Genomic DNA, 144179 nt, shown 5'->3' with positions numbered 1-144179 from the left:
ATGTGTTATTTGTTGTTCTCAAAAAATGCAGCAGAGCATGGGATTCAATTCCAGATAAAACACAGGAACAAAATTTGTAGGCTGGTCTACTAAAACAAGAACTTGTATTTTGAGCTAGAGAGCCGTGCAGCACTTCAGATTCAAAGGGAAAAAATGATTCAGAATGTGCACAGCTTACAGCAGCTGAGTCTTTGCCCAGGATCACATGGTTGCCTTCTGGAACTGCAGTGCAATCCTAAGAAAAAGATATGTTTGGGTTAAGAAGATTATATCACTCATGCATGCTCTGACGTACACTGTATTGGTGTAGCCTTTCATGGCTGGCAGCAATCATGCAGTGATGAGCTTTGGGGTTGAATGGCTGTGGTCTAGTTTTCTGGTGTCTTGACATCAGTCCCTGTTCAGTTGCCTATGAGCTACCAAGAAGTACAGATAGTCCTCGCTTAATGACCACAATTAAGACTGGAATTTCAGTTAAATGAAGTAGTCATTAAGCAAATCCAACCCGATTTTACCACCTTTTTTGGCAGTTGTTAAGTGAATCACTGTGGGCATTAAGCAAACCACGTGCTCATTAAGCAAATCACGCAGTTCCCCATTGATTTTGCTTGCCAGAAACCGGCTGGGTAGGTTGAAAATGGAGATCACTTGACCACAGGACACTGCAACAGTCATAAATGCAAACTGGTTGCCATGAGCCCAAATTGTGATCACATGACTACAGGGATGCTGCAACGGTCATAAGTCTGAGGCCTGATAGTAAGTTGGTTTTTTCAGCACTGCTGTAAGTCTGAAGCATCACTAAATGAATGGTTATTAAGTGAGGACTACCTGTACGCTACAAATCAGGTCATTCTGCCTCTGAAGATGCCAGCCACAGCTGCTGGCAAAACATCAGGACACAAAAAACTAGACTATAGCCATTCAGCCCCAAAGCTCATCACTTCTTAATTCTGAAGTACCTTTTCCCCTTCAAATATAAAGTAGTCTGTTGGGCTGTAAACTAAAGTGTGTGGAGACAAGACGATGCATCGTTGTGCGTGAATTCCCAGTTATCCTGTAGGAGGAGCAATTCTCTCACAGGGATCCCTAACCCAAACACCAATATGCGTTCCTCCTCAGCAACTGACTTGAAAGCCATGTTCAAAAAAACTTAACCAACGATATGTAAAGGGAAAGTGTCAAGGGACACAGGCAAGATAATTAATAGTATATTAATATAAATAGCCAAGAGAAAATCCTGGTGCCTACACTGCAGGCTTAAAACTGATTTAACAACCATTTCACCTCTCCAGCAGTAGTTAGGGTGGGAACGGCAGTGGGGTGGCAACCGTCATTCTATCCGGTGCCATCAGGGAAGCAGCAGAGGACACCGGCAGGCAGTGTGCCACAGAATATATCACCAAGGACTGCATTGTCTACTACAGATAATGAGGTCACTGATGGTACAGAGCAGATACATCACCTTCGCCATCAATGCCAATAGCCAGTTCTCGTCTCAGTGGACACTGGGAATAATAATTCTGTAGTACTAAAAATGTCTAATAAAAATTCTAAGCATTCTCATCAAACTACAGTTCCCAGCTTTGGAGAAAGCTGCCATTAAATAATATAACACACCAGCATAGACCATTCATCATTCTCAAAACAGCGCCTGTGCCTTTGTTCAAGAGTGTAATCCAAGATTAGATATGCATTGGCTGCATGCTGATGCACAACAACCTAAACAATCTGTTCCATTCTAGTGATCTGGAATCACAGCTGATTATAAACAACAATGCAGAGAAATTGAAGGAATAATTTACCTCCTTTAATCCCTAGAATTCAAAGTCACCATGATTTTTTTTAAAAAAGGAAATAAAAGGATTATTCCCTGTGCATAGTGTGTATCCTAAATAGCTACCAGCACAGACAGATATTATCCTCAGCTAAGAATGATCTACCATGCTCTGGGGGAGTCCACTTCTAATGATCAGAATCTGGAGTCAAACAAGGAGAGACCATTCTCACCATCATGCTCTGCAGAACCTAACTGGATGCTGCTGGAGACAGAATGCTGGATTTAGGAATGAAACTAGTCTGATCTCTTAAAACGATTCTTCTTCCGTTTATGAAGAGACAACAAGTAAAGATGCAGGATTCCCAGCAGTTTGGAACCACTGTTAGCCTGATTAGTCTGTGGCAATCTGCAAGATGTTTGCCACGTTGCTCCCACTTTTCAAAAGTGCTTGGTGATCCTTTTTCCTTAATACTTCCCAAAAAAGCAAGAAGGACAGGGATGGTCCCTTTCTTCCAGTAGGAAGAAAGATCCTACTGTTCTTTTTGTACTTATAAGAATGGTTTGAAATGACAATGGTCATTTTCTAAATAACCAAAATAGGTAATTCTGATTCTGTGATTTTGGCCAAATACATGAAAATATCTTGCTAAATATACTTTATCTGAAAGCAGGCACTAAAGTTTAAAACCCATCCTATGCTGAAAGAAGAGGGCTGTGTGGGCAAGAGGGGATCATATATCAACACTGCAAATCAATGCATGTCCAGTCAGAGGTAAATCTCATTAATCTGAATAGAACATAAAGTTGCTGGGCAGCAATTTCTTGACACCATTTGACTGGATCCATTAACGACTAGATCCATCTCACAAATTACTAACTGAATCAATCTTTCTCACCACATCTGCTGACAGGTACCCGAACCCTCCTAAACACACACATCTGATGTGACAATTCAGAACTCAGTGCTGAACAAATTGACATAACAGCATTTTGAATCAGGCTTTCCAATCACTCCAAAAAAGTAGAGAGGAATGAAGGATGTCAGCCAGAGCCTAGATTGGCAAGAAAGTTATTACAATGAAAACCTTTAAGACAGATTCACAGTAGCATTCTGTCAGAGTCACCAATTTAAGTGAAGCAGCTGCATTGGATTCAGCTCTACCAAAAAAGTCTCTTGCCTTCAAGAGAAAATTAAATTGGCTCCTCCCAAGAAATAGTTAAACTAGTATTTCTTGACAAGGGGATGCTGGCTATCAAGAAGAATTACAACCTTGGTCATTTTGTAAAATGACATACCTAGCTTCATAAGCAAAATATGAGAGGGGAGAAAGCAGATCCATTCCTTATTCTGCTTGAAACTAAAACTCTGCTCCATTCCTTACTCTGAACTGAATCAAATATAAATTAAAGGAATCTAAAATATAGTAAAAATTAGCTTGAGGTCAATGAGATATTTAACAACAGGAGTATCAGAATTGTGCATCTTAAAATTTCAAGGATATCTCATTTAAATGCATAAGAAGAGCTGTAATGGATCGGCCCAAAGGTATACTGTTGTATGCTGCCCAAAGTCACCTTATGTGAGATGGGTGGCTATATAAATGTGAGCAATCCATCATCCAAAACCTTATTGACTCTAGTACCCAACCAAAAGCCTACATGAAGCCTACCAAACAGCAAAGATACTAAAGCAAAGGGTGTTGGAAATCAACTTTGCATGTGCCTATAAATGTCTTGACCACTAGGGGCAATAGAAGTTGAGAAAATTGCACATTTATTAACCCTTTTCTTATCTATACTTTGCATACTTCTCTGTAACATGCCTCCAATTGGGCTTCATCACTTCATCCTTCCTTCAGTCTTCTTTCTTTCTTCTGTCTCTGATTTGTGCAGCTCAGGTACTTATTTTTTCTCTCTCCATACAGGAGGAGAGCACAATACAGGCTCTTGGCTGTAGATAGGCTTAAATAATGTAAGCTTTCCTAACACAGTGTACTTTCATAAATAACATCTACTGTATATTTATTTTTCTCTCATACACACCAGCCTCAAGAATATTTTTTTTGTAAAAGTTATACTTCTAACTTTAGTGCTTCTCTCTCCATATACTTTCCACTGCATAAATCTATCAGCTATCCAACAAATGGAATTTCCTGCTTATAGATATGCCCTAGTTTATGAAGTGTCTTGAAATCTCCCACAAATGTTTCTTTTATTATCCCTTCTTCCTCCTTCACAGCTCTCATTCTCTTACTTTGCTTTATCTGTTTCAAACCATATTCACAGGAATTTGCCTTCTGCTTATTCTTCCAAAATTTAGTAACAGACTCAGCAGTTTTACACTTATTATTTGTGGATTATTGTGTTATCCATTATGGGCTTTTTTGTGGTTCCCTAATATTTTTGTATATTCAGGGAAGAAGCATCCTATCCCACAGTGCATTTACTGCTTTAATTCAGAGTACATCCAGATGCTACAAGGAGGCAGTGGTTTTATTATTTTATTATTAAAATTTGAATAGTTATCTGGATTTAATTTATACTCCATACATATTGTTTCCATGTAGTTGCTTCATGGGTAATTTATCACATTTTCCCATCCTCCACCTTTTCTTTTTTAGATTTTTTTTATCCCACCTTTATTATTTTTATAACTAATTCAAGGTAGGGAACATATCTAATACTCCTTCCTCCTCCTAATTTCCCCACAACAACAACCCTGTGAGGTGGGTTGGGCTGAGAGAGAGTGACTGGCCCAAAGTCACCCAGCTGGCTTTCATGCCTAAGGTGGGACTAGAACTCATCATCTCCTGGTTTCTAGCCTGGTGCCTTAAGTACTAGACCAGACTGGCTTTTACAACATAAGGCAAAGATTTTGCCTATGACATTTTAATTGTTTTTTAAACATTAAAAAAATGAAATTTCATTAACAAGCTATATCATGGATGGAGCACTTACCTCTTCTCCCCATTACTACCACAGATATAATTAAACTATAACTCTTAGCAGCCAAAGCCAACATGGCTATCAGTGAAGAATGCCTGAAGATGTAGCTCAGCAGTACACTGAGACTCACAGGTGACCCACCTCTAGTGTGAAAAAGGATCTCAGGTACACATGTGCCATTCATCTGAATGATAACATTGTCCATCATTCAAGTTAAGGAAAGGATAGACAATATGTGATCCTACAAATACTGAATTGCAGCTTCCATTTTCCATCTTTATTGCCTACATACAAAAGGACAGCAACTTAGTGTTAGAACCTCAAGACCTTATGCTCACACAAAAGTGGTATTAAATGTGCCTTCCCTTGTCTTTTCCTTACAGGTAAGAACCACACAAAAATTATGAAGATTGAAGCAGAGAGGGAGAAGTTAAACCATTCTTCCCTTGCTGCTCTCTAGAAAGTCTCTTTGAAGGGACTTTCCTTTTGCCTTTGCAATCCTAGTGATTAGCACACATACACATGTCAGAAGCCAACTGCATTTTTTAAAAAGATGCATACTAAGATGCCATTTAATAAATTATAAATTAAATAAATAATATTGTTTCTAGAAGCTGTTTGGATCCCAAGTTCCCTTTACATCATTAAAGGTTGCTCCAGGAGAGCTACCTAGGATAAACTTATACAGATAAACAATTAAGCAACAAAAACTGTAAATTCTCTAAAACAAAATTCAACAACTTTTTGTTAATGCTGGAATACTAATAATATAGTATTGGAACTGGCTGTGTGCTTTGGTGTGTAAATAGCCAAGGACATACAGGAAGAATGCCCCCCCCCAGCATATTTGGGGATCTCCAAGGACAAACTGCAAGAACAGAGTTAAAGTGACCTAACTACTATCACAAAAAGATCTGACAGAGTTCTGACATTCACATCTTAGCTTGTTTTATTTAGGGGGACCCTTGTTTCCCCCAAAGATCCAAAGAAATCTTCTCCATTTTCCACCACTGTTGGCTTCTGGATAGTGTTAAAAACCAGCAATTTCCCAGTACCTTCTGTTCTCTCCTCCCTGCCACGTTTCCTTCTTATACTTCCCCAGACTTTCTGTTTGCATCTCTGTTCTCAGTTTCTTCTGCCAAGTTGTGGGAAGCACACCAAATTTGGCACCAGCGAGTTCTCTGACTCCCTAATCTAAACAAATGGAAACAATTTGTCCACTCCAGAGCCTGGTGTAAGACATTATCCAGCTTTTCTTCCAATAACTTGAAAGGGATACAGTAAGTTGCTGACCTTGCTATTCTTCCCTCTGTGAAAAGCAAAACTGATTTTCTTAGGTCCTTTGTTCCCCAATATTTAACCAGGAGTGGGGCCTTCACATTTTCTCAGGAAGCCCCCCTCCCCAGTTTCTAGTTAAACTCTGATTGCCAGCCAATCAAAACTTTTCCCTCTTTATTTAACTGCCAGAATGAAAGGGCGCAAAGCCAAAATAAATAAACTGATCACTGTTCTCTATGGCTGGCATAAGACACTGTACATCCAGAAGCAGCCTAGTGAATACTCTGTTTTCAAGTCAAGGGGCAGAATAGCCAAAACCAGCCAAGCTATTTTGTTACCTGAATCTGATAAAAACTATCTCACAAAGTGTTCCCTCCCACAAAGCAAATACATTAAACGACTAACACTTTGCTGCCCTAGCAAAGCATCCAAAAACAGCTTTCACCCTGTTTTTGAAAAGTAGCTGCGTGTGCAGGATTCATGTATGATTTCCATGCAGGATACGAATGCCACTGAGGCTATAGTCTAGGGTTCCTCTGAGACAACTGCGTATCCCTTGGTCTTTCAGCCACCAAACCCAAGCCAGACAGACCAAGACAAAGCTCACTTTTGGCTTTTTATTTCTGCATTGTAACGGGAATTCTGGGTGATAGGATTGGAGGGGAGGAATACTCAGACTGGTGTACATATATATTTCCCTTCCATAAATTGTCTGCTTACAGATGGCCAGGGCAGCAAAAGAGCACCAGGCACTGAAGATGGGAACAGGGAATATTATCATCACTTCAGCAGCCAAGAATTCTGTCAGTTAAAACACTGATTTATATACCAGTCTTTCCAAATCGATGAGTTAGGATTGTGACTCCCAGCATTCTCAGCCAGGCCTTGACCACAGGAGCCATATAATGCCATCAGGATAAAATCTGGCATATGGAGAAGGCAGCAGAGGAAAAGCATGGAAACACAACAGTAAGCAACAGAAGTCGTTATATTCAGTTCAGCTGCATGTATTAGGGTGGGTTTGGGAACTGAAGGATATTTGGGAGAAGGGCAGAGATCCCAGTGGGAAAGCCTGCATTCAGCCTTACATCCCTCTAATCGCCATTCCATAATAACGCCATTCCATAATGCCAAAGTCAAATATTGACTTTGTCTCCTCTACCCCACCGCTGAGGCTGCTTAAAATCTTTAGACGTTCCAGTTTTAAAGTAGTGTTGTCCTCTTCTCCTGCTAGTTGGATACCTCACTGAAGGTCAATTTAAACCAGGGAAGGGAGCTGGATTCCACCAGCTGTGGATTGCTGGTTCTGTCACCAGTGTGCACATTACAGGTTTTCCTTCAGCTGACAAGTGGTTTTTCATGGGGGACATTTTCTTTCTTAATTAATTACTTTTAGGGGTGGTGGCACATTTAACCTATTCCTATCCCATTTTGCCTACTCCATGGGTGACTTACGGGTGCTGCCAGTATCACTTCTTGCCAGGACTGCCATGGCCTTGAAGCATACTTTGGTGCCAGCTCAAGGACTGGTACACTGGTACAAGGGCTGGCATTTTAGCATGGTGAAACTGTGCTCTATGTTACACAGTTGGGCAGGATTTTTTTGGTTTTATGAGGGGGGGTTATTTTTTCTCTTAACTAAGCCCATTTCAAAGCGTGCCCTGCAGTCCTCGTGTGTTTCTCTTTCCTCAGACTGGTCGAATTTCAGCATCTGTGACTACAAGTGTTTTGGGGATCTGCAAGAAACAGATGGGGAGGGCATGCAGCCCAGGGTTTCGAAGTGCCCACTGCTGCTAAGGGGCACATGAGTAAGTGGTTACCCCTTTCCCCACCTTGGGTCCTCAAATGCTTCTGGATGCCCCTCCCATCATCTCTGAACATTATCCATGCTGGTTGGGAATTAGAGAAGTTGTTGTCCACCTGCCTGCCGGCCCAAGGTGGCATCAGACACCTCAGCCCACTTTCTTTTCAGTTCGAAACTCTGCTATCCATTTGCTGCTTTGGTTGCCCAAAACGATCCTATTCTCCGCTACCTGGGACGAAGCCCCAGTTGACTACGGAGGACTCACACACTGGGATGAATTTGCTCCTCGTGGCGCCTCTTCTTCGGGTTCAGGCCGGTCCCAAAAGAGAGGAAGGGAGCGGGGCTGAGCAGGCGCAGTTGGGCCAGGCCGGGAAAGAGGGGGAAGAAAACGGTTCCTATCGCCGAGGAAAGAGTTAACTGCTCTAGAAACCTAACACCCTGCGGAACCCGAAGAGGGGAGGAAAGGGAAGGGAGCGGGGGAAGGCATAGAGTCTCTTCGGCGGGCTCGGAACCAAAGCCGGTGGTCTGAGGCGACTGCGTACCAACAAGAAGCTGTTAAAGAAACCCCCAGGCAGGCTTCGCGAGCAGCGGCCGTCCCACGCGCAGGAGAGCCTGAGTGGCGAGCGGAGGAGCAGAGAGGGCTTCCTATAAAGACCTGCGGCGACGCGCATCTCCGCTGGGGTGAGCCTCCCGGTTGCTGCAGCGAGTCAGGGAGCCCGCGGGCGCCAGAGCTCTCTGCAGATTGCAACCCCCCTCCGCTTCACCTTCCTTCCTTCCTTCCTTCCCGATTTTGCAAGCTCCCCAACTCCGGCCGAGCCAGGAATCAAATGCACCCGGCTCCGGCGTCCCCCCTTCCCTCCCCCGTCGCGATGCTGCAGCTCCGCCAAGTCCACCTCCGCCCCTCCGGCGAAGCTTGCAGAGCTCTGCCTTCCGAGCGCTCGACAGACTTCCCGGGAGAGATGCGCCGCGCGAGGCTGGGGTCGGGCGGGATCCGGGAGAGGGTGGATGGCTTCATCCCGGGGCAGAAGGCAACTCTTTAGCGTCTCGGAAGGTCGGCTTCTAAACAGAGACGACTAGAGTGAGACTTACTTCCAGCATCCCTGCACAAGCAAAAATAACACAATCGCGATTGAAAATAATAGCAAATTTATCCAAGCCACAAGGTTTCGCTGGCGGTTTATTTTGGCTCCCGTTACTTGGGTTCCCATTGTGCGGCTCTCAAAACTGAGTCCAGCTGTTGTAGAATTATATCACTGGTTAAGCACCAAAGTCATACAAGTGGGATGCCCCTCAGTCACATCTTGGGGGTACAGGGTGTGTGTTGAGAAATACTGCAATAGAAAAAAAGAGTCATAACTGGAAATTATTTAGGGAAGAGCAGCTATGGTCAATAGACAAATGTACAAAAATAAAAATCCAAAAGTCTTGTGAAGGTCAATAGACCAGTAGTTCCTGCAGAATATAGCAGGCAGCCATTGTGAATGGTGACCATTTCAGTTTAAAGAATGGTATATTGATTTAAGGATAGGGAATGTTGGAGGTTTTTTTAAAAAAGTACATTAGTGGCAACTGTTTTCCCATCTTCTCCCCTTCACCAGTGATCAATATTTTAGTTACCTTCCTATTCAGCTGTTTCATCTAGAAGTTCCCTCCAAGGACAATTATTTTAACAAAAGCATTGAAAAAAACAGCAGTGCTTAAGTCATCAAAGTGAAAAGATCAAAGTCTAGATATTACCATGGCTTTGATGATGTACCTAAAGAGAGGGTAAAGGACAGTTTAACTAGTTAATTAAGGACAGCCTTAATTAAAACTGTCGATGGGAACTAGGGGGCAGCAGCACCAAGGTGATCTTGGCTGATCTCAAAAAGGTAAGTAAGGTTGGACCTGATCAGCACTTGAAAGGGAGACCAACTCTAGGGCTGTGGGCTATCCTGGGCAAACCAAAAGGGAAAAAAAAAGAAAAGAAACCATCCTTGAAGAAGGCAGTTGCCATCTGCTTTCATACTATCCCCAAGAAAACTGCATGGAGGTGTCCAAGCATTTACTGTGAGTTGAGCTCGGTTCAGGGGGCTACTTACTTTCAATTAGAAAATTTAAATGTTTCTGTACCTAAAAATGACAACTGCTCACTTTATAGATTTCTGAAGCTAACTATTTCCAGATGGTCAATTATGGGACCAAAGCTAGATACAGCAAGAGAATCAGGAAGTTTTGCAGCTCTTATAGAGTAAGGATTTGTACTGGACCTTTAGTGTAGATGCTAGGGTTATTTTTACCCATGCAGTTTTTTCATCTTACATCTCTATTCCCACTCAAAGCTACCCCACACAGAAGGAAAAAGACTCAGATTTCTATAGGGATCAGCTCTAAAGTCAGCTGCACCTACAATGAGAAATAATTTGTTTACAGATCACCTAGTGATCTGTATTGCACAACTGAGAGATAGCCGTTTTCCCTTCCATCACAGCATCAGTTAATAACTTGTACAGAATGGAAGCAGAAAATAGCGGTATAAAAGGAATTTATATGCCCTTTATTTCCCCTGCAAAATAAGTTCCAGGGTCAATACATTTATTAAGGTATAACATTTGTGGACTCATAGATGCATTGAGTATTATCCCAAGGGAGAATTGCTAATGGTTGCAGAAGTTAAAATAATAAAAAGGAAAGATCAGAGTGAAATGAAATGTAAAGAGTGCAGACAGAGATAACACCTATTCACAGAATAGTTGTTTGGTATGGCACAAAACATTTTTCCCTTGATGAGCTGATTGACACTTTGTAGTGGGATAATAGACTATTTCTCATGTGATGTCAGAACTGATGAATTTAAGTCAACTGTCTTGGGATGAAGTTGGTCATTGTAAAACATCAGTGGCAAGAGATTCTGTCTACTTGCCTGCCTTAGTATTTCTGAATGGTTCTCTTAGGAAAATGAGGTCCAACACCTGGCTATTTCATATCAGCTCCAATCTGGTTTCCTTTCCTTTTCACTGAACTCTCTTGCAGTTCACAATGGAAGCCATCCCAGTCAGCATCCCCCTGGCCTTTCTTGTGCTCCCACTTTTTGTGCTTGGGGCTCCCAGTGAGGAGCTTAGCCCACAAGAAGTCACTCCCAGCCTGAGTGGCTGCAAGAGATGCTGTGACTCCCTGGATGTCCCTGGGTCCTCCGAAGCCAGTCATGGTGCAGACAGACCTCGCTCTTTGCCATTTGTAATGCCAGAAGTTCGTCCATATATCAACATCACAATTCTGAAAGGTAAGCTCACATTTGTCCTCTGTTACCTTCTGACTCATGCTCCTTTCTCACTATTTCCTCGTCATTTCGTCTCTGTACCTAGATTCAAATTGGAAGCTTCCCTGGCAGGACCTTGTGATCTGTTTATTTGCCTTGGTAAACCACTATGTACATTATTGTGCTAAAGACATGTGTGTCATCTTTCCCAGGCCAGTAACTGTCAGCCACCATGGAAATACTTATTTAGGGAAAGAATGCTGGACCACATTGAACTTTCAGTCTTATTAGTCTTATATCCCATGGCTGTACTGGCTAAAGATGATGGGAAATGTGGTCCAAAACATCTGAGACAAGTTGGAAAAGACTGCTATAAAGTCCCAGAATTGACTCCATTTGGTTAAAAAAGTCTAGAATCAGTACAGATGAGGACCAAAACATACCCACTTCTTCAGCCAAAATGAAAGTATGTTTTAGTACAGATAAAGCAGAGGCTGCTACAGACAAGTGTAGCATGTATGCTTTACTTGGATATGGCTTTCACTTAAACTTGTCCTTCTCTAGCTGGATCATCCAAGCATCTCCTCAGGGAAAGAGCTGTTTCCACATGTTCTATCATATCCTACATCACCTCCTGTGTTCCCACCACCTCCCTTTCTGGAATTCTGTAGTATCCTTTAATTATGGTGGCCAGAGATGATACATATGCATGAAAATACACTGTAAGGCAGGGTTCTGAAGCCACCCACAAGCAGTGGTTGTCCGCCACAGCTTCTCCCTTTTTTTTCTCTCCCTCTTTCCACAGGGGAAAAAGGAGATCAAGGAGAGGCTGGAGTTCCTGGGAAATGGGGCAAAGAGGGACCCCCCGGTGATCGGGGACCCCAGGGCCCAAAGGGCAGCAAGGGACAAATGGGGGCACCTGGAGATCCCTGCAAGCACCAGTATGCAGCTTTCTCAGTGGGCCGGAAGAAGGCTCTCCACAGTAATGAAGGCTACCAGGCTTTGATCTTTGACACTGTCTTTGTGAACCTCTATAGCCACTTTGACATGTTTAAGGGCAAGTTCTACTGCTATGTGGCAGGCCTGTATTTCTTCAGTCTCAATGTCCACACCTGGAATTTCAAGGAGACCTACATGCATGTCATGCGGAATGACCAAGAGGAGGTCATTCTCTATGCTCAGCCCAGTGACCGCAGCATTATGCAAAGCCAGAGTCTGATGCTGGAGCTGCGGGAGAATGATGAGGTTTGGGTGCGTCTCTACAAGCGAGAGCGTGACAATGCCATCTACAGTGATGATGTGGATGTCTACATCACTTTCAGTGGCTATCTGATCAAGCCCAGTCTCGAATAGCTGTTTTCCTCCAAAGCTCAAATTTATCCTCCAAACATCCTCTTGATTTCCTATGAACTACTGCAAATAATAAGAAAAGACCAAAAGATCTGAAAACAGAGAGAGCACTGCAGAATTTTTTTCTTCTTTTTTCTTTTGAGAATGCCAACTGGAAAAAATAACATTCTTGAGTCAAAAAAAAAAAAATCCAGAAAAGTCTTGCTGATTTGTCATCCTCAACAGTGGATGTGATTGCAAGGTATGGGTTGGAAATCCTAAATGGCCTCATGAAATTTCTGTACCTGCTAACTCAGAATCATTTTGTGAACAACTTTGTTTGGACATGATACTTCCTAAGCAGAATGTTCTAATTTGGATTGTTTACATGAGGGAAAATCCTTGATTTGAGTTGTCTCAAGTGAGTTAAGCCTCCATATCGATCTCAAACCAAATGTAGGCCAGCCAAGATATATTATTTTGGCATTTCAAGTGCATAACAGCCCCCTTCTATTTGCAAAGAGTTCCTGGTGGGCAGCTATATATGGTTGATAGGCTGCAGTCAGCCTCACCAAATTTATACTTGTAAATGTTATACAGGGCTGGCAAACGTAACTGTGATTTGTACATCTGTCTAGGGCACTTGTTATACACTGTATAACTTAGGGATCTTTTCCATCACTGTTAAAATCATGCAGAATTATCCTCCTTAGGATTTACTTCAGACAGCAAAAGGGTTAAAAAATAGTGCTTCTAATTTATCCCAGAAATCAGAAGGTTCCTAAAGAGGTTCCATGCTGGTGCCCAAATTAATGTGTTGTAATTGATTGAATCACAACAAATCTATAAATCTATTACAACAGAATCCACTTTCATTCAGCTGACATATTTCATAAAATCTGACATATTTCAGATTTTCCCATAGGCAGGTCACACAAAGGCCATGACTTGGGCAAGAAGTCAGCGGGGCTCCCTTTAATATCACTGTGAGCTGGCCTGTGGCCCATGGTAGAATTAGTTATTGGGACCGGCTAGGGCTTCAGAGTCTAAGGGAAAAAATTCTTTGGAGCGTTCATACATAGCACCTGGCAGCAACTTCTTAAAAGCAAACAGATCTTTTTCAGAGATCATGCTGCAGCTGTGCGATCCTAGGAAAAGATGTAGCTGTTTTAAGAAATTTCCAACAAGTGCTATATGATGCCCCCAGTATCTGCCCCCTTCAAGGCTAAGACGCTGGGCAGCTCTTCTGGTTGGTGGGTAAACTATTAAATGTAAGGGCAAAAGGTCCCAAGGAATTATAAACAAAAGAAAGATACGAGCACTTGCATATCAGCTTCTCTCATCGAGGGCAGCAAGTGCTATTTCTGTATATGGAGACAAAGGGGCCTAGGCTAGCATTCTCTTGCTAAAGCCCTATAAGAAATAGGCTACTGCAAGGATGGAAAAAACATAAAGTTTCTAGACGGAATTTTTACTTTCACATGTGAGACCTGCAATAAAATACTGCAAAGTAGCAGATTCATATTCAGTATGCCTTCCTCCAGGAAACTGCATTTTATTCTCTGTCTTCCCTAGTTTTCCATTCTTCTGCTCTCCCAAGAGTCACCCTCAAATAAGTGCAAAATATGCCGTTTGGGGCGTGCAGCATTCTTAAGAACTCTGGATGCCACTAATCTAGTCATTCGGAGGGTGGTCCGGAAGTTAACCTTCCAACCCAGAAGTGTCCATCCAGAATTTTTCTCATCATCACAGCATGGTAAATCACAATTGTTTAAGAGGATTTAAAGGCACATTTCTTTTCCTCCCCCATCCCTATTTCCACTCTGCACACAACATAAAATTAGGTATGTATAAGTTAATTATGCTGAGCTCCTTTTTTATTCCCCAAAGCAGTGCTTATCTGTTATATGGGAATTACAATGCTGACCCACCATATAGGGTTGTGGTCAGGATATTATAGATCAGCACTGTATGTGAACAGTACCCTTTGTGTATGGATGGTGAACATACACAGACACCATGCCATATGCATTTGCTGCCTCTTCCACTCACAGGCAACTAAGCATTGTACAACAATAGGTAATTTCAGACCAAGAGGCTTCTCAAACTCTTCAGAAAAAAATTGAGGTAAATAGGACATGCATTTTTGTTTTGACCCAGTGGGTAACCTTGTACAGGCAGGGCTGTGGGAAGTGCCAGGATGCCTGTTTTTGTAATACAAGGAAGGCTGTAGCTGATTGCATAACAAACTGAATTCCTTCTCTCTGCAAAGTAGTGGTTAGAAAACCAGCTGTTGGCTGTTTGCAACACATGGCGTCCCTGTGTCTCCAGAGGGAACAACCAGGATTTCTAGCACTGAATTGCTTCCAGATGTGAGCCCTGAACTCTTTGAGCCCTTGCCTCCATTCCTGCCTCAGCAGAACTCCCTCAAGTGCCTCTACTAGGAAGCAGCATCGAAAGTCCCAAGGACAAAGTTTGTGCATAGTTGCTATGTGGTTGTAGGCCTGCTTTTTGGTGCTATATTAAAAACCTTATAATTCTTGGTGCTAAAGAAGCCTTTTTGATGCCAAATTTGACTGAAAAATAATTTGAGTTTGCTGGGAGATATGTTGGGGGTAACATGAAGGCCTGCAGAATTTATGGTGCTTTGTGGCAAGTCAAATAATCAAACAATGGTTTGTGTGTATATATATGTGTGTGTATATCTTTTAAATATTAAAACTTCTTGATTGCACGTTGAGTTGGCCTTTCCTTTGTAGGGCTTTTTCCCATGATGTTACGAGATTTTAGCATCCTTAAGAAGAGTGCAAGTGTCACTTTGGGTGGAAATATTTCTAAAATATAGGAGAAACAGCATGCAGACTGATGGGAGAAAGCCATCACATATACTGTGGAAGGAATGTTTAAGGCATGAAGAAAATGAGGGTAATAAACAATTCCTATGCCTTGTCAAACATCCCAGTGACCCCTTTCAATGCACTGGGCTACTTTGCAGGAACTGAAAAGATGGAAGAGCAGGACAGTATAGTTTGACTGGTAATTACTAGGAGTCATCTGACTGGAAGCATCCTCAAATGTGGTTGGCTTTGCTTAAGGCTCAGAATGATACAGGTAGTCCTCATTTAACAACCTTTCTTTAGTGATAGTTCGGACTTACAACAGTGTTGAAAAAAATGACTTACGACCAGTTCTCACACTTAGATTGTTGCAGCATCCCCATGGTCACATGATCACGATTTGGGTGCTTGGCAACCAGTTTGCATTTATGACCATCACAGCATTACATGGTCACGTGTACAACAGATGTAGTAAATTTGTAGTGAATTAGTATTCTGACTGCAGGAAAACTGTTGGAAAAGCTCTAGTTTAGTCTTTTTGTATAGGATTTTTTTCCCTCATATCATACAGCCTTTATAGTGGAATGGTAGAAGTGTTCAAAAACAGGAGATACAGGCAGTTTTTGAAAACTAGTTCTCAGATTCAGTGATTTGCCATTTGTGGGAAAGTCCTTAAAATAATGTTTTTAAATAGTGTGCATGGAGAATCAGTGTTGTCTCTGCAACTTGAAAGTGCTGAAAAATATTCACTAAAAAGGTTGTGGGATGAAAATTCACAGAAAATAGGAGCTGTTATGTGAAAAAGCACTGAATGTCCTACAGTACTCCCTATTTCTTCAGCATATATTGTAATAGAATAAATGTGTCTTCTAAGATTTTAACAAAGCTTACTCCAGACATTAATGAAATATACTGTCATACAAAACTCATACATCATATTAAGACTTACAATCAATGTATTAAATGTAAGAAAAAATAAAAGCATTATGAAAACGTGCTTTATTTTAATATTCCTTCTCTCTCTCTCTCTTGAAGCAAAATAGTCATATGTGTTCCCAGCTAGTGATCATCCTTTGTGCCAGATCAGATAAGCTAGTGGCAGTCCTGTTTTGTATGTATATGTATTCTGTTTGCACATAAAACAGGCAGAACAGAAGGTCTGATTTTAGCATCAAAGGGGATACATAAATACATACATACAGTGACTTTGACTCAGTGTTGATTCCTGGCGGCTGCCTGGGCAAGTCCCTGCAGTTTTCTTGGCAAGATTTCAGAATTGGTTTGTCATTGCCTGCTTCCCAGGGCTGAGAGAGAATGACTGGCCCAAGGTCACCCATCTGGCTTCGTGCCTAAGGCAGGACTAGAACTCACAGTCTCTAGCCTGTTGCCTTAACCACTACACCAAACTGGCATGATAGCGCGTGCGCGCGCGCTCTCTTTCATGGGGTAAGTTGATAGATAGGTCAGGGCAACTGTCTTTTCTACGTTCAAGGACCTTAGCTGCCATTATCCCCAGCATGTTATTTATGTGTGGGATGTCTTGACAAAATGTGGCTGGTGCTAGCTTGCTTATTTTGGCCCTGAGTACGGACCCCGGTGTGTGGTTTCCTCTTTCCTACAGGTTTTTCATCTGATAAAAATGTACGTAAACAGAAGTAGTTTTGAAAGAAAGTGCTTCTTGGAACAGAGGTGGTTTGGTTTTTACACTTAAAATCTAGGCCAGCCAGGGCTATCTCAAGAGCAACTTGGACTGGGTGTCTTCTCCAAGATACACCATCCATCTGTAGGTCCTAGTGAGTCTACTGTATTAGAAGATGGCAAGAGCAGGGCTCCAAATTGCTCCAGGCATCTGCATCTGGCCACTGTTTTAGATTTCCACAGCACCTGTGCTAATAACACCAGTAACACATTTCACTGAAAAAAATTATATAAAGGACAAATTTAAACACAAACGAACAAACACAGATGCATCTCGCTATGTCAGGCCTGTTTTTTTGTTTTTTTTAGCAGTGAGGTCCTGCTAATAAAATGTATCCCACATATTCCCAAGAATAACAGTTATTGCCACTAGATTTATTGTTATGGGTAGAGGTGAGGGACCTTTGAGGACTACGGTCGCACATCTAAAGTTGGAGGGGGGGGCATAGCATGACGGGCTGGACAGTAGGCAGGGTTAGACTGGATTTTTTTTCATTTTGTGTTTTGGAGAGCGTTCTTGGAGTTTCCTACATCAAAATGATGGGGAAACATGTCACCAATTTTCAGTTACTGCAGTCAGAGAATGTTCCTGTTGATGCCAAAAGAAGAGGCTTGAGGGCCCATCACTCTGAGACCATAGGTGTCCCCCATGCTCTGTCCCTTTTAAATATTTGATTTAACAGATTTCATAGTTGAATATTTTCTTCCCATAATTTCCATTCCATGCCAGAAAAGATTCTATCAGCCTTTCAGGTAGGCAAGGTCAAGAAAAAGGAGCAGCAGTGGGTTCAAGGAAGCTAGATACACATATCATCTCAATCGTGTTTAGTGCCAGGAAAAAGGGTTAGTTCCAGAATATTGGAAACTAGACAAATATTCTTCAGCCCTCATTTATTAGTGAGAACATTAAGACAGGTTCATTGTGAACTGTCTGATCTCTTTTTCAGACTCCCTAATGGATGGACTGACACTTGTCTTAAGTGCTAAGGCTGAAATATCCACCTTGTCCTCATTTTTTATATTTCAAAAACCTGCTTTTTCCCCCAGATTCAAAGAATGTGATTACAGTATGATGTCTCACTTCAATGTTTCTATTCAATTGCTTAGACCTGCATAAGGAAAAGCAGGAATGAATGCTGTAATTCCATCACTTCTTGCGTTCCACAGATGGAAAGTGAGTTTCTCTGGGAGTTAATTATACTCATGCAGGACTATCTTTATATTTATGCAATTTCCCAACATTTGCGTGAACACAGAAAGAGCAGGGTCATGCTTATTTGTCCCACTGCCTCTGTCCTTCTGTGTGCTAGTCCTACCCTCCTCTGATCAGAATAACAAGATTTGCGTAGTGTCTGTTTCTGCAATAACATGGACACAAGTTCTTGTTAGGAACACGGATCTTGCTCTATCAAGATCTATGACTGTCAAAAGAGCTATGTCGATATGCAAATGAATACCCATAGAACTCACTTTCAGAATTTGCTATTGTGCACAGCAAGATAGGGATCTGATGGAGTGAGTCTAATATGCACAAAAGTATACAGGGTAGGGTAGTAGTTCTGTTGTTGGAAACCATAATAGTCCAGTTGGGAGTTCCAGCCTATAAGTCGAAGACTTGCTGCATTCCAGTGCTAAGTACAAAGTGATTCTTAACTACAGTTTCAACACATAGTATAAAGAATACAGATACACAGGTATTCATATGTTCCCATATGGAAGGAAGGTAGTTAGTGTTTGGCTTAGCTTGGGTTGGGAAGCCGAGATATAACACTGGGAGAAGTTCCTCATTAATTTCACTCTAGAAAAAAATCGAATGATAGTTGTGTATGTACCACATCCTGAGCCGTATTGGTTATACTTCAGTTGCCATGTAAGCCCAGAAATGTTAATTAATAGACCATGGTTAACCACAGATAAAAATGTCATGTGAACAGAACCTCAGTGTTTTTGGATTACCAGCCATAAAAACCAATTGTGAAGGTCTCAACGTTCTGATGGTTTTGGTCAGAGCATCTTCTGTTCCACTACCTCTGTCTAAATAATAACCAAGCTGCTGTTACATTTGCATCTGCATTGAATTGTAAGAGGACCTAGAGAGTTAGTGGGCAGAACAGGATTATGTAATTTAGATTGAAAAAATGTTAAACAGTTAAAATATCCTCTTTCTGAACTCTGTGGCCTCAGTCAAATGTAGAGTCCTATGCAAAAGCTTTTTTATATTAACCACGTCAAAATATTTGATTAATCAGTCTCCTGCATCAATGTTATTTGGTCTTAAATTCTATTACTGGAGCAGTAATCAGTTGCAGATCCTTTGTGTAACTTTAACCTTGCTTATAAGATTCAGTACCCTCCCCCTCACCAGCAATCTCTAAATGGGGGAATTAATGGTTTAGCTATCATACTGTTGCCTTTCAATCCCAACTTGAAAGAACTGAAGTACAAAAATTAAAAGGAAGTAACTGTTTGCTTTTCAATGGATCATATGGATCCTAAAAGGGTTCCGAATACTGCATCTGGTGACAATACAGTACACTTTTTTAAAAAAAAAATCTGTTCAATCATGTCCAATTCTCAGAGACTGCCTGGACAAGTCCTTACAGTTTTCTTGACAAGATTTTTCGGAAGTGGTTTGCCATTGCCTCCTTCCTAGGGCTGAGAGAGAGTGACTGGCCCAAGGTCCCCCAGCTGGCTTTGTGCCTAAGGCAGGACTAGAATTCACAGTTTCCCAGTTTCTAGCATGATGTCTTAACCAATACACCAAACTGGCTCTCAAGTATGTATAAGAAGGGGTTTATCTATACAAATCTGACCCATTTAGACCAATTCAATTGCCATTTATGATTTTAGAGTGATTATGTTCAGGACCAGCCTTTTCAATTGTTGTTGTTTTTCTGGTGATTTGTGGTTTCCACACCAGTTTAAAGGAGCCAATGAGAAAGTACGAGGTAAGTAAATTGTGTGCAGCTGAAAGCATAGTGGTATACCACACCCAGGTGTAGGTCTCTTTGCTACAAGAACAGAAACACATTACCACATGTTCTTCAAGAAAGAGGAAAGTGAAAGATGGGACACAGGAGAGGGAAGCAGAAAGTCCAAAATGGCAGGAAGAATCACAGAAAACAGGACTTCCAAATCTCACTGAAAGGATGATAAGTGGAAGAGTAGAACAAGGAATGAGGGAAGACAGAGGCTCAGAGGTGAACCTGGGTTTAGAAATTCAAGACTGCAAGTGGGTTGAGTTTGAGTTGTTTTGTTGGATTCCCCAACTTCAATCCACTAAACTTCCATTTACATTTTCATGTTTAAAACATCCTTCTCTAAACTTTTCCTCAAGAGGTTAGGATGTCCAATCAGCCGTGGAAGGCTACCGCTGTTGTTGTTGCTATTTAATCAAATTATATAGCCACACTACTCTGTGCATGACTCAGGGCAACTATTAAGTTGGAGAGGGCTGCCTTATCCTAAAGAGAGCATTTACTGAAGAGAAATATTCTTTTATTCTTTTTTTATAAACTTTATTAATTAAAAAAAAACAGAATAACATAAACAACATAACCCATAAACAGGACAATCAACATAATACATATCAAATACATATAACAATAAACAAAAAGAAAAGAAAAGAAAGGACAAAAAGAGAAGAAAACACCAGAGCTTATTAAAAAGTGGTTTCTGACTACCTAAACAGTGATTTTAGATCTATAGTTATGTTATCTAGTCCCTCTAGTGAGAGGAGATGGGCAGTGATAAATAAATAAATAAATAAAATCTTGACTTCTACTCTATTTTCAATCTATGTCACCCCTATCTCTATTTGATTAAGTGTTTAGTTACTAAATCCTATGTACATAGTGTTATTTTTTGTGTTGTCCTTATATAATCGAGAAAAGGTCACCATTCATTATTAAAATCATCCATATTTTTATCATTTAACAGGTCCATTAGTTTTGCCTTCTGGGCCAGGTCCATTATCTTAATTGTCCATTCTTCTATTGACGGTGTAGACTCTTCTTTCCACTTTGAGGCTGAAGAGAAATATTCTGAGGTGTTATTCCTAAAGAGGAATACTATGCTGATGTGCAGTTCCTACAAATGAATGCATCTTCACAAGTACTAATATGCTTCCTTGGTTGGGTGAGCTATCTCTTTCCACATTTAATATTTAAATATTAAATATTTATCCCATCAAAGAAGATGAGTAGGACACCTGCAAAATGAGTCACAGGAGTGATTGTCCCACTCATACATATGATGCCCACTTGCTTATTTTATATGAAGGCTGAATTTGCAACTACAGAGGTAGGTAGTGGAGGAAAAAACTATGAAGAAGAAAGAAAAACAACTCCAAGTGTTAGAGCACTATGAGTCTATGGATTTTCTGTGTTCTCATCTTTTGTTATTTTCTCTGGTTTTTCTTCATATTGGACCAAAGAGATCAGAAATTCTCCATTATTCTTCCTTTTTCTCTTGGTTTATTTTCCAAATCTTGCATTACAGGGAAATCAGATGCCTTCATATTTTGGGATCATAAGAAGTCCAAAACAACTAAACTTTGCTATGTTGCCCACTCCTGCACTCTATTCCCACAATAATTCTAACAATATGGTCCGTTATGCATGTAAATATTAAGTTCAAAACAGCTGTGAAGGTTCTTCCCATGCCAGGATCTGTTGTCCTAAAACATCTGGGGAAAGCAATAGGTTGGGAAAGCCAAATAACAAGCAGAACACAATGGAGGACACTGCTGGAAGTATATCCAGAAGAAAGTAGATGTTTGTTTCCAAGCAGCACCCAAATTGTAGTCCAACCCTGCTGCAAAGAAAAGATTGGAAAAGATTAATCTCAATCAGGCCAAATGTAGCTAGAGAGAATCATGTATCCAGGAAGATGCAAACAGTTACATAAGAAGTATCTCCTCTTTCCTCCCCACGTGCTTTTCTAATTTCGAATGTGGCCCCAGTTATTTCTGAGCTTTAGAAGAAAACTTAGAGGAGATTTGAGGAGGAGGCTGAGATGGCCAGATGAGCTGATAAAAGAAAAAGCAGAATGGTCACTGATGCAAACACCAAGCAGAGAGGCCAGCGTTGCATACCGCACTTCAGTTGCTCTCCACTTTTATCTGCTTTAGCTCTAAGGCTCGGCTACAGTTCACACATATGGGGACCACAACACCCTCCACCACCCACACCGCTTCCTCTGCCTCCCAAGATCTGCAGCCAACCAAAATGTGTGTGCTTACACAGGGGTGTAAATGTTCCTCAAGCAACAAACATCACAACTTTTTCAAAAGGTCAATATATTTTCAAAGCCCTAAAAAAAGCTCCTTAATTATATTACTCACTGGTGTTTAGATTGGCTGCTTTTTCTTAGAAGCAACTGTATAGGGAAGGGAAATGCTGCTGCAGTAACAACTCTGGAAAAAAAACAACAGTACTTTTCTCATTGCGGATTCAGAAAAAGCAAACATTTCTAGCCCCTTACTAACATATAACAAACATACCATCATAGAGAGGCTAACATTTTGTTTGTATACTTAGAGCGGCAAATTTCATTATTAAAACTTCCATCTCAGCATATATTTGGAATCCATTAACACAGGAATATCAGAAGGCTGTTTTTGTGTATATTAACATATTTTCTTTCTATGAGAGTTCCGTGTAAAATGAGCCTGAAAATCCTGGGAGAGCGATATGTACAGTGTAAGATAGGATTACCATCTTTGCATTATGTGCATGTGAATTGTTACAAGCAACCCAATTCTACAAATGATGGGAACTGGGGATGGGTGATTCTATCACTTTCAATTTCTCTCATTTTTACAAATCTGTTAAACTGAGCTTGCTGCACTAAATATACTGCAATATTTTCTTAAAGGTTGTGCTAAAATTTATTCCATTTTTATGCACATTCTAGAGAAGGAGTAAATCATGAGAAGAAATTTGGGAGAGAAAAGGGAAAGGGCAAACAGTGTGGTTCGTTCAAGGCTATATGCCAAATCTGACTTGTATGTGGCTTAAACAGTATGATACATAGTCCAAATTCCACTGTTCCCACATCAGGTCTCCAGGGAGATAGATAGCCAGCTTCAGGGGGTCAGATTTCAGCCTTCCTTTTTTCTGGATCTCACTAAATTCAGTTTTATCTTGCTTTCTTTAAGATAATCACTGTAGATGAATGGTTTCCAGCCTGTAGTCCAGAAAGCACGGGTCCTATGAGAAATCACATCCTGGTTGGGCAGAAATGAAATATGGAAACATTAACATAAAAAAGTGGCCCAAATCTCAAAGCATTACAAAATATTTTAAGATTTTAGGTGGGAACACAGAAATCTTGTAAGATTAGGAAATAGCAGAAAAATTGACATCATTTTTTTTAATGAAGTTAGTTTTATTTAATTTTGGGTCCCATGAATATATTTTTTACCATGAAGCTCACAAATGTCATGTTGCTGATGTCTGGATTATATCATGGTCCACAAAACTTTACAGTGGCTCACTTAAAGAGAATGGTTGGTAATTACTGTCATCTTAAATGTAAAAAGTGGGGTGAAGTGACTTATCCCTTCTTAGATGGATTAAACTAGATTCCTCAAAATGATCCTGTTGTTCATAAAGTTATTTATGTACTGCATTTATATCACGTTTTTTTTTCTCTCTCTCTCTAAGAGTTCAAGTGAAATACATGTGTTTCCCCTAAATTTGTCTTCATAAAAGGTTTCTCAGTGAACACCATGGTCAGCTGAGGGCCTGAGCTCACCTGTGAGATAGGCTGAGGTGAGATAATGTCACACTATTTGAATAGGGATTTGAACCTAGGTTTCCATGATCCAAGTCCATCATCTTAACTTACATCATTTCCCACATTAGGAAAAGCTAAACACTGCACTGTCTGATTCACAGCAGAGCCTCCAAATAATTTGGATTGCAAAGATATGTACATTTACCATAACGTAAATCCTGCTGTGCACATTGGAACTAATTTCTGAATAGCTGTATTTTATGTATTACTCTTGTTGACATTTGTCCTTCATCAACATTTTGAGCATATGTGGGCAGTGAACCTTTTTTTGTAGTCCACAAAGCTCCCAAAAATTGCACTACCAAAATCCAATGGCAAACCATCAAACTTACAGTTGTGTGGTGTGATTATCATCTGATGTTCACTAAGATAATAAGTAAAATAAATGCATTAACTTTCAACTGGATCATTAGCAAACTGATTTCAGTGACTCAGTAATCTAACAAATTTCATTGGCTTAGAAGTAAATCAGGCTGTAAAAAAGTGAAGCAAAAGAAATAGTTTTTAAAAATATTTTTGTCAAAATACTTTTGAGCAGTGTTTCTCAACCTTAGCAACTTTAAAATGTCTGGGCTTCAACTCCCAGAATTCCCCAGCCAGCATTCTGGGAGTTGAAGTCCAAACATCTTAAAGTTGCCAGGGTTGAGAAACACTGCTCTAGACTGTATACATGCACTGTAGTGGCAACCTTTATTGATCCAATTTGGTTTGTTTTGGTTTTGCAAGGCATACAAAATATTTAGTTTTATTCTGACTAATCCCAGATTTTGCACTTTTAAGCTTCTTTAAAAGACTAGTTTGCTTCATGATACAGTCATAGTAGCTAGGCCAGAATGTGTTTATATTATGGGCTTGCACTAACTACAGGATTTAGCTCAGGCCTCAGTTGATCAACTCAGAAAACAACCAGATTCACCTTGAATTTGTATAGAGTTTGACTGAGGGCCCAGCTGTAACTATTGATTCAAAAATCTGAATTTCCCATTGAGTTTAATTGGGAACCAAACAATGGATGCAACTTTTTCCCCCCGGTGTAATGAGGCTATGAGATCTGTGCTGCAAAAATCTGAACCAGATATTCAAATTTTTGTTACCCAGATCTGGTAGCTTCCGTATTTGAAACTTGCAGGAATAGTAACACCATGTCCAGCAGTTAACCTTGATTATTTCAGATAAACTAATCAGGGGGATTTAATCTACACTTCTTTAAATTTGGACTTTTTTTTTAAAGTACTGCTGGTAACTTCAGATTAATAGATTTGGGGCAGGGAAGGTTGTACAGGAAGAGTATTTACATTCTTGAAATTTCTGAAAAAGTTTGCATGTATTTCCATGTTTTCTGTTCAGAACTGTTAAAATGGCATAAAAAGTTAAGGTGGCTTTAGATAAGAAACCTGCTAAATTTCAGAAAGATAGCATCAATGTTTGCACAGAAAGGGATTCTCACTTGGGGGAGGGCTGTGTGATTCATTTCTTCCTCCCTCCCCGTCCCCATTTTTGTAGTGTTTTTCTTTTTCTAATGCTTATGTTAATTATATTAAATTGAAATATAAACATCTCTATAGTAAGAAACTTGTTAAATGCAGAAGGGAATTATGATGACTTAAAAATAGTTTAAGACATTTTGGTTGCTTTCTGTTCAATTGACACCAAAATAGGACAGGAGTGCATGTTGATTCTTTGTAGCACACTGGTGGAGTGATAGAACTTAAACCTTCAGCATTTGTAAATAGATATTCAACGATACACAATCCCATATACTACAGACTTTCATGATTTTGTTACTGGTGGGAAAAGATAAAATAAACAAATCTTCAGAATTTCTTCCCATCCTTAGATGGGACCAATCCCTAGATGAGTAAAGTGTCATTTGTTGTCACTGAAGTATATTCCTATCATTGTTCACTGTGCACTGGTGTGTAATTCATATCAATTGCAAAATTTCATCCTCCTATTAATCCTTTCCTTTCGCTTCACTGGAATATTCCTTACACAGAGAGCTTAGAGAGAAATGGCTCTCGTTTTGCAGGCACATGATATGTCTCTTAGGGTAGTACAAAAATGGGGTACTTTGCTTTGATGAAGTTTCTTGCAAAGCTCTTCAGAACAGTGCCCCCTCCTCCATTTCTAAAAGTGAAGCAAAACTCTGTACTGTAGTGCACGTGATAGGCTTCTTGGAGATGCAAAGTGTTTCTGTGAGGAAAAATGAGATGCTTTGACAAGAGAATCGTGCTGCTTCCATAGTACAAAATGCTCCACCAAAACAAAGCATTAGATCACAGAGTTATTATGTCCCAACAAAGTATAAATTATACTTGTGTAGACATGACCCAAGTCTATCTGTTTTTGAGATTCTGGGAGTTACAGTCCTGACATATCTGGAGGGCCTCTTGGGGAAGTTTGCTGTAGACCGTCCAAAATAAGGAGTTGCTTTATAGTAGGTGTGCATAAGATGAGACTATTAGTCTTACCTTGCATGTAAATTAATCTCAAAAGCAATCTTAATTTACCCTGTTTCACCATTTGCTAAAGTAGGGATTGGCAATGATTTGCTGAACAAGGACTTGCTCCTTCTGTTTTGATTTATATTTTGGTTATGCTAAGGACTTCAACAGTAGATGGGCCGAAGACAAGTTGAGGATGATGCTGGGCAAGCAAGATGGGCAAGGGAGTCCCAGCCTACCAAAGAGGTAGCTTACATTCATCTTTAACTGTTCCAGTTTAATGGTAGTATTTTCCCTCTTCTCCAGATTCAAGTGTTGCTGCACAAATGATTTATGATGCCTTGTTAATGACATTGGTGATATACATTGAGGAACTGAGAAGTGTTCAGCTCTTATTGATCACTTTAGGATGATGTGGGCATGTCTCCTCCCCTTCAATCTCTTGGCACTTTGACTTCGGCTGAGCAGAAGGATAACTACAAGAAGAAGTAAATAACACTCTATTAAATGTAAATAAATAGCTGTTCTGCACATCTCCTTGGAAATGAAAAATACTCCTTAGCATTTGGTGAGAAGGGATCAATACCTCTTGTGTTTCAAAAGAAAACAAATAATGTTAAGGACAATGCGTATAACGGTTGGAAGGAATGGCTAGGAACAGGGAAATCTTGCAAGCAATAGAGAAACTCAAGGGACTAGTTGCCCCTCCTACTGTATCTTCCCCACTTTTGCACTACAAGTTTAAATCCTCCTTTCAGATTTAGGGAGAGGGCTGTAGTTTGAAACTGAATGTCACGTTTCCATGTCAGCTTCTGTGGAAAAGGGAGGAAAGATAGAGTTCTTCAGAACTTGATTTGGGGAGCTGCTCCTAGAACCAGACCCTGGGGTAGAGAATAGGTCTTCCCCTACCTTCCAGGCACATTCAGAGGGATCCCAGCTATCATCTGATATCAGGTGGTAGTCAATCTCCCTGTGAATGCACACAGGCAGAACAAACTGGTCCAGCCTTCTGTCAAAGCTCACTGCCTCTCCAACCCCTTCCCACATGAAGGGGAGTGATTGGTGGATGTTTTAAGCACTACATTTCACTGGTTCTTTACTGAGGCACTGTTAGCCCATCATTGGTAGCCATAGACAAGCTGAGAACTCAGACTTCCCTACTTTTTTGCCTGAGCTTCATCTGAAGGCCAACAGGCTGAATACTATTTGCTGGTAAACAAGGGTTTCAGTCACCAAGCTTAAGAAGCAGCTTCTAAGTTCCTGGTGTTTCATAAGGTGGTTCAGAATCTGAGTCACATCAGTCCAGGAAAAGATTTTCTGTGCTATGACTCAGTAAGGTTTTGGAGGCTGCACAAAACCACTTAGTACCAAGAGCCTGATAAGACTTCCCCAAAAAGCTGAATAAAACAGGAGAGGTGCCATCTTGGGACCAGAGTCTATATGCATTCTATATTTCAAGATTTCAGTGTAATTTCAATAGAGCTTTTTGCAACCAAATTTAGCTCAGGGTGAAATGGTCACCAGACAGAACTGAGGAGTATCTGGACATTTTAAGAAGTGGCATGCAGAGGCACAGGGTTGCTGGCTGTTTTTCCCACTAACCTCTGCTCCTGGGATTTTATCAGCATTTTGATCTGCATATATTAGCAAATGACAGCATTTGGCAAAGCTCTGCCTAATGCCTGCAGCTCAAGCTGGTGTTGGCACTAGAGCAGAGCAAGCTGGAGTATTTCTGCTCAATATTCCAGGAACTACATTCTTTTCTGCAATACACCATTCCAATATCATCTTTATTTTCTGTCCCACCATCTCCCACTCTATTTTTCATGGCCACTAATCATGTTCACTTCAGTTAGGTTGTTTGAGTATGGGTGGACATGTTTTAAAATAATAAGGATATAAAAATAGTAATTCAAAATCATACACACCCTGAGGCTAAAACCTGTATCATCTTACTGCCTGCTGTTCACTGATGGAGGCCTGGTGCAATAGCTGTGTTATCTAGTGTCATATATAATTATGCAGATTGGGAGATGTTTACCCTTCATTCTCTCCTGCTGAAATCAATGGGACTTGCAAGTAAGCCGTGGTGAAATTAGGTCACTGCAGATTTTTGAACTTAAATGATCTTATGGGTAGTCTCTTCAGACAGTGATAAGTATTATTTGAAGTATCTCTTATTACCTTATCTCTTTAGAAAATAATCTGAGAAAATAACCCTCTCTTGTATTTCTAGTATTTCAATAATTGCAAAGAGTCTTATGGCCCCTCTCTTTTGATAATCCCGTGTATTACTTCCCTTGTGTCAAAATGGGTAAGTCAACACTACTGTACTTATTCTGTTGATGGCTGCCAAGAAATGGCTTCCCCAAAGCTGGCCTGCCAGCAATGGAGTAGCTGGATTTGCATAATAACATCTTTAACCAGATCATTTAAAGACTTAGTGGCTTCTTTGACCTATTCCTTACTTTGTGGCTTAGTGTGTTGTGTGAGGCCAGCCAGTATGGTTAGTTTATGATTCAGTGTATCATGTGAACTGAGAAAATGAGTTAATTCAGAAACCGCAGTAAGCGCATTAAGCAAATTCAGTCTTTAAGTGGGCAATTTAGGGTTTATCAAGCCTGGTTTTTAGTTTTTTTTCCCCACAACCAGGAAGATTAAAAATCCTGAAATCCCATGGTGGGGAAGGGGGAGGTAGATTAAATTTACATGACTTGATGCCTCATCATTTGAGGATCCACAGATTCCAGCTAGAGGATCTAGACTGCAAAAATTCAGACAATCACCAGATAACAGCAAAGAATTGGAGATTTCTCTACCTTGTTGTCTTTTTTATTTTATGTTTTAAATTAATTTATATATTTAGTTTATACATGCAGAATTAACAAACCAATCTTTAATTTTAAAGGAAAAGATTTTTTTTAAAGTAATTGAAAATACAAACTAAAAGCACAAACTAAGAAAGAAAAGGGAAAAAAAGAAAAAAAGAAAAAAAATCTACCTTATATTTTATACTTATCAATAGTCACTGGTTTACTAATGAATTTGCTGCTATAATAGGAACAATCCTATATTTTATTGTAAGATATCACAAAATCTCTGCCATAATAACACATATTGCTGCATCCTTTGGTAGAAAATATTGCCTTTTCCAAAACAGATAAATCACACATTTCTGACAACCATTCTTTGACATCTGGAATAATACCACTTTTCCAATTTCTTAATATAATTCTTTTAGCCCCCCCACCCCCCATGTTCAATACAACCATAATCCCGATTTACAGTCAAATTCCAAAGCTTTGGTATATAATTCAACATTATATTAAGATCTTTCTGTCTTGTGGTCACCATCTAATGGTCATCTGGATTTCTGCAGCTCAGATACCACAGCTGAATATTCAGTCTTGCTCTACCTAAGAACATTGGTTGGGTTCATACATTCCATTACCATAATGTGCTTTGTCTGGTTCTAATTAAATGCATTGTCTGCCACCCACCATTTGTATTTATTAAAATGGGCCTCAGAGGCATTCTTAGGCTGGGTTCACAAAATATATTAAGCCAAAACCAAACAAAGACCATGTGTGAACCCAGCCATTGTGATTTATTAAATAAACCATGGCTTAGCAGTCAACAGTGACTGGAAGTAATATGAAAGATCAGGCTGTGGCTGACAGCTCCTGAGGCAGTTGGATCTATGATGGCTTTTTCACACACATGAAATTCATCACTTGATATTACAGTCCTCAAACAATAAACCATATGAACTGGTAAGCAAAGCCAAGGAATTATGACTCTGTATATACTACTAGAGCTAAAATACTAAATGCATTATTTGAAAACTTCCTTCTCAATATTGTTCAAATATGGAGTATGGTCTCAGGGTATAGTCTCAGCTTCAGAGCTGACTTAGTGGTCAGGTTCAAACATCTCACTAAGCCAAAATATAATTCACTTCTTTATCATCCAGCTGTTGTTAAACCCAGCCACTGACAAAAGAAAACTGTGATAGCTACCTACGGCAAGGGTAGATAGCCCATCCAACTCCTTATTTGCAGCCTTCAGAGCTTCCCCAAATTGTATCAGTAGACTTCAACGGAGTGATTTTTCAGTTTTGTGGTTTATGCGTGCGTAAAAAACAAAGTAAGTACATTAAACTTCCGCTAGGTTTAATACCCCTGTACTACACCCCAAACCACCCAGAAAACATAAGCAGCCCCCAAATGATGGTTTCATCTGCTCTGCTGATGTTTTTAATCAGTACCACAATCTCTTGGCTCTCAGAGGCCATTTAACAAAAAAACAGTAAAGTGTGGGCTCCAGCTGCAAATGGTTTGCCTGCCACACCTTTATGACTTGGTGTGTTGCCAAAGCCAGTCAACTGTGAGTGATGCAACAAATCCTGGTGAAGCCAAGCACCACTTAGTGTGGTGTGTGAACCAGGTTATTCAAACTCTCTTGTCCACATTCCTTTTCTCTCAAACATTTGACGTTTGTATTGTTAGTACTGGATGTGTTCACAGACCACAGCAACAGCATCCCTGCTCTAAAACTAGCCTCTTCTTCTGTATTTTAGTCCCCCTCATTCCAGATATGGTCTGATTACACCAGTCTGAGCTGGAAGAGGAAGGAGAAGAAGAAGGAGAAGTTGTTGTTAAATGCAGAAAGGAAAGGATGCGAGGGCCATTTTAACTGTAGACTGTAGCAATGTCACAACTTTATTTTGTTCCACCAAGGGGTTTTTTGTATATTTTTTCTTAGCTAAACTACTAGAATGCCACATTCATAGTTGTAGCAACTGTCTCTAAGAAATGACTTTTGTGCACCACCCCTAAAATACAGTTTGCTACACAACTTTCCCAAATATTTCTTTATGTACAATTTTTCATAATGTATGCCATTTTGAAAAAAATATTCCCAGTGTATGCTTAACATATACCCCAATGTACACTTTTTACAGAACACAAATATGGCTACAGTGACAGCCTTGAGGGCAAAGTCAATTACTTGGCATCAACATCAGGGGCAATGCTGTATTCATGTGGTTTGGATCTCAGCTCCTTAAATAAACCACCAATTCAATCCCAGTCAATTCTTGCACTGGTGAGAGCAGTGCTTTCACTGGGTTCCACTGTGTTTTCTAAGCCGAGGTCACCCAGGACAAAGACTTACATTAGATTTCATTTCATTTCCATTTAATTAACATTCAATATACTGTTACGTATTCAAACATTTCCCCTTTCTACCACTGACAAATAACAATTATGTAATGTAATGTGAAGGGTTGTCATGTATGATGGCTTGTGCATGGCATAAGTATGAGGAAAGGCCCAGAAATGCAAAGGAGCAGGCCAGCCAAAGCCACCTGATGACCCTGGAGGGAGAGGAGACAGATAACAGAAACCAGGCTGTGGTCTTTCCCTTGGTGGAAGGGAGACAATGTATGGGCACAATAAATGCCATTGTTTATGATACATGTGTTAGAATCTGTAATTAGGGTGGGCTAGGGTACCATAGAGAAGAATGTAGAGGTACTGGGATAGCCATCATAAGGTCAACCCATAGCATTATCAGATGGCACATTCCAGCTGTAAAGGTCACAGTATGATTTATGTTGCTACTTTATCATTCCTATGTAACATTTCTGGGGATATATAACCCATAACCTTGCTTAGTTTTGAGGGTCTCTTTTGCATTCTTTGGCCAGGAGCCCAGTGATCACTGTTACTGTTCATGCCAATTGCAGATACTTCATTGCATCTATCTCCAAATACTTTGGTTCCTTATTTAAGGGGGCATTTTCCCCACAACAGCCTTTTATGGTCTCAAAAAGCTACACCCAACATTTTCAAGGGTCACAATTAGTTGTACCCTAACATACAAAGTCACTTTACCTTCATGGCAGTGTTAACACTAACTAGGCCCCAGCTGCTCATATTAGTGGTCAGCTTTATCATTGGTTCTCCCATACATTCCTTTTTTTCCTGACGTGCCCTGGAACCCTACTTACAATTCAGGCCATCATCTCCTGTGATATGGTGAATAAGCTGCTATTTCTTGACTGAAGACAAGTGCTGAAAGTAAGTGCGTATTTGAGGTTCTGTGCTATGTTACTCCTTTCAGATGCTCTAAGTTGCCTATTGCATAAAGGCTAGCAGTCCAGCATCAGCCATTCTTATAGCGAGGTCACTCCAGTAGCATCACCCAAGGATTCCCTTGGGTGAAGACTATCAGTATCAACATGCAATTACATATAGCAGACATATATTATATGATACTCCATATACGGGGGATTTTTAAAAAAATAAGTTTTAAGTCTGAGAAACTGGTGTGGTTGGAATGACTTGTTTACTTGTGGAAGGCTTTACTTCACAGCTTCATTTCATCCACAAAACTCTTAACCTTAACCCACCCCCAAATCCAAAACTTTTAACAGAATGGGATCAGGACTAAGACAATAATCCTAATGTTCATGAGTTCCAGTGAAAACAGATCTGGGCTGTGACCAGGTGATTTCAAGGATTAACTTTATGTTCTTCTTTGGTAGAGCAGGGCTGGCTGTAGACATTTTGGCGCCCTAGGCAAAGTCACATTCTGGTGTCCCCTCTGGTTTGGCTCATCTTCCAATTTCATTAGGAATTTTAAAAAGACACCCTCTTGTTTCTTTTTTTTCTCTGAATTTTTGAACTATATGCTTATGATTTTCAGCCCCAGACATTTTTTTTTCTTTTCTTGGACATTTTCATCCCATTTACTGTATTCTACCTATTCATAGTAAACACTTTTAATTACATCAGCACCCATTGTTGTCATATGGCAACAATTCTGTGAAGTTATATTTAATTATCGAGCTGGCACGCTGGCGCACAAAGTGTGCTGTTACTACTTTTCCAAGTATAGTTTTGATAAGCTGGTAGTCATCTGACTCACTCGTTCAGTACCTTCCTATCAGACCTTTGTCTTGATTCAGTAATATTATCAGCTTTCTGAGGTCTATAGCTGAAATAATAACTTATTTTTTGTGACTTGCAACATCTGGTGAGTGTGCTGTTCACTACCATTTGACCAACTTTGTGGGTGTTTTCAAAAATCATAGAAATAATTCTAAAGCAACAAGGAAAGTTTATCAGATTTTATTCTCATATTATGTATTTTGGAAGTCTTTTTAATTCTGGCATCTGCTAAAATTTGGCATCTCTACCTCTGCCTGGGTAGAGTTACTGCCTTATTGGACTGAGGGAATGCTTTAGACATAGTTTTTCTGGACCTCAGCAAAACCATCCACAGAGTACTTCATGATATTCTCCATCATAATATGGTAAAGATGAGTAACATAAAGATCTGAGTACATTAGGCTATAGAAAAGACGACTAAGCGGAATTATGATAGCAGTCTTCAAATATCTGAAGGGCTGTCTCACAGAGAAGGGAGTAGAATCATTCTCTATTGCCCCACAGGGCAGGACTAAAGCAATGGATTAAAACTACAAAGAAGGAGGTTCAGCCTAGACAAGAGGAGGAGTTTGCTGAATGTACGAACTTCATCCAGTAGAAAAGGCTACCATGTGAAATGACAAGATTGCTTTGCTAGAGGGCTTCAAACAGAGGCTGGATGGTCATCTATTAGAGATGTTCTAATGGATCCTGGACTAAGCAAGGTGTTGGACTAGATGACCTCTGTGGTACCTTCGAACTCTGTGATTCTATGAATCTAGTCTAACTATACTGAGTATAGTATAGTTCCTGGGAGAGAAATATGTGTACTCCTGTCCCAGGATATGCAGACACTCAAGTATGTGTACCCATACATACACACTATTCTGTCAATCTATCCATTCATCCAAACATATTTCCATAGGTGACTTGGGGGAAAGAGAGTAGAAAGAAAAGCCACAGGAAATTACATGTAAAAAGCACAGACAGAAATAATTATTTATAGAGAGTGGACATTCACAAAACAGTTGTTTGATGTGATGGAGATATTTTTGCTTAAATTATCTCTGCTGAAATTTAGTGGGTAAAGAAATCTGCTCCAAAGCCAGTATGGAAATAAGAGCATGATTTGGTTCTTGAGAATTGTCATGTAGGGAATCTGTCCAGAAATTGCTACTAGAGAGCTTTCCTTGCTGGAAGAGTAGAATTCTGTAATGCTGTTTTATATTTTAATATATAAATTCTGGGAAATATTGAAAGGAATTAACCAATGGAAAGCTTTTGATTACCCTGAATACTCATGCTAATTATAGTATGGCACCTTTGGTCCATACTATAATTAATGAATGGAATTACTGTCCATCCCAAAAGAATTGAAAAAAAACAATGCCTGATGGAGTTAGAAAAAAATGATGTATTCTTCCTCTTAGTAGGTAGGTATACAAACCACTAGCAATAACTGTAGAAGGAAACCTCAGTCTGCATCCAGAAGCTATGCCTGATTTGGCCTACATACAATCTATGGCACCCTTGCTCTGGAATGAGATTTTTAGGCTCACTCGGGTATGTATAAATGTTTTAAGTTTCCTCTCATCGTATCAGACTGAAAATTATTTTGTGCCTTAGTTCTTCAGCTATTTGTTTTGCTTGCTTTTGAATTCTGGGAACTGAACATTTGAAGGGGGTAGAAATCAGAATTGATTATATTAAACATAATGAGAGAAAGGATCTCCCCTGAATTGCATAATATTAGTAAGCACCAGTAACAAAACATAAATCATTACATAGCTGGTAGGATATTGTTTCAGGTTCTTTCTCACAAAAAGTGCACTTCCCAATTTAATCATTTATCTTATTGTAATTTTGTTTCCTTTCCCCCTATTGCCCCCTATCTTATTTATTTATGGGAACAATTTATGGGAACAACCAAGGCAGATTTAAGCGAGCAACAATGAAAAAAAAGTTCAAGTGATGATGAATCCATCAACACAATCAGTACAATTTATGTTGGTCTAGAACAGGGGCATGCCACTTTCATTGGATCAAGAGGTGCACCAACATTTGAATGGCATATCAATGGCTGCACTGCAAAAGAGATGGGGCCATATTTGGGTGGAAGGAATCAACATTAAATTAATATTATTACTTTTTAATGAATTGCACTAGATAACTACCTAATTTTTAACATACTCACTTAGAGTAATCTCCTCCCATATTTAAAATAAAGAAATATGGTTACCCCTGCCCCTCCTTTCAAAGTCATACTCTCATACCCTTTCTTTCTCTGACATACACACAGATCTCATATACTGTCAGCCTTTCAAGGTAATCTATACAAGAAGTGCAAACTATGAGTACTAACATTACCTTTATTGTAAGGTTACAGCAACAGAATCTTGCAAGTCTGAAAGCACTTCTCCCTTCCTTTATTTTTACTTTCCAGAAAATTAGGAGGATCCCTTGCATGGTGGTTGTCTAGGCTAAGGTCTTCCTCCTGTCTCCCAAGGTCATTCCCACATGCTTTTACATATACAGAGATGGTGGCAAAACAAGGCAGAGAGAGGTGGCATGTAGCATGGAGTTGTTAATGGCAACATAATCTAGAGATTGGGGAGGGGAAGAGGTTATACTTGATGCCCTGTCAGACTGCATCTATGATCTATATGAAGACAGCTCAGGTGATTGATCAATGTCTCTCTGCTCCAACACTGAAATCTTGAATTGAACTGAAAACTGGAACCTTGGCCATGTCCTACTGCTATACAGGTTTAATCATGAGCCATTGTCCTTTGGGAAACTCACCACCTCTTGTGGTCACACTCATGTGGGCAGGATAAATTAAAATTACATAATATGGTAGTGTTAGAAATAAGGAACACTCATATGCATTCCTGTGCATCAATGCATTATTCAGGAGATGAATAAAATTGACTTGTTTTTTTGTTTTTTGTTTTATTTTGTGGTCCAGAGTCCTATTTTTAAATCCACTATCTGTTGACTTCTGGTCAATTATTATGCTGAGGGTATCTTTGTTACTGCGGTCAGTTCATCTTGAATAGTAGCTTTGATATCAGACCTCTATTCTCTCACTTTACAAATCAGGAAGTGTGCTGTGATGTGGTCTGGGGCTTTCTGACTGTCATCCTTTTAAGTCCTATTTATATTTTGGGGCCTCATCTCATTCTGACACAGCAAAGGAGCTGATGCTTCCTGTGTGAAGGTAAGGGCTAAGAGTAGGTGTGAGCATCAGAACATTCTCCTTTCTGATGTTATCATGTATTTAAGATAGTAATCCAGCAGCTGTGATTCTCATAGGGACATCATACCAAAGACCAGGATCAACAGCACTGCACTTCTAACCTGACTCATGAGACTAGAAGAGAAAGAGGACTATCATAAAACCAGGTAACGGATACGTGTGATGAATGGGGTAGCTTAAGAGAGGATGTCTTAAAGCAAACTTTTAATCTGGCAGATTTCGGGCATCACATCTTGCAGCTTCTTTCTTCCCTCAAAGTTCTCAAAGAAACAGGATTAAGAATTGGAATTTGTTAACTAGAGAGTCCGCACATGCTATGCAATCCCAAATGAGTGAACACTGTGAACATGCTTTATCTGTTTATACATCTGATTGATTTTTAACCCCCCCCCCCCATTCCTCCCCCTCTCATCAAATTCCTGTGAGAAAGGTTGGGTTGAGAGAGACCAATTGAACGAAAGCCACCCAGTGAACTTACATGGCTGAGGGTGATCTTGAATTTGGGTCTCCTTAATAGCACGTCACTAACCTGAGTGGCTTTTAAAGGGGATTGGATAAATTCATGAAGTAAAGAGATGTTATCAAGGGATGTTAGTCTTGAGACTCAATATGGGCTGGTGGCAGCATATCCCCAAATGCCACTTGCAGGGGAAAAACAGCAAGAGAGGCATATATCTCTACCTCCTGTTTGTGAGCAATCCAGAGACACTGAGTTGGTCATTGTGAGAAACAAAATGAGGTGAGTTGATCTAGAAGGGATATTTTTATGTTTTAATGTTCTTGATGTTCCCCATTTTATTTTAGGGTCCTTCCCTGGTTTTCTGTTGAAAATTGCTCTCTCCTGGCTGTTTTTTGCCTCTATATGTGCTCTTTATAACAAACAGCATTTTGGGGGGCAAAAAAAAAGTTATCTGACTGGTCACTTCTAGGGTCAGTACTGTAGATTATCTTTTTGTCAGATCTAGCATATAGTTTTGATATTCTGAAATTAGTAGCTAGACTAATCCCAAAATCCATAAAAAAGAATCAGCTTCTCCTTCTTCCTAATTCCAGAATCCTGCGACTCTATCATGAAAAGACATTTTGTTTCTCTATGTACATGTTGTTGATGAAGACAGAGAAACTGCTCTGAAGAAGTCTTGGGTGTCAAAATGATACTCGGTTGCCCAAAGAACTCTGAGTTGTGTGTAGAATCCATTCATTTTGAGACAGCTTCTACTTAAAGAAGAATCATTCATTTTGAGAAAATTTCCACTTAAAGTGTAAATGTCAGGGTGATTAGAATAATGACTGAAAATGTACCCAGGAAATGAAATACAATGAAAATTTGCATAGTCAATGGAGTAGCATTTTTTTTTAAATATTACTGATCAGGAGAAAACTTCTGAAAAGGACACTTCATGATACTTTATGGTCAAGTCCCCTGACATTTTTTTTTTTGCTGTGAGTACACTTGCATGCTGCCCAGAGTCCTTGGGGACTGAGCAGGTTTGTACATACTGTGAGATGAATGAAAGACAATGAAAATTTGCATAATTAATGGTGTAGCATTTTTTTAAAATATTACTGATCAGGAGAAAACATCTCAAAAACATCTGAAACATTTGGAACTTGGAGCACTACTTGGATGAACTTATAAAATGACTGCCATTGAGGAGTTTGTCCATTTACAAAATGGCTGTCATGTTGGGCATGGCCATTCACAAAACAACTCACCAGTAAATAAACTGAGGAGCACACTTTCCATCACCCCTCTAGCCTTCCAAAACTGCTTCCTACAACAATCTCCCAACTTGGCTAACTGTTCTCCCACCCGTTCTTGAACAAGTAGGCAAAAGAATTAGGCTGCAGTTAATCAACAGTTTTATTTTCCAACAATGCCAATGGGCCCATGTGAAAGTCCATATAATGTCCAGAAGCATCCTTGAAAATAAAGTTAAATTTAAAGACTGGTGCTCTTTGTGGCAGCATGTCAGCTTCCCAATTAGTGCTTACATTAAAATAATGTAAATCAAATTAAGAATCAGACAGAACAGAGTGCCTGTATCCTGGCAGACACAAGTGTATGATTTTGATGCCTAGAGGTATTCTGTTAAGGTCTCCAGTTACACAGTCTCACCTATGATTTTTAGGAACCATGTTATTGATATTGTTATTGTATTTTATGCCACTTCCTATACAAACAAATCTCAGATATAATAAAATATAAAATGCATGACAAAAATGTTAACTTTTTTTAAAGAAAGACAAAAGAAAGGGAAAAAGAGGTGTGGGAAAGGAAAAAAAAGGCAAACAAAACAAATACCATTCATCCCATGTTCATGTAGGAAGGCTGGGTGAAGTGATAAATCTTCAGAAGGATATAACAGGAGGTACCTATGATGTTCCTGGGAGACAGCATTCCAGAATACAGCCATCATTACAGAGAAAGCCTCTGTGCAAGGACTGCAATATAGCATTTTGTGGTTCCAGGCAAATGCAGTTGGATGTCTCCTGCAGGTCTCAGTGATTGAGGTTTTTAATGGTGAATGCCTTCCATGTATGTACATACATCCCATTCTGCACCAGTTCAGTTTTCAAACCAAGCACAAAAATAGCCCCATATAAAGCATGTCACAATAATCTAAGCATGTGGTTACTAGTGTTACTAGACTGGGAAACAGCTTAGCTGAGCTTCTCATAGGTGCTTCTCACCTCAAAGGTCACTTAGACATCCAATTACATTGATTACACTAGATGCATTCACATTCAAATATCTTCTATCTAACGTTTCCAAGACAGAGTGACCCCACTGAGAATAAGCAAGCTTTTCATTTCCTATCCACAAATTCTTCATCTTGTCAACATTAAGTTTCAATTTATTGACGTACATTTTCTCAATAAATTCATACAGACATTGATTCAGATGTTGTGAAGAAATAGAGATGAGTACAGCAAGCCACACCCAGCCCAAAAATTCTTGATAACCACTCAGCAGCTTCATAGCACTGAGGACAAAATAGCTTTGTGGTACACCACAGTATAGTTGCAAGAATCCAAAGGCATAAATACTCATTATTACTTTCTCATACCATTCCTGCAGGTAGGAGCAGAACTATTGTACCACAATAGCCCTACCTCCCAACTCATGAAGACAGTCCAGGAAGATGCCATGTTGAGGTTATCAAAATCTATGGAGATATCAAACAGGATCAACAGAATGGCCTCACTAATGAAAATCAAATTGCAAAGAGAGATGCCTTTTGCACAGAATGAGTGAATGAATGAATGAATGAATGAGTGAATGGATGAGTGAGTGAGTGAGTGAGTGAGTGAGTGAATTGATACATGCACACAATTGCAGTTGGGATTCCACTGAGATTGCTTCTTTTTTTTTTTTTCCCTTAGTCTTCCAGATCTGTGGTTATGGAAACCAGCCTGCTCATACTGCTCTACATTATTTCATTCTTCCAGGCATCAGGAGCCAGGCGTGGTAAGTTTGATTTACCGGTATATTACAGAATGAACACTAGAGCTATGTCAGGGCAAATGCTAATTTTGTGGTTTTCAAGTTGTATCTGTGAGTCCCAATTTTCCAGTGCAGAATACAACCAGAAAAAGTATTGGATATTCTGTATTCTGCAGGTACAATGGCTCACCTAAAAGGTCTCCAGCACACCACGCTCAGCCGTCTGCAAGTTTTGTAAAGGGATCCCTGAGTAAATATGCAGTCAGTGAGCCTGTTCCCTTTGTAGACATAACTTCTTCCTTGATAGTAGTATTTTTACCCATTTGTCTGCCTTCTCCTTATGATTCAGACTTAGAAGGCAGCAAAATGAGCAGAAGCTGATGCTGCCTTCACCAACTGTTTGTTCACTTACAGGGCACAGGCAAAGCAACAAGGTTGTGATATAACAGGGCTAATTAATTCTCATGACAGATAGCGGGGCCCTTGCTTTGGAAGGTGCCAAGATATTGAGCCACAACTCTTTTTTCTTGTTCAGTGTAATATAAAAGGAAGAGGAGAAAAAGGTTCCTGGGATAGTGGGGAAATGGTTGAGCTGAATGGATCGGTTGGCTGGGAAAGATTTGTCCCACATTTGTCTTTATAAATAAGCAGAGCTATTTCCAAGTATCCCAATTCAGTGGAAACTCTTCCACTGCTTTGTGACCCATACTGATTGGGTGAAATATGATTCAAAAAAGTGAATAGGAGAAGGAGAAGCTAATAATTTATATATGACGTGGAAGGTCCAGAGGGAATAGAAGCCGGAGTTAGCATAGGTATGAGGTTTCCATGAGAAAATGCAGACAAAGTGCCAGAAACAGTTTGTGTAATTTATTATTGAAGTCAACATCTCAGACCAGTTTATAAGAAAAACAGTAAAGGGTGACATGGTCGCTCACCCATCCGTGGTAGAAAAGTACTCCATGCTATCATGAAGATTTCTCTCATAACCAAAGTTTTGCCCTATGACTGGCCACATCCATAGTATGTTTTCTGATATCCAAATCTGCTCACCTACTAAAAAGAAAAAAAAAAGTTAGGGAATAAGTCTTCTTTTGCCTGCTCAGCAGAACTGCCTGGCGCAGCATGTTTCACACAGCACAGAATAAAATGCCACAATAGATTTTCACTTCTCCACTAACAGAATCCTCAAATCTGGATTGTTTCTATGACTCATTTGAGACCGTCATTTGCACATGGACCCCTGTGAAAAATGCTATGAAAGGGCAATGCCAACTCACTGCTTCTGTCGACTACGGGTGAGTAATCAGGAAAATGTATTTAGCGGGTAACAACCAGTTTTCCTTGTCCTAGGTCTATATAAGTCATTCATCAAGAGAAAATATCATCCCATCTCTTGTCAAGGAAATACATAGAAAATTGGCTTCCAGTGGCTCTCACAGAGCCAGCAAGCATCCCCTTGCTTGGCCAGTTTGCCTTTCAACACTCTTAGGACAACCTTGAATTTGAATACCTACACTCCTGCACCTTAGTATGTTGCAGTTTCTGTCTTGTAAGAATTTCATTGATATCTGGGATTGTCAAACTGGGGTAGTGACCCCTCCAAGGGGTCAGGACCAACTTTGGGGAGAATAGATTTTTTTTTTTTCAAATTTAGTCTCCATCATAAAAGTCAAGTTAGAGTTTTCAGTATTCCTAAGCTGATGGAACAATTTTCCTCCTGCTTCCTTTTTGTTGCAGAGTTAAAAGGGTTAACTTGTAACACCAACTAATAATACTGTAATCTTTAAACTATTATTTAGATCAGTGTTTCTCAACCTTGGCAACTTTAAGATGGGTGGACTTCCCTATGCTGGCTGGGGAATTCTGGGAATGAATTGATTGATTGATGATTGATTGATTGATATGTATTGGCTGCCCAACCAGTGGACTCTGGGTGATGTTCAAACTAGAAGAAACATGTTGTTGTTGTTGTTGTTGTTAGTTGCCATCGAGTCGTTTACGATTCATGGCAACCCTATGTATAACAGAATGAAATGCTGTTCGGTCTTGTGTCATATGCCTGACTTTCCAATGTTTTAATCCATTGTTGCGGTAATTGTATCAATCCATCACATTAAAGGTCTTCCTCTTTTCCTCTGGCCCTCAACTTTACCAAACATAAAAGCAGAAGAAACATAAAAACAGCTAAAAATATAAAATCAGACAGACGGCCCAGGCTAAAATTATCTAATAAACAACAAAATCAACAAAACAAAACAGGGTCTTAAACAAATAATTCTGAGTGGTCTTCAAAGGCAGCCCAGTGAAGAGTACATTGCAATAATCTAAACATAAGGTGACTGGGTCATGAGTAACTGTCTGAAGGACCTCAAGGAAAGGGCGCAACTGGCGCACAAGATGAACCTGTGCAAAGGCCCTCCTGGCCACAGCTGCCATCTGCTCTTTGAGCAGTAGCTGCAAGTCCAGAAGGACCCCCAAGGTGTGCATCAGTCTTGAATGGGGAAGTCTAGCCCCATCCAAGACCAAGGATGCTAACATCCCTGACCCTGGGAGTCCAACCAGCCACAACCAGACCTGGAACAGCCCCCAGACACTGGGTCAGTACAATGACAGCTTCACCTGTGCTACTCAAGGCTGAGATGCAGAGCTGGGTATCATCAGCATACTGATGATACTGCACCACAAACTGGCAGAGGACCTCAGCCAGTGGTTTTGTGTAGATGTTGAACAGGAAAGGTGAGAGCATTGAGCCCTGAGGCACCCCACATGTGAGGGGCCATGAATGTGATCTCCCCCCCCCCCAATCAATGCCAACTGGAACTGACCACTGAGGAAGAAAGTAAAGCACTGGAGTTGAAGTACGCACATCTTAAAGTTGCTGAGGTTGAGACATACTGATTTAGATTATGGATATTATTTTAAAATTACCATTATTATTATTATTATTATTATTATTATTATTATTATTATTATTATTATTTCAGGGAGTGGTGCCTTTGAGTCAGTGCTGACTCTTGGCGACTGCCTGGATGAGTCCCTGCAGTTTTGCTGGCAAGATTTCAGAAGTGGTTGGCCGTTGCCTCCTTCCTAAGGCTGAGAGAGAGTGACTGGCTCAAGGTCACCCAGCCGGCTTTGAGTGGGACTAGAACTCAGGGTCTCCTGGTTTCTAGCCTGGTGCTTTCACCACTACACCAAACTGGCTCTACCTTTATTATTCCAGCCTATTAATTTTATAAAATATTTAAATTAATGCATTAAAATTTGTCATGTCAAAAATGTTGATATAGTTCTGTAGTTTGCTTTGATTCCATGCAAAGCATCTGAAATGGGAATGGCATACTGGCATCTGAATGGGATTCAGCTGAAAATGCTTTATTATGCACTTTGCTCAGGCACTGCCTTTCCTCTCAAAGGAGCCAGGATGGTGCACTCTACAATACAAACAAAGCACCACCATACCAGAATTAAAAACATCCAGCAACCAAGCGAAACACAACAAATACCATTTCAAAAATAGGAGTCCTGTGGCCATATTACATCTCCAAAGTTTGTGAACAAGTACTGTATGTTTTTCCCTGTCCAAGGCTCCCGGCTTTGCCCAAAACCCATGCTTGGAGTGCTGCCTCTAAGAAAGTTCAGTCTCAAGCTATCACACCATAGGCCACTCCAAATTGTAAGATCTCCCCAGATGATCTTAAAATCTGGATTAAGAGATATTGGGGAACATTCTCTTTTATCTATTTCATTCCTAAAGTATGTTGGGGTTTTATACTCATAAGCATCAATATTCTGAATTGGGCCTGGCCGGTGCATAAGACTATCAGTGGTGTTAAACTAACAACCCATTCCTGCATGTGAGTTATCTGATCCTACAACTGCTGTCTTGCATTGGGTGAACAAATTGTTTATGTGCAAAATTAAGAACGTTGTGTGCCTTATGGGAACTCTTCCTTACAGGAAGCCACCCAAGACATGTCAAATGAATGGCACAAGCATAAGGAGTTGTAAGCTGATTCTTGAGGTGAGTGATCCATTGACAAATACTGGCCAATGTGAACAGCCTGTTTACAAAAGCTGTTCTCGATATATGAGGTTGAAAAAACATTATTTGATGAAGCACACTTGCTGCCACAAATTGATTAATCCTTCGACACCCACAAGTTCTTTGTCTTTCTGCTGCAGCATAAGAAAATTGTCTCATTTCAAGCCTCTCTGACATAGGGCTGAAATCTCTGCTTCAGTAATAATTTGATTTGTTTACCGATGTTGGTATGCAAAGACTCAGATATTCTATACCACTCTTATTCTTCTCCATATTACTTTGATCTATTCCCTTTCCTTTGGCAGAGGGAAAAAGAGAATATGTCATCTCTCACCAAAGCCATCAAACTTCTAAGGACCTATATATATCAAACAGTTAAAACTAATTTAACAGTTGTGGAGTGATTTTATTTACTTATTTCAACAGAAATTGAATTCAAACTTAATATCACAGTTAATCAATTAATTAACAATAATGTTTAAATGTACAATAAAATATGCAATTTTTTGCATATTTTGTTGTACAAACCAGCCCTCCATCAATAAAAAACAAATATTATCAAATTTCCACAAAACATCAATTAGAGAAAAAAAAATTGAATGGAGAGTCATAATAAAAATATGACATAAAATATCACCATAAAATATCAAATTTGTCTTAATAATCCTTTGGAGAATTGAGAGAAAAAGGAGCTAAAATAGAGTCCCAGGAAAATTAAATTCATTCAGAGCCAAGGTGCCATCACAGAGAAGGCCCTGTATCTCATATGAATACCAGCCTAACTTCAGATAGAAGTGAGAGATGTGACAGAGATTCAGGTTGGCATATGAGAGGATCTTGGCAAAGCCTCATCTCTGAATCCCCAAACTCTTCTGTTGAGACCCTCAGCTTAGATACCTATATTGGCCCTAATTCTCTGAAATACTTTAACAGATAGATGCAGTGTTTAAGGTTCCTGTGTTAAACTTATTTATTTATTTATTTATTATTTGATTTCTATAGCCGCCCATCTCAGCGAGTGACTCTGGGCGGCTTACAACAATAAAACTATAGAACAATTACAATTAAAACAGTTAAAATATAAAATAAATACAGAATAAATATACATGGCTGCCAAGCGAGCAATGCATGAATGTTAATACAGCCAAGAGACGGGACCATCCACACATTCGAGGCCCCAGGCCTGGGCACAAAGCCAGGTCTTTATGGCCTTATGAAAGGCCAGCAGGGTCAGGGACATCCTAATTTCTGGAGGTAGGATGTTCCAGAGGGTAGGCGCTACGGAAGAGAAGGCAAGCCTTCTAGTTCCTGCCAACTGACACTCCCTGGCTGACGGGACCTGCAGCATACCCAACCTACTAGATCGAATTGGACGGGCAGAAACAACTGGGAGAAGGCGGTCCCTTAGGTAACCCAGCCCCAAGCCATGAAGGGCTTTAAAGGTGACAACCAGCACCTTGAATTGCACCTGGAAGCACACTGGCAACCAATGCAGCTCCCGTAGCAGTGGTGTTACATGTGTCGAGTACCCAACACCATTTACTATCCGTGCAGCTGCATTCTGCACCAGTTGAAGCTTCCAAATGCTCTTCAAGGGCAGCCCCATGTAGAGCACATTACAGTAGTCCAGACGGGAGGTCACAAGGGCATGAGTGTCTGTGAGCAAAGCCTCTCGTTCTAGGAATGGGCGCAGCTGGCGCACAACCCGAAGGTGTGCAAAGGCCCTCCTAGCCACAGCTGCCACCTGCTCTTTGAGCAGGAGCCATGAGTCTACAAGGACCCCCAGATTGTACACCAGGTCTGTCTGGGGCAGTGCAACCCCATCCAAGACCAAAGGTGGAAAAACCTTAGCACCGGGAGGCCCACAAACCCAAAGCCACTCAGTCTTGCTTGGGTTGAGCCGAAGCCCATTGCACCCCATCCAGGCCCTTACAGACTCCAGGCACTGGGTCAGGACATCCACGGCATCACTCAGGTGGTCTGGGGTAGAGATATAAAACTGAGTATCATCAGCATATTGATGGTATCTTACCCCAAACTGTCGGATCACCTCCCCCAACAGTCTCATGTAGATGTTAAATAGGAGAGGGGAGAGAACCAAGCCCTGAGGCACCCCACAGAGTAGGGGACATGGGCTGGACCTTCCCCCCCTATCAACACCGACTGGAACAGACCCCAGAGGAAGGAGGAGAATCAGCGCAACACTGTGCCACCCACCCCCTACTCCCAAAGCCAGTCCAGAAGGATACCATGATCGATGGTATCGAAGGCCACTGAGAGGTCAAGAAGAGCAAGGATGGTCACACTGTCCCCATTCCGCTCCCGCCAGAGGTCATCTAAGAGTGCGATCAATGCCATCTCAGTCCCATAACCCAGCCTGAACCCTGACTGAAAAGTGTCCAGATAATCCGCTTCATCCAGGGTCCTCTGCAGCTGCCACATGACCACTCTCTCCACAACCTTCCCCAAAAAGGGGAGGTTGGAGACTGGATGAAAACTGTCCAGGCTGGTTGGGTTGAGCGATGGCGCCTTGAGGAGAGGACGCACCACCGCCTCCTTAAGAGCCGGTGGGAGCACCCCCTCTTTCAAAGAGGAATTAACCACCGCCCAGACCCAATCACGTACCTCCTCCCAGGCAGCCTTGACCAACCAGGAAGGGCATGGATCTAATACAGAAGTGGCCGAACTAGTAGCTGAGAGGCCCCTGTCCACTTTCTCAGGTGCAACCAGATCAAACTCCCCCCAGATAACCATGCCAGACTTTGCCCCTGTATCCTCCACTGGCCCTGCCTTAAAGCTGGAATGCAACGTAGAGCGAATGCAAGCGACTTTATCCGCTAGATGTGCAGCATATTCCTCACAGTGACCCTGCAGGAGAGGCTCGGTATTACTCCCTCCAAGGAGGGACCGAGTCACCCGAAATAGGGCCGCCAGACGGCTATCCACAGATGCAATAAGCGTGGAGAAATAACCACTTTTCGCCGCCCTTACTGCCACAAGGTAGGCTCTAATAGCGGCTCTAGCTCATGCTCGGTTGTCTTTGCTCCCTGTCTTCCACCAGTGGTGCTCCAGGCGTCTCTTAGCCCTCTTAAGACTCCTCAGCTCCTCCGTAAACCACAGGGAGCCGCGGGAGCCATGGGCACGGAGAGGCCGCTCAGGCGTGATCCAATCCAAGGCCCTGGCCACTCCCTCATTCCACGCGGCCACCAAGGCCTCAGTCGGACCATGTAGCAGACTTCCTGGAACAACCCTGAGTTCCCTCTGAAACCCAATTGGGTCCATCAGTCGCCTGGGGCGGGCCGATCTAACAGGCCCAGCCTCCCTGCGGAGGGGGGTGGCGCCAGAGAACTGGAGGCTCACCAGCAGTGATCTGACCATGACAGGGGAGAAACCAAGATCTCCCCCAATTTCAGAGCACTCTGACACTGCTCCGACAGAAAAACTAGGTCAGGCGAATGACCACCGTTATGCATTGGGCCCTGGATTACTTGGGACAGGCCCATGGCTGTCATGGTAACTATGAACTCCCGAGCTACCTCTGACCCCGTCCCCAAGGAAGGCAGGTTGAAATCCCCCAAGTCCATAAGCCTGGGGAACTCCACCACCAACCCGGCTACGGAGTCAAGGAGCTCAGGCAGGGAGGTTGCTACGCAGCAGGGAGGCTGGTACAATAGCAACAGTCCCAGCTGATCCCTAGAGCCCAACTTAACAAACAGGGCCTTGCACCTGGCAATCTGAGGAGCAGTGCCCCTGGATAACTCCCAAGTGTCTCAGATGACCACAGCCACCCCACCGCCCCTACCCTGGAGTCTCAGCTGGTGCCACACCTGGTAACCAGCTGGGCACATTTCAGAAAGGGGGACTCCCCCTTCCTCTCCCAGCCAGGTCTCCGTAATACAATATTTAGGGCTTTAAAAGAAATAACCAACATTTTAAATTGGGATCCCAAATAAACCAGAAGCTAGTAAAAACTAAGCCTCATTAAATTAATATGCTAAAACAATAGGGGTAACCCACCTGATTTTCAACAGAAGTCCGGATTGGTATTCTGAACCAACTACAGCTTTCAAACCTTCTTCAAAAAGCCCATGTAGAATGTATTACTATAAGACAGCCTAGATGAAACCAACGCTTGTAATAAGTGTCAAAATCACTGTTTTCCAAAGAAAGCAGCACTAGGCACATTAGTGAAAATTATTTAAAGACATTTTTTTCAGATTGTGAAGAATGCATCAAGATACACAAACAACACACACACATTCACACATATGATACAACTCAGAAGTGCATCCCAGAATTATTTGTCTACTGTGGAGGTGACCTGCTGTAGTATTACAATATATATATCTGTGTGAAAGTTTCCTTCCAAATTATGTAATTGAACAGTAAACCTCCAATTTTAATTAAGAACATTTAATAGCCATACCTATCATGAGTTTATGGAACATCATCTGACATATTCTCATTATATGTACTGCTCTTTGTAACAATGCCAGTGATAGTATAACTGGTTCTGTTCTTAATTAACAGCACCTTATTTGTTTTTAGGATTACAGCTTGACTATGGTAGACACTGTTCTCTTGGTTGTGTCTTGCCATACTGGGGAGAAATGGACAGAGGTTCATAATCAGACAATAGAACCATTTCAGAACAGTGAGTTGAAAGCGTCTGGATTGAAATATTTGATACTGTGCCGTGTGCCAATTCACCAGATTGTATGAGTATTTTCCTGTTCTTTTCCCCTATGATTCCTATGATTCCATGTGCTATCTTTCATATAGCCAAATTAGCATTATGCAGTGGAAAATAGGTTCATCCCCAGAGAAAAAGGGTAACAGTCATTGTCATGTGTGGGCATATGCTGTTATCTTTTAGCTATCAATGAGAGACGTTCAACAAATTAAATGCAGTCCTTGCTAAACCAGTAGTGGGAACTCAAGGATCGTGATAGCTTTGGACCAAAATAACAAACCTGATGTCAAGGACAAAGAAAACAGTAACAACCATAGCACAGGTAGATCATAATTCATTACGGTGGGACCTATAACAAATGTTTGCAGCTTAAAGTGATCCAGTTCTAGTTCAGGGATCACTCTATTCCACATTCTTCCAATTATTTTATATGTGAAATTGACTCTGGCTTGTTCCCAAACAAGTATGACTGTGTGAAGCATCCAGAGGAGTGCTACTCAAAGCAATTGAGACACTCATCCAAACCCACAACTCAAAGTTCTGAGGTGGGATCCATATCAAGAACCTTCCCATGTCATCTAACCTCATGTGTACATACAGAGAAAATAGTTCTGCCAGGATTGCTGATGAGATGAAATAATGAGGACTGTGAATTTTATGCTGAATCAGATTAGACTTAGCATAACTACTGGTGTCTCCCATGTTCTGAAAAAGACTTGAGACCACCACTATTTTTTTTCACGTAGGAACACCAGTTATATAGATATTATATTTTAACATTCCAAATCTGGGATCCTTCAGCTATGTTGTAGTTACAACCCCCAAATTCCCAACCAACATGGATAACAGCCATGTGGGTGGAACTGTGAGAGTTATAGATGCAACATAACTAGACAGTGCCAGGCTAAGAAAGTTGCACATTATCAAAGGCGGGCACTTGATACACACATGGCTAGATCAAAGTCAGCTTGCTAACTGTCCACCCAAATGTCAGTAAAACTTGCCAGATGTACTTCTTCCTCTAATGTGAGATAAATTTGTTTTTAACTGACTTGGCATCAAGATAATGGTGTAGGGAAGGAGTGAGTTGCACAATCCATATCGCTTCTGATAGTACTAAGACCAGGAAAAAGTTCAACTTATCTCCCAACTTCTAATTTCATGCTGTATCATCCCACTGTCCTTATCTCTGACGTCTACTCATCACATTGACCATAAATGAAATAATCAGAAGTTTATTCACCTCAAAGAAACTCTTTGACCCTATTCAAATATGGCTATATCTCCAGCAAAATGTGCTATACTAACCAAGATGCTTAAGAGACTACCTAATCCAAACTGAGTCGGTCTGTCCTGTGAGGACATCCAAAGGCAGCCTACTCACCGTACCGTCATGGTGTGAGGTTGAGGCCAGGGGACACGTGGACCAGAAAGCAAGCCTTCTTTTTAGCAGTCCTCACATTCAGGAAACACTCTGAACCCAGAGGTATGTTTGGCTCCCTCTCTTCTGGCATTTAAGATGCATTTTTTTTCTCTTTACACAGGCTTTTACTGCCTAAGCTAAATTGGTGGGCCATCATGTATTCTTCCTACATCTGGTTTTATTTATTTATTTAGAACATTTATATGGTCACCTAATTGAAACAATATGACTCTGGGTGGCATAAAAGACATTGTTAAACAAAGTTACATAGGAAAGTAACATGTACCATTAAAGCCAACTAAAATAATTACATGGCAGTCAGAACTATATATACTATAGTTCACCAGTTAGGAACTCTACTCATCTGAACCCAAGCATCTATGGAAAGAATCAGATTTTAACTGCCTTTCTAATAGATTGCAGGCTTGAGGCCAACTGTATATTGGGATAGTAATCATTTCAAAGTGCAGGGGCTGCCACTGTGGGCTTCATAAGTGATAACCAGGACCTTGAATTGCACCTGGAAACCTAGAGGGACCCAGTGCAGCTCATGGAGTAGAGGTAGTCATAATGAGAAATGCTCATAACTACCCACACTACTGCAACTGGAGCTTCCAGCTGGTCTTCAAGGGCAACCCCAGGTAAAGCACATTGCAGTAATCCAATCAAGAGGTGACTAAGGTGTGAGTGACTGTGGGAAGGGCCCCTGATCCAGGAACAGGTGCAATTGGCACACAAGATGTAGTTGCACAATGGTTCCTTTGGTCACAGCAACCACCCACTCTTCAGACAAGAACTGTGAGGCCAGAAGGACCTGAAAATGGTACTGTACACCAAATTTGAGCAGGATAGTGAAAGCCTTCACAGAGTCAAAGTTGAGATCTTGATAGGGTTGAGCTGGAGCCTGTTCTTCCCCATCCAGGCTTCCATTTCTTTTAATGTCTTTCTATAGTTTTTATTGCTGTTCACTGCCCAGAATCATGAGATTGGATAGTATAAAAATGGGATACATGAGTAAATCTTCAGGAAGTAGCAAACACTACATTATTTGATATCTTGAATGGGCAGGGTTCTTCAAAGAGGATCCGCTTCCAAATGTATCCAGCAACAACAGCTGTAAGTTAGAGAAAAGAGGGATGTGGATTTAAAAAAACCCACTCTCCCTAGTTCTCTTACTGCAGCTGTTGTGGCTGGGTCTACAGAAGCAATGGTCCCAGAGGGAATCCCTGTCACACACATGCGCACACACACATTGTTTCACCAGTTTGGTGTCCTGGGGGCTGGGCTTCTTTGCTCACAGAAATATTTCTCTTGGGACACCTCCAGCAGCAATGGATACGAGTTACAGAGAGGGGTAGGACGAACATTCAAAGTCTATTCCATCTCCCCATCTCCTTGCAACTGCTGTGATATGTCCCCAGCACGTGGCTATACAGAGGCTCCACACACCCCAGGAAGTACCTCTTTGATTCCTGATTGTGCAGCATTCTTTCAGTTCTACTTCTTAGCTGGGTAGAACTCCTTTGCTCGTAAAAGTGTTCTACTCCCTGTTTGTCTAATGAGGATAAATGTAGTAGATCAGAGGACAATTAGGATTATTAGGTAATTAGGACAATTTCCTCTCTGTTGAACTGTTGCTTTGTTACCAGCTCTACATGGAAAGGGGGGAAGTGGTCCGTTTGTTCTTACTGAATTTTATGATAGCTGCAACATTTAACATATATACTATTAAGAAAGTTAGTTATCAGTTCCTTTCTTGCTTTCAAATTTAGTTCAGCTCCAGCCTCCTTGCAAGTTTCAACTGGAAAATGCCAGCAAGCCTTCCTACAATTTCACTTGGACACTTTGTGTTCTCTCTCATTATCTAAAAGAAAAACTGGAATATGAAGTACGGTATAGAGCAACTTCTCCTGGTGAGGTAAGCAGGAAGATTTCTTTATGGAAGGCAATGACTTGATTCCACTGATTATTTTTTACTCTCCAGTTCTGCTTTGGATACCCAATAAGATTATAAGCAATGTGGTATAGGAAAATAAAAACACACAGTACAAAGGCATGGAAGAAATATCCACCTATTCTTGAGGCTCGATAAGAGTTCGGCTGCAGGGGATGGATGAGCTCAAAGTCTTTGGCTTACTTCACATACCACTCTAAGCCTCTGTGTGCTTAACCATGCTTTGATGAATAAATCACAGCTGGCTGGGTTCATACAATATGCTAAACCAAAACCAAACATGAGCCCAGATAGTGTGATTTATAATTCAAGGTTTAGTAAGTTGTCTAAATCCAATCAACTGTAACTTAGTTGTCAAGCTGAATTTGTTAAACCCAAGACAATGGCTTAATGCAATGTGCAAACCAAGGTATCAGTTGTGTTCAGCTGTTATTATTGGGTTTGACATACTGAACTGGACAACTGCTGAAAACTGGGAAAAACCAAAAGCTGATATATTTGCCCCACCTCAATTGATATTTGAGAGACCAATTTCAAAACTTCACCAGTGGCATCCACTGGAGTGGGAGGGATGTCAGTTGACACGCTGACAAAGGGGCAGGGCTTCAATCATGCTGCTTCAATTGCCATATTTTTTTTTTACATCCTCCTCCCCCCAGATGCCACTGATCCCCACTTGTACCCTGAAGCCTTCGGGGATAGTGGCATCTGGGGGGAGATGTACCCTGAAGCTTACCCTAACTTGCAGGGTTGCTAGGAGGATGAAATGGGGCAATGGGAAGAACTCTGAATAAAACCTTGGTGGTCTTTGGAGGAAGGACCTTTAAGTGGCAAAAATGAAACATACTTCCAATTTTAATCTAGATAAGATGGATTTTTAGTTGTTGCAAATTTTAAAAACAGAAGTAGGGTTTGCACATAATATTAGGCTATGAGGTTTCTTGTTTCCATTGAGATCCATCCACAAATTCAGAAGGAACTGAATTCCCTAATTGAGCACTCTTCAAATGTATTACATCCCTATAACACCCAGCCTGGATGGCAGCTGTAGCCTAATGAATAAGGAGAAGACAAGACTGTCTGGAAGCCCAAGGTAGCTAGGGAAAACTTATTGTGGTCAGAAATTGCACTCTGTGTGTGTGTGTATGTATGTTAATGTTTTCTGGTCACTGAGATCTATAGACAGTATTGCAGTAACATCACTGGAGTGGCCAGAGCTGGGATATTCAAAATTGGGGCGGGGGGGCATATGATAGGATGGAAGCCTTAAGACCTATTTTGCCCCTTACCCAGTTGGTTCTTTTGCAGATGAATTTTTGTGGCATGATCCAGGAGTGCTATAGAGGATCTAAGCCACAAGCAGCCCACAAGCTGTAGGGCTATGAATTCTCCATCCTATCCTGGTGGCAAATGTGCAGAGGTTTTATATACCACAACTACGCACAACTCAAATATCATTACTTTTGATTCCATTTTGCAGACTGACATAATCCTGCCCATAGCTCAGGATCAGAAATGGCTAATAATTGAGAACCTTTCTCCTGACACAGTATTTGAGGCAGCCATTCGTGTAAAAGTACAACGGATCAAATATTATAACAGTATATGGAGCAGATGGAGCACACCTCCTATAAGATGGAGGACAGATCCTGAAGGTAAGGTGCATAATAAAAAGCTTGTGTCATATCTAGAGAACATGTTGGATAATGATTCCCAAGCATGTAAGTAGAAGACTCAAGTGTTATGTTTAACCACAATCCTTGAGTTTAAAAAAATTATAAATAAGAACTCTGGTGGTGTGCATATATGTTAAGATGTGGGAGGAAGTTTCAGGCAAACAAACATGTTTACAGTTTAATGTACAGTATCTTGCATGGATAGAGTCCAAGGCACATACACATGCAAAATTAGGGACAATTTTCTGCCTGCATTACTTTTGCACATGTTTACTCATAAGCCTATTTCAAATAATATTTTTCTTAAAATATGCATCTTTATGAGATATTTAGACTGTTTGTTAGGAATGTACACACTTCAGAAATGTATTTATTATAATATTTATAGAGTGCCATCTTCCATATGCCTCCAGGTGGATTATAGTCATAACATATCCTATAAAACAAAACAATGAACATCATTTTAAAGAAACATCTCAAAAACACTCCCGTTAAACAAAACAAACTACAGTAAAATTAAAATCTAAATTAGGAATTGAATTGGATTGAATGAATTGCTTTCAATTAGATAATGCAAGTATACCACCTCTCTGCTGTTTATTAAAGCAGCCAGTCTTTTTCAAGCTTCTGCCTGAGCTGGAAAATAGTGTAGCTGTTTTAAGGAGACCACTGATTGAAGTTAATGTGCCTCTTTTAAACATTTACATTCAAATGTTGCTAAACGTCTCACGTGTGAAAGATTAGGTTTAAGTCTTTTGCTTCAGGATGCAAAAACTTTTAATCAATATAATTTTCCAGTATGTTATTTGAGTTTCCAACTTTTGGGACTACAGAATACATCTGGAATTCACAGGTGGAAGTGTGATATAATGGTTAAGGTGTTGGATTAGGACTGAACTACTGTAGGTTAGACGCAAGTTCAGATCTGTCTTCAGACATGGAAGCTCACTGAAAACCTTGAGCCATTGACTATCTCTTAGCTCAACCAATCCCAGAGGATTGTTGATGTGGATAGAAAGTAAGGGGGGTCTATATGCTAATGCTACCTTGATTCCTGAAGGAAAGGTGGAATATAAATATAATGTTGGAGAGAGAATTCCACTAAGCGTCGTGTCCCTGGGGTTAAAAAATATCAGTCCTTGTGGTGCACTATTTACCCATTTATTTACAGAAAAATGTGCAAAGAACAATAACACTTACACATAGCACTCTAGAAGTTGTTGGTATATAAAGGTTACAAATTCCGTAGAGAAAGCAACGTCCATAATCCAATAAACATAGTCCAGTGTACAGTAAATCCAATATCCAAATACAGCAGTTAAATTGTCAAACAAACCGGCAGAGTAACAGGAAGACTTTTCACAAATGAGAGAGAGAATGCCTATGCTTTGCTTCCATATTTATGTGGCTGCTAGCCAATCAAATGCCACCTTGCATCACCCTGCTCTGTCATTGTCTTGTGACTGTCTTGTGCTGGACATTGCATCAGACATTGCTGGACATTGCATCAGACCATTAGACAGCACTTTTTCTCTGCCTCACATTCTTACATTTCCCAGACTGCTTTGCCATGGAAGTAACATCCCTGACATCTAATGAATAAATACTAGCTACCATACAGATTCTACCTTTTCACACAATAGCTGCTATTTTTATTCAAAAGCTAGTGCAGCCAAGGATGTCCACAGGAGAGGTAAAAAAATGAGGCTGGTAGCTGCAACCATGGCAAATGTAAAAAGAAAAAAGAAAAGTAGGGCTTTGATCATCCAGTTGTGGCTGCCATCTTAACTTTTCTGATTCCCTGTTCCCATGGATGCCTCTGGGTAGAGTTAGGGTCAGAATTGCAAATTAGTTCTTTGACTCCAGAATGCTCCAACACCCATTTTAGAAACAAGCTGATAGGGCTCAAACATAAGTAACTAGCTCACAAAACTGAATGCAAGGCAAATATAGAACATAAGTTCCTCATGCTCAGTGATAAATTAGCACAAGAAAAGAGACAATGGTGATTGTTAGAAAACAAATACAACATAAATCCAGTCAAGACATGCAACATCAAAGCACAGGCTAGCAGTCAATCACCATTTTTATTTTTTAAGAAGTGTTTGGCAAGTATTCTTAGAAATAAAGATCATGCTGAAGATTAGTGTTTCCCTTTACCACATGTCAAGTACCAGTTTTTATTGCTGTGGTTGTTAATCTCAAAAATAACAAAGAACCTGATAGAAACCAATGAGTTTTCTGCAAGGATCATGATGCATGTTAGGGAGAGCTGCAGTGTGCCAGAGTAGGACCAAGGGGACCAGTTCAGATCCTCAATCAGCTGTGAAACTCACTGGATGGTTTGGGGCAAGATAACACTCATCTCCTAAGGGGCAGAAAGGAATGTTGAATCCTCTTCTTGAAGGAAAAGCAGGGCCAAAATAATAACAAAAGCAACACAAAAATTATCTTCCTCTTATTCATTAAACAAAAACTCAAGTCTGCAATGTTGAATTCAGTTGTGCACCCATAAGCCCATTTGCATATAAGGAGTCTTGCTGTTATATTTCAATAGGGCATAGTTGTCTTCAATGAATAGCTAATTTCTACTTGTTTGTTTCTGATTATTTTTTAAGCATCACCACAAAGTACACTCCTTCAAGTTCTTCCAGCCATTGTTGGGAGTTTCATCATTTCCATCTTCATCATTTTCTTTGTGATTGTATCTTCAACATCAAAATGGTAAAAGTGAGCTGAAAACTTACTTCCATTCTCCTGCTAGTTTATTATCTTCTGCTCCATTGATGCAGGTTTCTGCTTTGGCAAAATTTCAAATTTATAAGGCGCATTTTTACATAAGTTCACTGGTTCATTTAGAGACAAAAAGAGTTCCCACTTATTTCTGAAAATATACATTCTGGCAGGGGCTCTTGGCATTTATTTCTTTTGACATCAAAAATGCCTTGCATGCTCACCACACATTTTCTTACTTTTTTGTAAGTTTACAGCAGCATGGGGCTTTCCTCAGAGACTACTTCTCCTCTGTAGTACTTTCTTGACTGACCATGTGATCACATTCGTTTGAGTAACTATATGAGCATTTCAGGAAGCACTACAAAGAAGAACCCTGCTGTGAAAAACCTAAGAGCCCTGGCTATACATCTCATTTTTACAATGAGAGACAAACACTGGTTAGATGTGTTCTTATTAGTGTTTGCCCTATTATAGTTTCAGTGTGACTGAAAAGCCCAAATACGTTCATAGTAAGTTCTATGGGAGAACCAGTTAGGTTTAGTGGTTAAGGCATCAGGCTAGAAACCAGGAGACTGTAAATTCTAGTCCTGGCTTAGCCACCAAGTGACTATGGGCCAGGCACTCTCAGCCCTAGGAAGCAGGCAGTAGTAAACCACTTCTGAAAAACCTTGCCAAGAAAACTGCAGGGACTTGTCCAGGCAGTCGCCAGGAGTCAATGACTCAAAGACACTCCTCTCCCGCCAAAATGAAATGTTCTGTGTCCATACCTTCCACATGACTCCTCTCAAACAGCATTTTCTGTGGAAGAAGTAGATCTTAAATCTGGTTCAATTGTCCATAGAGCTGTGATGTAGAATTAATTACATGGAAACCCAGATTGATTACTACAGTGGTCATTCTGAAGCAGTTTATATGGTCCAGATGTGGTCCAGATGTCCAATGCATATGGAGTGTGTCAGACAGGGGACAGCTCCACTAAGGGATAGAAAATGTGGTCTCTATCATCATATCTGTTCAATTTCATGGAATCACATGACTTAAATATGTCTTTCCTATGTGAAAGAAAAGAAAGGTCTGGCACACCTTATCCCAACATATGGGATAAATAAGATCAAAGCAACTATTTCTGAGTGTAAAGAGGGGACCACATTTTGATCACCCTCTATGTGCCAACCTTTATTTGGTGCCCTTCATATATTTTGGACTCCAGTTCCCATTATCCCTAGTTGGCATACATAGGAAATTGTAGTTTAGCACATCTAAAGAATACCAGATTAGCAAATATGGTAATATGCAGTTTTTTTTAAAAATAATAAGGAATATTGGGATAATTTAGATCTTTATGTTCCCTTCACCTTTTTATGACAAAATAAATGCTATGACATTTTTTTCCTTTGTTCCCCTTGATTACATCATTTAATTCTGAATACAGTTTGCAAATGCAAAAGTTTGCATTTAACTTCCTCTAATTTTATTTGTTTATTAATCCAATTTATATAATGAATTATATTTTATAATGAAAATATAATTCACTTTTCTGAAGTTCTGAAATCCTGGAATGCAGGATTTGTAACTTCTCATTGTTGTGAGGTGATATATGTGTGTTTCATGAAGCAGAGGCCAATAATTATACTTTTTAAAACTAATTGTAAAAGGAAAAGATGGTGTAGCATTAGAAATCAGATAGAGCCAATTCTAGACTGCCTTCAACTGTGAAATCACTCCTTCCATGATAGTGTATAAGATCAGGAAATGTGGGTAGCCTCAGTCTGGAAATCAGAACAACACTGTGAATATGTTTCAGAAACCTGTATTACAGTTTGCTACTGTACCAACCCCCAAAATACCAACCCCCAAACTCTACAGCACCCTGAAAATGATGCAAAGATAAATCTGAGAAAAGATTTTGACATACTGTTGTTGATCCAAATCCCCTGTTTCTGTGCTTGCTTGTACTGTTCTCCAAACTCTTACTTATAGTACTTTCCATTCTCTTTCAAAATGTGCTTGCTTTAGCTTTAGAAAGATGTTTAACATCGATTTGCCAGATCCAGCTGAGTTCTTTCCTTCTCTCACCGCTGCCCATGGAGGAAATATCCAGGTATGGGGGACTTAGAAGTGGATGTATGGGTAGCCTGGGACAAGAGAAAGTAGACGAGAGCTAACCTGCCCCATGCCTCCCGCTGCAAATGCAGTGACACCTAGGGCACAGGATGGATGAAAATAATTAAGCTAAAGCTTCCAGTGGTAAAGCAAGATTAAGCTTGGCAAAATTATTATTAATCAACAGTGTTTATTACTACCAAATAAATACACCGAAGAATCAGCATAATTATGTCTTTAAATAATTTCACAAAAAAGATTTTCCTTAAATTACTGAAGTGATCACTTTCAGGAATTCTTGGTGAAATCACTGTAGCCCTAATTTAATCTGGTCACTGTTGTTTACAGTGTGAATGTTGTTATTTGTTTAGCAATGGGCATATCTGTCATATTTAGTTTTACCCTGATGATGATGATGATGATTTTTACCAAATCTTTACTGATTTTATTAAAATGCTGTTTAGCTTGTATATATATTTAGCAAGAAAAAAGGCTGGATAAATATTTATGCACATTGTATGTATTCTTGTATCCAGGGTTTTCATTTATTTCTCTGAACATGTACTACTTTATGAATAGTTTTGAGTTAATTGTACAATTTGGAAAATTCCAAATTTCTACATGTTTTGGGTTCTCCAAACTGTTGGGGAGCTCTGAAATTGGTTGTGTACAATTTTTCCATATATCCCTACATTTTACTTGGGTGTATGTATAGATCAAAATACATCATCAGTATCAGCCTATCATATCTGAGCAATACAATTATAAACTCAGGAGAAAAAGCTTTCTCTAACTTTTCCTCTTTTTTTTCCTTGCCATATATGCACATGTTTTATCTTTAGGTTTTGTTTCCAGCTCTAAATAGTACAGAATCAAACCACTCTGCTGGAACACTTCACTTAAAGCCTACAGTGACAATTAAAGATGATCTCATGTCATCTCATCTCATGTCATTCTCTATTGTAATGAGAATCTGTAACAGATGACAAAGGTCAACTGATAAAATCTAATCAACCAAAATGATATATAACATTCAAACCTTCACTTTCAAGATTTAGGTCAAACCACGTGTTTGGCTGAAAAATATAATAAACTAAACTAAACTGGGAAGCAGATGTTAAGGGTTTTAGTTTTGATTAGAGCAATAGGAAATGTTTAACCTCTGCTATTCTCTTCTGAAACAAAACCTCTAGGCAGCAGAAATCCTAGAATGAAAAAAGGAAAATTCCCTTCCCTCCCTGCCCACAACACTATTCAAATAATATTTAGCATTTAGATGAGGAATAGGGTAAAGGCTACCATCACCACTTTGACAAAATTAAAGACCTCCAGGCAGCTTTTAGAATGCACAGATTTATAATATTTTATAGGTGATATTTTTCATGTCATCATTAGGCAGTACTGCTGTATCATGAATAGTTGTTGTTTTTCCTGAAATAAGTTACCTAAATGTATCACAAGTTAATTTCATGTTGTGTTTCTCCACAGGTACACAAAATGAGAGGATAGTGGTGGGGGGGAGGCATAAAAATGTACCCATTTTTGAAGAATCAATGTGAGAGCCCTAATTAAAAGCTGTTTGGCACATTTGTTTAAGAAATGCAAATCTGGTCAATTCTACTTTAAATTCACTCCAAAGTTATCAGGTACCCCTTTTTGCAAACCATTTAATTCAAAGTATTTAGTTCAAATCCTGGAGGATAATGAGATCCTGATGAAAAGAATTTGGAAATTTAAGAGCTATAGGGAGCATCCCCCACTATAAAATCTTTGAAATATAGACATTAATGTGAGAAGAGACCATTAATGCTCATGCCCTGAGTAGCAGTTACCTCAGTGAGAACATACATGCACAGTGCCAATAAAACTGCACGTGTGTGTGTGTGTGTGTGTGTGTAGGACCCGAGGTTGAGGAAGACACATACCACCCACAGGGGTGAGAAGGGAATTTTTGTATATGGTCAACACCAGCTAAAGAACTGGCAAATGTGATTTCACATTGTTGTGCATATAATAATATTACATACTTTGTTGTGTGCTGCCTAGAGTCACCTTGTGTGAGATCGGTGACCATATAAATGTGAGCAATTAATTAATTAATTAATAGAAAATCCATATCAGCCATTAGAACCATCCAAAAAGGAAAACTTAATTTTCCTCTGGTATGGTTCAGACAGAACTGGTAAGCTTTGTGATCGTTTCTACAATCATGAGGAAATGCTGAGGTAAATGCCATGCTAATTGTTTGTAATTTTTACACTAGTTTTGTCCATTTTAGCCTATCCTAGATATGCTTTATAGGAAGACCCTGGTTGCCTTAGAAAATTTAAATTGAATAGCATGAGATACTGTACATGTTGCAGAAAAACCTGAAATAGTGTACTTCAAGAGAAATAAGTGACTGAGTATGAAATAACTCACATCACCCTTCTCTTTTGCTTCATTTTGCTTATTCTGGGTATAGGGCAGCTGCATTATTTCATCCATTTTACAAGCAGTCTTACCTGGGATGATCATAGTATAAGACCATATAATGATATATTTTGAGCAAAGAAAACATATAACCTTGGGTCTGTACCACAATAGAATTTCAGAATAACTCAAGTCCCCAAACATAATAGACAACTCTTAGAAATCTTTCCTCAAGATGTACAACATTAAGGATTCACTGACTTTCAAAGACAAAGTTGTCCTACATCAGTCTTCTCCATTCCACTACCCTCTAGATATGGCCATGCTGGTTGGAGATTATGGGAAGTGAAGCCCAATACATCTAGAAGGCACTAGGTTGGGAGAAGTTGTTCTAGGGAGTATGGCAAATAATGTTATTATCTATGTAAAAGATCATACAGAATGTTACAGGCCAATTTCTTATGGGAATGGGAGAAGATATCCTAAATATCTGTATGTTAAGGTACGAAGTTTGCACTGCAGCCCACTTTGAATACTAATCCCCCTTTTTGTACTTTTCCAACCAGCAGAAGTGGTTGTCCTCCTCAGCCTCCATTACTTCCTTCCACATTACAAGTGAAGCTCCCAATATCTCTGTGTTGGAGATCATGCAAAATAGCAGCAAGGAGTCTTGCCTTCTCCTTCCTAAGGAATACTTCACACCTATTGAGAACACAGCAGGGACCAGTGGACAGTCATCAAGCAGCTGTTTTACCAACCGTGGCTATTTCTTTTTCCGCCATCTTGACTCCCTTGAGATTGATTCCTGCAAGGTGTATTTTACCTATGATGCTATGACTCAAAAGAGAAGCAGTGAAGATAGTAAATCCTATTTCTACAAAGAGCTCCATGAAACAGGTCAAAATTTCCCATTGTCTACCAACCTTGTGACAAACCAGGAAAATGATGCTTTTCTTCAAGATTATTCAGGAGGATGTCTTCCATCAGGGGAGAACTTCCCAACAGCATCAACAATAGAACAGGATGGGAACACAGAAAAGAGAATTCCTATTGCCTTGTCTTCAAAAACTCCTGAGCAGTATTCCATGGATGGTTCAAGTGAGCCAGAATCATCTAGCAACAATACAGATAGAATAGGCTTACTCAGAAATGAAGGCTTATCTAACAGTGTTATGGGAAATAATAGGTTCATGTTTCCAAATCAAGGCCGGTCCAATGATCTCTGCAGAACTGCATCCTCCAGCCAGATCCCCAGTTCCTCAGAAGCCTACCTGTCCTTGCAGGATCTTCAGAGTTATCATTCTGTCTAATTACACATCATCCACTCACTCCAATCAAGGAAGAGGAAATAGATCTCCATCCTTTTAGCATGGTTTCAAGGAAAAGAATGGATAGAAGATTCCATGTTTTGTAGGGTGTTAGTCTTCAGAGAAACATGGCCAGATAAGCTTAAAGTGCCTCCAAAGTTTCTCTTCTATACAGTACTTTTGTTATTGTTCTTTGCATACAGTTTCACATCCCAAAATCTCACATCACTAAATTTTGTTCTGAAATTGAAATACAGAGAAATTCCAAGTGAAAGATTTACAACTTCACTCCACAAGAGCTACTCCTGGTCTTGATTTTGGCCAGTTCTTTTTTATTTTTTATTTCCTTTCCACTGATGTGGGAACTACATTAGGCACCTCCATCAAAAAGACCTCTTGCAAATCCAGACCCAAATTCTGTTTTTCATGCTTTGGAATCCAAGTCTGTTGGTCACTTGCTGAAATTCTCAGGTGTAGCTAGTCTGCTAATCATTACTGTGACTTTTTTGTGTTCATTGGCCCGTGCCTTCTGTATCCTTCAATACTGGATGGGATCCTTAAGGCAGTTGACTTGAAATCAGCTTCTGATGTCACATGGAGAAGTGGAGTGCAGTTTTGACAAGGCTGTTTTACCCCAAGTAAATTTTTACAGACAGTTTTTAGAAGTAAGATGGCAGATACTGCTTTTTGTCCTAGACTGCAATATGTAATCTCATACTAGCAAAACCTGCTAGGTGCTCAATCAGACAGGAAACAGTATAAAGAACAGGTGGGCAGGTAGATTCTTGTTGGTTTCTGGCCTCAGCTCAAGGTTCCATCGCCAACATCCTACAAATATCAAGCCCTGATTATTTCAGAAAGAACTTCTCCTGTCTTGGGAATTTGATTACTCACGAGTCATGTAGCTTCCAGCCCCCCCTTTTTTTTGGCCCACTAGAGCCCCCAAAACACTTCTTTTAATGTTGATGGCAAATTGCCAATTTTCAGCTGCATTATTTTTGGTCTTTCTTTACTGAAACACTTCAGGTTGACAGATACTCTCCAAAATCCCCCAAAAATAAAAAAAACAAGTCAGCCTTGCTTTTTCTGATGTTATCACAATATTACTGCCATGATCCCTGCACCCCATAAAGACACATGGCCTGTTTTTCTGCTGGAAAATATAGCATGGCCCCTGGATAAAAACTGCTGCCGTACAAGAATCTGTATCAGGCTTCTGCTCAGTGACATTCAACTTTGTCTGAAAAACTGAACTCAGTATTTAGCTGAAGCAAGGTGTTTTTTTACAGTATTGTGGTTATTATTCAAAGGTGCCTTGATCTGTGCTTATTATGTTCCTCTCCAGTCTCTAGTACGCAATGCCGGAGGAGTAACTGGAATATAATTTCTTTGCTGTTTTCACTGATCCTTGCTCTGAATTTAAGCACTTCCATATCAACACTGCTTCTACTCCCCAATCCCTGAAAAGAATTTGAAGACACTCAGCAATTATTTCCAAACTTGCTGACCTTGTAATGCTGGGAAAGGGTCACACTGCTCTGTTCTGAGTTGTCACGGTCTCTGCAGCAACAAAAGCAAACAGAAAAACCCTCTGCCTTCCATGGAAGGACTGAAAAGCCATCCAGCCAACTTTCTCCTTAAAAGACTCCTCCTGCAGTCCAGGAACCAACAGGCAGGATAAGGCAAAAGACTCTGCAAAGGAGGAAAGAGCTGGCCATAAACTGCAGATTGCTGCAAAATTTCAAAACATAAAGTAGCTTCACAATGTTTTCACATGCATTGGCTCAGCTGTCAAGATTATAGGGTCACATGGCTGCAAAGCTGATGCTTGAGCAGCACTGATGCTGCACATAAAGGCCCCCTTTTGTTAAACTGATTTATACTATTTCATACTATAAGCTGCTTTATCGTCCGTGGACTCCCTTAGGAGCAGCACCTTGGCTTTGATCCGAACATAAATTCACTTATGGAAGTTCATGGAAAGTTTACCATCTCTTCCTGCAATCACCCACATTTCCCCACCACACCCAGTGTCTGGGCTTCACTTCCCAGCCAGACAAGGCTGGTCCAGGTGCTGCTGCTGCTGCTGCTGCTGCTGCTAAGACTACATGGAAATAATCTCTTTTAAATTCAGTTGTTATATCCATGCATTGTGCTTAGCTCTGTTTTGTTTTAATCACGATTTATCAAATAAGCCAAAGTGGCTTGGTTTTTACATCATGTTAAGATATAAATGAAGCAAAACAATTATGGCTTACTACAATGTATATAATCCTCAGCCAGATATCTTTAATTACTAAAAATGGCATGCATGCATATCAGTTAATATTGAGAAGAATATGAAAATTCACCTTATAAGGGACTCAGCTAATTGTCTTTATAGCCCCAGATGTCTCTAAGTTGGCTTCTGTGTTCTGGAGTCCCTTTGGGGCCCTTTCCCATCACTACTTCTCATAAGAGTCACACTTCATTCACAAGATTAATCAGATCTCCAAAATTAAAAGATGAAATGCAACATTGTAATGAAGTAAAAACCAAAAAAGGAAAAAATGAGCTGAATTATTTTTTCTTCAGGTTTACATTGATAATCCATTATTATTACTGTATTTTATAGCATTTTGGATATTATTTTGATTATTTTGCATTTTGTGCCATTAGCCACTTTAAGTTCTTCAGCATGAGAAAAGTAGGGTGTTTAAATTGTATATTTTCAATATTAATATACATATTAATATTATGCATTCTCTTTTATTCCTTGTAAAATGTATAGAGGAAATTGTTTCATAATTTAAAAAAAAAAGTACTTGCAACTGGGATATTAAACTAATCATTCTCTTTGCTTGATCAGACAAATGATCCACCTTTCATTTGATTTAACAATAATTATTTTGGAGCAACATAACCCAGATCCCATGTGAGAAATCTGAAAATTATCTTCATTGTATCCCCTGTTTAAGGAAAACATCAAGTAATTAGCTTGGGAGACGGGTGAATCAGCTCACTTAAACAGATAGAGGTGTGCACCTGTGCCTAAAACTGAAACCAAATTATCTGTTTCAAAGCAATACATGTTCAGTTAACATTTGTCAGACTTCCTCCCTGCTTTGAAGCAAAAACAGGACTGCCACAGACATGCAGTATAATAACAATATAATAAAAGAGAGAGAGATGGTAACACATTATCAGCATACTTTCCATTATATTTCCCATTCTTCTAGTTCATGCTGAATCAAGCCCACTTATCTAATCTTCTACATCAACAGTGCACAACCAGAAGCCTCCATGGTTTCATGTGGCCCCCGGAAGCTTTGGCTATGCCTCTAACAGACTTTGACCTACTTGATATTTTGAATGTGACCAAAGGAGAAATTATAAATACTAGCCTAGATTATAAGCAAACTAATGTTCCCTAGAGGCAAAGATAACTAGGCTTAGACTCTCATACTTTGGGCACATCGTCAGGAAAGACTGATCACTTCAAAAGGACATCATGTTTGCTAAAGTCGAGGGCCAGCGGAAAAGAGGAAGACCTTCAATGTGATGGATTCATACAATCACAGCAACAATGGATGCAAACATTGGAACAGTCAGGCATATGGCGCAAGACCGAACAACATTTTGTTCTGTTATAGATAGGATCACCAGCAACTAACAACAACAACTATAATTAAGTTTAATTCAATGAAAATTAAAATAAATTCAAATGGAGTTTTGTTCTGCCTCCATTTGTGCATTTTAGAGTGTGGTCCACAGTACACCACTCAGTGCCTGGCTGATCCAAGATCCTGGTAAACTGAGAGGAAAACCTTATAATTTAACCTGGAGGAACCTCCCATTAAGACATAATCAGCAATTCCTGAAATGTTCTGTAATGTGCAAAAAAGGCTTTATCAGATTTTGTCAATCAACAGCTTGTTTATATACATTTTCTGCTTTCCTCAGAACAAAGAGCCTAGGAAAAAATGTGGCTAGCATCACAAGCACAATATTAAATTGAAATTACAACAGTACAGAGGCTGCAGCACAGAAATGACTTGATATTTCATGGTTTCCTGTTTTATAATCAGGGCCAGTTCTCTTGCTTGTTGTAGTTATTCTTCCTATTAACATTCAAACTCAATAAACACACTCCCATCTGATGCATTTTATATAATAGGAATCTAAATATGCAGGTAATTTTGAATTTGCCACATGATTAGCAGAATGAAAGAAATGCTATTTATTCATCAACACACCAGCATTATGCATAGCATATTACATATGAGAAAAGTTTTCTACCCAAAAGAATGTGATCTAAAATCCAAATTTTGGTCTATGAGAAAAGAATATTTGACTACATTTCTATCTGTCTGAACATTTAGAACAATAATAGACAACTTTTTCTGGGCCAAAGGCCCTCAAGTTAGCCTCACAAAGATGTAATGGGGAGCGGAAGAGAGGGAAAAGGGAATCTATGCAACCTCTAAGCTCCTTAAAGAATTCAAATGAGATAAGTAACACTGTGTTTGAGTTTAAACAAGGATATTTCTTATTTCAGAGATTATGGCTGGTCTCTGTGACTATGGTTCACATATTATATTAAACTACATGCAGTTTGTTTGTTTCATTACATATTTTGTGAACATCCCCAGTGTTTGTTTGGGTTATAGAGGAAATGGTAATAATTCAAATCCAGGGACAATAGCTTGAATACTCATTTTTCACAAGGCACAGATGCTGCTTAACTTCCAGCTGCACTTTTAGGCAAAGGAAGAGTTTCGGGGGAACTAAATCTTAGGTACAGATGAATTGATTTCATTCTTAGTTACAAAATAATTAGTTTCAGAGGAACCAATTCTTCGGTACATATGCTAAAATGGAGGACTGTGCTAGAGGGTTCTCTGGTATACTATTTTGCTTCAGGGGACTCAATAGTTTCCAGTGTATCAGGCAAGAAAGAGGTAGAAGGAGACATCCTGTGAGTGACAGGAGATGTACAAGCTGCCCAATGGATCTTCTGCTAAGTAGGAGGTACGGGCCTAGATGGGACTGCCTTGAACAAGGCAACCATTGACTGAAAAGCCTAGTCTTCTTTAAAGATCAGGAAAGCACACCTAGTTCTGCTACAGAAGAGGGATCAAATTTTGGTGGCTGAGGCTGCAAAGCAAGAAGAAGTCATATTGCACATGTGGGTGGGGTTGGGGAGGATGAGTTACTTTCTTTCTCCACCTCCTACTGCTTCTTTTTCTTTAACAAAAACTTGTATGCTTATTTTAGGGCATACGCACAGTTCATTTTTAGCTGCCATCCGGACTTGGAATGAGGGAAAACTCTGCCATTAGTTTTCAGCAATGATAGTCTGGACTTAATGTCAAGGGAAACCTTTATCTTTACCTTTACTAGTCTGGACTGCAGGTTTTCTACCTCTGTGTGATAAGTTCCTTATAAAAGTAGCAGTGCAGGCCCCAGCTTTGGTTGTTCTTTTGTGGTCCAACCAGAGCTGTCTTTGAATGAGTCAGCACACAAAAGAGGAGGAGCTGCTGCTCTGCTTCTTCTTTCTTGTCTTCCCTGGAGAAAACAGGTGGAAACAGGTGAATAGACTGGCACATCTGGAAGAGCTGTAGGACCACAATAAATGGGCTAGCAGAGGTACAGATGTGGCAGGTGCCTGACAATCCTTCCACATTGTGGCAGAGTATATGCGTGAGTCTCAGGGAGATGATTTGAAGAGGCAGGGCCACCCAGCTTTTCAGTTTTCTTTTCCTTTTTTGTTCACTTAAAAGACAGTATGAAGCCATTTCAACCAAACTTCATTAGAACAGTCGAGCAGCTTCACGCCTCCATAGCTATTTCACATACCAAAGCAGAAAAGGTTCCTCCTCCCACCTCAGAGCAGTTCAAAAGCACAAGGAGAACTTCTTTTCCTCTGAACTCCAACCGTTCTACATCAGCAGAGCAAGTACGAACTGCTTTATATGGGTGTCTGCATGGATACACAAAAAGCCAGTGAGATGGCTATGGTGAAAAGCAGGCTTATCACATATGACACCTTAGTTTCCTCTTCCTAAGCCCTCAAAAATTCATTTAAAAACAATCTGCAGTCAACCTCTTTTCTGCTAGTCTCACAACCTGAGTTTCAAATTAGTGCAGAATACTCATATGGCAGTGCCCAGAGCCAACCAATTACACCAGCCAGTTAAATAGACATATACAATCCCAGCTGGGCTGACACATTACATTAAACCAAACTGACAAGGAATTGGTAAAAACAATCAAGATTAAAACCAACCATCACTAACTTTACTGGGTGGGTGACAAAAGTAGCCAATCCATCTTAGAGGTCCTCCAAAAAAGTACAATTTTCATTCCTTTGCTGTAAGAACAGCAAAGCAGGGGTGATCTGGATCTCTGAGATCAGACTATTTCAAAGGGACAGGATCATGACCAAGAAGGTCTGCCTCCAACCTCTTGAACTGGGAAGACGCAATGCAACCCCTTTCAAGCTAAACAGACAGAGCAGACAGTTTCCAGAAGACAGGCTTGAAGGCATCTTAAGACGTCAAAATGGGTACTTTGAATTGTATTGGGAAAGATACTGGTAATCAGTGCACAGCATCTCTGTTGCATGGCTATAGTGGTTCCTACTCACAAATAGGTGGGTTGCTGCATTCTACATCAGTTGCAATTTTCTGGAAGTAAATGTAAAGTGCACTGCAGTAATCCAGTCTAGAGATGGTGAAGGCATGAGTTATTATCAACAAAGTATCTTGCTCCTAATAAGACTGCAACTGGCACAGCAATCATAGCTGGACAAAGGCTCCCTTAACCACAGACTCTACCTGCTGATCAAGTAGTAGTAGCCACGAACCCAGGAAAACCCCTCAGATCCTGGACCTATTGTTTCAGGGGGAGTGCATCCCTGTCCAGAGCTAAAGTAGGGGCCGACAGCCAGCCAGATAGATTTTGGACAAAAAAAACCCCTCCATTATGCTATGTAGAGTGTAAGGAAGATGACTTTGATGGAGGTATGAAAGCTCTATTACCAAAGCAATGAGGGGTAAAACATGTCTTAAGTGGACAACAGACAAACAATATTCAGAAGAGGCTCAGACAGGCACCTTCCTAATTCATCGGAGTGTAACAAGGGGGAGGATGTACAACACAGACTTGCAAGTTTCTATTATAGCCAGTCTCAATAAAAGTAGTTTTAGCCTTCCTGTGGAGTTGATTTCTTGATCTGGTCAACCTAGTGGGGATGACATGCTATGATTCAGTTCCAGTGTGTCTTTCCAATCCTGTCCCCCACACTCCTACAGCCTTCAGCCATTGGGCTGGAGCTCTACCACCTCTCCAGTTTGGCCTGAGATGGCAATGTACAGCTGGACATCATCAGCATGCAAATACTTCCCTGTGAACTAGTGGATAAGCTTCCCCAGAAGTTTCAGATAGATATTAAAAAGCAAGGGGAGAGAGAATCTAGTTCAACCACTGTAGAACACTGCTACCCACCCCCAGCCCTCTCAGATGATCTAGAAGTATACCATGGTCAATGAGTGGTCTAAAAGGATTAGGAAGGCTGCCTTCCTCCAATCCAGGCCCAACATGTGTCATCCAGTACAGCAACCAATGCAGTTTCCATCTTAGGTCTAGGGCCTGACTGAAAGGGAACCAGTAATATGCTTCATTTAGGATGCTTTCCGGTTGATGCCTCACTACCTTCCCCAAAACCTTCCCTAAAGGGAAGGTTCAGAGATTCTGTAGGAGGGTATGGACTACTGCCTCCTTCAAGGCAAACAGGACACTCTTCTCTCTCAAAGAAGCACTGACCACCTCCCAGATCCAGCCACACATATCCTTTCTAGTTACACAAAGGATCCAGCTGGTCCTGGATCCAGCCCATAGGTAGCAAAGCTCATTCTATAGACCTCCACTTTCTCAAAGTTCATGACTGGAAGTAAAAGCCAGGTGACTTTGCAAGGCATTGCACTAGTCATCAGAATCTGTCTAGGTAGAATCCAAACCCCAGCAAACCTGAGTTATTTTATTGGTGAAATGTTTGGCAAAGATGTCACAGAAATCTGTTGACAGATTTTCCTGCCCTTCCTTATCTACCAGGGCACGGGCCATCTTAAACAGAGCCACTATACAACATCCTGCTGAAGCAATAAGAACAGAGAAATAACTATGTTTGCCATTCTTATCACCACAGTGTAGGCCTGATTGCGAGCTCTTATCAGTGCTTGATCATTACCATGGGTTAGGGATGGTACAAACTCAGACAGGGTACAGGCCAGCTCCCACTGGGGAAAAGAGTGATTATTATCAAGGTTTAAACTTTACTTCTGGACTTAACAGTAGTACGCTCTTTCATTTATTGTACACTTTCTGTTTTTTGTGCCCTATTTCTCTGTAATTATTCTTAACTTTCCTAACTTATCTAGTATCTATCCTAGACTTCAGTCTTGTTGCTAATGCACATTTTCAGCCATACACCTTCCCAGTCCCCTCCCGCCTTTTAATAATATTTTTTATTAAAAGTTTTAACTGCAATAATAAAAGATAATACAAACTAAAAAGAAAAAGAAAAATAGAAAGAGAGAGTAAAAGGTGCAAGAAAGCAAAAAATAAAAAATTAGAAAAAGGAAAAAGAAAAGGAAAACCTTAAAAAGCAACTTCCCACCTTTATCACAAGTATAAACAATTTTACTATCTCTTAATTAACAGATATAAAAATCTTCATCCGATAATTCAGTTCTTAACTATAGGCAAGTCCAGGAAGCAATGTCTTTTCCAATCCAGGTGTCAAGCAAAAAGTCCAAACAGAGCCCTAAAATAATCACATTTGTTAACAAATATAAAACTCATCATTCCATATCTCAATGTTTAACTGTAAGCAAATCAAATACACAACATTTTTCCAGTCCAGATGTCAGCAAGTCCAGAAAGAACCACCCAAAACAACATGTCCCATTTAACCCTGACCAAATAAGCCAACTTTATGTTCCTTCCTTTTGCATAAAATAATTGCTTTCTTTAATCCATTCAAATGATTATTGACCCTTGTCTCGAATTTCTTCAAAACTTTAACAAGCCTCTTTTGTAAGTCCAGCAAGAAGAAATTACTCTAATTGCTCTCTGAGATTGGCATTTTTATTTCCTTCTTAATTTTTAAAGCCTCATCCGATTTTTTTAATAACCAGTAAGGAAGTCTTGTTTATTTTGTTTTCCACACTTAAGTCAGATAAGTTTTGTTGCAAATCTTTTTCTGTAACAGTTTCTTCTGGAAACAGACTGTTCATAAGAACTCACAACATAGCTGACATTGTTGATTCAAGGTCCCTGAGCAATTCCTCAAAAATATCTCTAAATGCCATTATAAATTGCTTATCTTGTTATATCTCCAATACTGAAATTAATTTTTCTTTCCCATGAAAATGCATTTATTATTTAAAATTAATTTAAAAGTCTTAATATTCAAAATCAAATATTCCATTTTCTGAGCCCTTAATTCATTTAAAACTTTCTATAGTCAAACTCTTGTCTTTCCTTTTGCTGCTTATTTTAAATTCTTAAAGCTTATAAAGATGCAGTTTCATTTTATTATATTAAGGACTGAAGGCACTCAGTTGGTGTTTCCAGCCTTGTCATTCTGAAGGTGTCTAACTTCTTGAAAGCAGTTAATAGGCAATTTCCTAAAATGGTTAGCAAAGGAAGTGTGAACTTAGTGTCCTTTGAAGGCTCCAGCTGCGGCTGGAACAAGAATGGTAAATTCTTTTGTCTTGCAGGTCTTCCACCCTCTTTGCAGTATTCTTGTAAGGAGCAACCATATGGAGCACAATGAGGACAATCTCACATCCTCTTTCCTCCAGAGAGGGTGTCAAAGGAGCTGATCTGCTCATCAGCTCCTTGTTCTTAGTCGCAATCGTTGGCTCCACTTTCATGGAGCTGTCTTCAATCCACCATGTTCTTGAGGAAGTTCCACCTTCCCAGTCCTCCCTGAAGCTGCTGATTTTACTACCTCTTGGGTCTTTTGCTGGCACCTTGTCACACCAGCATCTCTCTGTTGGGAACAACTAATCCAACCTGGACTCTGTGAGCTCAAGCCTTGAAGTCTATATATCCAGAAACTCTGTCACTCTGACCTTGGATTGACTGATGACCTTCTTGTGAATGCCTTGAATCTCAGACCAGGAATTGACCACACTACCCATCTATTGACTTGGACCTATTACAGGCCAGCTCTTGCTGCCAGCCACTGCCTGTAAACCCTTTGCAACATGAGGTAAACTTCTGAAATCTCATCTCTCTCTTGGCTTGGTCTGGAAATACACACTCTGGGACCTCCACTCCAGTAACTTCAGGAGTCTGTCTAGTACCTGCCAGCTTTATAAATGATGATCAATTATATTTTTATCCCCCCACCCCCAAAAAGTAAAACAAACTATGGCTTAGGCTGATATGTGAACTTAGGGTATACAGTAAGTCTCCAACATGAAAAGCAAGTGCTCTACTACTAAAAGTCCTTGGTCTTCTCTTGACCAACCAGGAAGCCAGATTATGAAGTTTGATAATATGGGTGCAACATGAACTGCTATTTGACCACTGCTATTTACTACATAAAGACCCCAGGGGAATTAATCTTTTTAGGATGGAGCACAAGTGGTTTTACAGAGAGAGAAAATAGGAAGCAATATGTGATCATACCTTACCTTTTTAGCAGAGTGTCTTGTGTTGGTGAAATGTGTGCTTTGCCAAAAATTTCACAGAGGGTGATTTTATTCACCTTGAGGACAGTTACAGGCCACACTTAGGAAGTGTGGAATTCCTGTTCAGTAACACTTTGTAGTACCTTTCATTTCTGGAATATAAAGCAATATGCAGGGTTCTTGTGGAAACCTGGCTACTGAAAACCAAGAGCAGCTCCAAGGGATGGATCCAATTTTAGACTAGGAAAAATAATTATGGAAGAAAATAAATTTTTGCAGGATATAATATTTGCATCTGGTATTAAGGAATCTCCATGGCCAGAAATGCCTACTGCTTTCTAAAGTTAGTACACTAACTGTTCCTTCCCTGGACGAAGATGACTAAGATCCTGTGTTCCATACATTCAAGTCCAGATTCCTACAGTGTGCTTCATATATGGCTGCTTCTAGAATTTACAAAATCAAATCAGGGCAGAAAATAGTGACTGCATTGTTGACTAGGATTCCTTATGAGGCACATATGGCATGTGCTCTAAACATTTTGCACTAGCAGTCAAGCTGCTAAACCAGGTTTGAACTATTGGCATTACTATACAATCCTCTAAATAGTTTAGGATCATTATATTATCCCACAATACATGCAAAAGACTTACTTGTGTGGCGGTCTCACTTTTACTTCATATTTAAGTGATTGGATACATCATTTGTTTGGCTGTTTCACCATCCATGGTTATTTATTTATTTTTGAGAAATGATGCTTTGGTATTGAATTCGCTAGTTGTGGTACGTGGTGCCCAACAAAATTAGATGTTCCTTATCCTAACCAGTAGCTTATCTTGATTTCAGTAGTTAATGTTGGTTATTTTGTACTCCTGGGAATGGGTAGCTCCTGCCACCTAAATAACCTGGTTACCCAAATAGCCATTATTGTACAAAAATAATGAATTAAACTTAACACTAATTTGACAATAAACCTTTTTTTCTCTATACTAGGCTTCTATATTTTCTTGTAGGATTCCTGTGTCTTATTCCAGATAAAAGAAAAGTATGGTGTGATATATGCAATAAAATCTACAACTTGTTCTCTATAGGAGACATTTCAGCCCCCCAATCAAATAAAGATATGCTTGGGGATTCTTGCAGAACATGCTATAATTCTTAGGACAGGGGCATCTTGTACAGCCTCTGCTGATGCTCCAGTCACACTCTTTCAGCAAAACTAGCTTTAGAATACATGTACAGATTCCATACAGATTAAACCCTAATCCTTTTGATGTCAAACGGACTGTCAAATCAGACCAGAAGTACTATTTGGTTCAAAACACAGCTGCTCCAATGTTAACTGGATTAAGATATTCCAGAGCAGTTGTTTTCTTTTCCCGTTGGTTTAATCTGAAGTGCAGATTTCTCAGGGCTGGTAGCAACTGGAGTGACCTATAAACCCAGGAAATAAATAAACAAACAAATAAATACATAAATAATTTGGAGCTTTAAAACCCTACTGCATCTGCTTGCATCCGCCTAATCATTATAATTGGTCTCTGAGCCTTGGTCTTTAGTCTGGGCTTGGAAGCAATCAGGATGATGTCTACTGAGGGCAAAACGAGTTTGGCAGTCTTAAAAATATTCGTCTATTCTCTCTTTTGGCTGTCTTTTAACATGGCCTGAAGGCTTTTTAAAATTTCAATAAGCATTCCTATGAAAGATTTAATGTTTTCAGCTGTTTTTAGTTGTTGCTTAATTTTTTTAAAATATTGTTAATTAGCTTATAGAATTGTTCAGTATTAATGCTCCAAGCCTGGTTTATGTGAATGCATTCTGAATGGTATGTTCTAGTTCTCTTTGTACATTTTAGCTGGTTGTTAGTCTATAAAATATTCTTTACGCTATTGTACTTTGACGGCTGAATTGTGATTTTTGAATTTTATTTTTTTTAAGTCTTTACTGACAAAATAACTTGTATCTAATTATAATGTAAATAAAACCTATTCAAATTATAATGTAATATAGTATATATTGGAATAGTCATTTGCCACCCAGGGTCTGTATGGATTGGGGTGGCCTATAAACACTGTTAATAAACAAACAAACAAACAAATAAGACACTTTATATTTGCTTGTGAAATCTCCCCTCAGGGCAGGTTTAGAAATGGGAGAAACTTCATGTCTTGGATTTTTGTTGGGAAAAATGTTAGTACTGTAGTAAGGATCCCAACAGAATTTTCAAAGGTGTCAGAGACAATCACAAGGCTCCATAGTTTACTTGGCTTTTAGTATTTTAAGATAAGCATCAGATCATGTGGCCATCCAAATGTCATTGAACTGTAACTTTACTTGCTGTTTTAGCCAATGGTAAGGCATGCTTGGAGTTCAGTAACTATTGGAAGGATTCATGTTGCCCACCTGGTATTAGCTTAAAAGGATCAGACATCAGATACACTATTTCAGATGATCCAAAGATAATTTTAAATAGCGATGTGGAACCAACTTTAGTTTTGTGCTGTACCATCAGAAGAAAAATACAGATGCTTTCAAATCTTAAAGTAGGATGAAAGAAAAGAGAAGGCATCAAATGTTGTGCCAGTTCTCTTGAATTGGTGGCTGGCTACTTCTTGGACCAACTTACAAAATCCCCATGTTCATAATAATTAAAAAAAAAAAGTTTAAGAGTTCTGCCTTTTCTTTGTGTCTTATTAACATTTTACTGTCCTTATTGAACAACTGGGATACTGATTCTTTTCATTTTGTTTTGAATATATCTAAAAAGTCCTTTTTATTTATTTCATTACATTCATATGGCCATCCACCTTACTATAGCAAGTAGCTAACAATAGATTAAAAACAGCATACAAAATAAAAACCAACTTTTTGTTCTTATTCTTTGCCAACTTTATTCTGCACCTTCACTTTTCTCTACAGTTCCAAGCTGTCTGTCCATACTCTTTCCTGATGACATGTCCCTTCTTCCACTTCCTATTTGTGTCCTTCCTTTTCTTCAAAATGTCACTAAGCTTTTTGTGCAGAAATGCTGGCTTCTGTTGCTGCTGTCTTTGAGGGCTTTTTCCTCAGTGGAATTGTATGCAATTGTGCTTTTAGTATTTCCTTGCTTTAGAATCTCCCGTCTTTAGCTCATTTTCCCATTAGCTTCTCCAGCTTTGGAATCTTACTTACCGTTGCTCTGAGTTCATTAAAATCTGCTTGTTTTGAAGTTCACAGTATATGTTTGATTTCACTCAACTCTAAAATTACTTAAAATCAAGAACTTTGGCATTACTTATTATTTTCCACCAATGCTGGAAACCAACGGGTGTAACTAAGACAGGGAACAGTTGCTGAGCAACTAGGAAACAGCCTCTAGAGCAGGGTCCAGAGGGAGGGAGAGGCAGGAGCAAGTGCTGTATTATCTTGACTCTTGGTTGCAACATCCATTTAACCTTCCACTAACCACTTCTGAGCTCTCTTTGGCCACCCATTAAGTTTTCTTGTCCTCTGCTCTGCTATTTGGAGAGAGATTAAGTCACTTGGTACCGAAAATTGCTATAGTCTTCCCAGGAATTAACTATACCAAATAGATATGATGATCCCTTTTTCCTGGGCAAACCTCTGTTAGACCTGCGTAGCTGTCAAGTGACACAGGACTCTTCACTGGGCAGCCATATGATAGACAATCAATTCCCCCAGACAGGTTTTGCTTTCCATGCAGAATAGGGCAAAGGCCAAAAAAGCAGAACAGAGCATTGGACAGCTCAACTCAGAGAAGACCTTGGGTCTGGGTAAATATTAAATCTCACTGGTGTTTACATATGGCCTTCTGTGTGCCTCATTTTGGATGAGCGTGTATCAGGTGAACAATATCACAGAAGTCTTCAAATAAGGTAAGACTGTAATTTTAGGTTTACGCCATTGGGGAGGGGGAGTTGTGTGGATGTGAGTGTGTGTTTGTGTATTACACTTGATCTTAGCCAAAAGGCCAGGACGGAAGGAAGGAGAAAGATCAGCAAAGTTAGTGGTTGCTAGGAGCTGACCATTATGGAAAGCCCAAATTCTTTTCTTTTAGAAGTTTTGCTATAAACCTAGCAAAAAGTTACTGTGCATGAATTGGAGAGGCAAATTATAGACTTGTGATTTAGATTACAGGTGGCTATAAAGGTAGGAAGTGAGATTTTTGTTAATAGCCCAGAGTATTGTCCTTGCTGCTTCTGAAGAACTGATACAGCCTCATTTCAAGTAGCTTTCCCGAACTTGGTGCCTTCCACCTGTGTTGAGGTTACAGTTCTCAGCATCGGCTGCATTGACTGGGAATTCTGGGAGTTTTAGTCTTTGGAAGGTCGCAAACTTCAAAGACTTGGCTAGTTTTATACTCTTCGGTATATAGAGATTGCTGTAGCATTTCCATTTTCACACTGGGACTACTATGTAATATTGAGCTTTCTGTAACAGGAAAAGTCACAAAAGGGAAAGAAGAAATATTTCAAGAGGACAACTTAAAGACACACACACACACACACCATATTAAAAGGAGGACAAAGGAAGACATACATTTGTTTAGTTTCTTTCAGGTCAAGTGTAAGCACTATCAGAAGTGTAGCTCCTGGTAGCTATTTATGGTGAATTTATGGAAACACTTTGATTAGGGATATTTCCCTACAAGACATTGCCATAACGTAGTGAGCTTTTTTTGTCAAGTCTGCTCCACTTGCTGAGCTGATACTGAATTCCATGACTTGATAGTTAATTTATGATCCTATCCTCAAAATGTATAGTATATAATCAAATGACCACAAAACTATGCAAGAGAATTGCTTATATGCTGACATGTGATCTGATCCAATGTAGGTTTATGCTAAAAGAAGTCTGTGTGTGTGTTTAATGTCACTTATTCCCAGATAAATCTATATTGAATTTCAGCCTTTCAGGATTGAATTTCAGTAGGCCACTCCAAGGGGAAGCAGTTAGGATATAAGACTGGGTATTCATGGAGCCTTCTCTGATCCTTAAACTATCCTGCTGCCTTTAGATGTAGCATCAGATTCTATGATATATCCAGTACTGAAATACAATTCAGTGACATGCCAGTTAGCACCTGTACATGGAATAGAGAAGACAGCATCTTGTCATTCCCCTGCTCTTTGGAAGCCCTGGACTTGCTTCATGAGCAGACCTTCCTTGTGGACTCGGTGTACCCCTAAGCACAAGAAAGCAATACTTTGAAGTTCTAGAACCCAAGCTTGGAGAAGCTCTCTTGTTGGAGAACATAAATATAGATCATGGATCCTGATTCTTGCTTTGCTGTTTGGCAAGGTCACCATGACTGAGGGAGAAGAACAGGAGGAGGATCCAGTGGAACTACCACAAAACAGACAGAAAAATAAACTGATTATCTGCCAACGCTACATCCCACTTTTGACAGTCTTGGTGCTGTTGGGTGGAGCCGGAGCAATAACTTGGTATTTCTTAGGTAATGGATGTAATACATCTTTCTTTGTACTCCTGATGCAGCATTTGGGGAGAATGTGTTCTGGGAAAGCATTCCATAGAGAAGAGTCAGTACAGCTGCATATGACCTGCCTCGTGGTCATTTCACATGACTATTTCAGTTCACCCACAGTGAAGTGTTATTTGGTTTAGACCAAATAGGGTACAGAGATTATTTTGTCATAATATCTTATTAAATGGAAGGGGGCTAGTAACTGGTATGAGATCACTTTTCCATAGTAAGTCACCAAAATAAGATGATGAAAGAAGAAATGGGTCAATATGTTGCATATGCAATATATACTGGAGAAGCCTCTGACTAGGTGATAGAAATGAATATGAAGGTGATTGATCCCTACCTCACTCCCATGGGTCTTTATATACCAAGCCTGCTCTTCAGGTGCTCATTGTTGATAGACACTTTCAAAAGAGTAGTTGCGGATGTTCAGACTAAGATCCAGCTGATGCTTAGGGTTCATCCAGGACATCCTTGAGGCAGCTGTAATATGAAAAAAGAGTCCACGGCAAGAATCTTTCCTCCATTTTTTGAAAATACAAAATTCAACTATGCTGCCTATTTTGCTTTTGTTTCCTTTTTTAAAAACAAGCATTTAAATTTATTGCTAACTTTGTTAATGTAACCATCTGATTAATTTTCTTTTCTTTTCTTCTTTTCTTTTCCATCTAAAGGTAACTTTATTTTGCTTAAGGATGGAAACAAATCTCAAAACTTCTCTGCCTGTCTATGTGCACACATGTGTGTGATCTTTACATTGTCCTAGTAAAAAAGATATTGCCGAAAGATATATATTTAGATCTTTTTTATCCCTTTAGTCCAATACAGTTTATCTTGCATTTCCTAAAATTGCCAGGTACTAGAATTGCAAGCAAGTAATTATTATATTACAGACATAACAATGTTTCCGCCTAGATTTGTACAGTAGTTACTTTGGGCCTATGATCTAAACTTGGCAATGTTTATATTCTTTGCCTGGAAGTAATTAGCATATATATCTCTTTGTGGCAGACTACAGACCACGGTATCTGGATTCTGCTCACCTGCATTTCTACTCTGGCAGCCTGAGGATTCTCAATCGGCAGTATTCCCTGGATCATGGGAGGATGGAATCCAGAGCTTTCTGGACAGAGAGATCAAAGTTACAGAAGATGGTGGGATTTCATGTGTAGAATAGCATTTTAGACTAGGTAGTTTAATGGGTATGAGCCTAATATTTAATGGGTTGGCATCTTTTTTACTGGATCTGCCCCAATAGCTTTGCAGTGGTATAACATGCAAAATTAAATATGTCCATATTCTCTATTCTATTATTATTTTCATCTGCTCAGATCCTGCTAATGTGCTTCATATCAGGTTCTGGATAAAAATATTGGAACAGGGACAATTTAAAAATATGATGATCTTCATCTGAGGTAGATGATTCACCTCCATGTACTAAATGAGAGGTGACTTGTATTGTTAAAGGGAACATGTTTATTTGTGATGGTACCTCAGCCTGACATTATTTAACAATCTCTCTTACAGTTAAAAGACCTAATTCATGCCACTAACCTGGCCTCTTTCTACAACTCCAGTGCTGTCTATGCCTTTGGGTGAGTGAAGCATTGTTAGTTTGTTTGAGAGTTATCATAGAACATGGATGGTCAGAAGTAGAACCTGATCTAACTGGCTTATAGTAGATCTGCTGGTCTCTGATTCACCATAGTTGAATTAATAATTGTTCATTTCTATACTACACTTCTTAAATGGCTCAGAATGGTTTACCTTAAGATTTAAGCAAATAACATAAATATTAAAACCACACAAAACATAAACATAATATAAATCTAATATTAAAACCACTTAAAAGTATTATTTTTAAAAAAACCAGGCTGCAAAGATGGTGTATGTGTGTGTGAGGGGGGTGTAGTTGACCTGTAAAACAGGTTTGCTTTTAACTCAAACTTTGTGCAGTTATACAACCTGGTTTTAGAGTTTGCATTGGGTTACTAACCCATAATAATAGAATATCTGAAAGTTTACATTTATATGTGCAAGTTATTCTAGTTTGTGGTTCATGGAGTTCAGGAGATTATTGGTTTCATCCGAAGACATATTTTCTATCTAACTGCATAAGTTTGAATTACAGCTTTGCATTTGGCCATCTGAATAGTAGATTTTCTAGCAAACACGCCCCCCCCCAAAAAAAAACACAGTAGACCTTACTATTCTGAGGTCTGCCTACATCTGCCTTGGATGTCACAATATAAACATTAAAAATTGTTAAATGTATTTTAATTATGACCTGGCTTTGTGTCCAGGCCTGGGGCCTCAAGCGTGTGGATGGTCCCATCTCTTGGCTGTATTAACATCCATACGTTGCTTACTTGGCAGCCATGTATATTTATTTTGTATTTATTTTATATTTTAACTGTTTTAATTGTAATTGTTTTAATTGTTTTATCGTTTTATCATTGTAAGCCGCCCAGAGTCACTTGCTGAGATGGGTGGCTATAGAAACCAAATAAACAAACAAACAAATAAATAAATAATGGAATTGGTTCATTGGGTTGTTATCCCCTGTGATGGTTGGAAATGTTCTACCTACCCTAGCTTCTGTAGTAGTTTCATGATGTTTGTAGGCAACTGGAAAAGTGGTAGTAAATGTGACAATTGTCTTCCAATTAGAGAAGGGTCTTTGACGTGCTTCTTCTGGCTCGCCCTTCAAGTCCCAAAAGATCAGCATGAGGAGATGACAGTCGAAGAAGTAAAAGATACACTCTATTATGAACTTCTTACCAGCGTCAACAGGACAGGGTACTTCTCTTATCAGGCTGAATACAAAATTGATCCAGAATCCTTAATTTTATTGGGTAGGTACTAACTATATATTTTCCCTTAGTACCTCCAAGAAAGCAGCTACCAAAATTGAAAATCAGATTTCTTGATACTGAGGGAAAAAGAGAGAAAATGCAATGTAGTCGTGTAGGGTGAGGAAATAATCTCTCTTGTAAAACATGTCTTCTCTAGAAGAAGCCACATTGAAAAACCATTTTTAATCCAAAATAACTGTTAAAAGATGCTAGATTACACATGCTAAAAATAGAAGTATACATAGGAGTGTAATCCAACCAAAAGTCCCATTGATATTAGTGGAAAAGTCTTGTATGTATTTTATATTTATCTGGATGTCTGATTATTTGAACATTTTGACCCTCTTGGGTTATATGAACAAGTGAGGAAGCACTGCATGCTTCCTTCCTTTTATTTATTTTTTATTTTATGTATTTATTTTATCCTGCCTTTATTATTTTTTACAAATAATTCAAAGTCACCCAGCTGGCTTTCATGCCTAAGGCAGGACTAGAACTCACAGCCTCCCAGTTTCTAGCCTGGAACCTTAACCACTAGACCAAACTGGCTCTCTTTATAACAAGGGTCCTCTCTTTCTTTGAAAGGGCATCACTGTTTCCAATTCTTTGAATTTGCCTTTATGGATCCCTGTATGTTATCACCAAATGAATAGAACTGTTGCCTTATGATAGTCTTGATTGAAGATGGAAGGAGCTGGGACTAGATCTAGTTGTTTCTTTCCAACTTAATGTCAGAGGTATACAAAGGATTTAGCAAGGATCATACTGCTATTTATCCAATGTGGATAAATTAGATGTATGGATCTTGGTGGTGGTGGTGGTGGTGGTTTTTAATCATGGAAGCTTGTCCCCAGATGTGAAGTATTTTTCTCATTTAAGAATAGAGGGTATATCTATATTGTACACTTAAGCTAGAAAATACTGTTTCCTCTTTCCAGAGAATCCTGAGAACTGTAATTCTGTGGTGGTGGGCGGATTGGAATTTCTATAAGAACATTCACAGCATGCTCTTCAAATTATAGAAAGGACATTACAATATTCATAGGAATTCAAAGTGAATTCACATTCACTTGCCAGTTCTTCAGGGGCAAGTGCCTCCAGTCCTCTGGTGAGCAGATGACTTGATGCCACTTACTTGGAGGTATCATTTCCATTCCAGTTTTCAAACAGATAAGAAACAGCTGAAGTTTCTTCTGAGCAGTAAAAAAGTAAAAGAAGTAAAAAAAAAGTATTATATCCTAATCAGGAACTACCAAGGAGAAAACCACACCCCACCAACACTGGCAGGGCAAGCTACAGTATATAAACAGGGAGCAAACCCCACACTCACTAGCACTGATGATGTTACCTAGAGGGGGAGCAGAATTTAATCCAGAGTTATATGCTTCCATATTTTAACAGGCAATGCTTCCCATATATCCTTTTAGTATTACAGTATAAATGACAGGATTGCTGGAAAATCCTGAAAGTACATATCGTAAGTCATAACTTAGCATTTTGGACAGAAAAGATTCAGAAATGAATTGGGATGTGATTGAGAAGCATCAAGGGCTTCCCAAGTTATTAGGAGACATACAAAAGGACAGGAGTTATAGGTCTGCAAAAAAAGAAAAGAGTTATTAATAAAAGTAGGAAAAAGACTCACTGAAAGATGGATAAGAGGTAAACAACATATAAAACCTATCACATTGCATAAGGCAACAGTGCTAAAACTTTGGGGTCATATAATTTGGTCTGGCTGTGGCTCTTCAAGGTTGCAGAAACAGCCCTATCTTGAGATGCACCAGTGGTATGTTATGCCAATATGACTGCTTGCTTTACTCCAATAAACTCTGCAGTAAATACTGGCCAACACCAAGTTTGCTGACTTGCTGGCCACAAGCTGCATGACCAACACATTGCTGATGTGCCTGTCACTAACTTTTGGGGAAACAGACAGTTGAGGCAATGGTGCAACAGAGGTTGGCAGCACTGAACACCTGATGCCCTTTGTCAATGGAAGAGCCACCTTTGATCTGCTCGGAATTTCTCTCCCCAAAGTTTCTCAGAAACCCCCATGGGCTGTGGCCTCTTTGGATCATATCTGTACCAGTTACCAGACACCCCACAGGAGACAACGACAGTGCGGATATGTCCTTTGTTTCAACATTCCACTTCTGCAATTTCAAAAATGCCATATGTAATATATTTGTTTTCAGGTGGTGCAGTTTGGGTCTGCATAGTTCATGGATTCCCCAACTTTTGGGCTGGAGGGCACATTTGGAATTTTTGCATGCACTCTTGTGAAATTCATTTCAATTTAATTCCTTCAGTTTGTATGGCCACCCACTCACCAGGTGACTGAGTGACTGACAACATTAAAAACAACTAAAAATACATCAATAATAATAATAAAAATGCAACAAACCCATAGAAATGCACATGGTTATTATGAAGATTTCCTCATTCACAAAATGGCTGCCATACTAAACCAACATGAGGGAGTGATATTAAAAGCAAAACTGAAATACTTTGGCCACATAATGAGAAGACAGGACACCCTGGAGAAGATGCTGATGCTAGGCAGAGTGGAGGGCAAAAGGAAGAGGGGCTGACCAAGGGCAAGATGGATAGATGACATTCTAGAGGTGATGGACTCATTCTTGGGGGAGCTGGGGATGACCGACAGGAAGCTCTGGGGTGGGCTGATCCATGAAGTCACGAAGAGTCAGAAACGACTAAACGACTAAACAAAAACTAAACCAACATGTTAAAAGCACTGATTTACTCACATAGTACCTGTACCAGTAGGGTGATTCCTACTATCCCTGCTTACATTTGTCCTTTATTTGGACAAATAGACACTCTCTCCACAGTCCTGGGCTGCAGCTGCACATCGTATTTATTTTATAACAAAGCTTATCGGTTTTTTGGGTCAAAGTCATTTTGGGAAATAGTGATAGAAATGGAAACTGGCATTTTCCTCCACAGCATGTATGTTCTTTTATTTTCATATTTTTAAAGTAAAAGGTCAGGTGGGAATGAGAGCCTGTATGTGCTGAGGGAGATGCCTGTGAGCACATTGGTGTCCTAATACAAAAATATATTGTGATTTATTTGATTTTAACTTAGCCCAACTCGTGAACTTATCATTGTACACCCCGGTTTATAGCTTAGAATGATGTGTGAAGTCAGCCAAATGCATCTTCAAGACAGTGTGATTAACCCAATTAGCATAATGTGTGAAGCCATCTCTCACACTTTGCTTAAACTAAAATCATAGCTTCCAATTCAGCCACCATGATAAACCAAACATAATTTAAAGTAGGAAGTGATGGCTCCCTATCTCCTCTGTTGGAGAAGTAGGGGGTTGCTTATAACATGACTTTGCAGAATGTTTAAATTGTGGTTTAGAATTAGGTCTGAATTGAAATATTGTTGAAGCTGGAAGAGAGGAATACAGTGGGCCATGTATGTGACTGCAATTGAGCTGAGCAAGGAGCATTGGGTGGTTTAGTTGTGGCATCTGATGCGTTTGTCTTCCTTTTTTCTTTTTCTTTTTTCTTTTTGACAGAATCCAGTCTCAAAGACATAATAGTGCTGAAATCCACCTTGGGTAGGCTCTTTATTTTCCCCTTATTTTATTTATTTATTTTACTGGGTTATGTTTGTTGCCTTGGAAAGTAGGTTTGAGGACTGTTGCAGACAACACATCAATTAATAGGGACCAAAATGAAATATTTCCATAGCGTTCTTTACCACTTTAATGTTGCAACTGAATTTTTATATTGCTGCATTTTAGTTTGGGCTAACTTTTTATCTGATGCTTGTTAGCCTCTCTTTAAGTTCATCTTAATATGAAAAAAGATGGCTAATAATATGAATCATTATATCAGCATTCATGATGCTAATTCTGCTCGCAATACCTCTAACCCCAGTTGCCTTCAGTATATGCAAGGCATCTGTCTTTCACAAATTAAATGAAAAATATCTAATCACCTTTAAGCAAATGTCTTCCTGTATGTGCCATGTTAATTGAGTGTGTGTGTATACGTATTAAATGTGTATGCCACCAACTCTTTCCAGACTCACAGAGGCTTACCTAACAGGGTAAGAAAACACCCAAATAAAAGTTTAAAAAAATAACACAATAAAAATAAATTAACTAAAACCAAGAGTTATAATACACAATAAATAAATACTGTAAACTGAACGTGCCTTTCAGAAAATTCAGTCTTCACTAACTTCTGGAAGGTGATCACCAAGGGAGCCAGTCAAAACTTTTGGGGGAAGCTGTTATAAGCATTTTCTGGCTTCATCTTGTCTTGCCTTGTGAAACTGGGTTATCACAAGCATCTTTTCCTGGAAAGACCTCCTTGGACTGGTCACATCTAGTCTGAGTAAGTGGTCCTAATATGTGGGAGCAACTGCTTTTGGTGCTGCATATTAATATGTAGGTCTGAATAAATCGATACTTATTCCTGGGTGCCAACAATATGCTTGTTTTCTGAATGACTGTTACCTAACGCTACATATTAATGCAAGCAAGGCTTCCATCAATATACTCCATGGCCAAAAGTTACCCTTGTGTACATGAAGGCTGAGGACTGCATCAGCATGATAAACGTGTATAAATTCCATTAAATTCTCCTAATTTCAAACCTGAGATTGGATGGATGGATGGATGGACTCATTTCCAGTTGGAGAATTGTTGAAATCATTGGGACATTGGTACAAAAAGTACCTATTTTGGGATAAACTATACATAGAATTTGGGAATAAAGAGGAATAGAATGGTTAGCAAGGCTTTACATAAAAATAGGAAAGAGTAGCACTGAAAAATCAGATACATCAGTAAAAAACGCATCAAAAGCCCCTGATTTTTACAGAGCTGTATTTTTCCCCTAAATCTGTGGGTGGATTAAGAGTGTTTTATTTCCTCCATGTCATCTCTTATCAAATGTATGGTGCATTCTGCCATTTTGTTTGTCTCCTCTGTTTAGGCTGCTATAGGTACAGCTACATTAGAGAGGATGTGGTCCTAAAACTGAAGGGTCCAGATTACTTAGCCTCCAGCTGCCTTTGGCATCTCCATGGCCCCAAAGGTCACATGATCAAGCTTCACCTGGAATGGACTCTCTCAGAATGCCGGGACCGACTGGCAATGTATGATGCAGCTGGGCCATTGGAGAGACAGCTCATCACTTCGTAGGTACCCTTGATTTTGTAGCAGCAACAGTGGGAAGAGGAGAAGAGTAGTCATGAGTTCTACATCTCTCCCATAATCTACTTCTAAGCAGAATTTAGCTTAGGTGCAGAATGTACAGGAAGTTTCATTTTGTAGAATTATGATCCAGAGAATCCATGGAAGTAATATGCACTGCAAAGTTCCTGATGATTGTCAATCCTGTAGAGTAAGGCAGTTTTCCAGTCTCTGGGGCAGTTGATTTTTTTTTTTCAGTTAGTGACAGGAAAAGAGAGAGAAAGTCTGGTGCAGACTTGTGGGGTGGTTGGCTTGCAAAGCTACTCCTGTGCTGGTGCTTGATGTGAAAATCAAAATTAGCATTCTAGGGGATTCTATCTCCTTTCAGCCATGCTTTCTAAGCAGAACCTCCAGCACTGAAACCTGGGGTTTAAAAAACAAAACAAAATGCAGAGCATGACAGGAAAGCTCCTATCTACAGGTACCATTAGCCCCTCCTCCCCAAAATACATGTTGAGCCAAAAGATTTCTTGGTGTGCAGCACTTTGTCAGAAAGTTGGAAAGATCTGACAAGAATATGGAAGACGTAATACATTTTCTTACATGTATGTATGTATGTATGTATGTATGTATGTATGTATTTATTTATTTCCTGGCCTTTTCCACCATGAACCTCAAAGGTTCCCATTAGACAGTTTACTATTATTGCCTACCCTACATTCCTATGTGCCAGTCTTCATATTAGTGGTGGGTTTCAACAACATGCCTATATAGATAAAGAACCCAAGTAATTACTTTACCTCTCCTCCTCATCCTTCTCCTCTTGTCAATATGATGATAATCCCATTGTTTTCATTCTTTAGACTCTACGGGTGCAGCCGGCAGGAACCTGTAGTAGAAGTTCTGTCTTCTGGTCCAGTCATGTCTATCGTCTGGAAAAAGGGGATGTACAGCTACTATGATCCTTTTCTACTCTCTGCTCAGGCTGTGCCCTTTGAAGGTAAACCAGGATATGGACAGAAAGAGATAGAAAATGGAGACTGCATTTGTGAACTTCAAGAGATCTACCTTTTTACATATTTTCTAGTTTCTGGTGCTGTTACCTCTAAGATGGCACATAACTGCAACTAAGTAGGGCTCAGCAGAATTACAGAATAGTTTGGCAAACACTTAGAAGACCAGTTCAGATCAGTTCAGATGAAATCTGGCATTAAGAAAGAAGGATATCTTATATTAAGGTTATTTTGGAGAAGAGAAAAATTGTGTTGTAATTAGCCATAGTACACCCTAGGCGAGAGCAAAAGGTAAGTTTCAGTACCACACGGACTGGGCTTAATCTAGCCTGCTATAGGATCATTCAGTATATAAATGTATTTATAGAAATAAATAAAATAAAATAAAATAAAATCCATATCCCCATTATACTGTGGAAATTTGTGCTGACCCAACTGGAAATTTCACAGCTCTGGGGCACCCTGGTCCTTCCCCCAGATAAGATGCCATTGTACTTTGCTACCTGCGTGTCCTCCTCAGTTCTTCCAGTGGACAGTTTTGTTGCTACCCTAACACAGGGACTAGTTTGATTTCTTTTTAACCTTCCCCACCCTCACCCCTTGCTGCAATAAGCAAATATAAATGTAGAAAACTACGTAGTGTTTTGCTTTTGTTTTGCATCCTCTCATTGGTTAGCTGGAAGGAGCATTGGCTGGCGATGTGGTAGGACAAACGTCAGCTGTGGTAGGAAACAGCTGAAGAGAGTTTCAAAAATAAAGCCAGTGCTTTGTGGGAGTTCTTGTACTCTGAGATCATAAGCATAGCTCATATAACCTGCAAACAGTTCAAATTTAATCCCTGGTTTTAGGCAGTGGAGCTGAGAAATTGAATATTTTTCCTGATTGTGGGAAGAGCTCATGTAGGTGCCTGCTGGAGTAGATCAGCTACAGAACTTCATGTACTGGGTTACATGCCAACTGAGAATTATGGGAGGATGGTTTTCTAGTACTTCTTTATGGCACCTGGAGTGGAAAGGTAGGAAATAAATAATGCTGAGCTGGATAAATCATGGTGTGATTCAGTGTAAGGCAGCTTCATTTTTTTTTCCTTGATCAGAACAACATCTTTCAATACTGGCATCAGGGTGCATAGTATCTTGAAGGAGTTTGCTTCAAATAAATCTGTGAATCCAGTTGCAGAAAAGAAAATAGTGAATAGTGGATTTACCTTATAAGTAGGTAAAAGTGCCTGTGCATGGAAGTGGGTGTAATACATGTGCACCAATCATGGACAAAGCCACATCAAAGGAATGGTCAATCAAACCCCAAATATGGGAAACTTCTATATAGCTAGCAGGCTTTAGATGGGTAGGGGTTATGCACCTTGGATGTACATTGATTGGGAGTAGCTCTCTAAGGTTCCAGATTGAAGCCTTTTCTAAGAATTGTATAACTAGATACTGGAAATGCCACTTTCCAGGAATAATCTTTCACTATCACCACTGCACTTTCATCATGGCCACTGCTACTGAACCTTGATTGTTGGATGGAGCATTGGAGCTTGGACATAGACAGGATAGCTGGGTATTAGCCTTATCCTGTTTAATCTCCAGGTGACAGTAGATTACAGTTGCCAGTGCTGTGCTGATTGAGAAATGTGGACTTCATAGTTCAGCAATATCTGGATACTAAACAGGTTAGGAAAGACTGAAGAACAAGCTGCCTGTTAAGTTTCATAAAATAGATCCCAGTCCAAGTTGCTAGTAATGAAGTGCTAGTAGCATTAGCAGAAGAACCACAGTGGCTGCCCCCCTGCCCTGCCCTGCCCAGCCCTGCCCAGAAAGGACATTGAATCTTGTTGGAAGACTCATAAGTAGGGTCTGATGTGAAATTCAGATCACCAGAACTTTTCGATGAATGTCCTGATCTGAACAGACCAAATATAAAGGCTCACCTAGAGCAAACCGCTGAGCTGCTGAGCTTGCCGATCGGAAGGTCAGCAGTTCAAATCCGCGTGACGGGGTGAGCTCCCGTTGCTAGTCCCAGCTCCTGCCAACCTAGCAGTTCGAAAACATGCCAATGTGAGTAGATTAATAGGTACCACTTCGGTGGGCAGGTAACGGCGTTCCGTGTAGTCATGCCGGCCACATGACCACGGAAGTGTCTACAGACAAACGCCGGCTCTTCGGCTTTGGAACGGAGATGAGCACCACCCTCTAGAGTTGGACACAACTGGACTTAATGTCAAGGGAAACCTTTACCTTTACCTTTTAGAGCACATATACCTGCTACAGGCTGCACTTTGGGGAATCTTTTCAGCAGAGTTCATAACTGAAAAATATACACCAAAATAAGTAAATCATTATTAAATGCCCACATAAAGTATGACTGAAGAAAATAATTGCTCAAAATATGTGTTCCTGTATTTTTTTTAAGTGTGCATGCAGGAAAAGGGTGTACAAAAATGTTTGTATTAAAAGTGAGTATAAATATGCTGTGCAATTTACATGATTTTTTTCAATGAACAGTAAACATGGGCTGAACAAAATTTGCCTGTGGCAATCAGATGAGAAGATTGTTGAAAGTGGACTTAGTGGCTTCGTTCATGCCTATCATAGCCTAGTATGGCAGCATTCCTATTTCCTATCCTCGTTTTTTGTCAGAATAATAAACATGAGCAACATTTTCTGTGGGTCTCAGTTGGTGTGACAATGCTTCTGCCTTTCTTTTCAGCCTGCCGGAAGAATCTAACACTGCAGGAAAGCCGGGAACTGCAAGGGAACATCAAGACTCCTTACTACCCTAGTTACTATGCGCCAAACACAGAGTGCACTTGGCACATGACGGTACGATCCTGGCTGTTCCTAGGCAAAACTGAGCTGTGTGTACTTTTGCACTTAAATAAGATAAGCCAAAGGTTGTGGACAATATACCATTACTCTGTTACTTTAAATTCTTATTATATTTATATTCTACCCTTCCATGAATAATGCACATGAATGGATATTTAACACCATTTAGTTGAGAGAATGGAGATTTGAATTCCTGTGTGTTGAACTGTCCAAAAGTGCCAGTATTCTCATATTTTATGAGCCCTTACTGATCTCCCTGAGGACATATTTTAATGCAGTCTCTTTTGTATTTTATTTAAACTGTTTTCTCTCTTCCTCTCTCTCCCAACCCTTATGCTTTGTTACACTCACTTTTGTGTTTAAGAACCAGGGGCAAAGCTCCATTTCTGTATATATGTAAATAAAACTCTCAGCAGTTTTCAATTTTTTTTAAAGTATAATGCCTATAAGAAAGCCAGTTTGGTGTAGTGGTTAAGGCACTACAGGCTAGAAACTGGGAGACCTAGTCCTGCCTTAGGCACAAAGCCAGCTGAGTGACCTTGGGCCAGTTACTCTCTCTCAGCCCTAGCAAGCAGGCAATGGCAAACCACTTCTGAAAAACCTCACCAAGAAAACTGCAGGGACTTGGCCAGGCAGTCACCAGAAGTCAAGACTGATTCAAAGGCACCACCAACAAAAAAATGCTTATATCGTCAATCCAGTTGACCACTGCATTTCCTTCTTTGTAGGTCCCATCTCTGGAATATGGAGTTGTCCTTTGGTTTGATGCTTACACTCTCAGGAGGCAGAAGTATGACCTTCCATGTACTCAAGGCCAATGGACCATCCAGAACAGAAAGTAAGGATCTGCAAACATCTTGGTATGTTCATTTTACAAGACTGGCTTAAAAGAAAAGCGAGCATTTCAAAACCATTTCACTGATAGCAAAACAAATAGGAATACTTTAAAAAACTCTTTCTCTACCTGATGGCCTCCAAACATGCTGGATATCAACTATCTAATCTATCAGCATGCTGCTTGTGGGATTGATGGACAGGACCAAATTTGGGAAACCTGCTCTACTTAAAAGTTTCCTATGATATTTTAGAACTGGAAGAGAGGAATTAAGCAATTAAAGATGAACAATGCAATCCTAGGTATGCTTAATCAGAAGTAAGCTTCAATAGATTCAGTGGGATTTAAATTTACAAAATACATTTGAATTCATGAAACAGCTTCTCCATAAAGAAATTGGATGGTTTCATAACGTTTTGTAAAATCAGCCTCTTGCTAGCTATAATTTAAATTCTGTAATGAAATTGCTCTCTTCATGAATATTCTGGCTTATTGTTAAGTGACTTGGAATTATATTTCAGACTTAGTTTCCCCTCACCTCCACTACCCATCACTTGAGGATGTGATGTTGGGAAATGTTCTCTCCATCTGCTTCTGCTGCTTCATATCCTCAGTGTGTTTCGTCCTTTGTGCTCTATGTATTTAACAACTGCATGACAGGCAGATATTCAGGACATACAATTTTCCATTTCTGCTACATTCTCCATTCTAAGGAGAATTGCATTTGCTGGATTTCTGGTAGTAATTCATTTTTTAAAGAAAAAGTGATTTACATTAAAGATATTGGAAAACAAGACCCAATCCTCCCCTCCCCTCCCCTCAAGAATTCTATAGTTTTCTTGCTATAGGCATAGGCACATTATTTAAACTGGCTCAATTTAAAAAAGAAATCAAAACTTGAATTTGGTCTCATGGCTGTAATTAATCTCTTCTACTCTTTCAACATTATACTTTCATCAGGTGAGCCTTCTTCCTGCTGACACAGTTTATAGCCACCCCTTGTTTTTAAAACTGGCCTGAGTGGGCCCCAGAATTTATTTGGGGGGATTAGCAACCCAGGTTCTACTGTTCCGGTTGTGCCCACAACTAATGTCAATCTTGGGGTGCATACACTGTATAGCAGATCCTGGAAGATAGTAACTGCAGTATTGTAGTTTAATTTTCCCCACTGGGGGAATTGTAGGTAATTTTACAATGGCAAATGTCTTGCAGTTGCTATCTTCATTGCCAGCAAGTCTGGCTGGTGGAAGGGATCCACAAGAAGATGCTTTTGACCTTCACTTGCTCCCCAAATTTCATAACATCTTTCTTCCTATACCCCTGTTCCTTCTAAGGCAAGATTGTTGATTGTGGTTTATTGCCCTAGTCCTTTTTTAAAATCCAGGTTCTGTGGTCTGCGGACTTTGCAAGCCTATGCTGAAAGAATACCTGTGATGTCTAGAGCTGGTGTCACCATCAACTTTACCTCTCAGATCTCCCTAACAGGGCCTGGAGTACGGGCTGCTTACAGTCTATATAATCAATCAGATCGTGAGTATTGGGCAGCTCAGCTAACTGGAACCTTGTAGAAAAATCAACGCATGCCTTGTTATGAATGTTGCCATCTTGATTTAATGTGAATCAAGGACCAAACTGGATGTTGTGTCTGTCAGACTAATGGGGAACTGGATGCTTTACAACAGAACATCAATATTACTTAATGGCTGGGGACATTTTCCTAAAAGAATTGCAGTCTTTTGCATGATCAGCACTAGACTTACAGGTTTTCTATATGCTGCCATTGATCTGGACTCCTGCCTCAAGTTGCTGCCAGATCCACCACCAGGGAGGGAGGGTTTTTTTTGGTATTTTCTGGTATCATTCACACAAATTAATCTCCCCTTCCTAAAAGCATACCATTTTTATTTATTAAAGGACAACCTTGGTACTTTTGAATGGGAAGAAGTTCAGTTAATATTCTGCTGCCTTCTGTGATGGGTGGACCTCATCTTAGATTCCACTAAAATTGCAGGCCTAAATGCAACACCAAACTCTGGGAGCTGGATCTTGGCTGTTCTAGGATGCTGTCTCTGTATAGACAAGTTGAGCTCATATCTTTCCCACCCAAAGTGTTACCATTGCTCATTGGAGGAAAGGCAGGAATGACTAGTAGGTAACACCAGCAAGGGAAGTACTAGGCCAGCATCCTGATAGTACAAGGTCAGCAGCAGCAGAAGTGGAGGCCATGTGATATGATAAAGAGGATTGTGGATGGACTCTTCTGAGCAGATAGTTTGTGCTTTACCAGCATTAATGCTGATCCCCTGCATTTAGAACATGATGCCAGAGTCGTCATTGAATGAGAGTGGGCAGTGGATAAATTAAACACACACACACCAAGCACAGTTTAAAGAAGTCAGAGAGCAGCACTTCTCTCTCTGCATACCATGTTTGCAGAGAATATTTGTAGATGGGATTAGAAGCAGTTGAGTAGGCTGCTGAAAGCCCATGCTGTGGCTTTTGGAATCTGATACAAGATTTGTGAACAAGAGAAAAGAGAAGCAACCAGAAAGATGGGGGTGGACACAGACACAAACACATGGCAAGAGAACAAAGAATCTTATGACACCTTAAAGCAGTGTTTCTCAACCTTAGCAACTTTAAGGTGTGTGAACTTCAACTCACAGAATTCCCCAGCCAGCTGCTGGCTGGGGAATTCTGGGAGTTGAAGTCCACACTGTTAATATTGTTTTCTACTACAGATTAAGGTTACTATGGTAACTAACCATTTTTGGCCAGGTGAAGAGGTTGAATTTAATTGTCCCCTTTTCACGTGTTAATGGTTGCATTGCCTAAGGGAGGAACTTGCCTGAACTTGTTTTAGTTTCCGTTTCCCTTCTGTGTAGGCTTGCAGAGAATATGCAGCTGAGAGAAATCTCTCCTCTCAGCAAACAGCCTTTAAATATGTTTGTTTTCTGTAAATAAAATTATTTTTATAGAAATGCCTGGTATGTGACTTTTCTGATCTCTCCTGGGCCAAATGCTTTCTTAGCACTCTGCCAACACACACATCTTAAAGTCGCCAAGGTTGAGAAACACTGCCTTAAAGACTAACCCATTTATTTGTTAATATTTAAGATGCCAGACTTTAATGTGACACAACGTATCACTTTTGCTACAATAAACTAATATGTTCCTTACTTGGATTCTTTATCTATGTAGTTAATATATTTGCGAAATTCCAAATGTGTCCATGGTTTTAACTCATAGCTGGTGTTTTACTGTTCTCCAGCTTCTAATGTGACAGCCAGTTTGGTGTAGTGTTAAGGCACCAGGCTAGAAATCAAGAGACCATGTGTTTTAGTCCCACCTTAGCCACAAAACCAGCTAGATGTTGTTGTCCAGTCATTCTCTTTCAGCCCTAGGAACTATTTATGAAAATCTTGCCAAGAAAACTGCAGGGACTAGTCTAGGCAGTCACTCAGTTGAAGGCACCAAAAAAAACAACAACCCACCCTTCTAAAATGCATCTTTTATCTGTGGTTCCTAATTCTACTACCAGTACTACATGGATGAAAAGACTTTTACAGATTTAACACCATGTTGCTAATAATCATTCAGCACTGACAGGGAAATCTTTCATTCTCATGTTCCAAAACTATATTATGGATTCAATTTTTAAGAAGTGTATCTTCTGTCTTCCACGTAGAATTAGAAGTAGATTAGAAGCACAACACAATGTTTCAATATTTGAACTGAATTTAGGTTATACATTAAAAACCAACGAACATTTTTCTTTATTTTCCATTCAAAAAAAAAAAAAGCATGCCCTAGAGAATTCCTTTGCTTTGTGAATGGTTTGTGTGTGCCGGCTTGTGATGGGATTGAAGACTGCCCCAATGGACTAGATGAGAGAAACTGTGGTAAGCAGAGCTTTATCATTCCCCCCCCCGCCCCCCCGGTCTTCATATTGTGCTTGACTTTTGTTAGCAAATAATCCCTCTGTCCTTTTTGAGCAAGAGGATCTCTGCAGGTGACATATGCTTCTCTCACAGAAGAGTGTATTCCTATCTACGAGTTAGCCTCTCCAAAACGCACTGAATATTATACTTTCAGAACCTCAGAACCTGAGGCAGCCATTAGTGAGAAGCCATTGGTTGCTATGGGAAAAGAGATGAAGAGATAGATCTCAAACTCCTGAACTGCTCAGTCTTTTAGCTCTGAATCCCACTGGCAGAACCTGGACATGAAAGAGTATGGCCACATACATATTCACGCACTAACATACAAACACCTTCCCATCTCAAAAAACACACATTACAATGTGGACTGATGAACTTCATTGCTGGATGATTTAAACCTGTAAGGTTTTAATCTTAGTTCTTCAGGGAACTGCATTCTAGTTTGTTTTTTCTTTATAATTTTTGAAAGAAAGAAAAAGAGAAAGAGAGAAAGAGAAAAGAAAGATAGATTTCATATAAAGTACAGTTGGGTGAATTTCAAAAGCAGTATTACTGGGTGGCCAGCAAAAATGCTCTAACTCTATAAAAACAACAGGAAGGCAAAGGCCTTTCAAATGACAGCAAACACAGAAACAGGCATAAAAATACATTGGGCATAGGTGCCACTTGTACCCAAATTATCTTTTCACCTTTCCATCCCTTTTGCCCAATTTTTCTTCCTTCTTTTCCTTATGCTTTGCAATTTGCTAGTCTGCCCTGCAAAATTTCAGTGTCAGGAAGACAGCACGTGCATTGAATTCTCCAAGCTCTGTGATAAACATCTGGATTGCATCAATGGGAGTGATGAGGAACAATGCAATGAAGGTATGGATTCAAGAACATATATTAAATCAACTTTCTCCAACCTGCTGACCTCAGAGACCAAGCTGACTGAGATATTATGAGGGATGAAGTCCTACACATCTAGAGGACACTAGATTGGGTGAAGAACTGTACAGTACTAGTTTCCTAGACTAGAACAATCGGTATAAATAGAATGACAGGGCAAAGTTTATCCTAAAGGTATTGCCTTTCATACATACATACATACATACATATATGGCTGATGCAATTGTCACTTTCTGTTCACCATTATCACATATTTGGGACTGGGCTTCATGACTGTAATCAAGTGCAGCTGGTAGACCTCATGTGGACCCAATGATACTGCCAAATTATAACTCCCAGCCAACATGGCTAACCATTAAAGTTGCTGGACACTGTAGTTTGGCACATGTGGAAAGTCACAAATTCCCCATCCCTGTGAGAAGAGAAAATTGCCATAGTAAGTACAACGAAAGGTAGGAATAAGATCACATTCATTTTCCACCACATAATATATATTTTCAGGAATCCCTTGTGGACTTTACACTTACCAATGTGCTGATGGGAGCTGTGTGAAGAAGCCCAACCCTCAATGTGACTCAGTCCCTGACTGCAAGGATCAATCAGATGAAATGCACTGTGGTGAGAATCTCAAAGGAAGAGATCTATCCTAGTCAGAGGAATATCTAAAACCAAGTCAGTGTCTTCTGCTTAGAATGATCCTAGTAGAGGTGCTGCAGATGCTCATTCTGTCATGGATTGATGGTATTGGGCTTCAATCCTATGCACTAGTCTTTTACTAGTTTGTGCTGGGACTACAGTTCTCAGAATTCCCAGCCAGCATGATCATATATCACAACTTACCTGGAGGGCATTAGTATCCTTTCTGGATTGTGTTGTTAGAAATCCATAATTCTGGATGGATCTGATGTGCTGCAATTTAATTGTAATTAAATATCCAGTTTGGGGGGGATTCACTTAATATCAAACAGCTTCAGTATCTTGCAGAATATCAAAATGTTCTTTTTGAGAGGAATAAATGTGGGAAAATTTCAGTGAATAGATGTTGTCGTGTATATATCAAATCATCCTTGTCAAAAGAACAGTAATAGCCAAGGTACATGTTTTCCTTTTCATTGGAATCAAAATATGCTCATTACCCTTACTATTCCAATAATTATTTCCCCAAGTGGATGAATCCATTTTTCCACTTGCATTAACAAGGCTCCAAAGGCTGAGTGTGATTGTTTTGTTGAGACACATAACATGGTGAATGTTGATGGTATACACTGTCTCTTGCAGCAGAAACTTTAATTTTAAAATCCTTATGTATTATTTTGTTAGATTTATATCTTGCTTTTCCTCTAAGAGGCCAAGGTGACAGACACAGTACTCCCTCCACCATTCCCCCAACACAAAGCAACAGACCCCAAATCAGACTGTTAATTTCTGTGGCTGATAGTGAACATGAACTTGATATGTCTTGCCTTAGTCCAACTTCTTCTATTACTATGCCATACTGTCGTCCACTACATTGACATTTATGGGCAAATAGCAGCTGAGAGTACACTTTTCAGCTGGAAATTGGATGGAAAACTTTTTTGAGATTTGAAACACATTCCATAGTAGAGACTCAGGGCTGCTTTTTACTTAAAATAAACATGGTCATTATAAACACATTTACGATGTACAGTTTGGCCTATGTTCTCACAGAATCTGCTCTGATTCCACTAGAAATAGAGATGCAATTAATCTAAAAATCTCATATAATCTGTATTGTTATGCAAATACCTGATTTAGAGATTACGTTCTAATAATATTAAGTCTCTGAACTGACTTTTTGAACTGGACCAATGATTCAGATCAAATTGTTTTTTTAAAAAAATTCCAAAAATCAGTTGAATTAATTTGATGCTCAAATTGGATTGCCAATCCAAGAATTCAAACTGAAACCAACCAGCTGTTCAAAATGGAGTCAATCATCAAACTGCACAATCCCAACAATCTACTTACTAGCATTATATGCCAGGTGACTAATGTATGAGAGCCAATTCAATGTAATTAGGGATTTGGTCTGAGTCCAGAGAAACTCAAGTTTGGGTCCACCAATCACTGGCAACCTGTACATCCTGACAAGAGTTGTTGTGAAGATAAAATGAGGGGAGACTCCACTGTCCTCTGTGCACCAGCTTAAACTTCCTCCCAGAGGAAAGCCTGAGACACAAATGCAATGGGTGAATGAATGGTAATCAGAAAGGAAAACCTGGATTTCTCTGTAGGCATGACTTCAAAACAGGAAAACAAAATCAATCATAAAGGGTCTTGCAAATACACCTCTTCCTCTCCCTCACTCTGCTCTTCTTCCACTTGCCTTCACTCTTATTGCCCTTTCTGTTTCCTAAAGCTTCTCTCTCTTTCCTCAGACTGTGGAGTGCAGGAGACAGCAACACACCGAATTGTAGGTGGTGCTCATTCTGTGGAAGGGGAGTGGCCTTGGCAAGCAAGTTTGCAAGTGCGTGGACACCACCTTTGCGGGGGAACATTGATTGCAGATCGCTGGGTGATCACTGCTGCTCACTGTTTCCAAGAAGACAGGTAAATAAAGTGGGGTGGGGTGGGGTGGGGTGGGGTGGGAAGGAAAGGGGGTATTGACATTGAGGTTCAAGGTTCTTACTAACAATCAGAAAAGTGGACTTACAGAAAAGTTTGTATGCATTTTTAAATTTATTGTATACTGGTACTTCTAGGCTGCTTCAATCAAACAAATCTAAGTGGCTTAGAAGTCCTTGATCCATAATATGCATTTCTGTTTAAAACATTTTTACAAGCATTTTCCTTCTATAGTGGTCCTTAGACATTGTATTTCACAAATATACACACTTCTCTGTGTACTTTTCCTTGATACATGTGTTTCTGCATATTCTTTTTGAAAATAAAATGAAACAGGGTTACCACCAACAGGTAACTGGTTCAGGAGGGGAAATTCTGTAGGTACAAATTCAATAGATTTCTTGCCCCAGCCTCTCTAGTATACATTAATAAATTGCCATGTGATTCCCCTTGGATAACTTCACAGTCTTCTAGGACAACTCTGCTGGATCATATCCAATAATATTGCACTCCAGGCAAGGAAAAAAAGTTACTCTTATAGTATTCTGCAGATAAAGGATCATCCATAACATAAAAAGAAGGGATGGAATTCAGCAGTACAGTGGAAAGTCTCTGGGTTCCATCTCTGGCATCTTCAGATAAAAGGATCAGACAGGAGGTGATAAGAAACACCTCTCTTTGCAATCAGAATAATCAATAGAAGGTAATGCATGCTCCCCCTGCCCTGTATTTCTTGAATCTCTATCCAACATACATGAACTTTACAGTAAAATTGCAGGCAATGCAGCCATAGGATATTGCTTGAATGAATTCAGTTGAACCTCTAAGTGACAAGTAGCTGAATCTAGTACAATCAGGGAGGAGGCATTGTTTCTTTTCTGGCCAGGAACTGACTTAAAAGTCATCTACCCTTTGTATTTTCTTTTTGTCAAATATCAGGTGCACTGGGTTTCCTTAATCAGATAAATTAATAACACTGAACAAGTTGTTAAATATATGCATTTAGCCTTCAGCAAAATCCATAATCATGTAGTAACATTTTTGCTAGCTTTTTGTTTCTCCTTGTTAATTGGTCTAGAGTTGCTCCTGAGAGAATGCTGGGCAATATCCTTTTTGCTATTCCTCCCCACCCGCTTTTTTTTTCCTCTCATCCCATTTCTTTTTCAAGATTAGTTCATGTGATAATAGATACACTGGCTTTTTGAGACACCATATGTCCTGATTACCAGGAAACACACTGAGACAATGACTTGGTCTCTAATATTTATTAGTAGTACTTAACAAGAATCCTAACAAACTGAGGAAGCATGGGAAAAACCCAGCCATATAAACCCCAAAGGTTAAGGCGGTCCCGATCTGTGTCTCTTTGAATGGCTGAACAGTTCCTCAGTGCTACGCATGCGCTTGACAGTCTGGGTGGGAGCCCCCTGCTCGCCATCCTTACTCATGACATCATAGGACTCTTGCATAAACAGACATGTGTACTCCCTTATTTACAGCCACTATCTAAGGTAATTTGAACTGCTCCTGGCTTCTCTCCTCAGCAATCCTCTTTTCCCTCTCCTCCCTGCAAGCAACTATGTGCATACAATGCTCTTCCCGTAGGACAAACCTCCCTACAGCAGATGGAATGGCCTATGATCAACAAAGTCCCTCCTTGTGAGGGGAGATGGGCAGTGATAAAAATTTGATAAACAAATAACATAAATAAAAGCTTATGTACTAATTAGTGTATAAGGTTCCACAAGCTTTGGGACTTGGGCAGAGCTTGATCAGGTGTAAGACTGTTTCCTTTCTTCCCTAAACCTAAGCTGTATTTGGGAGATGGACAAATGAAGTATCAAGAGGAAAAAAAAACTTGCTGAAGTTATTTCCTACCCTTTTGCTCTGCAGGCAGGTTTCCCCCACGGTCTGGACCGTCTACCTGGGCAAGTACTTTCTGAATGTCAGTAGCCACAATGAGGTTTCCTTTAAAGTGAACCACATCTTGCAGCATCCCTACTACGAAGAAGACAGCCATGACTATGACGTGGCTCTGTTGCAGCTTGACCATCCAGTCATCTATTCTGCTTTCATCCAGCCCATCTGTCTGCCTGCCAGCTCCCACCTCTTTGAGCCTGGCCTCCTGTGTTGGGTCACTGGCTGGGGTGCAGTCAAGGAAGGAGGTATCTGGCCTATGTGTCCTTAAGGGCCCTCTCTCTCTTTTTTTTTTTGGACTTAAAAGGATATATCAGATACAATCATCTAATAAAAAGGCATCCTAAGCTTTTGCCAAAAGGAGAGTGCAAAAATGTATGTCAAAAGCTGGCCAATGAAAAGCAAATTCTGCATCATAAGAATACTGCATATGTACTGAGCTAAGGCCAAAAGTTGCAAGTGCTTTGCAGCAAGATGCTATCATGCTCCCCCTAGTGGACCCTTGCATAAATCATGCAAAAATTGCAGCATATTGGGAATAGCCGGGGGTTGACTTCAAAGCTGTTTGTTCCTTTCTTCCTTTCCCTCTGTAAGTGCACCAGATTTGCCCAGGAGACTCTTCCAGACACCTGGAATGAAAGGTATTAAGACTCATTCCAGAGGAATTATGCCACTGGATCCAACCCCCTAACCGCTGTTAGGCTTAAACAGGGTATCTTAATTACAAAATGGAACCGTTCCATCTCTTATTCAGTGGTGATTTCCTAAAGCAGGGGAACGTGACTACTAGTTTCACCCACTTTTTTTGAGTGAAGCAGCTCAAAATCCACCAGGAAGAACTGCTGCATCCCTATAGAATATGTGGGGATTGGAATTGTGGAATTTCATAGGAACAGGAAATACCCTCTTTCTTTGGTCAGTCCTGCTACCTTGCAACTCCTCTCCCACAGGTCCTACGAGCAAGATCTTGCAAAAAGTGGATGTGCAATTAGTTCAGCAAGACATTTGCAGTGAAGCTTATCACTATCAGGTCTCTCCCAGAATGCTTTGTGCTGGCTACCATGATGGCAAAAAGGACTCCTGTCAGGTAACTTTAAGCACTAGTTTCCATGATCTAGAAAGAACCTTTTCCCATCCTGTGAAACTGCCTTATTTGCATGCAATAGAGCTTTTTCTTTTCTTTGCATTTGAACAATTTTTCCCCTGACCACTATTTGGTTTCACTTTTCTAGGGAGATTCTGGAGGACCTCTTATTTGCCAGGAAGCCAGTGGCAAATGGTTTCTAGCAGGTGTGGTGAGCTGGGGAATGGGTTGTGCACGTCCCAATAACTATGGAGTGTATACCAGAATTACCAGTGTGATGGAATGGATGAAACAAACCATGTCAAACTGAGCAACGTTCTAAATTCCTGCTTTCATTACAAGGAGACACTGTGGAGGAGATACCTTCAGTCTTTATCCCACTGTTCAAATAGCCTAAATTGTAGGGAGATCCCATTTTACATCTGGCTCATATTGCACCTGATATTCAAGTGTTGATCTTTAAGGGTGTTTTAGTGTGTGAAGACAAAGAAGCCTAAGAAGACCACTGAGGAAAGATTGTTCAAAATAAATCCAAAACTTGAGATGCTGCTCCAGTGAAATAATAAGAGGCGTGGTTTCCTCCTTCAAAAGGTATTGACTGTAGAGTGTTCTTTAAATTAGTTCTGGAGAATCCAAGACATTAGGTAAGTTGATTCTCTTGAACATTAAATGTGGAAGTAGAAATTGGAAGCCTATCCAGTCTTCCTTGTATTATTTAAAAATCAATTCCAAATGGTAGTGACCAAAACACTGACAAATAGGAGGAGAGATTATACTATTTGTGGAGTGTTAAGGGAAGAGCATCAGATGAACTTTGTATTATTTACATGACTTGTGCCTTATGCGTGTGCTGGTTATTTGAAAAATTATGCATGGATTTTCTTACTGCTGAGATCATTGGAGTTTTTAATGAACGTATCTGGAAAGAAACCTGCAATGAGCAGGATACAAATGTATTTCAAGGTCACATCCCTATCCAGCAGTAGTCACCCACCCACTGCAGCTTCACCCCAGGCTACTCTGTGTCTTGGTGTGGATGAGATAGAAGAGTCCTCTTGGCTTTAAGATTGGCAATTAAAATCCTCAAAAAGCCAAAGCAGACAAGAGAGGCTGTTGTCCTATATGAGTGCACAATGGCCCTGTCTGCACAATTGGCTGATCTAGTGATCCCTTTCACCAACCAACCGATCCACCATCACGCCCTGGCAATGCACGATGTCTGGCAGCCATTTTCTTTAGTTCCCCAGGAAACAAGTGGGCAGCCAGATCAAGACAACCGGCTTCTACTCAAGGCATAAAGGTAGATTGACTCCCTTTGCAAAGTTGAGATTCTCTGCCTCACATGAGATCATTTCATTGATCTGGACTGAAGAGCAGAGCTGTTTTGCAGTCATAAGGTTTACTGCAAATTTAAATAGGTTTCAGGAAGCTTACATCATTTGACAGTAAAAGAGAAATTCTGTCATTAAATGCAAGGATCTGTAACTGAATAACCTCAGCACATGCTCAAAACTATGGCTTTTACAGAAATTATAATGGAACCATATTGAAAAGGGTATAAACATACTTCAAAGGTTTCCAATACTAGCTAGCAAGAGGATGTTTGTTGCACAGCACAGATTTAAAAAAATTTCCTTGTACGCTTATGGCTTGTCATCCACATCAAAAACTATAGAGCTGGCCAGTCTTTAACATCCCATCAACTTGGACATACTCATTACAATGAGGCCTAGCACTTTAAATGTAGCAGGGCTGCAGCAGGCTAGCGTTAGAATATGGGTTGAAGCTACTGGACTTACTCTGAAGTAGAACCACCACCTCCCCTGCCCCCAAAATGAATATAGGAGTTGGTAAAGACAGCCCAGCTTTATTAAGTTGGTAACTTGCTTGTTCTGGAAGTACTATCCCAGGAAGATGGTTCTTCCCCTTGTTTTGTTTAGATTAGTAAATTGCTAGCAACTGCCCCATGCTTATTCATAATCAATTCCAAACCAATCAGCTTGGTTTCACAACTAGTTAAAGACATTTTGGTGCCACCAGAGAAAGCTCACAGCATTCTAAGCTAGTCCAAATTGTTTTGGCACTGAAGGGTGCCAAATCTTTAAGAACCTCTGCTCCCTGCCAGATGGAAATAATATACAAAATCAAAACCAATAACTATTTTATTCTTCCATGACATATAGCAGGTTCCTGAAGCTGCTACTTCAACCTGGTAAGACCATTCATGCTTGGTTTGAACTGATAGCCTTTTAGAGTGCATTCTTTAATACTGAATGTGTTTCTAGTGGCACTTCTTCAGTCATAAAATTGAATTCAGGTTTTTGCAGAACTGAATGGTTGCACATAAAAGGCTAGATTCATGCTTGGAACATTTTTCTAAATGGCAATGCCTTTAGAAATACTTTGAAATACTTCAGAGAAGTTAAGACTATGGGTGTTTTGATAAAGGTTTAAAGACCAGATTTCTTATCAATAAAATTATGGCTGAGGTTGCATGCCATACTAAGTCATGGTTTCCTTAAATAAGCTATGGTTTAATGAATAAATTCCAGTTGGCTATAAACTCTATTTGGAAAATACATTTAATTTAGTATGTCATCTGAACACATCCTAAGGCTTCTAGAACCAGATGAACATATAGTTACATTCAAGGGAAATACATTTCATGAATCACACCTTCTATTGAATAGTAGAAGGGGAAAAAATAGATCTCCCTGCTCTTTAATAGCACTGGAAGTATCCTAATCTGAGACCACACCTTAATGTAAAACAGCTTCTCAAGACCCACAACCTTAGGCAATGAAGGGTAGTCTTTCCTGCCAGAGAAAAGGCCTGATTGGCACCAAGGAAATGCATGCCCGCATCTCCATTTGCTTGGATTTCACTTTAGCTCTCTTCCTCCTCCTCCTAGTACCCTAGTTATCTTTTGAGCAAAATAAATAAATGAGTTGGTGGAGTCAAATGCCATTATGGAAAGATGTGTTCCCTATGCACACCTCTGATGATGAGTACACACACACTATGGGCATGAGAACATGAGACAGTAGTAGTGAGACAGTGAAATTTATTCAGGCGTTATTACACAGCATCCTTGGACACAATTTTATAATTATTGTCTCAACAGAATTATGGATTTCTCCATAGTAAATGTGTGGCTTTATATTAGAAGTAAAATTTGTTGTTGATTTACATAAATGGCTATAGTATTTCTTGAAGCATTGAAATGAAGCATGTACATGGGTGGCTGTGCATGCATGCAGAAACACATGCATTCAAGTGTATCAAAGGGCAGATGCTCATCCATTGGAGTATTGTTACTAGCCCTCTTCAAGTATCACAAAAAAAGAACAAGTGTAGGGAAGAATGTATGTGCTTCCTTTCCCTTCAGACTGATCTTTTTGGTTTGATGAAGAAATGTGAGAATAGTATTTAGTTAAATGAAGTTACAGTTGTGCAACTGGGAATCCAGATTTGTGAACCAAGCCCAAGCCCATATTAATTTAACAGAATCACACAATGGGTTGGAAGGGGCAGGACTAGAGAACCCGTGTCTCCATCTCCCCACTATATATTTCCTGATGCCAGAAGAGGGCTATTCCATAAGGATATTTTTAAAAAGGGTATCTCCCAACAGCCACATAGACGGCATCTGCAAGACAAACAGAAGTGAAATTAGTGAGGCAGGTGGAATCAAGCCAACATTATTGCTGGGAAAGGTTAAGTCACAGTCATATGTTTTCTTCTTCCTAGTGGGTTAGCTAGTTGCATGCTAGAGGACATTCGTGTATCTTTACAGCTACCCATATGGAAACGCTTTCTTTTGAGCAGGTCTTCCACTGGATGGTGTGCATATAAAGAAAGTAAAAACAGTCCCTTCTTCTCCAGGCTGTTCTCTTGGAGTTCCTGCCACCCACTCCCTTGCTCTGCTTACCAGATGGCAAATATGGAAAAACTAATGAATTATAACAGGCCTGGGAAATCACTGGCTGGAAAAGTTGCTCCAGCAACAGGAGATTTAGAAGGAAAATGAAATGTTTGTCAGCCTGCAATTTGCTTGCCTTTAGATCTTCCTGGGGTACGTTTCAGGAACAACATCCACCACAGCTTGCTGTTTTCATTAGAATGACAAAAGTCAAACTGCACTGCAAAATCTACCCTTTTGTACATATGTATGATGTCACAATGCATGTACAAACGCAGTGGGGCTTGCACCACAAGGTTGCTTGTGTCATTCTGCCCCCATTCCCCACCCCTTGGCCTTCCCCTCAGACATGGCTGTGTTTCAGTAAAATCTGGTGCCAATGCGATCTGCTTAGTGATCCACTTTCAGGAATAATAAAGTCTTGCTCAAGAAGGACGCAGCTCTCCTCCTCAATCTAAAGGCGTAAGGTATATTGGATCTGCTCCCAAAGAAGAATTGCTGTTTGAACACAAGCCAAGCTCTCCATCTAGCAGCATATCTACCAAAGGAGAAACACTCCAGCTGGCTTCCTTCTGCAGAAGGTGATGTATTTCCTTACACAAGTCCTTATGCTGCTTTTTGCAGCTGGAAATGGCACTCTTGAAAAATACAATATGCAGAACAAAGAGCAAATATGGAAAGACTGCATCTCTTCATGCTTCTTCTCCTTCATACTGCAAGGACATTCCTGCATGCCAAAATGTTAGAACTGATTTAATGGTTGTGATGGTTGTCCACAAAGAACAGGGACTGTCATTTGCAGCAGGATGTGGGACATTCATTGTTAAAAGCTTCTGAAGTCCCTTCCAGAACTTCATCTATTCCTGCACTGACTGAGCAAGCCTGAAACTTGCAAGGTGAGAAAAAAGAGCAGCTGTGGTTGTGTCTGCTTTACTTTGTTCTCCCCAGCAGAGGAAGCTGTGACAGCATGGAAAGTCAACTTTTGGGGCCATGAGGACCGAGTTCTTGAAAACGCATCCCACATCTTCCAGCAATACTAGAAGGGTAAAAAAAAAAGTAATCCAGTAGTTTGCCAAATAGCAGAACATGCAGCAATTAGAGGGTGCTGCTTAGAAAATGGAAAATACAATATTTCACCTTATTCTAACAACCCACCCCATTGTTTTTTTTTTAACAACAGTACAAAAATAAAGATTTAAAAGTTAACATTAAAAAGAGAGGAACATTGATCATCATTAGCATCATATCCTGAGATATCTGGTTTGTAACAGCTTCAAAAAGTGGCAAGGATGAACAAGGGCAGGAGACAGGAGAAGTGAGGAGGAGAAAACAAATGAATAGGCTACAAGAGAGAAGATAAACGTAGTAGCTGGAAAAGCAGTGGGAGGGCTGAGGGAATCAGGTGAATACCGAGCACCAGTGGTCTCAAAGGCTACATGACCTTCAGGCCACAGCAGACAGCCAAGACATTCCTGCAGAGACAAAAGATTAAGAGACTTGCCTCTGCTAGAACCTTCCATTGCAGATGATCACAGAAAGGATGGCTTTGTGAGCTCGGCCTTACGGATGTCTTAGTCCTTCCTTTATAACAAAGACAATGCCTACCTATGTGTCAAACCAAATTCCTTGGAAGAGGCCAGGGTTGCTCATCAGCAAAGAGTTTATTCCCATGAGGCAAGTATATACATCAAGAGGAGGACTGCTTGGGTACTTCTATACAAAAGACTAACAACAATCTTCTTCCTACAGAATTAGCCAGACAGCATTAGAAAGCCTTAAATGGTAAGGCTGATTATCATATTCTCTATTTTGATTCCAGATGAAATCAATGGTTTTAAGAGCACTTAAATCTGTACTGGATTGCTACTGGCATCTAGAATCTGGTCCAAAATCTGGCTTCTTGGGAATACCAAATTTAAGTCTGTAGTCTTTAAGGTTATCAGGTGGAGAAATAGAAACAGGAGACTAGACTTACCACTGAAGGTCCTTTTTTACAGCAGAGACATGACATTCTACAGAAGTATTTCCTTCCTATTCATCCCATAGGCATAGCTAGAAAGGATTTGACATTGCTTCCTGTGAGAGGCTATACCTCCTTCCCAGTTTTGGACTCACATTCCAGACCATGAAGGGAGGGGAAAAAAGCCTTAAGAACTGTATAGAGTTCCAGTATCCGTCTGGCAAGGGAAAAAGCTTCATGGTCCGGCGGAGGAGGGGCCTGGATGCAGGAGGATGGCTGAGTCTGGCAGAGGAAGGAGGTGAAGCCCGAGCGGAGAGGAGGGAGCCCGCAGAGGAGCCTGCCCAGTCTGGGACGTGGCTTCCCTGAGGCGTGGGAAGAGCATGGATGCTGAAGGGCTGCTGAAGGGTCACCCCAACAAGATGATCTGGAGCAAAGAGGGACCCTGTGAAAGGAAGGTGCCCGGGAAGAGATGCGGGAAGAAGAGCGTCAGAATACACAGAAAAAATCACCAAGGAGAAAAACCCTATAAATGCCTGGACTGTGGAAAGACTTTCATTCAGGGGGAAAACCTTAATACACATCAAAGAATCCATTCAGGAAAGAAACCATGTAAATGCCTGGAGTGTGGAAAGACCTTTACTTCGAGTGGACACATCAGGCAACATCAAACAATTCACATGGGAGAAAAACCATATAAATGCCGGGAGTGTGGAAAGATGGTGGATCCCTCCATCCCTATCAAAGAATCCACACCAGAGAGAAACCTTATAAATGCCTGGAGTATGGAAAGAGCTTCAGTCAGAGAGGATATCTCAGTCAACATCAAAGAATCCATTCAGGAGCAAAACCCTATAAATGCTTGGAGTGTGGAAGGAGCTTCAGTGAGAGTGGAAGCCTTTATAGACATCAAAGAATCCATCCCAGAGAAAAATCCTATAAATTTCTGGAGTGTGGAAAGAGTTTCATCTCAATCAACATCAAAGAATTCACACGGGAGGAAAACCATACACTTGCATGGAGTGCGGAAGGAGCTTCAGGCACAATGTAGGTCTCAATCAATTCATTGTTTTGACCACTGGACAAGATGGGCGGTGAAGAAATATGATAGGGAGGTAAATAGGTACACAGACAGACAGACATTAGACTATATATCTTTGTGAGCAAATACTATTTTCCCTTTTTCAATGTATCAGGATGGGTTGGATGCCCTATCCCTACTGTAGAAAAAGGACCTTCACAGTAAGCTCATTAAATGGTTTTCCTACAGTGGAGCTAGGATACTCTACAGTGGAACATACCAGGGCTGCCTCTGAAGATGGAATCCTAGTTCTTGTTATGAGTTATCTTCTGCAGTTTTGAAAATGGTTTTGGCCAAGATAGACAAGTGAAGTTTACAGTCTTTTATAAAGGAAGACATGGAGTTCCATGTGGAAGCCCTATAGATGTCTCACAAGTGGGCATTACTGTTGAGGCCAGCCACGGCAGCCACATGTCTAGGTGACTGGGCCACAGTTCCCAATAGAGCAGGCTTGTTCTAGGTCTTGTGGGAATGTTTGATACAAGCCTTGATCTACCTAGAGATCATGGTCAGTGAGGCTTTGCAGCTCTAGGAAATCCATCCAAAGGAAAGTAAGTGATTGTCTAAGAGTTTGAATCCTTTTATTCTGCTCAGGTAGATCTTGACTGCTCATCCAGTATTTAGTGTGTGCCAATCCCACTTTAACTAAATCTTGGAACTGGGGCAGAAGGATTACAACTTGGTTCTAGTAAAAGACTGGTCATGAAGCTAAGTTCTAGGTACAGAGTGATGATGTCCACATGAAGAACTCTTTTTTGGTAGAGTGTCCCTACCTCTGGTATCTGATTGGCCAAAGTTACCACAACTACACACCCAATATTAGGCATGATTTGGATTTAGGGTCTACCTTCTATTCTTCAGCCACAGTTACCTCCTTGTAGGAACACTGACCACCATACCTCTGGCTAAGAATCCACCATGAAAGCAGCAGCCTTAGCTAATTGTTCATACCTTGTGTGAGATCCTTCTTTTCCCAGTGGGATTTGCTGAGATGATTTGGACCCACTTTTCTATTTGGATCATAGAATAGAAGTCTTACCCATGACCGAGGTAGCAAGGGTATACTGGCAGAGTAATTTGGGCTACCTGATCCATAGAGAATTGATGTTTCATTTGAATGTATACACTTTGTAGTATACATGGCCAGCAAATGACTTCTTCTAATGATCATGACTGATAATAAGCTTAATGAACTATATGATGAATACTCAGTTTAATGAAGTATATACAGTCCATCTGAACACCTAGGTGCATGGAAATACAATAGCATGATTGAGAAGACTAAAGCAATTGTGTGCCAAAAACTAGAAGATCAAAGAATGATGAAAAGATTAAAGTATGAAGAATCAGGACATAGCTTCCACATTCAAGAACTGCCCAAATACTTTCTAAACCATCTTCCAAATTGTAACAATATTCATAAGATTGATGAAAAGTAGTTGATCAAGGTCCAACACTTTTAGGGTATAAAACCGGAGTTGAAGAGGAGATCTGTGTGAATGTGTGTAAAGCATGCATGTAGTGTGTAAGAGCCTCCTTATTCTATTTGGTTTAGCATGGTACTTCTCCCATTGTCTTTTCCACTCTAGGAAATCTTTCTGGAGTCAAGGAGCTTCAAAACAGCTTTTAGTAACTGATAACTTATTTAGATAATTTCTCTGCTTATATTATTTTGGGAAATTGTGTTAATCAGTGATATGTATCTCTATTTAGTTGTGCTGGAATTGACAAATGTGCTAAACGGACAGCTGTATTCACATTTTGATTCAATAAACATGTATTTGTTGTACTCTGTACTGTTCCTTCTGGGGTGATTGTACCCACAAAGATTCTAAGAGGGGAAGAAGTAAATTCTGTTTTTCCCCTCACAAGAGGGTGGTTCTTATAGTGTGACCATTATTTGCTTTGTGTTGGAGGAACTCCATTTTCCTGTCTTCAGGGTATTTGTGGGTGTTGACTACATCTTTGTGAAATGAAAAAGAAGTTCTGCCATGGGGACATCCACTGTAGAGGTCTGAGCCACTCTAGGGCAGTCTGAGGGGAAGTATGGGGTTTCAGGGCCATGGAGGAGCCAGCCTTCACAATCATATTCTACTTCAAGAATTTGACTGAATGTCTTGGGAGTGGGAGGTTCTGGCTCCTTGAGGCCAAGAGGCTTACAAACTTTCCTGAGATGCTCAGGAAAATCTGATTTTTTGGATGGATCTGGGGACTGACTGTTGTTCTTCCTCATCCTCTTTTCCGCATCTGACCAGTCCTGAGGGGGATACCTGAGTACAATGTACAATAGGGGGTGGGAACTGGGCACCCCTTCTTCATTTGATTGTCGGGCTTTTCCCCCATGAGGATCTAGAAGGTGGGGAGAAGAGGAGCTGTACCTTTTACCTATGTTCCATGTTTGAATCCAGTCAGGAAACCCCCAAATGGGGCATTCTGCTCTTTTTGCCCCCAATTTGCCAAAGGGGTAGTTGGTCACTGGTATGGGGCCCAATCCAGGGAGGCAACAGGGGCTGCATAGCTTGTGGACACCAATTCAGTAGTTGAGGCATTGGCCAGAGCCTCTTGGGAGAGGACAGTGAGGAAACAAGATGGCGCACTGAGGTCCCATTGGAGGCCAGCCCTGGTTTGGCCCCAGCCATTGGGGAGATACTTCCACAGACAATAAATTGCTGTTGGTGGCCATGGCAGGAGGTCTGTTGAGTTTACAGGAGCAAAGAGAAAAGGGAAGGGAAGGACCAAAGGAAAAATAAAAATCTGGAGCTGAAAAACAGCCGAAGTAGAGGGAGTGCTTAATAGAGCTGTTAGGCAATGTACTCTCTGGAGCAGGCAGGGCTCAAACAGGAAAGGAGACATCCTTCCTAGCAGAAGCAAAACCCTTCCAAGCCCAGGAAGGAGATATCACACTACAGAACACTCTGGCTCCACTGAAGGTAAAAGGAAGATTGGCAAGAAACAGAGGTGCCTTGACGTAGTTGAGTAACAAAGATGGTGAGAAAATGGAGATATTAGGAGTCTCTTACATTTGGGGATGAATAGGCACATTTTGAATTTTGAGAATATCTTGTGGGAACTCACAAAATATTTGCCATGGTGGGTGTCATTAATTACTAAACACTCCAAGCACAAAGAACAAGAACAGCATGGCCTAGAGCCATCCACCATTTCATTTTCTAAGAATGCCTTTGGAGTTCATGGGGAGCACAGAGGCAGAGTAGGAGATTTGCTTGTGGCTGATGCTTTGCAGCACACAAACTTCTCATTTATTTCTTAAATTAAAAGAACCTTTAATAAGGTAGAGCAGAGTTTGGTGAGCACCAAGTAATGTATGGATGGGGTATAATATTGTCCCTCAGTGCCATATTGAGAATTCAGCATACAGATCTCCTGTTTCCTGTCCCTCCCTGGTTGCTCCTGCCCCATCCCAATTTTCCCAGGTCATTCTGTTTGTTTATTCTTCAGCCTCATAATCAGAATTAAGTATATTGAATGAATTGCAGATTGCACAATTTATCCTCAGCAAAGACAGACTGATTTTTGCAGGATGAAACTTTGGTTTTTCTTTTAGATCACAATATAAGCAACAGTATAAGGGTGGAGTGGGAGGATGCACTGCTGCCAAAAGCACAGCACAAACTTGCCATGCAGAAGAACCAAACTCAATCTCTGGCTTCTCCAGTTAAAAAGATCTCAAGGGACAGAGGTAGAAAAGACTCTTGTATGAGACCCTGGAAATGTACTACCCATAAGAAAAGATACAGCCAGGTCCGAAAGGTCAAGTTCCAATTCATTTTTTAAAAGGCAGCTTTATCTGTTCAGAAGTCATTTAATAGCCCCTCTCCTCCTGCATTTTAATCTTCTACTGTGATACTCCTCTCAGAATCATGAGACTTATTTTGGAAGACAAATTCAGGATGGCCTCAGTCCAGACACCACCACCTTAGCAAAAGAGTCCAAGAAAAAGGAAGGTGGTGGGTAAGTCACACATAAAAGGTGTGACAGTGCAGATGAAGTGTTGTCTTTACCAAACAGAATGGGAGGAGAGGCCCAGAGAGAACAGTCTAAACTAGGCTACAAAGCAGGATTCTTGGCTCATGGAGGATAAGGTAGGATTGGAAGTGGGATCAAAGAAATAAACAGTACCAAGAAAGTGGGGTGGGGGTGGGGGTGGGGGTGGAAAGAGCAGAAAGCAAAAGCCTCCAAAAGGTCACAAGAAGAAAGAGAATCAGTGGAATCTTGGGTAGCTGGAGCTTGCTACAAATTTAGTATAAAATAAACAGTTTAGACCAAAATGCAACAGCTGCCAAAAGCACAGTTTTCCTCCACCTCTCACCAGCCTTAGGCTTCTGTGTATTGCTTGAGGCCCATGCAGGCACTCCATGCAACCTCCTTTGAAGCTCCTCCACCACCAGCTTGCACTGGATAGGAGCAGATGGCTTTAGCCTTTAGTTGATGACTTTGGTCATATTTTTGCTCAAAGATTTGCTGCGCCTTTCTCCTCTTCTGCTTTGGGGGCTGCCTCCTGCCCCTCCTCAACTTCTTGCAGCTGCAGCTCCTCATCCTTCTGCTCTCCTTGTTCTGGTTCTTCCTCAGTGTTCTGTGTTGCAGCAGGAGCACCAAAGGAAAGAACAACAGAAGAATAGAAATACCACCAATTGGAGACAGATGTTCCTACCTCTTTTGCAAAGGCTCTAGAAAAGAACTTCAGCTTTGGTGTAGCCCAAAGGCTGATGGAATAATTTTGAGATTAGGAAGTCTCCCAGATCACATCTAACATTTGCCATCAGCTAGCTCTGGGTTGCAGCTCCCATAATATCAGCCAGCCTGGCTAAAAGGAGCAGTAATGATATAGGTTTATCTTACAGCATTATTTATAGGTATTACAATTAGATCAGAGATAAGCAACCTTTTGGGACTGAAAGCACATTTGGAATTTCAAAAGCATGTTGTGGGCATATTTTGCAAAATGGCTACCAGGGAAGACTTGCCTTTTCACAAAATGGCTGCTATAATGGACACTGCCAGTCAGAAAACATCCACCTATCAGAAGACAAGGTAAGCTTTCCCACAAGATGCCTCCTATAATCTTTTGTAGGACCCAAAGCATTCCTGAAAATACGTGTGCTTTGCTCTGCAATATTTCAGCTTCCCATTTAATTTTTTTTAATTAAAAGAATCTTTTAAAAAGCTAGGTGGAACAGGGGTCCTAGTGAGGATCAAGAGATATGCCTGCAGCCACAGAATCTCTCAAAGACATCATGTTACCTTTGCTGAACAAATCATGCACATGATGCACTGTAAATACTTAAACACATTATGCAGCTAATATTTTGTCAATTAAGAACTTCAGGCAAATCACTTCATTTGAGAAAATCCCTCATTCTGGAATCTCAGGCAACAGAAAACTGAGCAGGACAATGCCACAGAGAGGCATGCAAAATGCTTGCAATTCTGATGAACTATGGATTTATCTGAATTTTGGATTTTCATATCTATCAAAGGAAATAGGTATCAAAATGTAATTCTGCTCCATCTCTCCTTATGAAAAGAGTGCAATATATTGCTCAATCTCTCAGAGTACATGGCAGAGAACATGGACCAATTGCAAATCACTCTTGGAACTCCATTGCATCCTCCAACTGGGATTCTGATTGCCCAATAACTTTGGTTAACTGTTAACACTGATTAGCTTAGAAATAAACATTTCTGAAACTAGATTGGACATGATCGGGTCCAGCAAAGATAAGAGTCTTAACAAGTTTGTCATTGGTAGCTGAAAAGATAAGCTGTTGGGAAAGTAGGTCATTTAAATTCAGGATTTTAAGCATTGCCCTAACCTTGACTTTCCGGCTGGACTCAGAGCAGAGGCCGCTGGGCGAGCCACACAACTCCTTTGAGACGACACACAGGAATTCTGACTGGTCCTCATTCCCATAGTTATAGGATGACCCAATATTCACCAACTGTAGAAAGAGATGAATGAATGCTTGTTAGCTGAATGATGCAGAACTGGAGACAGAGATGCTGCTCTGAAAAGGAACAGAAAGTCTGAAGAGGGCAAACATGCTAGGACTGGTGCATAAGACTAATGTTAGTGCAGTTATCCTCCATAGTGGTCTATATGTGGCAAGAAACAAAAGAAATTCACCATGTTTTTCAATGGAGCCAAAAAACACAATCTGCCAAAAGATTTCTATCCCGCCATAGAACAATCACAATGAATAGAGTCTGCCAACTTGTCATTTTCCGCTCAGAAATTTCAAATGCAGGATATTATTTAAAAGAGCTCCCACAAGGTAGCTGTTTCTTGTCCCTTTAAAAAATAGGAACAGAATGAAAAAAGAACGACCCTGTTTTTTAAAAAAATGCATTCAAACTGTATTAAGTATTCTGAAATCAACCTGTCTTCACAGTACTCCAGACTGTCAGTTTCATGGTACTGCAGATTTTCCCAATATACTTCCTTCTTTCTCAAGCAAGATCCCCCTGAGGGGGGATGCTTACTGTAGCATGTAGCGAAATAGCATCCTTCCAGCCTCTCCCCTTCTTTAAAGGAAAAGCTTTTGCCTTTTAAAAATCCAAGGGAAAAGTACCAAAGCAGGGCTAGGAGAATGAACTAAGGAACACTGCCCCTCAATCTCCGATTAAGGTTGGAATTGTCTAGGACAGGGTTTCTCAACCATAGCAACTTTAAGATGTGTGGACTTCAACTCCCAGATTTCCCCAGCCAATGGCTGACTGGTCTAGGATCTGAAACATCCAGCAAAACAAGAAGGAAATGTTTGTGGTAGTGATCCATTTATCTCTAAGGAATAAGTAACAAGTTAGAGCTAGAAATATTGCACAAGATTAATTTTGGCAGATGTGTAGCCATTTAAACGTTATGGTTTATAATATCTATTGTCTCTGATGTATGTTATCTCTATGCAAACTCAGTGATTGTGTGTCTTCAGTAACAGACCAATATAATTTCATTTCAACTCTTGTGTATTTTTTCCACTTTCCTTGTGATCCTGTCTATAATTCTCACAGTTCTCTATTTTTATTTGCCTAGCCATTGACTGTTTTGATTGTTACTACTTAATTTTGGTTTCTCTTTTCTTGTTATTTTTCATGGAAGTTAATTTGATTTATTCCTGGCGGGACTGATCTATCACCCAAAGGCAGGTGGGGGCTGATTTGTCTAGTCATATGCCTCTTGCTACAGGATCAGAAAGTGGAGCTATAGAATTTATTTTATTTTTATCAGGGTTTTAGTTGTGGTGGTTGCCAATAAGGCACACAAATTTGCAAGAAAATTTAGGGTTCTCTGACTCATACGGTTTGGTCAGATCCAACCCTTTGGCTTCAAGACATTACATATGTTACCATACCTTTGAGGAAAATATAGCAGTTAGATGTAAATTTGATGCTGAATTATATTCTACTTTATGGAATCTGACATGTTATGGAAATCTGGCTGTATCAAGCCTGGCATTCAGCAAAGAGAATTATTCCATGTAGGTCTAAAAGACATCTGCACTCATAAAGTAGATTCAAGGTTTTTTATATTCTTTATATTGTAAAAAGGGAAGTCACATCCATATGGTCTAGATTTAATAATATGTTAAAGGACTGAGCTATTTCTATATTAATCTTATATGCATTATATGGAATTTTCTTTTCCCCCACTTTAATCACTGTGAAAGGTGAAAGGTCCACTGTGCTAGCACTGAGTCATGTCTGACCCTTTGGGGGGATGCTGCTTTCGCAATGTTTTCTTGGCAGACTATAATGGGGTGGTTTGCCATTGCCTTCCCCAGTCGTCACTTTCTCCAGCAAGCTGGGTACTCAATTTACCAACCTCAGAAGGATGGAAGGCTGAGTCGACCTGAGCTGGCTACCCAAGAATCCAGCTTCCACTGGGATCGAACTCAGGTCGTGGGGAGAGTTTTCGGTTGCAATACTGCTGCCTACCACTCTGCACCATTTAATCACTATTATGTACTAATTTCTTTTTTAACTGTATTTTCTGTATATTAGATTTTGTTATATATTTCACCAAAAAATAAAAGTATTTTAAGCAAACAAATAAATAAATGGCACACGAGCTGTAGATCCTTGTCTTAACTCATATACTGGCCTTGGGAGTAAGGGCATTCCCCTATAAGATAGGTGGTGGTAGTAGCTACCAAGCAGCAGATGGCAAAAAAGTAGGGCCAAGATATGTAGATCCAGGGGGTTTCTGGGAAATGAGGTCTAAGTCCTCCAATAAATCACCACACAAGGTCATCCCTGCCACTAAAATTACATTTAAAGCATTATCATGCATTAAGCATGTATACGTCCCCTTTTTGGGAGAGATGGGTGGTGATAGAAATTTGAAATATAAATAAATAAATAAATGTATTAAAAACACTGTTTGGGAAAGGGTGGTAAGTGTCAAAGACTAAGTATAAAATTCTTCTTGGGAATAATGGTAGCCTAAGGTTTGGAAGTATTGGATATTCATAATTTATGCCTGCAATCTTACCTGTACTCATTAAAAACCACCGAAAGCAGTGGGACATTCCAATAATCATGCACAAGAGTACATGATTGCACAACACCTCATGTCTATTAAAAAGCTCCATAAAGTTTAGTGGAGCTTACTCCCAGGTATGCAGCCAGAAATAGAAAAAGTTGACTGACAGAGGTTATTAGGTCATTGTCATGTTTCTTCCTTCTTTGTGTCTGGCTTGGGAATTACTTATAAGAGCCAGATAGATGCACAAATGATGCATGATTGCATATTCTATATATAAAAAAAACCTCTTGAAGATCCTGAAATCACTATCGAATTCTACACCGGGAAACCTATATTCATAATCTTGCATACCTGTTCAAAGCGCCACCCATCTGACATTGTAGAAACCATTTGTGTGAGCTCTTCCTCCTGACATTGCAGCACTCTGTAGACATGCTTTGGTGGCACCTAGAAGAAGCAGGACAAGCAAAAACAGACCCCATCAGCATGAACTTTCCTGCAGAGTTTTTATGAGTAAACAAAGCCAGGTAGTTGCTTCCCACCCTCAGTACTGGGTCCTGGTGGAGAGAACTCTATGCTACAGCAATCAAAGACAGAAGCAGTTGCTGGCTGTTGGAACATCTGTTTATGCATATTAGACTGAAAAGCTAGATGACCTGAGAGAAAAGCTGTAGCTCACCAAGTGAACATCTGGCAGGGCTGATTCTAGGGCTTAAGAATCCAGAGAATTTTCTGGCAACCAAAGTAGGTAATGCTGGTGTATGAATGATGTGACTCACTATAAGGCAAAAAAGGGCAAGCAGTTCTATGCTCAAAAGGAGGAGGAGTTTCATGCAGGAAAATGGTTTGAAGTGAAACATTTTGCACTATTCTCACAGGGAGTTTCAGGGCAAGGGAACATTGAGTAGGTGAGATACATGAGAATAAAAAATGGAATCTGCCTCACAGGTTTAGTCATTTATCTCCAGTTAAAAGGGATCTAGAAGTATAGATTTCCTCATTTTCAGCAACGTCCAGATGGGTTGGGATTTCAATTCCCAGAACTCTCAGCCCATATTGCTTTGATCATTTGGGGTTGAAACTGAAATTGTGCCAACACATCTGGAAGGAACCTGGTTAAGGAAAGCTGTGGTACTGTACGAGAGCTGCTGCCAGTTAGAATAGAAAATATATGGACCAGTAGCGTAATATGTGAAATCCAGGTTTTCCAGCTTCTCTCATAGCAACGATCAAAGACCAGGAGCTAAGAATACTGCCTTTTCACTGCTCCCACATATGATCTTCTTCCCAAAAATACTGATTTCAGGAATCATTCTTTCACCCTTTCCAGTTGCATAATTAAGACAGAGTAACAAGTACCCAAAATTAAATGAATTAAATCAGTCTCTGCTTTAAGAAGTATTTTTTTTTAATCTTTTTAATTGTGTCCAATTCTCAGAGACTGCCTGGACAAGGTTTTTTTGGCAAGGTTTTTCAAAAGCTGTTTGCCATTGCCTCCTTCCTAGGGCTCACAGAGTGACTGGCCCAAGGTCACCCAGCTGGCTTTGTGTCTAAGGTGGGACTAGAACTTGCAGTCTCCCAGTTTCTAGCCTGATGCCTTAACCACTACACCAAACTGGCTCTCATAAGAATTAAAATACTGGCTTGTTTATTCCCATTCTGTAACATTTACTGTTCTTCAATTTTTGTAGAAAGAAACTTAATATTCTGGGCACTTTTGTTTTGGATTTCTCTCAGATACGATTCTGACATTTCCCAACCCACCTGGGTTATAGTGTAATCCTTTTCCTCCAGTCTGTCTTTTATTAGTCTGATTAGAGAACCGATGTTGTAGAATTCCGCTTCTTCCAGAACTCCTAATAATATGGCAGAGAGCATAAAAATAAAACACTAAGTATTGAGCAACCTCACTGTCAACTAATATTAATAAAAATGTAAACATTGGGTTATTAAACTGAGAAGACTTGACAGTTCTCGAACTTAACTGATATCAGAATTATATGCTGCAAGAGTGTGATGTCTTTTACAGAGATCAAATTTGGAAAGGTAATCAGGATCTGTAGGGAGAAGGCAGGGCTACAATGAAAAATCACTCAAGGGAATAATTCTAATTTAACATACTGGGACATATTTAATACTGAATGTATGTCTTAGTTCTATGGCTATGTTCAAACACATTCAATCCAGATTTTTTAAGGAAGAAACCATATGACATTGGAAACAGAACTTTATCCACCAACACTGGGGTGAGCATGCAAGCACGACTCTTTCTCACAATCTTGCCCACTGCAAAATGAGGAGGAAATCTTGATTTAAGAGAATCAGATCATCACAGAAATATACAACTGGAATAGATCGCAACAGATCACCAAATTCTATTAATATAGAAATTGGGTGATATAACATCAGGAATAAATAGCCATACAGCCTCTCTAAAAATGCTGTAATAAGGCAGCCAGATCTATTGTTTAACAGCTAGCAACATCAGGAAATAGAGAGCCAGTTTGGTCTAGTGGTTAAGGTTCTGGGCTAGAAACCAGGAGGCTGTGAGTTCTAGTCCCACCTTAGGCATGAAAGCCAGCTGGGTGACCTTGGGCCAGTCACTCTCTCTCAGCCCAACTCGGTGCAATGTAGACTAGCCTCCTCATGGTGCACCCCAGGCAACATGACTTGTCACGGCTAAATAGTCCACACATCTGGCTGCTGGACCTCATCCTCATAAGGATTTCCCAGCAAGAAAAAGCAGCAGCATGAACACCGAACTGCTATGCCATACGATTAAAAAAAATCAGGAAATTCCTTCAAAAGTTGATTCAATGTTGCCATATTTGTATTTCAAATTGCCAGCTCTAAAGCAACAACAGAAACAACACGAAGTTGTTTTATCAACAATTGTTTTATTTTATTTGTTTATTTTTTAGTCCCACCTTTATTATTTTTACAAATAACTCAAAGCGGGGAACATATCTAATACTCCTTCCTCCTCCTATTTTCCCCACAACAACAACCCTGTGAGGTGAATTGGGTATCTTACAACAAGTATCTTGCATTAATTTTCAGTTCAATACTTCTCACTGCATCACACAATCTACAGGAAGTCCTCACTTAACATCCATTTGTTCAGCAACCATTCAAAATTACGACAGCGCTGAATGAAGGGACTTATGACCAATCCTTTAAGTTCTGGTCACTGCAGCACCCCCACAGTCACATGAAAAAAAATCAGGCTGACCTACATTTATGGCTGCTTTTTGGCCACCCACCTACCTGCTGCCCCCACCAGCCAGCCCTGTCTGCTGCACCGTGGATCACTACTGTATGGGGCCTTCTTGGAGCTTTTTTGAAGCAGGCCCACAAAAGAAGGCCCTGGCTGGCGTGCAAATGGAGGACCTGGACGGGGTGCAAGAGAAACTCTGGAGGCACCAGTATGAAAGAAGGCAGCGTGTGGTGGTTGGGGCAGTTGGCAGCAGCGGGTAGGCAGGCAGCCAAAAGGGCAGAGATGGGGGGAGATAGGTGGGCGAGGGGCGAGAGGAGGCAGAGAGGCAGCCCCTTACCTTATTGAGTCCCAGGGCTGGGAAGGACCAAGCCAGGAATGGCTTGGATCAGGGTGGTCCTTGCCTAACTACCGGTGGGATTTGGTTAACGATGGCAACGGGGACTGCCAGGATTGCTGTCGCTAAGCAATACAGTCACTTGACATTGTGATTTATGACTGCATCATTTAGCAATGGAAATTCTGGTCCCAATTGCCCTTGTAACTCAAGGACTACCTGTATTTAAATAATTAAGACTCTCAACCAGCTACATCTGTATACAAAAATACAGGTATATTCATGTCCCTAGCCAAGCACTCTCAAACATCACCACACACAGTCCTTATACTATTATTAGAAATACATTAAACAACCAAGGTAACAACCTGATCTTACTCCCTGCTCAGCTGAACTATTTGGTAAGCATTCCACTTATTTTTATGCAGGATCCATTACCATCATATGCTGCTCTTACCATATTCAGTAAATAACTTCAACTCTATATTTACACAGAACATTCCAAAATTCAAGTCTATTTACTTTATCATCTACTTTCTCTAAATCAAATATACCATACACTTTTTTATACTTGTATATTTTTCATTGACTTGCTGAAGACTAAAACTTTGGTCTGCACATCCTTTGCCAATCATAAAATTGCACTGCACTGCTCAGCATTTCCTTATTGTCACGTCACATCTTATACATTTTCTATCAGAATTCTGCAAAATATTTTTCCAGGCACACAGAAAACTAATCCTTGTACGTTTTGCATCCACTTCTGCTACCTTTCCCTTTGAATAGAGAAACAATATTGGAATTTACTTGATCATCAGTCTTCACAGCAACGTTAAAGTTGCAGAGCCCTCCATATGCAAATCGCAGCCATCCATTAACATTTCTTCCATTATGCAACCTATATGTGCAGCCTTACAATTTCTAAACACTCTAGTGTTTTCTAAAGCACAACAAAGCATTTGTTTCAATTTACACTTCAACATATCATGATTCTTCCCATATAAATTGCTAAAATATTCCTTCTAGCATTGCCTCATTTCCATTCCATCCCAAATCATTTTATCACTCTTATTTTTAATTCCATTCCCTTTACTAGAGTTCCTTGCTTAACCTCACATACCCATTTTCAAACTATTTTAGTTATTACTTCCACCAAAATTGCTCTGCATTTGCTCTGCCTCTGCCTCTGCCTCTGCCTCTTATTCCTTGCTCTATTTGACAACAGTTTCACAACCATCCTGTTCTGTCTATATATATTATGCAGTACATTTCTCTCAGTGTCATATTTTCACAGGAATCATTTTCTTATCAAGATTTTTTTTCTCATGTACAGCCTTTTTCACTTCATCCAGCAAGCACCCTTTTTCATATTTCCCATTTTAAGTCTGTGCCACATTCAGAATCTCTCATCGTGATATTGTTCACTAACTCTCTTAATCTCTCATCATAAACAAATCAGTTATGCTTTTTGACTTATATTCATTTCTTTTCCCATGTGTATGTGTAACAGACTAAAACATACACCATCAATTCAAAAACAAGCACATATTTCTAAGCAGAAAGGCAGCAAACAATCATTATTTTCATTCAGTTTTGGAACTCTTACTGATCCCAATGTTTATCTCATTCCCATCCATTCATTCAAGTCATCTAACCAAGCATTTTTTCTCCAGAATCACATTCAAAAAAATGTGGCACAACTTTTGGCAAAATTAAGCCTCTTTCTTTGTCATAGGAATGTAACATTCACTGAATCAAATCAAATCAAATGTATTAGATTTGTAAGATCACTCAGTTCAAAATTACTCCAGATTCCTACTTTCATGAGCATTCACAACTACCTAATGCTACCAGTTCATACTTTCTGACACACACTTTAGCTCTTCATTAGTAATTAAACCTAGTTTCAGTTTTCTACACTTATTTATCAACTCCACTCAACAAGATTAACCCACCTTCATTCAGATTTATTACATTCTTTCTCTTAGTTTCACATATGCACAATGTATCTATTTTTCTTTCATTCATTTTAATTATTTAAATTACTATTAATAGTAGAATACAAACAACTACAACACCAGTAGAAAAATATAGTAGGGGTATACAATTAAAAAAAATACATACAGGGTGGTGATTAAAATAAACATAATAAAAAGGAAATACGGGGAAACTAGTTAAAGAAAGGAAAAGAAGAAGAATGATCCATATAATTTTCATTTAGTAACAATATAGAATGAATTCAATCCTTAAACTTATTATTCAGTCTAGACCATTTGGAAACTTATTGCTTTATCTTCTCATTTTTAGAACAAAAAACTTTTCAAAAATAGATAAGGCTCATACTCTGAATTCATTCCTTGGTATCAGGAGGATAAATTTCTTTCCATTCACATAAGATTATCCTCACTGCCAAGACCCAGGCTTGGTCAATGCAAGATCTTCATAAAATGACAAATTCTATATTTTAGGAATATAGCTTGACAGCTCATTCAGATCTTTAACCATTATATTTCTTTTCAAAGTTGCATATGCTACTTTGCCAAGTTACCATATGCTATGATTTGATTGAAACAAAGCTACAGGCGGACAAGACCAAATGATATTTCTAGGGAACAATCCAAATCCAAACAAGGGTCAAAGGAGAAAAGCTGAAGACAGACTCTGAAAAGACAGAGTGAGAGAGAAATGGTTTGACAAATACTGAACAGCTTGTAATTAACATGCTCATCCTTCAAATTAACACAAGAATCTTTTTTTTCTACTAAGTCATGGAAACTGACAAGGAAGTTGTCAGCCTTCCCAGGTAGACCAGACAGGAAACAGAACCAGATGAGCTAATTCTACTTTATTTTAAGGCTACATTAACAGAATCTTGCAAGTGTGAAAATAAAAATCTCCCACTGTCTCCTTTACAGCCCAAGAAGCTAGGGAGGGTCCCTTCTGAGCTTCTTGCTCCACCCACTATCCAGCTGCAGGCTATGCCCTCTCTTATCTGACCATTCCCTAGGCAGCATCTCTTCACCCTGTCTCCCAAGGTCTTTCCCACATACCATTACAGAAGTTTAAGGTAATCAGAGAAAACATGGAGGAAAAAAAAACACTTCAAAAAAGGGGAAAGAAATGGAAAGACAATATAGTTTAGTGGACCTGAGGGAGTAGAAATGTCAAAAGGAGAAAAGGGAAGCATTGGGTCCAATACTGAACTACGTTGCCTACTGCATGCTTCCAGTACTCAAAGTGACCATCCTAAATAGATATATACAAGAGAAGATAGCATAAAACCTCATAACTCTCCCTTACTTTAGTACACCAGCTTGAAAAACAGGACTGTCATACATATGCAAAAAAGAAATGGTATCTATGAAATCACTACAGATCACACTGACTCTTAATAAAAGCAAGAGAACAAGCAAAAATACTTGAACTGAAATTCATTTCAAAGTATGATAAATGTAATTCATATTTCAATACATTTACAGGTAGGCCTCGACTTACAACCATTCATTTAACGATGGTCCAAAGTTACGACAGCCTCAGAATGGGTACTTTATGGCCTGTAAAGCACTTCCAAGCAACACAAAACATCACCCCCCCATAGTCACATGATCACATTTCAGGCGCTTGGCAACCAGCTCACATTTACAACCAGTTGCAGCATCCCACAGTCACATGATCATGTTTTGCAACATTTTCTGCCTTTTTCCAGCAAAGAATGCATATTGGGGAAGCTGGATTCACTTAATGACCGCTGTAAAAATAGTTGTAAAATCAGGTCCAGTTACGACCACAACAACTTATGAAGAAAATTCTGGTGCCAATTGTGGTTGTAAGTTGAGGACTACCCATATTCTCAAAAATCTGACTTTCTCATACCCTACTTTAATGGATTCATTTCATTATAATAGATATGCCCTAATTCCGAATAAACAATTTAATAATGGAGGAGTGAAATTTTTCTTCCACAAAGAAACTAGAAAGGTTTTTGCAAAAAGAAAATAAATGAACCACCATTTCTGTATTACTCTTTTCTACCCAATTTGAAAGAAGACCAGGTATCTCAATAGCTTGTTATTGGCTCAGTATGAAATGAGATAAAGAGAAAACATGAGAAAAAAATATTTCTAAGCTTATGAGTAGAATGCTGGAATGGTTTTCTCAGAACCATTCTCAATAGCAAGGCACTTAATATTGTATAAATAATTATATTATGCGATGAAGTGTAGGGGGAATTCTTGAATTCCTCCAGCTCAGTGAGTCTATATTAGTAGAATATGTGCATGTGAGTAGAAGTGAGTAGTACCAAGCCCATTAAAAGTATCTAGAAAGAGATGCTTCAGACTCAAAAAGACGTTTTTTTAAGGAAATAGCCTGCTCAGATGAAAGGCTTGCTTCTCTGAGCTTTCTATTTTCATGGTGACTGAGGAAGAGGAGAGGAGAGCTCCCCTCTTTCTCTATCACCATGAGAATTTCCTCCAATCAGGAAAGAGAGAACAGAAATAAAGAGAGGAACAAAAGAAGATACTTGGCTGCTTACTCAAAACATTCCTAGATAATAAAAAGTAAAAAAATAGAAGTTTCTAGTTCTCCAACACAAAGTTGTAACAGGATCAGAAAACTCTAGATATTTTCAATAATTTTAAAACACACTTCCAGCAACCTATGAAGAAAGCCAGCAAAATATAATACAATAGCTCTAGACACATCCCTCCATTCCCACTGTTGACACCCTCTTCATGATGAGCTGAACTTCTGAGTAAATAGAACAAGGCTGGGTACGAGCATGCTCCTTCTTACTTGCCCTGTTCATAGCAAGTTTTAGGATACCTCAACAGGCTTCACTCTCTTATTTAGTTGTTTTTCAAACACAAAAGAAAACTCTGTATTTACCCAAAAGGGAGATGAACCTGAATTTGAGATGACCAGGAATTTCATTAACATTTCCTGTTCCAGAAGATCAACTTTCTTAAAACCACTGGACCATCCCCTGGATTGGTATGGCCCAGAAGAACAACAAATTGCTCCAATGTATTCTGGAACATCCCATCCCTAAAAAAGATAAAAATATAAACAAAAATCCTTCTCATTGTCCAACTCCTGTTGAAACCAATCCTGGAGTGTATTTTTTCCCCTCAACAAATTTGTGCATGTAACACACTCACATATGTGTATGCATGTCTCTTAGCTTACACTATCTCACAGAATGGTTGTTATGGAGAAAAATGGGAGGCCAGGGAGCTATGTATTCCACCTTGAGCTGCTATTAGAAAGGTGGGATATAAATCTAACAAATGAACAAACTAAATAAGCAAATGGATAGAGAGACTCTGTTATATTCACCTCTTACATGTAAAGAGGTGATCAAAACTAACCTAGATTAGCATACCTATTTGGACACTTTGAACCCCCACTCATTAGCTAATGGAACAGTGATAGTTCCTCTGTTACTCTACTCTCAGATAATGTACTACACATGGAGGCAATTCTTTGAGAACAAAGCTAGATTCTCTTTGGGTAAATATAGTAAATGAAACATTGTCATTAAGTCATGCATAATAAAACATACAGAGGGCTTCTTTAGATCCAAGCATTACATGCAAACTAAGCTACCCAGGCTTGTTCATTACACTATCGGGTTTTTTTTAAAAATCCTGGCTTAGCTTGATGCATAAATCCAACCAGAAAGTTAAGACTTTTCCCCCACCAAAAACAACTAATTTCCCATTTGGAAATGTGAAGAGATCTTGCCTATCAGAAAAATAACTTAGCAAACTCGACAGATGGTTTAAGAATACATTTTCACTTATTTAGTTAGTTTGATTTATAAAGCCTCCCACTCAACACATGACTCAGGGCAGTGTACATCATCAGTAGATAACAATTAAGTCCATATAAAATGACATAATGAAAAAATAATAAATACAAAATACAAAAACATAAAGGCATTAAGTGCTGGGAAAAATTAAGCCAACAGCATTATACTGGCCCACTGCTTGGGAAAGAGTCAGGTTTTAATGCCCTCTGAAAGGGGCCAACAAAATCTCAGGGGTAACTCTTGTTCCAAAAGGCAGGGCAATAATAGAGAAGGCACAACTCCTGGGTCTTGCCAGATGAGACTGTCTAAGTGACAGAATGCTGTTGACCATGTCAGATCCAACTGGACCCTGTCAGATCTAACCAGAAGAACAGAAATAATCAGAGATTATAACCCAGCCCTGCCATGAAGGACTTTACAGTGAGAACTAGCATCTTGAACTGCACCCAGAAGCTCACTGGTAACCAGTATAGCTCATAAAGTAGAGATGTACCCTACTCGCACCACTGCATTCTAGACCAGCTGCAGCTTCTGAGAGGTCACTGAGGACAGCCCATGTGGAATGCACTGCAGAAATCCAACTGTGAGGTGACTAAGGCATGAGTAACTATGAGGGCAGATGCCTGATTCAGAAGTTGGCACAACTGGTGTACTAAGTGGAACTGTGCAAAGTCCCTCATTGTACAGGAGCTGTAAGTCTAGGAGGACCCCCCAAACTACACACTGGGTAGATATGAAGCAGTGGCACCCTATCCAGAAACAAAGATAGAAAGTCTCCAGGTCCAGATGGTCCCAAAATCCCCAGCCACTCTATATTACAAGGGTTGGGTCTGAGCCTGTTCTCCCTCGTCCAGGTCCCTACAGCATCCAGACATCATGACAGAATTTTGATGGTATCATTTGGAGGACCCAGTGCTGACATGTACATCCAACTGCATGCCTACAGATGACACCATCCAGCAGTCTCACATAGATGTTGAAAAGGAATCAGGAGAGAATCAGTCCTTGAACTATCCCACTAAGCAAGTGCCTTGAGCTAGGTCTCTCCCCCCACCCCCAAAACAGCACCAACTTGAACTGGCCAAAAAGGAAAGAGAACCACTGCAACATCATGACTTCCATTCCCAACCCTTATGCCAATCCAAAAGGATATAATGATCAATAATATCAAACACTACCAAGAGTTCAAGGAAACCAGATGGATGCCCCACCTCCATACCAGTCTTGCCACAAGTCAAGAAGTGAAATCAATACCATCTCCATACTGTATCCAGGTTTGAAACCCTACTGGAAGAGATCCAGAAATCCACCTCACCTAGAGCCCTTTGAAGCTGCAACTTGATCACCTTCTCAGCAACTTTTCCTAAAAAAGGAGACAGGCTAGAAATTAACTAACACAATCGGATCCAGCATGGCTTCTTGAGGAGGGGATGGGCCACCGTCTTCTTAAGCACAGGTTGGACGACTCCCCCTTTCAAGGATGAATTCATCACTGCTTGGACCCAACCCACATGCCACCCTCTGGGAAGCCGTAACCAACTAACCAGATTACACCAAGTTTACAGGTATTTGAGTCATGTAGAAATATTTTACATTTAATCTTCAGACATGCCCACTATCTAGCTCTAGTCCAGTGATAGCCAGACTACAGATTGTTGGATCTATTTTGATGTAGTTTTTGTTGTTGTTTTTATCACAATATCAATATCCACCAACCAGAATTATCAGCCCAGACAGAAGGGCAATATTAAGGGATTATGGGATTTCTAGCCTAAAATATCAGGGTCTAGGTTGCAAGTGGTGGCTGGAAAATTCTGAGAGTTGAAGTCCACACATCTTAAAGTTCCTGAGGTTGAGAAACACTGACCTAAAGGAAGCTGGCATGAAATGTTGCTCCTTCCATTTTGTTCATCTGTCATTATTTACATCTTCTTGTCTCTCTTCCCTAGAGGCACACACGTGATACATTTCAGCAACAGGCATGGGGGATCTAGGCACTTAATGAACCCACTGAGGAACGAGAATTATGCTTAGGAACCAGCATTCTGTTATTCAACAGAAGAATCTACTTGTACCTGATGCATTATTTGGAACTTGGTCCTCACAATACGTCACTTTCCTTCCTCAGCAAAACTAGATCAATATATTAATAAACAAAGCAAAAAGTACAGCCACTCTGAATACAAAGCCCAAAGGTTGTGGGGAGGGGAACAAGGAAGCAGTTTATTTTCCAATCACCACAGAGGGCTACTGTCATCATCATTAAAAAGATGTTGCTGTTCCTTTCTTTTCTTTTCCTTCCCCTTCCATGTAAACCAGAGTAGCATCCAAAACTGGAATAGGGATAGAATAAAATGCTGTAACTTCAGGTTACTCAGGACTGATTGACTGGCTTCCTATAGCACGCTAAATTCTAAACTCAGGCTACCAAGACATTATTTTTGTTTGCACATAACATGTCCCCAAACAAATAAACCAAACATGGGTTCCCATAACATGTGACTGAGCTCTTATAACACACTGAACTTATAACTGATCTAGTGTAGTGTTGTCTGAACTCAGTCAGTAAATTCTTTCCCCCATTCTTACTCCTTGTTTTGTAATATAAGAAATCTGTGCTTTGAATAATTCAGACAAGTACTCTCACCATTGCCACCTACTCCCACAAGGAAAGGAAACTGTCCGGGGAGAGAAATTGAAGAAGGTATAATGCCATGAATTAGCTGATTAGCGTATTTTTGTTTTAAGTTGAAAAAAACTTCATTATAAGCAAATGGTCACTTTATTTTCTTCAAGCTGATGTTAAAAATTAGAAAAGATACAAGAGAGTGAAATATTAAAAGTGAAGTAAAAAAAAACATAAAAACACCGTAAGATGGAGTTTCCAATAACACATTTCCTCCTTCCCTTCCACTGTCCTCAACTTCTTACTGATTCTAAATTTCCAGTGATCACTTTAGTTTGACCACTGGAAATTATTGATCATGTCTATTTGGATGGTTTGCTCTATTGTTTAATTAGCTGATCAGGATCAACAACAAGAGGTGTCACCAAAATCTGCCATCTGCAGCTGTCTGTTGGGATTTCTGAATATAGAGTATAGAGCAGTGTTTCTCAACCTCAGCAACTTTAAGACGTGTGGACTTCAGCTCCCAGAATTCCCTAGCTCAGCATAGCTGCTGAGGTTGAGAAACACTGGTATAAAGTAATATAGAGTATTCAATAGGGTGATGACATTTTTGAAGGAAAGTCCTTGCTTCTCACAAAGCCAAGAAAACTAAATATTTAGAATATCCAAATAGCAGTGTATTTGCAAGGGTAAAAATACATCATTCTTCAAATGAACTACTTGGCCTTTTCCTCATTCTCCATACAGAGGACTGCATTAAGGGAATGCAGGCATTTAAAAATAGACAAAGCACAGCAGGGACCACATGAGCCTTTGTATTTACAATACAGTAGTATGTAAATAAATCTGCTCTTTAATATTGTTTTCAAGGTTAGAGCCTCAACTCCACCCAGTAAGGTCATGGGTGGCTGTGGACAATATCCACATGGGCATCCCAAAAAGTGGAAGTAGGAATTCCCAACTTTCATTGGTCCTGATTTGAGAAAGTATACAACCAGTATTCCACCCACTTATTTTGTAAGAAACTAACCTGGCCCGCCTCTCCTCTCCCCAGTTCAGCTGCTAGTTTAGTGCCCAGTAGTGTGCCAAGGGGGGAAGGGCGGGTCCATCCATCCTGGGTGCAGGCAACAAGGGGTGGGGCTGAAGATGCTGAGGAGGCTAGCAGCAAGTGTGGAGTTGGGCAGTCGCTGCCTGTGCTGTGATCAGCTGTTTGGCAGTTGGCACAGCACAGCACTGATAAGAGGGAGAAAATGTGCCTTCCAGACATTTTCGACTCCCAGCTACCCACTACATTTTTCGGAAGTGGCCTGCTAGTTCCCTCTTCCTCAGCCTGAAACCGAATGACTGGCCAAGGTCACCCAGCTGGCTTTGCGGCTAAGGAGGGACTAGAACTCAGTCTCCTGATTTCTAGCCTAGAGCCTTAACCACTACACCAAACTGGCTCTCCGGAGCAAAGGAGTGTCAAGATGCTAGGTAAACCATTGGTTTAGTCTAGTACCCTTCTATGTTCTACTGGTGAAGTTTTTTGTTTTTTAAGGGAAATGCAGTACATGGGGGAGTTGAAGTTGATGATAGTGATTGCTAGTTATTATGACTAGACAGGTTTGGGTCTGCATGAATTGTTCAGTAAATATGCAATTTTTCTTTCCTCTTGAACATAGCTCCCCCTCCTGCACTAGTGCAGGCATTAGCTCTAAGCTAAGGCAGTTTGCTAGTTCAGGCAGTATGCCAGAAATTAAAGTTTTCTCACGGATGAGAAGAGAAAATATTTTGAAGATACCTACATCTTAGTTGGTACCAAGCCATAAGCCACTTGCTAGGTGAAATAACTAAGCCGTACATATTTTTTTGATTTTTGTTATGCAGACTTCTTCACGAAAATGGCACTTTTAGGCAACTTGATTATAAAAATAAAGATAAAAACAGAATGATAATTATGCATAAATCAAATAATTAAGAACAGCTATAGGAGGAAAAAAAGGTACACAATCAATTAAAACTGTGTTAGCAGCAAAACCAATATAAATGCTAGCTTGAATAAGAGTATCTCTACCTGTTGGAAGAAGGGCAAGAGAAAGATGGATGGATGGATGGATGGATGGATGGATGGATGGAAGGAAGGAAGGAAGGAAGGAAGGAAGGAAGAGTGGTAAAACCTTTGCTTTTCATCCAGAAGTCCTCTGGGTTTAACATCTGGCCTCTTCATCAAGGCTAAGTCAGACTCTATTCTGAACCCTAGAGACCCCCTGATTTCAGTCATCCTAAACCAGAGATGGGCAATTTTTGGCAACCAGGGGCTACACTTAATATTTTATGCAGGGTAGCTGTGGGCTATAAAGGGCAGAGATAGGGTGAAAAGTAGGCAGAGCTGTATCTCAGATGTGAGCAAAACCAATATTGGAGTATTTTTCACATAATTTGGGGGGCAATTTAGGGGGTGTCTTTTTTTTTTAACTTTGCTAAGTCTATCTTAAGATTTACACTACAGTTTGTGTCTTTCTTGTTCAAAAATGGCAGGAAACCCTATTACCCATTTTTAACAACAGAAACAATAGTGGGAAGACTGGACCCTTGGGTCAGTGAAAAGGAGCTTGAGGGCACCCTATTACTGTATAAATATTACTGTGTCAGATAGACAAACTTGGTATAAGGCAGCATTCTATGTTCCTGTTCTAAAAGATGGGGATCATTTCCCCGAGAAATTATGTGAAGCATTCAGTCTTATGAAAAAGATCATGTTGCCAGAAAATATCTAATACGTTCTTAAGGTTCCGCTAGAATATTATTGTCATGGAATATGACTTTAAACAACAGCACACAGAGACAAGAGTATTGTCAAATGCATTGCAGAGGAACTTTAGTAAATAGCCCTTAGCAATCAGTTGTGCTCTTTGCCCGCCACAAACAACACTGGCATTCATATACCCGGGTTCTGGAACATACAGATCTGAAGACTTACCTTCCTCAGCCATATCTTTATCCAGTACCAGTTTTCCATGCCGGAGAAAATTCAGAATAGGTCCAAAATAAGTAGGGTCTCGATCGATGAGATATGCACCGGTCTCATCCTAAAGCAAAGACAAAGAACCAAACAAACTACGTTTCACTAACTTTTCTAAGATTCTGAGTTCTTTGGTTACTTGGATCTTCAAAAGACTTTTGGCTACAGTCCCTCACTCAAAGCTCTGAATAAATTTAGTTTTCAGCGATAACAAATGAAACATTGTTATGGATCATTAACTGCTTAAAAACAGAGCAGAGAGAAAGAATTAATGGTCAGTTTTCATAATGAAGGGGTATAAACCATTCTGATTCCCCAGAGAGCTGAGCTGGGACCTGTGCTTTTTATGTAAGCCCTGAAGTTAAACCAGTGGGAATTGTCTAGAAATCAGCAGTAAGGTAACCAATTTTGCTGACACCTACAAATTACTGTTGTATGCCGCCCAGAGTCACTTGCTTTGTGAGATGGGTGGCTATATAAATTAGACAGACAGACAGAATTGAGTTCAAGGTTTCTCTCCAAAAAGGGTGAATGGGAGTTTATATAAAAGCATAAAATAATACAAATTAGGGGGAAAAAATCAAATGTTACGTATATGCATTCAAATGTTATTTATATGCGCACACACAGAGACACACACAACATATTGATGGGGATAAAGTGGCAATGACTGATCAGAAACAGATCTTGACATCACTACAAAGTGTGAAGGTATGCAAGAGACACATCCCAACTTAGCATCTATTAGGAAAAAGATAAAAGAAATTGTACTGCCGATATCAAATGTGTTACACAGCTACCCTGTTCACCTGTTACTGCTGTATCTCAAAAACTGCTGTAAAAAAGGAATCAACCAAAAATCTGGAGCAGCTCTCCAAAGAAAAAGTATCTTAGAGAGTTTTTTGGTTGGGGAAAAATGGACAAAAAAAGGAAGAAGTCTGTATAAAATTATGCCCACTCAGCAAAAGAGGTTTTTGTCCTCTGTCATATTTAGGGGAACCCTAAATCATTAAATGAACTTGAATAGCAGGAGCTTCAGGGCAAATAGTAAAGATATTTAAGCTGTGAAGTATTTAATTATTTCTTCATTAAACAATGAACACTATCTTAATATACTGAATTCATTCATGCTTTGCCCTACACCATAAACTATGTTTTATATGACACAGTGGCTACATTTGCAAAACAAAGAAAGTCAAAACAGACTGCACGTGTATCTCCAGGATCAGAGGGAAAAAAAGCTGCCAAGAAAAATAGGAAAAGGGTATGGCATGGTCCCCTGTGTGTGCATGCATGTTCACATGCACGATTGTGTACTTCCCCCAAATAATATTGGCCAATTTGAAACAAGCCTGAAATGAAGGCTATAGTCATAAAACAAATTAAGCTGTAATTTACTGAATTAATCAAATTGGCTGGCTCACCTAACAAACTAAATCCTACATAAATCATACTTGGTTTGCCTGAGTCACTGAACTTGTTGAAGTATGAACCCGGGTTAATAAAATGTAAGTGCTGAGTTCACATAACATACTGCATCTAAATGAATTAGCCTTATTATGCCTTTACCTGACAATCCAGCTCACAAGATGTGCTATCACAATGGCTGGATTCCTCCAATGTGCTACAGCGCATCTTAGCCTAGCCTAACATGGTGTGCCAATCCAGCCACTGAGCTACAGAACACATTTAGCCTATCATGTTGTCCAAAGCCAGCGACTTTTTGATCCTATTTATCTGAAGGCTGCAATCTGTGTGTATATCCTTGGAGAATAACACTGAAGTCAAGGGCGTTTTCCTGATCTTTATGCTTTACTCCTTTTAAAACAAAACACAAAAACATCCTGCGGATGAAGTTTTTGAATGGCTGCCCACTACTACATTAGCCTCAGCAAAGCTGCACCAAACCTCAAGATAAGCTCTTGGAATCACTGACAAATGACCCACATTAAACCAAGGGGGGTCTTGGAGAGCAGTGGGTGCCCCTAAATGCGCAGCTGTTTCAAGTACTGGGCAAGGTTTCTTCGAGGCCAACCAGCCCCTTGGGCGGGCAACTGGCGCTTTCGTGATTCTTTGCCGATTCTTTTACCAGGAAGCCGCCGCTTCTGAGGCAAGAGGCGACAAACAACGTTATCTCCGCCGAGCAATTTAATCAGCTCACGCGCGTGCAAAGCAGAGCTGGAGTTTCTCCGCGTACGCATTTCTCAACAAGCGGAGCGATTCGCGCGTAGGCTTTTAAAAACAGTTTCAGTGCACAAGGAGATGCCCCGCCAGCAAACGGATGCTTCCATAGGAGTCGCTCCGCTCCTTAAATAGCTGAAGCGTCCCGGCAAAACTGTCGTTCCTATGTAAAGCTCCGAGACCCCTGAGAAATGGGCGGGGAGAAAAAGAATCGAGTCTCCGGAAATTAATTTTGCACCCCTGACCAACTTTGCGTTCTCGAAGCAGGCATGTGGGTATGACTTCGCAAAAAATGACTCCCGCTTACGGGCAAGACTCGAAATGAGCGTGAAGCGAGAGGAAAGCTAGCAAGATTACTCCTAAGTGTGCTCGGATCTTCCGAAACAAAGAGACCCTCACTGCTTGCCTCTTCCGGACCCAAGACGCTCACTCTCCACGCCCTACGATTTCAGCGAAGTGAAAATGCTCACATGTTCGCAAATCAACTCCGCTGCTTTGCGGGTCGGTGGAGCGCGGGTGCTTACCCGATCCGACTGCAGCTCTTCTCCCTGGCACAGGCGGCAGAGGAAAGATTTCTGCTCGCGGCACAAGGTCTGCCTGGTGGTTAAGAAAACGGTGCCCCCGACATTCAGCCGAACCCACTTGCCTCGGCTGCTGGGGGGTAGCGGCTGCTGAGCGCAATCCCACGCGTACGAAGTAGCCTTCCGTGCAACCGGCGCATCCTCCCCACGTTCCATTCTCACCCCTTTCTCTCGGCGCGTCCCTCCTACTTTCACAAATGGGCGGGACGCGGCTTGCAGGTGTTGAGCACTGGAGGATTCTGGGGCCTGTAGTTTGCTTCAAGGAGAGCACGCATTTGTGACTTAGAGGGACATAAAATCGAAGATGACAGGTGCAGATATTTTGCCAGTCTTGTAGTATTTAAATGAGTATTGTTGTTGGGTTTCCTTTTCAGGACAATTCAACTATCTTTTTAAGCAGAAAGTGCAAAAACAAGTTAAACCAGTGTTTCTCAACAGTGGCAACTTTTACGACGCTTGGACTTCAACTCCCAGAACTCCCCAGCCAGCATGCTGGCTGAAGAACTCTGGGAGCTGAAGTCCACACATCTTAAAAGTTGCCAAGGTTGAGAAACACAGATTTAAAGCATTTAAATGGCTGAGATGTTACAAGACTTGACATTTTCACTGAGCTCTCCTGCAAGAGCAATGAATTCTCACCAGATCTCAGAATCAGATGGGATTCCACTTATTTATTTTTTAAAATTAATCTTAGGGTTCCATGAGTGTCACTTAAGGAACTGGTGGATTGATTTCTTAGTAGTCTTTGATGCTCTACTGGACTAACTTGTCCAGGGCTAAATCTTATTTATAGCATCATCACATCACTATCCTGTTTTGCCAGGAATGTTGTAAGATTCAGCAACATCTCTTTTCTTTCTGGAGAAATCTATGTTTTGTCATTTGTAAAACAAGAGTGTCATCATTTCCTAAAGCCTGTTGGGTAAACTGGAAATTAGTAAGTCCTGCAATTCAGGGATGTCCTACATGTGTAAGTTCTTTTAAACAAAATCCCTAGATCTGTAAACTACTGGTCTAATATTCAGTAGCTTCTCCTTTGAAAAGCATGGAGCTTAACTAAGAATATGTCAGCCCCTCAAGACCAGGAAACAAAAATCAAGAACACTAGTATTACCTTTATCGTAATGTTAAAGCAGTGTTTTTCGACCTCTCAACTTTAAGCTGTGTGGACTTCAATCTTCATGCTGGCTGGGGAATTCTGAGAGTTGAAGTTCAGGCAGCTTAAAGTTACTGAGGTTGAAAAACACTGGATTAGAGTAACGGAATCTTGCAAGTCTGAAAGCGCTTCCCCTCTCCCCTGCCTTTACATTCCAGAAAACTAGAGAGGGTCAATTCTGAGACACTTTCTCCATCCCACCCCCACCCCCGTCCCAGCTTTGGACTTAGATTTCTCTTATCAGACCATTGTCTAGGCGGAGGGCTTCCTCCTGTCTCTCAAGGTTATTCTCACATCCCATTACAGTATAACATGTCACCACTTGCACTTTTCCCTCAGTAGCACAATGCCACATCGCACAGCTTCTCTCTCCAATTTACCTACTACATTTGGTTCACTACAGGTGACCCATCTGAATAAAAGCTGGGGTCAGCAGATGGCATTGAGAGATCAGTACTTCTGCGGTGGGCTTGTTGGATAGGTTTTTTATTTATTTACTTTTATAAATAACTCAAGGTGGCAAACATACCTAATACTCCTTCCTCCTCCTATTTTCCCCACAACCACCACCCTGTGAGGTGAATTGGGCTGAGTGTGTGTGACTGGCCCAAGGTCACCCTGCCGGCTTTCATGCCTAAGGAGGGACTAGAACTCTCTGTTTCCTGGTTTCTAGCCCGTTGCCTTAACTACTAGACCAAACTGGCTCTCAGGCTGGCTTAGGATTTGACAGGAATACCTGGACTAAGAACTAATGGAGTTGGAAGTGGGGCAGAAATGTTGTTATTGGGCTGGAATTTTCTGGAGCTGGTAGAATGTTTTGGCTTCAATGAGGCTGGATTGCAGAAAGTGGAGGTCTGGAAGAAAGGAGGAGGAGTTCTGGAATTTGACCTGTGGTGGGTCACCAGGATACGTCATCACATTCCCTCAGATGCTGGTTCCTGATGGTTTAAAGCTTTTATGGGGTGAGATGCTAGGAGAGATGGCAAACAAATCTATGCTGGTTGGCAAAGTTGCAGCCCCTGAGACAACTGTTCAATGCAGGGGCCACCACTACTAATTTGCAGAAAGACAACATGTTTAACTTTGTATTATGTGGAGGTTGTTCTGTTCACTTCTATTCATTTAGGGCTTCACTGAAATGTGCAATTTGACCAGGAATATTTAAACTTTTGCATGCTACTGCAGAAGTTTATGTGTGCATTTGTCTACATATAGTCACAGATCCATACATGCACATACACACATATTTTCTCTTACGGAATAGCCTAGAACTAGCTGAATTCAAGCTGCAGTTTGCAACACGGGCTGTCACAGACACAAGTTTTTAGAATCTGACCCACTTTAGGATGAGAACCCAAAATAAAACAATGAATCTTTAAGGACACTAAGACACTTTTGATTGAAAAATGTTTGTACTATGGGATTTCCATGAAAATGAATAGAAACCAGATTACAGGGCTCAGTGGAGGAACAATTAGTACTAAATAGCCAGAATCATGACACAATTTGCCATAGTTACAGTGCAAAATTAACTCCATTAAAAAGCAAACTCCTTTTCTACGGCTGCAAATCTCCAGAGTTCCTGTGTTCTACCTGGAACTCTAATTTCATCATCCCACAATTAGTGCTTTCTTTGCTATGAAAAAAGGGCAGTATCCATACCTCCCAAAGGAGACAAGCAAAAAAATGGCAAATCCCCCAATTCATTATCAAAATGTTTCACTCAACAGGCACAACATCTTGAGATAGAATTTTAGAAGGCCACCCCCTTTCCCTAAAGTTTCTATCTCTGCAGAAGGCTGTGCTTCAGAGGGGTTTCCCCATCCTCTCCGAAATGATGTATTCAGGCTGTGCGCGCATGAACCACTCCACCCAAGCCCCGTCATAAATGGCCACATCTGGCTTCCCACACAGATATGCTCCTAATGCCACATGGCCAGCAGTGACTCCTGATCCACAAGTAGCCACAAGAGGCTTGGAGAGGTCTACTTTCTTCTCCTTAAACAAGCTTTGAATAGTTTCTGGGCTCTTCTCCAAGCCTGCCTCAGTGAGGAATTCTGTGAAAGGAAAGTTCACCGAGCCAGGGATGTGACCAGGTTCGATTCCTGGAGAAAGTTTGAAAAATAAAATCCTGTTAAAAGTTCCTTCAACAAAATTGCAGAATGAGGAGTACAATTTAGAAATAATGTGCATACATACAGACACGTTTTGTTATGGAGTGAGCCTTGAAATCCTACATATAGCAGTAAGTTTCATGTGATAATTTCTAAGTAGACATTTATTTATTTGTTACTTTATTTATTTTCTATCCCGCCTTTATTATTTTTATAAATAACTCAAAACAGTGGACATACCTAATACTCCTTCCTCCTCCTATTTCCCCCACAACAACAACCTGTATAGAACAGTTTGTACCAGTGTTTTTCAAACTTGGCAACTTTAAGATGTGTGGACTTCAACTCCCAGAATTCCCCAGCAACCTCTTAAAGTTGCCAAGTTTGAAAAACACTGGTTTATACCAATGGTAAGGAATGAATTTTCCCCCATCCCCATTTGCCCCAGTAAGCCAGAATGTATCAAAGGTGGGGTTAACTGGTATCACCCACCTGCTGGTACTATCAAGGAGAACATGGGGAGTGACTGTTCCCAGTTCTCTAGGATGCAGAAAAAAAATCTGATCCACATCTTCCCCCATTAGGGAAGGGCACCTAATCAAGTGGTAAAAATCAGGAGCCCCGCTGTACCTTCACCAATCTGGGAAGGGTTTTGACAATTTTTGGCAATCCTATCACCTTGGGCTTCATCCTTCTCCTGTAAGGGGTGAAAGATGCAGCAAAGATTAAAATCAAGCGCAGTTAGTATGATACTAGGAATGATGACAGCCCCAACCTCTGCCAGTACCGTTCATGCCCCACCCTTCCCTTTCAACAATATCCTTATTAGGTGGAACTACTGACATATAGGCATCTCCTCTTGTTCCTTGGACTTGTGTAGTGGGCAGAGGGAATGGCCCTGAAGGACCGAAGGAAAAGCAACTACCAAAGCAACAGTCAGATAAAAGGGGCCTGAGCCCAAGGGCAAGAACTGAAATGAGTAAACATCTCAGACAAGCCCCTCCCTAGTTCACACAAAGGTAAAGGGAGGGAGGGAGGAAGGGAGGGAAGCACAGACAGACATGCAAGATTCTGTTACTATAGCTTTACAGTAACAGTACTGACCTACTCTGTTCTGCCTTGAAGTGCTGATAACTTGCAACTTCCCTTTTTGAGGTATTAATCTCAGAGCTATTCCAGCCCAAGAATTCTACCTTCCAAACCTAAAGAAGAGCATTACCTTCTCGGGGCTCTGGTTCTATCCCAGCGAACCTTCCAGCAGACCGGGCATCCACTACCTGGAACTGGCGTGACTCAATGTTCTCCTTAATCTGCTCATAGGTCTTCACCATTGATTTATCCAGAGAGGCATGAAATTCAGCAGAAGCAGGAGGACTCCTTCCAGAGCTGACTGGATACCCCTCTTTCATCCAGTTCTTCAGCCCACCATCTAGCAGGGAAACCGCATCATGCCCAAAAACTCGGAACATCCACCAGACACGGGGAGCTGAGAACAGGCCCTGGTCACTTGCATCATACACCACAACATGAGAATCACTGCCCACTCCTAGTTTGCCCACGTACTCTGCAAAATCTGTTGCACTGGGAAGCATATGATCATAAGGGGATGTGCGGTCACTGCAGTGATCAATATCGAAGAAAGCGGCTCCAGGAATGTGGCGTTCCTCAAACTCACTCTGGGGATTACGTTTCATTTTGGGGAGGTACCAAGAGGCATCCAAGAGCTTCACAGACGATCCAGTTTGAGGAGACTTGATAACTTCTGACACCCATTTAGCAGTCACCAATGCACGGTAGAGAAGCTGCTGAGACATGGCACTCACACTTGTTTGGATTTAGACGTCACCTGGAATTTCCCTTGGCACTGGGGTGAAGGAAGATCACACAACAAATATGATCATTCTCACAACAAGAGAAAAGAACACCCAGGCATTACAACAAGTAGGTGGCTATACATGAAACAGCAAGTTCAGCCAGTTCTATGGCTAAGTTAAGATGTAATGTTTTTGCTCTAATAAATAAAACATTGCCTTCCTGCAAGAAAAAGATTTGCCAGGAAGATGGAAAACTACTGCCAAATCTCCACCTATGCTGAAAAAAAGCCTTAAACCCAATGGTGGTATCTCTCAAGGATGTAGTCTGAAGCAGGGCATTCTGGGAGGCTGTCAGAAAAACCATAGATGCTCAGGGTCCTAAGTCTCCTTGGTCCCTTGAGATGCTCCCCAAACTATGCAAGTCCTGGTGCTGCCAATTTTCTCCCATTGTCATCAGCAGTAGATGGAGATGAAATTAGAGAAAGGCAAAACCCACATATAAGGTATATCCTGTGTGAGCAAGGAAATTTTTCTCCCCCACTCTGGAATTCTTGGACCAGTGAACAACAGTTGAGGGGAGATGCTGGTGGGCAGAGACAGGAGGAGATGAATGAGAGTTGCTACAAGCAAAAAAAGAAATGTCTTTCCAGACGTAAAAGGAGCACATGGCCCAGGAAACAGGAGACATCTTTATGCAAGATCTATGATTCTTTATGAAGAATGAATTTGTATTTACATTTTGCCAGAGGAAGCAAAAATGTATAACAGCAATGGTGTTGAATTAGGATGAGGCCGGCACAGGTTCAAGCCTGCCCTCAGCCATGGAAGCTCACTGGGTGACTGGTCATTCTTACTCAGCCCAACCATACAGGGTTGTTGTTGTGGAAAAAAACTCAGAAGAGGGAGCACAATATACATTACCTTGAGCTCCGGGAAGAAAAGTAGGATATAGATCTATCAAATAAATGATAAATAGATATAATTTATCTAGTTTATTACAGTTCAAAGAACGGTATGGTTAAGCAATGCTAGCAAGGTCACCTGACAAGGTATAGCAGTTTTCTCTTTTTTTTCCAGGGAAGAGACAATAAATGTTTCTATATCATGATGCCATCAAAACAAAAGGGATTTGCAGCTATTCAAAAATCCACCGAGCATCAACAGGATCATGTAAACAACATTCTGGGCAAGAAGATAGGGATATAATTAGAATAGTTATAACAACAACACAATTTAATTAGTGAATGTAAAACATCACGGTCATAATTTCCTCACTAAAAACCCATTTATTTCTGCATATGGTAAAAACGAACTCTAATAGGATAGCCATTTTCTTGAAAAAAGTTCCAGGAACCCTCAGCAGTCTACCTCACCATGGGTGAAAAAAATTGTATGATCCATGCAAAGTGAAAAGGACCCCTACAGATGCCTGACTTTCTCATTTCCCTGAACTCATCCCTGAAAAGGATATTTAGATTGCCATGAGATTTATTTATTTTACTTAATTTAAATCCCATCCTTTCATCACAGTAATGCTCAAGGTCTGTTCATCTCTACATTACCTTGTTCAAAAGACCTATGAGGTCTATATCCAATAGCAAATGAACTAGAAAGCAAAAGGGGTCAGGGTTTACAAAAACAAAGGCAGACTCTGAAGTTAGATCATCATGGTGAATGTGCAGGGTTAGACCTAAGTAATAATTTCCATAACAGCAGCTGTAGGCTAGGCCTTCTCAGTACTGACATCGCATTTTTTGTTATTTCTGTTCTTCTTAATCTATTCTTTTTTTAAAATGCACCTCATATTATCATTCTTATTTTAACTTTCATGCTTAAATGCTGTTTATAGGATTATAATGTTGCATTTAATTGCATTTTAACAGAAGCCACCTTGAACATTAACATGGGGTTAATAGATGGGTAAAATAAGGAAATAAAAATTATTCCCATCCCATGCACAGGAGAAAAAAGGATACTGTACTTCTTCTAGCTACTATTTTCTTTGTAAATTCTTGTAGTTTAAAAAGAAACATTGCTTTTGTTCTTAATATCGGCTGCCTGGTATCAGCTAAACAGGGGTTTCCCATTTCGCAGTCCTAGACAAGAGTCTGTCTGAATAACGCTTTCTTTGATCACAAAGCTTTTTTAATCATAACTGTAGCTATATGGACCTGGATTCTCACTGTTAAAGCTAAGCAGGAAGATGCTGTTCAAATATTCAGAGGCACTGCATTTGGTTCAGAGCAGACTTGTTCCTATCAATGCATTTCACTTCCTCAAATTAGACAGCACAAGCTCTTCCAGGGGCAGAGATAAAAGGCTCCCAAAGGGGAAAAGATTTCATCTCCTTTCCCAAAAAAGCTCCTCCAGCACCCCTCCCCCCACAAAGAAACACCAAAAGCCCCTGATTTCCCCAACTGAAGAATGTGGAAAGACAGCACCAGGCACCCAACTACTGCACAATAAACAGTTTATTTCCTTCTCCAAGTAAGACCATTCTTCTGAGGCCTACCCAATCTGGCAACCCCAACATGTGTTGCAGAACAGCTCCCATCATCCTCAGCCAGCCTCGTACACCATCGCAGAGAGAGCAATAGACATCGCCCCTTGCCAGCAAGGATTTGGGAGTTATAACCCAATAACCAAAAGGTTTCCAGGGCTGTCTAGGGAAGAGGTCAACGGGTAGGCAAAGCTGCCGCCGCCAGAGCAGCACCCACGCCCTGCCCCTACCTCACCCCTCGAGGAGGCAACTTGTCCGCGGGGTCAGTGACCTCTGAGCACATGGGCGAGCGTTCATCTCGTGCTTTTTCCTCCAAGCCTCCACCAAGTCCTATCGGCCTCCCCCTCCACGCTTCCTCTCCCCTTACCTCGGCCCCTCAGGATACCGCGGATGGCCCCCTGGCTTCTCAATCTTCAAAGCGTTGTCCCCAAGCCCGCTCCCGTCCACCAGGCCGTTCCCCCTTCCTTACTCTACCTCCAGGGTGGAGACGAGGACTGCATCCCACTCTGATATCCAATGAAAGGAAGGGTTGTCGGGGCGAACCAACTGGTGCAAAAAAAGGTGGGGGAGAGAATTAGCAGAAACACACTAACCCGGACATGGAGATCGGTCCCTCGTCTAACTGGAGAATCACTCACGACCTTGTTCTCTTATCTTCATGACATCTGACCAGCTACTCGCCCCCTGAGCCGCTCTCTTTTGGAGAGGAACTAAAACTCTGATTTGCTTCCCCCCTAACAATCACTTCCTGGAATAACAGATTGCGGAGTCCAGAAGAAGAAGGCGGGGAGCGCTTTATTTCCCCGGGGGCAATTTCTAGGAGCGCGTTTCTTGGGACGTTTTCCAGTCTTGCCTGAGTTTCCTTGAAGACTCGGGTCACGAATGAAAACTAAAAGACCGTCTTGTCTCCTCCGCCAGCAACGATATTTGAAAAGCCAAACGGTGCACTTGCACCGATTGAGAAAAGCTCAACTTACCTCGAAAAACTCTTTAGTTCTTCGTGCTCTCAGTACAGTAAGAACAAGGAGTAGTCCGGAGAAGGGAAGAGATGTGGTAGACAACCTTGCCCTAGAGAGGACGGGGCGAGATAACCTTGACACTAATTACTTTCATACTTGATACCTGCTTTAGAGTCTTCATTTTGCCACAGACATCCCTTATGACCTTGAGTGAATCATTTAACATCATTCCCCCCCTCAAAAAAAAACCTCAACTCACCCCTTATCCAGGATGAATCACTTCTCCAGCACAGCGTTGTTGTATCTGGGGGCAATGGAAATTGTAGTTCAACACAAACCATCTGGCACTCCAGATCGGTGCAGGCTGCTGTATTCCCACAATTTCACAAAACTGTAGAACTCAGTGGGTTTATACTGCAAGTCTCTCATTTTTTTTAAAAAAAAGAAAGACCACCACCTCTGCTCCCTCCTTCCCATAAGCATGTTCACGATAGAAGAATTATAGCTCTTATTTCAGAACCTGCAAAGTTTAGGACTCAACAGTGTCTTGCTAGCTCTTTTCCTTTAATGATCTGGCTCCCTTTTATCAAACAAGCTGTTGAAAAATCTATATGCAATGCAAGTTTGCTATATCATAGCTATTCCTAAGTAGTCACATTGCTCCATTTACAAAGCTGGATGTACTTCAAAATTGTGTCAGACCAGTATACCAGCTTTTCTTACAGTGTTCCCTCCTATGCACTTTGCCCTTTGGGACCCCACATTCTTGGCCTTACTGAGTTTCTCAGTGCTGGTTTCCTCTTTCAGATTTGCCCTTTGCCCCACTTCTCACTGAGCCAGTTTCCTTTTGCACCATCACTGACGGTGAACACTAATGCACTTCTTGTCTTGACACAACACGTCCCCCAAAGCTGACTTATGTTCGCACCCTCTGGTTCTTGTGTAAGAGTAGAAGAGGAATTAA

At 40.3% G+C, this 144179-nt stretch overlaps 5 protein-coding genes across 9 annotated transcripts; 3 read left to right on the top strand and 2 right to left on the bottom strand.

The window, feature by feature from the left end:
* The first annotated feature begins 8027 nt into the window (after positions 1–8027).
* C1QTNF6 (C1q and TNF related 6) lies at positions 8028–15109 on the top strand. The gene is made up of 3 exons (XM_063308230.1): positions 8028–8489; positions 10821–11070; positions 11852–15109. The coding sequence occupies exons 2-3, from the start codon at positions 10827–10829 to the stop codon at positions 12397–12399; spliced, it is 792 nt and encodes a 263-aa protein (XP_063164300.1). The 5' UTR covers positions 8028–8489; positions 10821–10826; the 3' UTR covers positions 12400–15109.
* Positions 15110–36281: 21172 nt separating this feature from the next.
* Positions 36282–62150, top strand: IL2RB (interleukin 2 receptor subunit beta). Of its 3 annotated transcripts, XM_063309228.1 has the most exons (11): positions 36282–36310; positions 36406–36495; positions 39737–39821; positions 40981–41095; positions 43758–43821; positions 48391–48496; positions 51731–51876; positions 53393–53567; positions 56207–56312; positions 58341–58425; positions 61406–62150. In XM_063309228.1, exons 3-11 carry the CDS (start codon positions 39755–39757, stop codon positions 62147–62149), a joined length of 1608 nt encoding a protein of 535 aa, XP_063165298.1. In that variant the 5' UTR covers positions 36282–36310; positions 36406–36495; positions 39737–39754; the 3' UTR covers position 62150. The 3 variants fall into 3 exon arrangements, with proteins under 3 accessions (XP_063165298.1, XP_063165299.1, XP_063165300.1); XM_063309229.1 differs by lacking the exon at positions 36282–36310 and having other exon boundaries at positions 36374–36495; positions 61409–62150; XM_063309230.1 differs by lacking the exons at positions 36282–36310; positions 36406–36495; positions 43758–43821.
* A 14489-nt stretch (positions 62151–76639) lies between these two features.
* TMPRSS6 (transmembrane serine protease 6) lies at positions 76640–104401 on the top strand. Its single transcript, XM_063309109.1, has 18 exons — positions 76640–76706; positions 78133–78289; positions 79334–79476; positions 79850–79917; positions 80993–81177; positions 84731–84772; positions 86160–86364; positions 87223–87359; positions 90085–90197; positions 90932–91041; positions 92423–92568; positions 94842–94940; positions 95730–95843; positions 96369–96485; positions 98267–98438; positions 100347–100618; positions 101321–101457; positions 101603–104401. Exons 2-18 carry the CDS (start codon positions 78139–78141, stop codon positions 101762–101764), a joined length of 2373 nt encoding a protein of 790 aa, XP_063165179.1. The 5' UTR covers positions 76640–76706; positions 78133–78138; the 3' UTR covers positions 101765–104401.
* A 100-nt stretch (positions 104402–104501) lies between these two features.
* Positions 104502–135031, bottom strand: KCTD17 (potassium channel tetramerization domain containing 17). Of its 2 annotated transcripts, none has more exons than XM_063309110.1 (7): positions 134616–135031; positions 131869–131977; positions 118682–118773; positions 117269–117364; positions 114249–114374; positions 112738–113008; positions 104502–106412 (listed from the first exon to the last, which is right to left on the bottom strand). In XM_063309110.1, the coding sequence occupies exons 1-6, from the start codon at positions 134826–134828 to the stop codon at positions 112886–112888; spliced, it is 759 nt and encodes a 252-aa protein (XP_063165180.1). In that variant the 5' UTR covers positions 134829–135031; the 3' UTR covers positions 104502–106412; positions 112738–112885. The 2 variants fall into 2 exon arrangements, with proteins under 2 accessions (XP_063165180.1, XP_063165181.1); XM_063309111.1 differs by having other exon boundaries at positions 112745–113008.
* A 2256-nt stretch (positions 135032–137287) lies between these two features.
* On the bottom strand, positions 137288–142734 carry MPST (mercaptopyruvate sulfurtransferase). Of its 2 annotated transcripts, XM_063308405.1 has the most exons (4): positions 142624–142729; positions 140798–140938; positions 139162–139806; positions 137288–137933 (listed from the first exon to the last, which is right to left on the bottom strand). In XM_063308405.1, the coding sequence occupies exons 3-4, from the start codon at positions 139754–139756 to the stop codon at positions 137635–137637; spliced, it is 894 nt and encodes a 297-aa protein (XP_063164475.1). In that variant the 5' UTR covers positions 139757–139806; positions 140798–140938; positions 142624–142729; the 3' UTR covers positions 137288–137634. The 2 variants fall into 2 exon arrangements, with proteins under 2 accessions (XP_063164475.1, XP_063164474.1); XM_063308404.1 differs by lacking the exon at positions 140798–140938 and having other exon boundaries at positions 142624–142734.
* Between the last annotated feature and the right edge of the window lie 1445 nt (positions 142735–144179).

The sequence above is a fragment of the Candoia aspera genome, chromosome 7, assembly GCF_035149785.1.
Source record: "Candoia aspera isolate rCanAsp1 chromosome 7, rCanAsp1.hap2, whole genome shotgun sequence".
Lineage (NCBI taxonomy): Eukaryota > Metazoa > Chordata > Lepidosauria > Squamata > Boidae > Candoia > Candoia aspera.
This window is presented reverse-complemented; position numbering and strand designations above follow the sequence as displayed.

Excerpts from the sequence above, each read along its gene's own strand:
- C1QTNF6 (XM_063308230.1), top strand. The coding sequence starts at position 10,827 with ATGGAAGCCATCCCAGTCAGCATCCCCCTGGCCTTTCTTGTGCTCCCA. Across the intron at positions 11,071-11,851 it reads CAACATCACAATTCTGAAAG|GGGAAAAAGGAGATCAAGGA; the intron begins GTAAGCTCACAT and ends CTCTTTCCACAG.
- IL2RB (XM_063309228.1), top strand. The coding sequence starts at position 39,755 with ATGGAAACCAGCCTGCTCATACTGCTCTACATTATTTCATTCTTCCAG. Across the intron at positions 43,822-48,390 it reads GTTGTAAGCTGATTCTTGAG|GATTACAGCTTGACTATGGT; the intron begins GTGAGTGATCCA and ends ATTTGTTTTTAG. Across the intron at positions 53,568-56,206 it reads ATGGAGGACAGATCCTGAAG|CATCACCACAAAGTACACTC; the intron begins GTAAGGTGCATA and ends TTATTTTTTAAG.
- TMPRSS6 (XM_063309109.1), top strand. The coding sequence starts at position 78,139 with ATGACTGAGGGAGAAGAACAGGAGGAGGATCCAGTGGAACTACCACAA. Across the intron at positions 86,365-87,222 it reads GAGAGACAGCTCATCACTTC|ACTCTACGGGTGCAGCCGGC; the intron begins GTAGGTACCCTT and ends TTCATTCTTTAG. Across the intron at positions 91,042-92,422 it reads TGGACCATCCAGAACAGAAA|GTTCTGTGGTCTGCGGACTT; the intron begins GTAAGGATCTGC and ends TTTAAAATCCAG.
- KCTD17 (XM_063309110.1), bottom strand. The coding sequence starts at position 134,828 with ATGGAACGTGGGGAGGATGCGCCGGTTGCACGGAAGGCTACTTCGTAC. Across the intron at positions 117,365-118,681 it reads AGGATTACACTATAACCCAG|GTGCCACCAAAGCATGTCTA; the intron begins GTGGGTTGGGAA and ends TGCTTCTTCTAG. Across the intron at positions 113,009-114,248 it reads AGTCCAGCCGGAAAGTCAAG|AACACTGAGGAAGAACCAGA; the intron begins GTTAGGGCAATG and ends GCTGCAACACAG.
- MPST (XM_063308404.1), bottom strand. The coding sequence starts at position 139,756 with ATGTCTCAGCAGCTTCTCTACCGTGCATTGGTGACTGCTAAATGGGTG. Across the intron at positions 137,934-139,161 it reads AGAACCAGAGCCCCGAGAAG|GAATCGAACCTGGTCACATC; the intron begins GTAATGCTCTTC and ends AACTTTCTCCAG.